Source organism: Urocampus carinirostris, chromosome 2 (genome assembly GCF_059441175.1).
Source record: "Urocampus carinirostris isolate Australia breed hairy pipefish chromosome 2, RoL_Ucar_1.0, whole genome shotgun sequence".
In the NCBI taxonomy this organism is placed as follows: domain Eukaryota; kingdom Metazoa; phylum Chordata; class Actinopteri; order Syngnathiformes; family Syngnathidae; genus Urocampus; species Urocampus carinirostris.
In genome coordinates, this window is record NC_142350.1 from 31,739,400 (window position 1) to 31,861,295 (window position 121,896).

At 38.5% G+C, this 121,896-nt stretch overlaps 3 protein-coding genes across 3 annotated transcripts; all 3 read left to right on the forward strand.

The window, feature by feature from the left end:
• Window positions 1-3,829: 3,829 nt before the first annotated feature.
• On the forward strand, window positions 3,830-73,521 carry adamts16 (ADAM metallopeptidase with thrombospondin type 1 motif, 16). Its single transcript, XM_088327913.1, has 24 exons — window positions 3,830-3,944; window positions 4,055-4,142; window positions 12,374-12,717; window positions 27,875-28,247; window positions 31,105-31,307; window positions 35,200-35,283; window positions 36,122-36,281; window positions 39,756-39,861; window positions 39,926-40,063; window positions 48,158-48,311; window positions 53,523-53,618; window positions 55,042-55,190; window positions 57,522-57,694; window positions 57,814-57,944; window positions 58,127-58,250; window positions 58,436-58,680; window positions 58,778-58,913; window positions 61,664-61,790; window positions 68,481-68,682; window positions 70,924-71,118; window positions 71,201-71,257; window positions 71,345-71,542; window positions 71,637-71,784; window positions 72,891-73,521. The coding sequence occupies exons 1-24, from the start codon at window positions 3,885-3,887 to the stop codon at window positions 73,004-73,006; spliced, it is 3,807 nt and encodes a 1,268-aa protein (XP_088184039.1). The 5' UTR covers window positions 3,830-3,884; the 3' UTR covers window positions 73,007-73,521.
• Window positions 73,522-80,340: 6,819 nt separating this feature from the next.
• ice1 (KIAA0947-like (H. sapiens)) lies at window positions 80,341-99,080 on the forward strand. Its single transcript, XM_088326188.1, has 20 exons — window positions 80,341-80,538; window positions 80,650-80,708; window positions 83,442-83,553; window positions 89,993-90,069; window positions 90,151-90,188; window positions 90,282-90,364; window positions 90,448-90,524; window positions 90,601-90,638; window positions 90,711-90,793; window positions 90,874-90,910; window positions 90,991-91,047; window positions 91,123-91,206; window positions 91,305-91,621; window positions 91,694-93,955; window positions 95,785-95,947; window positions 96,201-96,361; window positions 97,656-97,846; window positions 97,971-98,071; window positions 98,159-98,257; window positions 98,345-99,080. Exons 1-20 carry the CDS (start codon window positions 80,449-80,451, stop codon window positions 98,509-98,511), a joined length of 4,296 nt encoding a protein of 1,431 aa, XP_088182314.1. The 5' UTR covers window positions 80,341-80,448; the 3' UTR covers window positions 98,512-99,080.
• Window positions 99,081-102,700: 3,620 nt separating this feature from the next.
• Window positions 102,701-120,577, forward strand: LOC148371655 (terminal nucleotidyltransferase 4A-like). Its single transcript, XM_088326192.1, has 12 exons — window positions 102,701-103,739; window positions 109,108-109,231; window positions 111,374-111,420; window positions 111,692-111,812; window positions 111,921-112,028; window positions 112,108-112,236; window positions 113,592-113,802; window positions 113,921-114,047; window positions 115,132-115,235; window positions 115,857-116,053; window positions 116,202-116,321; window positions 118,494-120,577. The coding sequence occupies exons 1-12, from the start codon at window positions 103,003-103,005 to the stop codon at window positions 118,872-118,874; spliced, it is 2,406 nt and encodes an 801-aa protein (XP_088182318.1). The 5' UTR covers window positions 102,701-103,002; the 3' UTR covers window positions 118,875-120,577.
• The last annotated feature ends 1,319 nt before the right edge of the window (window positions 120,578-121,896 follow it).

Below are 121,896 nucleotides of genomic sequence, written 5' to 3' on the forward strand. Positions count from 1 at the left end.
ATCAAGAATTTAGAAGAATCATTTAATAACTGTGTACAGTATATACCCACATAAAAGACTACATAGCTGTCATGATTACTGATGCGGGGCACCTGAGTCTGCTCCGTTGGCTGCTTCCTTTTTCTTAAACCTCCGCCTTCCCGACAACACTCGTCGGATCGTTTGTGAACCTACGCTGCACGCTAGGTAAACTTTTGTGACTCCTGACCCTATCCTGCCCTGTTCTCCGTCCGATTCCCGTTGCCGACCTCTTTTCTGGACCCGTTTATGTTTTTGCTCCTCTGCCCTGGCCATCGACCTGTTTTTTCTCGCTGTCAACGACTACCTTCGCTCGACACGGGAGTGCCACTTATGCGTTTCAGCTATCCGTTACCCCTAACCGACGATCATCAGATCTTTTCCCCTTCTAAATAAAACTGAGTAAAACAAATCCAATTGGGTCCCGTCTCCGTTCCTGGTCCGTGACAATTGCATATAGCTAGAAACTAGAAAAAAATACATACCCAAAATGTTTGTAAATCGTGCACCCAAAAAATAATGAATAATTTGAGGTAATATAAATGAACATATTGGTAACAAAGATAAAAATAAAACAATCTTAACCATTTACCGTAGCTTTCATCAGTGCTCCGATGTTAGTCATATAACATTTTTGTAAATTCCGGAAAAGCGTTTTTATCAACAAAAAAAGGTAATACAACACACTAGATCATAATAAAAGCAGATGTCATCCCTTTCAAACACAATCTCAATGGCTGTGATTGAACAGAAAGAGCTCTGGCGACAGGGAGAACGTGAAGATACAGCGTGACGCCAAGCACACCTCCAAGTGCGTGACCCGGGCTGTGCAAGAGGGGGATATTGTGCGGATCCTCCACCGCATGACACAGAGAAAAGGAAACAGAGAACAATGACGGGTGGATAGTTTTTGTTTAAAAGAAGTCAGCAATAGAATAGCCCGACCCGAACCCAAACGTAACAACTGACATTTTAAGTTGAGTATGTTACTTCTACTACTAAGTTTAAAGTTTAGTAAACACCTAAAATTAGGAGAAACAACAGCAATGGATTTTTAGCTTGCAGCGATAACAGATGGGGACTCATTTCTCAGATAAGAAATTCCAGCCAGTCAAAAAACCTTCCCCTGAGCCCTTAAGTTTTATTAAATCTCATAGGTTACAAAAGTAGCTTTGTCCTAAAGAGTGTGGAAATCAAAGAACAGCAACATGATTAGCCAATAGTGACAATGATGTAAACAGAGGTATAACATTGCAAATAACGAACTGACATCCTATGTAATCTCCTTTGGAGGTGTCCAACATCAAAACCAGAATAAATTAAGAGCCCAACAAACAAATGTATAAACGGATAAAGCCAAATCTGGTCTTGTATATGCAATGGATTCTTTGAAAATCCGTACAACTATGTTTGTTTTTGTATACAATCTGCTAATACAATAATACTTTGACAATGTGAATACTATTATGATTCTAATCACACTAATAACAGTTGTTTTTGATAGCTTTCATTTTGAATCAATACAGCTACTGCAGGGCAGGTGCACAAACTGTGAGTGGACAGTTGGCAGACTTTCCATCTAGTTACAAGCGGATGAAATCTCCCATTCTTCCAAAAACAGATTGTGAGCAATACACAATCACGCATTCTGTGCTGTGATTCTGCAATTCCATGCTTTTCTTCGGGGAGGCCGAATTTCTGCAGTAATATGAAACCAGTACTCCCAAGTCTTCAGCTCCTACCCCCTTGAGTACTTTTGTGAGCACTGGTGGTGAGTTGAGGATTGCTGGCCAGTTGCCTATCAAAGCAGCTGCACAATTACAATCGAAGCAGGGAGAATGATGAGCAGGTTGAGCAGAAGCTGAATTTAAATAACGTATTCCCTCTTCTCTCCAGAGTTCTGTTTTGGATTGATTTGGAATACTGAAATACACTTGGTCCAACAATGTATTTACTATTATCATTGAACAGATTGGGGCGGCAGTAGCTCAGGAGGTAGAGCGCTCGTCTTGGGATCAAGGGATCCCAGTTCGAATCCTGGCTCGTCCGTGTTACATGTCGAAGTGTCCTTGGGTAAGACACTGAACCCCTAATACCCCGAATAAGCAGGTTAGCGCCTTACATGGCTGCAAGGCCGCTATTGGGAAATGTGAAGCACACTGTAAAGCGCTTTGGGAAGTCATTGACTTGAAAAGCGCTATATAAATGCAGACCATTTCATTTCATTTCATTTCATTAATGATTGGGCTGGCGGGAGTCTACCTGAAAATTATCACTCTGGGCATATTTACATCACCCATCAGTGTAGGTCTGCTTGTGGTTCCATGTTTCATTCATGCACATCTCATGCACTGAATTTCTAGGGCACTTGTTACTTCTTATTAGCTACAAAGTAATTTGGATAAACTCGCTCCTTGTGCCTTTCTCAGAACAAAAATCTGAAAAATGTCAGGACCAGAATGGAAATCAGACCCAATTGCGTTACGTTTCTCACAAGTTTTATTAAATGAAAGAGGAAGGGCTGCGCCAACGATTTAGAGTTCGCTAGGCGCGGGAAGCAGGTCGCTTTTAACGCGGAAGTGGATATTCCGTGGCAAGCAATGGCGGTGTCGAAAACAGAAAAACGGGTCAGTGGCCGGGACAGGAGAGCAAAAACGTGGTCGGGGTCGGAAGCGAATTGTAAGCCAAGAAAGAAGAGTAGACGTGGTAAGGATCAAAAATGGGTCAAAGAGACGGGAGCGAAAACAGGTGGGGGTCAGGGTCGAAAAAAGGCTTGCCTAGTGTCAACTAAGGTTCACAGACGGACTGACAAAAGGCGACAGACAGGAGTGGGTTTAAACAGGGACAGGGAGCCAATCAGAATCCGAGGCAGTTGGCGCCAAAGGAGCGGGCACAGGTGATTCACATCGGTAATCATGACAAAAAGAGCACTTTGATTGCACTTTGCACTATACTTGGACAATGTATGTATATATTGCGCAATGTACATGCTACTGAAATACATATACATCATTAATGTAATTTGCCTGATACAATAACTTTTACCACCCCCAAGTTCAAAACCTAAAATCGCCCCTGACATAGACTTAATTTATCAGTCAAAGGGACAGTTTGTAATATTTAGTAGTACCAAAAATTTAGTAAAAAACAAACATTTTTTTTTAAATTTGAATACAAGGAAAACATACATGAACTTTCATACCATTTTTTAAATTTTAACAATCATAAGTCGAGGAATTTGTAATTCTTTGACACAGTGGAATCCACACTTGGCCGCCATGTACTTCTGGCATCTCGTCGCCACGCTGTACTCTGTGGCACTGACCCTAGCTCGCATCAGACAACACAGTGCCATCTAGTTGCCTGATATTACACACTGGCGCTTTAAGTCAAGAAAAAAAGTTGTTTTATATATGCTACACGTTATATATTGCTTTCTTATGTTGTCAAGCAAATAATGAATACGCTGGAGGTTAATTTGTTTGAAAATCTGACTGTGACTCGTCAGACACAAATTTAACAGCACGTCACTGGTTGAAGATGACTTATTACAGTGGGAGTCAAAGGAGTCTGCAGAGAGAGAGAGAGAGAGAGAGGGGGGGGGGGAGAGAGAGAGGGAGAGAGAGAGAGAGACAGAGAGAGACAGAGAGAGAAACAGTGAGACAGAGAGACGGAGAGACGGAGAGAGAGCGCAAGAGAAGTTCATATTAGACACGAAAAGGGGGTATAAAGTGGCCCAAGACAAGACTCCTGCATGTGAAAGGCGCAAATGTTCACAGCAGATCACTTTTCAAACGCAAATCGATTGCATGCGAATGCAGTATTTTGAAGAAGGCTAATCTGGACAGTGGCTTTGGGCTGAGAGGATGAGTCGCTTTTGGCTGTCTATATTTTGCCATCTTTCTTGCAGTTTTGCAATACATCAAGTAAGTCACTGCGTATCTGATATACTCCTGCAGGCTGCGCGCGAAAAGTAGATAATTTGCGCATGAGAGTGCATCGAGTCCCTGAAGTATACATTGCGTTCTCTCTCCAGGTTTCTCTTTTGGGTCATGCGGCTGCAAATATAGACTCGACCGGCACATCAGACCTACTTTTTTCGCTTGGTTTACCTCAGCAAACAGGTATTCCAATCATTATCATTTTCGGATTGACATTTTGTTGGCACGGGTTTGCAGAATCCAACTGCACTCACACGAGTAGTTCCTCTCTTCACCGCTACAGGGGGTTGTAACTCTTATTTCATTATACGCTTTGATGTGGACAGGTACGTTTTGAATGATGGTGAGGTCTCCATTCTGAAAAGATGTATTTTTTACTACACTGAAGATGATTTACTGGGCAACTGGATAGTGAAGTGCATTCATCTGTTTTCTGTTTTCTTAGTGCAAACTGTTGCGGTTTGCTGCATCAGCAACTGTTTCCCCCTCCACATTTGCATGATAAGCAGATATAAAGGGTTTCCCATAAATTTACGTATGCACATTTCAGCTGCCGATAACTCAATTATGTATTCTTTCTTTAAAGAGTGATCCCATTGAACTGAGTGATGGCAACCCGACTTGACTTTACTGTAAATAAAGTAAATCTATTCTAAAATGCAGTGGCTGTGCATTTCACACCTAGGCCTTCAGTAGTAAAAAAAAAAAAAAAAAAAAAAGCATGAATAGTATCCTTATCAAATTGCTATATTATTTTTGGAATATAGCCAAATTTAACTCACCAAAGATAATTTTCATTTTTGCACAAAATCGTCCCTCCTTTCTTTCCCTAGGGAGATTTCAATTACTCTGTCGTACTGAATTCCTGTGTTTTTCAATTCCATCAAGAAGTTATTTTCTATCGCCATCGAAGCTAATGGTTAAAGTTGAGCCTGTCCTGTAATATTTCTGGCTTAAGTTTTTATTCGATGTATGGCTGAAAATGTCTTTTCGTCACTAGCAGTGGAGACAGGATTACTTTTCTTCACCATTTTATTGTGTTACACCACTGCCCCCTAGTCAATCATACTTATTGAAACTGCTGATATTTTCTTTGATCTTCTAGACGGCTTTGGCTCCTCCATCTCTCATTCTGGTTGGCTAAACCAGCAGCTTTACCGTCACTGATTGTGTGCCTCGGGCCTGCAGTTTTGATTTTGAAGGCCTCCAAGTAGATTTCTGACCCAGGCAACAAGTAATACTTGAAATGTGATTGGTTAAAAGCCTAAAAATAAAAGCACATATATGGAAGCAGCACAACCAGTGGAAAAGCAATGAATGGAAGCTGATACACTTAGTCAAATGATCTGATAAGTAGTTATTGACGAAGCACAATTCACATCACATGATCCACATATTTTTGGGGCCAACAGAGAAAGTCTTGCAGTTCCTGATAGCCCACCGCTGCTCAAATGATACACAAAAGTATGAAATCACAGTAAAAGTTAATTGATAATTTAGAAGGGTGTTTAACAAAGGAACATCAACACAAACAGTGTCGGGCACGTTACTTCTAAAAAGTAATTAGTGATAATTAACTCACTCCTTCTTCCAAAAAGTAAACGAGTTAGTAACTGAGTTACTCTATAGTAAAAGTAAATTGTTACCAGGAAAAGTAACTATTTCAGTTACTTTAAAATAAGGTGTTTTATCAAATATTTTGACATTTTCTGAAGATTATTTGGGTCAGTTGAATTTAGAAGAACAGACAGAAATCTGTGTTATATTTATTGCACCTCACCAGCAACAAATTTATCCTACACTTGAAGTGCAACAAAAATAAACAGAAAAGAATATTATAAAATAACAATCAGCAAAAAACAACATAGAGTGAGTTTAATAAACTAAATCTAACTCGACTTGTCCGTTGTAAAGATGAGAATTAGTTAGATTACCCCGTTACTAGAAAAAAATAACACCTTTACGTAACGGCTTTATTTGTAAAAGCATTATTCCCCACACTAAACACGAGTAACCATCATTCCAATTCGAGATAGGTTTAAAGCTAATGGAACTGTTCAGGACGTCCATAAGAAGAAAGATAACTAGAAACGTTTCAGCTAAGTCCAAGAAAGTCTTTGAGGTAAGCCATTTGTGATGTAGACATTTCAAAATCATCTCTCCATCGCATCTTGAAACGTTGTCAATTGAGAAGTTACATTCCAAGATTAGTCTATGCTCTCCATGATAAGTTCTGGACCAGAGAGTACAAGTTTTTGAGTGGTACTTGGAAAGATGTATCAAAGATGCTTACTTTCCTGCAAAGATAGTACGGCCAGGTTAGTTTACCAGTGATTACTGTAATTGCGTTTTCATACTTGTAGTTGCATTTTAGAATATAATTTTTCAAAGTCAAGTCTTGTTGCCATCACTCAGTTCAATGGCCTCTGTCGATAAATACATAATACATAAATGAGTTATCAGCTGCTAAAATGTGTATACAATTTTGGGGAACACCTTGTATTAAGCTCTCAAAATCCATCACATTTTTAGATTCTATATTGCATGAGGCTGTTGTAGTTTATTCACATTTAATATGCAGATAAAGCAGGAACAGGAAGTGCTACGTCCATTGTTCTTTCAAAACTAAGCCAAGGTGAGACCTCATATCAGTGGACCCACTAATGGCACTCAGGAGCCACTAAACCAACAAACGGACCACTGCAAGATCTCGTCACGTTCCATCAGACGAGATATGTGCGTGCTCGTGCGCTAAGTTCCTGCCGAATCTTTGTTTGTATACTGTCAGACATGGGTCATTGCAGATGTTTTTTGAGTTAAGGGGCACGGGGGGACAAACAGGAGTGGACTTAAATGTGTGTATGTGTGTGTATTGGGGGAAGGTGAGTCAAGATAGCATTTTTGAGTTGGGCTTAAGTGCATTCATGTCCCTTCAGACATTGAGGGGTCCTTGGGGGTCTTTGTGATGAGATCACAAAGCTGAAACACTTCAAGGCCTGGAGTGGGCTCCACACAATGACCACCCATGTTAAAAGTATGCAGTGGTGTTCAGCGTTTGAAACTAATGCTGCCATTAACTCTTCTTCGAACAGTAACAAGCGGCGAAGCTCGTGTCCAGTGAGGCGAAGTCAGTTTTACACATTAATGAACCTACATCTTCTTTATCACTTGATTGGCAGAGCGAGAAAAGTATTTTACAAACCGCAGCATGCAAAATTGTTGTATTGTCTTACCTTTACATAAACTTAAATGAAGTTTCTCCGCAACTTTTTTTGAATAAAGGAATCATAAGATAGGTAATCCTTCATTATAAAAAAATAAATAAAAATTCATGCCAAATTACTGACTTGCTTGAGCGGCTTGCTAATACCATTAATATTTCCATTGTTTGGGGCTAAGGTGAACATTGCACATTGCTCTCTGCACTATTGTAATTACAGCGTTATTGTTACAGTGTTAATGTTACTGTGTACCTGACTTGTTAACCTGACTGCCCATTTTGCGCATCTGGTTAGCTACTCTTCTTGCACTATCGGCACTATGGTAAAATACTATACGTAGCCAAAATACAATAAAACATTATTTATATCTGTACATTCAAGGAAACTGTGGGGGTCAGATGCATCGACATTTCGTTCTGTATACACGTGTACTAGAATGACAATAAAGTAGATCTGAATCTGAATCTCTGAATCTGAACACCGAATAAGAATCCTTGGTCTCACTGTTGCCCCTTTGCCATGAGGCAAGAGATTTACATGCCTCACTCTACATCTTCAGATACTCAACACAGTTTAAGTTTTATAATGCTTCTTTTGACTTAAAGCATCAATAGATAGATAATGTGCCATTATGAAAAAAAAAAGGCCGTGCAAAAAGAAAATAAATCATTGGATGCTGTGACTTGCAATCAGCTTTCTAAAACTATCGTTACTTTTTTGAAGTGTGTGTCAAATCAGAGTCTTTGGTCTCATTATTGCCCTTAACCATGAAGCAAGAAAATTGCGTTTTTTACTCGGATTATTCAGACACTTAGCACAGTAACCCATTACATACTAAATGTATTAATGACCATTATAGAATAATGTGAATATTGAGGATTTTTGAACAGAAAATTGACAAATGTACATTTAAATGAAAGATTATTTTAACACTGAATACATATAACCCATTAATATCCATCCTTCTATTAATTATCTGCCCCGCTTGTCCTGAGTAGGTCGCAGGAATGCTGGAGCCCATCCCAGCTATCTTCGGGCAGTGGGCAGGGGACACCCTGAACTTGTTGCTAGCCAGTCGCAGGGCACACAGGGACAGATAATTTGCTCACTCATTCACACCTAGGGACAATTTGGACCGGCCAATTAACCTAACATGCTTGTTTTTGGAATGTGGGAGGAAACCGGAGTGCCCAGAGGAAACCCACGCAAGCACAGGGAGAACATGCAAACTCCACACAGGAGGTTCAATCCCATGACCTCAGAACTGTGCCGCCCACGCGCTAACCAATGTGCCGCCATGTTGCCACCACCCCTTAATGTATTTTTCAATTTTAGATTTCATTGATGATGGGTGAGGCATAGTATCACCTGCCTCACCAGTAAAAATGGATATGTGACATTCGTAGCTGTGTATGGGAGTGAACGAGTGACTAAACATAGGCGATGATGGGCATATATGTCGCTATGAATGCCAACCAAGATTCCTCCACCATGTGAAAAAAAAAACATTTCCAAAAGTTGTTGTCTTTAGTACGATAAATAATAAACCCTACTGTACCCCCAAAATTAATTTTGGAGATCTTATTTTTTATGAAAGCATTAGGACATTTATTAATGATAACTTAGAAATCAGATACTCTTTAAATGACTCTTTAATGAACCATTAAGGGAACTATTTGTATAATTAACAAACAAAAGGTGATTTTGAAAGCAACAAAATACTTCATATGTACTATTGACCAGTGGTGTGAACACATAGACACTAGGTGGTTTTCAATCTATACTCTGCACCCTTTTAAAATAATGCCCTTTTCATTTTTTAAAAAACGAATACAGTTACTGTAAATATTGAACCAATCTTAAGCAGAATAACAATTTTTTTGTTGTTATATCAAAGAAAAAAAATAATGATTTAAATTCACTAGGGAGCGGGAACTTATATTATAAACACAAACTCCTATTGTAATTTCTCTTTTTTGATCCTTGGAAAAAAATATGTGTTAAATGTTAAAAAGTAGTTTAAAATATTATGAATAAAAGTCTAATTGCATTTAAACATATAACCATAAGTTATTTATTAAATTGACACATTTATAAAGAAATACTCAAATTGTTTACCTTGGAGTGCCATGTCTAATTTGTTGCATACAGTATTTCACTCCGCTTGTTATCATTTACAATAGAGACAATTCAATTCATATACTATTTATATACAGTAAAATTGATCCCTATGAGTCTGTGCACACCACAGCTGATGACACACTGTCTGCCACTGCTTACGTTTTTGCCCCTGCGCTATATTTACATACTATTTGGGTTTCTTAAAACAGGCCACAAGATGTAAGTGACACTTGCTTTTGTTGACTGCAGTTAGTGTCATCGCTATACCCGCTACCAGATAATAGATATTTATCGCTTTCCCTTTGTGCAACAGTTTACTATACAAATAGTAAAAACTATGTATATCTGTAAAATCCATAAATTGCCTTCACATTCCATTAGCTAGGAGTTTGTGGAAGCACTTTAAAATGAGGTTTAAATACATGCTCGTTAAATGCAATAATAAATGTTTACAGGAATGGAATAGGGTCTCCATTTGGAAAAGTCATTGTGATGTGGCCCAAACACCTCTTTTGGTTCAATTACCGCAGGCTATTAGCTGCCCTAAGAGAGCATGTCTGAGACCATCTGCCTTTATGACCTGCCGTTACTTGACCTCAGACAACGGTTGAAAAAAAAAGAAAAAAATAATAATAAAACACATAGGTCAAACATGAGCCATTACCTCTTTGGTGAATTGAGGTGCAAAATGTCTCAAATTTTTAATTGTCCTTTCATCTTCCGCCGAATCTTCCAGTGGCCAACAATATTCATATACAATATCATTGTGGGGTTAAAAAGCAGTTTTGTCTGTATCGTATTTCTTCATAATTACAACTGTGTCAGTTCAAGTCAGGTTTATTTGTATAGCCCTTAATCCTAGACTCTCAAAGGGTTGCACAGATTATTGCAAACCACAGACAATTATTACACCATCCCCTGATCAAAAACCTACATGAGGGCAAAGAAAAACTCAAAAACCTCAACATGAGGAGAATGAAGAATCCTTGAGAAGGGACCGCACGTGAGGTAATCCCTCTTAGAGGATGACCAGACTGCAATGGATGTTGCAATAATAAATAATACACAGATATTGTCAACATAAAATATAGGTTATTCATATGCTATAGAATAGAAGTGTCTTTTAAGCTTAGATTTAAACATTTCCACTGAGGTTGCAGATCGAATCTCAGGGGGAAGAGCATTACACAGTACCGGGGCCCGAATGGAGAACACTCTTGAACCTGCAGATCTCTCCTTGGCTCTTGGGATCACCAGTAGACCAGCATTTTCAGAGCGAAGGCTGCAGACCAGAACATAGGGGGAAAAGAAAATTACATTTTTATATAAACACATTAACCCTGAAAAACACAGGAAGTATAATTAAATTATTTATAAATAAAAAAGGTAAAATTCAAAACAATGATAACCTTTTTAATGTTTAATTTATTTAAAGTCAGCAAAACAAAATCCCCAACAATGCACGTTGACCAATCACAAGAGAAAAAAAGGCATCTCAGAGGGAGCCAGCTGTTGATTGGTGAGGAGTTGGCTCTCTTCATTTACTTCCAGATTGAGATCAGAGAGCCTTTTCGTTTAAGAATACCACGACTCAGGGTGCTCACACTTTTGGTGAATCAGCCCTCATACGCCTATTCTTTTGGCGCCAGTGAATGCTGTATTCGTAATCGCTTTCTGACTATACTGTATGCTAGTCGCTATTTTGAATGATTGACATTATCCCAAAAGTCGCTGTTGTCAGGGGTGCGCGGACACGCTACAGTTGGCGTTCCGCAGCCAAAGTAATGCACTGCTTTTGACCGTCAGTAACAAAAACGGCGTTGTAACAGCGTAAAAGGTAATTAGTTAGATTACTCCATCACTGAAAAAAATAACCACGTTACTTTAAAAAGGCATTGTTTCTAATGCTGCCTCAGTTGTACAATGCACACTCTAAAAACTCGGTCAAAAATTGACAAATTAATCATTAGTTTGAGTTATTTCACCCAACTTCCCAGGTTATTTTGTTTTCAAAATTGGTAATTTTGTACAAGAAATATTAAGGAATGAATGGACTGCATTTATATAGCGCCTTTCAAGTCACTGAACACCTCCCAAAGTGCTTCACAATGTATTACATACTTACCCATTCATTAGGGGTTCAGTATCTTGCCCAAGGACATTTCAACAGTTTACTCGGAAGAGCCAGGAATCGAACCTGCGACTTTTCGGTCCTATGATGATCACTCTAACTCCTCCTGAGCCACTAGCGCCCTATGGCATTTATGAGGTTGGATATTGTTCTTAGACTATGTTATCACATAAAAATGCAAAAACCAGAAAAGCAATCGTTAATAACTTTAGTGTGCATATTTGGTATGACAGGGTTGGGGAGCAGCGGAACAGATGTTACAGCGTTACGTAATTAGGATACAAAGATTGAAAAAGTATATTGTTTTTTTTTACAAGAGAGCAAGTACATGAGAGAAAGAGAGACCAAGGGAGCAAGTTAAGAGAGATAGAGAGAGAGAGAGAGAGAGAGAGAGAGAGAGAGAGAGAGAAAGAGAGAGAGGCTTAGATGGACGGACGGACGGCAGACTCACAAACAAATCGCAAAAATAACGTGATTACCGTAAAATTCGGACTATAAGGCTTTTTTCCCAAACCTCTCAAGTTTTGAAAATATCTCATGTTTCAATGATGGCACATGCGGTTTATAGTCAGGTGCGGCCTATGTATGTACAAAATGTTTTTTCCTTTAAAAATGTACTGGGTGTGGCTTATGATCAGGTGTGCCTCATAGTCTGAACTTTACGGTATATAAAGTATATATACTGTACAAAAACTGGCTTTACCTGCTAGTTATTAAGCAGATCAAAACATAACAAACGTAGTGTATTTTGTGTTTAGGAACAAAACAGCTACGGTGAATGGTACTCAGACCTTCCATGATTATACAAAGTAAAACAAAATAAAAAAAAACATTAGAGTTGATCATCCATTTGATCAAGTTTTGGTTTCAATCTAAACCAGACAGGTGCATTATCAGAGAGTTGGCAACTTTTATCTCATCTCATCTTTCATCCTGACCAGAATATGAGATCGTATCCCCCTACGAAGTGGACCACCAAGGTGCTTACATCTCCCACGAGATCAGCCACCACCAACGCAGACGACGAAGATCTCTGTTCGCTTCAAATCCTGATAGCGGTGCTGAAACGGCTCACTTCCGGGTGAGCGGCTTGGGACAGGACTTCCACATGGAGCTACAGGAGGCTTCCGGCAAGCTGATTGCTCCTGGCTTCACCGTCCAGGTCCTGGGAAACAACGGCACCAAGAGCCTGAGGGCTTACCAGCGGGACAGCCTCTGCTTTTACCAGGGGTCGCTCAGGCTAAAGGTCAACTCGTCAGTGGCGCTGTCCACATGCTTGGGGATGGTGAGTCTCAACATGCCTTCACTCCCATTACGGAAGAGTTTGAATGAGAAGGGAGGAGTTCATTAATCAGGTCTGCTTGTGTGGGATTTGGAAATAGAAATTTACTGTATTTTCCGGACTATTAGCTGCATCTAAAACCCCGATAATGACCAGAAATTTGAAAGTGCGCCTTATAACCCGATGCGCCTTATACGTATACCGGAAAATATAGTGGATAAAATTGGAAATGCATGCAGTATATGTGTGCTATAATACAAGGTTTTACGGTGTAAACATAGTATGCAGTGGGAATCAAACCCGGGAAACAGCACTCAGAGCACCTAAACCTAACCACCGGACCACCCGTGAGACAAATGAAGTACAAAAAGGCATTTGATTTTATCCCATTATTACACAATTTTTATTTCCGGTGCCAGGAACGAATTTTAGAGATGAAGGAAAAAGAAAGTCGTCCTGAAAGATATAAATAAACACAAAGTTCGATTCATTGTCAGATACACGAAAGAGTTGTTTCCCACGTCATAAATTTTCATTTTTATTTATATCTAATTCCTCTTATTAAGTGATAATAAACCTAACAAAAACAAGGAGGGGGCAGGCCAGTTTCCTGGGCTTTTCACCTATTGGTTAATCAGTGCTTAAGAATTGGCTAATACTACACAAAAGAAGAAAAAGTACACTGCAAAATACATGACAAAATAAATGACGAAATAATTGACACAATGCATAAAAATATGAATAAATTGCATTTATTTCATATACCTAAATATTAATAGATTTATTTATGTGGTCATCTATTATATGGGATATGTGTGTGGGTATTTATTCAGTTATTTATCTGTATATTAATTCTACATATTGCGGGATTTGTCTTATATAGAATTCTAGATGGATTGGTTTATAAAAAATATTCACAATAAATTCAAATTATGTAACTATATTTAGGTAAAAGTTATTGTTTTCTGAACATTTTGCACAGGAGAATACTTGATATAAATCTTTCTATAACTGAATTTTTGTCAGGTTAAAATAATTATTTGATTTCAAATCAATTTAAAAAAATTCTATGTTGACCAATAATAGAGAATTGGATTTTTGGTCATATTACCCATCCCTAAAAGAGTGAGCTTTTTGCAAAAACAATACCAGCCTCTAAACCTGTTTTGTTGCAGCTGGATGATTTTTATTCCATTTCTTGGTGGTCCAATTTGCTGCACAAAAATAAAGAGAAAATTGCAATCTAAAAAAAACTATATGAATACACATGTAATTAGCTGAGCATTGAACTGAGATTCACAGTAGGCTAATCATTTCCACATCTTTTTTATACCTCCAAACTCAAGTTCAAGTACAAAGTAGAAGACATGCCATCACAATTATTTCATAGCGGTCTGAGTTAGTCAGAACAGGACGTTTTGTTGCTTGCTATTGATTGGTTTTCATTCAAATTCAATCAAATCCACATTGGTAATTGGTACTTTCAATATTTTGTCTGAAAATGTTTCACTCAAACCACAAAGGAATTCTTCTTCTTTGTGTGTGGTGGCATTACTGAACATTGTAAAAGATCCTGTCTAAAGTCAGGCGCTGTTTGAATACAATTTGGATGTGAGGGGTGATTCCCGGTAGTACAGGGACAATGTCATCATTTGCTCAATATTTTTACGGAAATGTAGGCAGTTCTTACATCCATTTTTACACCTCTTTACATATGCAGGTATCACAAATCTTCATATTCATTCACAGACTAAATGAAGGTCAACAACTATAACAAAAATGCCGGAAACTACCACCCCCAAAACTATTAACTATTAGTGAAGAGTCATTTGCGAAAGTAATGGCTCTATGAGCCTGCTCTTTGAAGTGAAAGTCGGTAGCCGGCTCTGGATCAACTCTTTTTTTTCTCTCTAACGTTTTCTCTGTTGAATGCGTACATAAATGGTCCACATGCACGGTGTCACCTCAGAGTGCGAGACAGAGGACGAAAAGAGTCAAAAAGAAAAGATTCAAACTTCGACTCATTTAAATGATCATTACACATTCTAATTTTCCATGTTTCCGTCTTTTTTTATTAAGCCAAGCCGAAAGAGTCTGTTCTCTAAAATGAGCTGTAATTCTCATCACCATTTGCAGAGATCAGAATAACACTTTTTTTAAAAAAGTATGAATTCATTTTGTGCATAAAGTTGTATAGTCCGTGGTAAAATATGGATGAAAGAACCACAAATGTCAAAGAGCCGTTCAGAGCAGAAAGACCAAGCTCTATTTCATGAGCCGAGCCAAAAGAGTTCTCCAAAAAGCAAGAATTCCCATCACTATCATCCTTAGAGAGAAAGCACAAAATTTGACATTTCTAACAAAAGTAGATTGCTTACAATGTTAAATTATTTGAATAATATGTACTCATATATACTCATACATTTAAGGCACCCCAAATAAAAGTTCAAAAGTGCCATCATAGTATTAATAAAACAAACATTCAATTAATAAAAAAGACATTTTGAAAATGAAAATCTTTTAGCTAACTAGCGGACAAGTATCTAATACTGTACGTTATCTTTCTAAAATAAGTGTGTCATTTTTATGAGGAATGTACTCAATATTATTTTAAATATTTGAATCATAATTGTATTATAATTGATTTTTAAATGTTAAAATTGTTTTATTTTCATAATGCTGTAATTGATTTAATTGTCAGTTTTTTTTAAATTTATTTTTTATTAAAGTACGTTTTTATTATAAAGTCATTTTACACAATGCCTATTTCATATTTTCCGAATGACTCCTTCAATCAAAGTTGGTGGGTTGGGCCTGAAGGCAACCCAAGAGTGTCACAATTATATTAATAAAACATAGATTAAATGTATAAAAAATGTCATGTTAAGTAAAAAAAAATAGTGATTTTATTAATTTCATATTTGTTTTATTGATGAGAGTATTATCAATAAATAATATTGATAATGCTATCAATATTATTTGGTTCTAATCTGAAATAATTGTTATTCTGACTAAGAAATAAGTATAATTGTGTTGCAAAATTCAAGCCAAGTCCTGTTTTTTTGTATAGCCCTTAATCACAAAGAGTCTCAAAGGGCTGCACAGACCATATATTATGAATGAAAACTTTATTTCGAACATAAAAATAAAAACAGGACAAAAACAATGAGTCAACAACGAAATAATGTCACACAACATGTTCGAAAAGGGGTAGTCAGAAGCAGATGCTTATTTTTCCTACCCCTTTATCTTCCCTATTAAATACATTTTATAGATAGCTCCTCTTGTGTCCAATACAACAAAATCTCATGGATATACTTATTACATAGGTCAGATATCAATAATTATAATAGTTACAATAATCACATATTTTATACACTAATCTTCGCAATACCCATCCCTCAACGTCATAATGCGCATAATGTCACTGCGGCACCAGTGATAATATCAATAAAAATAAACACAATACTTAATACCGTTCTGATGTGATAATAGCACAATAACAACAAGTTAGCCATAGTTTGAAGTGCAGTATTTCCAGTCTCCCTCATATCCCATTTTCTTCATCTTTGTATTTCGCCAGTAATGCTTTTTTGTATTTAAATTTGAACACATGGATATTTGGACATTGTTTGATTTCATTTTGCAAATTATTCCAAAGTCTGACTCCACACACAGACACACACATACTTCTCCTGGTGGTTCTCACCTTTGGGATTTTGAATTCACCAAAGCCCCTCAAGTTATAATTTCCCTCTTTCCGAGTGAATAATCTTTGTATGTTTTCTGGCACTATGTTTTTGTTGACCTTAAATAACAGTTGTGAAGTGAAAAATTTTATTAAATCATCCAATTTCAATAAATTGGACTGCATGAATAAAATATTGGTATGATCCCGATATCCTACCCTGTGTATGGTTCTTATTGCACGTTTTTGAAGGATAAAAAGGGGCTGTAGTGAACTTTTGTAATTATTGCCCCAGACTTCTGCAATTATGTTAAATATGGCAGAACGAGAGAACAATATGATAAATACAATGCATTATAATGTAAAAGAACTTTGGTTTTATTAATTATTGAAATGCTTTTAGATACCTTTGTTTGTATGTGTCTGATGTGTGTTTTCCAACTTAATTTATTGTCTATTATGACCCCTAAAAACTGAATTTCTGATACAATGTCTATTGTGACACCATCCATTTTTACTTCTAAATCTTGATTTGCCTTACGATTACCAAAGAATATTACTTTGGTTTTATTTAAATTTAAAGATAATTTATTTATATCCATCCATATTTTTAGGTTAATTAGTTCACGATTAATACAGGTTACCAAATCCATATAGTTATCATTTGAATAGAAAATGTTAGTGTCGTCTGCAAATACTACTATTTTCAATAGTTTTGAAACATTAAAAATATCGTTAATATATAAATTAAATAGCTTTGGTCCCAGGATAGAACCCTGTGGTACTCCACAACAGATGTCCAAATATTCAGATGAAAACTCTCCCATTTTTACATATTGCTTCCTCCCCGTCAAATAACTTTGAATCCATTTCAAAGCCACTCCCCTGATGCCATATCTTTCCAGTTTTTTTAATAGTATATTATGATTAATGGTATCAAATGCTTTTTTTAAGTCAATAAATACCCCGACTGCGTATCTCTTCTTTTCTATACTGTGGGTGATTTCTTCTACTGCATCAATAATTGCCATTGTTGCTGATCTGTTTGCTCTATTATTACAAACTACAGACTATAATTACACCATCCCCTGATCTAAAACCTACATGAGGGCAAGGAAAAGGTAAAAAACCTCAGCATGAATATCATGAAGAAATCTTGAGAAGGAACCGCACTTGAGGTAATTCCCCTTCCAGGATGACCAGGCTGCAACGCATGTTGCAATAACAAATAATACACACATATTGTCAACATGAAAAATAGATCATTCATAAGCTATGGAATAGATGTGTGTTTTAAGCCTAGATTTAAACAGTTCCATTGAGGTTGCAGATCGAATCTCATGGGGCAGAGCATTCCACAGCGTGGGGGCCCGAATGGAGAACACTCTTAAACCTGCTAATATCTTCTTGGCTCTTGGGATCATCAGTAGACCAGCATTTTCAGAGCGAAGGCTCCAGAATTTACACAGAAGTTTGTAGTAAATTAATGTGTTTTTACAAGTTTACTACAACTAATTACTACCGGACAAAAATAATTGTCTCATTTTTTGTTAACACAAGTTTTAAAATACTGGTAAAAAGTCAAAATAAGCATTTCAATTTCAAGTACCATTTTTATTACAAACAACAGAGCCCAGACGTCTCTTTGGTCTGAAGAAATTCCCAGAAACATCGAATGCACTTAAAAAGAAAAGAGCATTCTAACTCGTTTATGAAATTGGATGGAACTGGAAAAAAACATTAACATTGATTATAATATAATTTTTGCCATATATTTCTTCAAAGTGATAAAGGGTCTTGAAACAAATTCCAAACATTTTCATAAAAAAAAAAGAAGGGCTAGTCAGTTTCCAGACCTTTAAAGGACGCAACTGAGTACTATAAAGTCAGTGTACGCATTGTTTTGTGCCTCGGCCACCTACATACACTGTAAAAGTGGTGTTTCAAGTGAAGAACAGAACTATAACGTTTTTCAAAGTTAAAAGTGATTGATGGTTCACATGAAAGAGCCAAGCACATGAAATAAATAGTCCTTTTGCCAACGGTGTAAAAGTCCATCTGTAAATCAATTATTTTCTATGTCCGCCAATATTTCAGGCTCATCTTGTGCGTCTCGTTCTGAATATCACGTGAGAAAGTGTTCAACACATGGTGCCTGTCGTTTCTGAATTGCTGACGAACTCTTTTGAGGAGGTTCAAGCTTCTCTGTGGTTCTTTTATATACAGTAAATCACTTCTGTCCTTGGTGTCTTTTCGTGACGAGCGTCTGGGGCATTGTTTAGTGATTCTGAAGGATTCAGAATCGAGACGCTCCAACAGTGGAAACAATAATGGAACATGTACAGTATGCATGACTGAAGAACTTTATTGATGCACTAAAAGCAAGCAGAGGATTATTTGAGATAACTCCAGGCAACAAATTCACGCTTCAATATAGCTGCCAATTTTCCCTCATCTGTTAACACTCATGCAACATAACAAGCTGATACATGTTTTACGGAGCTACGCTAATCGCAAAACGCGTTATTCCTGGAAACTTTTTTTTTTCCAAAACATACATTGAAGTCACTGAAAGCTCAACACTTTGTGTTACTGTCACCCAAGATTCACTCAGAGGTTTCTTACTTGAGGGCTTCGCATGGTGATATGAACAGTATTTCTATAAAAAACAGTAATTGGAAACAGGTACGACTTGCCTCATTTGAAACATAATGCAGTTACCCGCCAGATTACTAATACCAAAACGTAGCACGTTACTCTGAAAGTTACTATCAAGTTACAAATGATTACCTTATATACTCGTGTGGAAGCCAACCCCTGCTTAAAAATAGGCACACAATGAAATAAATTAATAAATTGTGTATACCAACCTGTGGAAGCAGTGTGCCGTTCATATTTCTTGACTTGTGGAATTCTGAGAGAACACTTTTGAAATTAACACTTAGCCGAGACATTCCATATCCTTTTTGTCTCTGGGTTACAAAACACTCTAAGATTTCTTTTTCCATTTCTGGGTATTGTCCAAGACGGGTTTTTTTCACCAGGCATGGTGTATTTAAAAATAGTTTTACAAATATAAAGACCAAAAAATATGCACGCTTTTAATGTTAATTCTGTGCTCATGTTCAGCCCATTTTTGGGGGTTCAAGTCAAGCACCCCCAAAAATCATTTTTTTTAAATGGATTTTCCTTAATAAAGGACAGGGTAGGCTTATATGATTAAAAATGCTAGTTATATATAAAAACAAGTCAAACAAAACCAAAATGTGAACACCGCAGCGTCGGAAATAGTTGAGTCCGTTTAATTCCTAGCACCGCTCTCACTCCTCTTTTGCTCGGCTAGCGTCACTTGCGGCATAGTAACAGAATCTTTGGAGGCTTTTGTTTATTACCGTGAGAGTATGTTATTATGGAAGCCCAAGAGTGCCATAATTCAATTAAAAAAATAACACTCAGTGAATAAAAACAGCCTTAAATGAACATTCAATTGATGAAAATGGCTTTTAAAATAAAAAAGTCTTTGGCAAAAAATTATGTTACCATAATTGAATTTTACATGTTGTATCACGGGCAGCACGGCGGCGCAGTGGTTAGCGCTTGTGCGGCACAGTTCATGTCATGGGAACCTGTCGTGGGTTCAAATCCAGCTCCAGACTTCCTGTGCGGAGTTTGTATGTTCTCCCCGTGCTTGCGTGGGTTTCCTCCGGGCACTCCGGTTTCCTCCCACGTTCCAAAAACATGCATTTCAGGTGAATTGGCCAGTCCAAATTGTCCCTAGGTGTGAATGAGCGAGTGAGTTGTCTGTCCCCGTGTGCCCTGCGATTGGCTGGCAACCAGTTCAGGGTGTCCCCTGCCCACTGCCCGGAGATGGCTGGGATGGGCTCCAGCCCCCCCGTGACCCTAATGAGGATAAGCGGTACGGCTGATGAGATGAGATGAGAGATGTTGTATCACTTTAAGTGAATTGAAAAACATGTTTTTAAACAGCAAAACTCTGTGGGTGTCCAGCACCCCTGATGCTCTCAATCGAAAATCGCCTATTTACAGTCATTTGAAATGCATTTTTTGACCACTAGATCTCGATGTATTGTGTAGTGCAACCAGAAACAAATGCTAAAAATCACAAGTTAGAATACAAACTGCAAAAACTCATGTACATATGTAATCCCCTTCTAAGTGAGGGAAATAAAATTAAAAAAATTATCATCCTTTGAGTATTTAAAGAAAAAGCTCATTTTATGATATGAAAATACATGCGTGTGTGCTGTTTATTTAATTAATATAATTTTTTGACAATTTATTACCACTGAGACGCACTGAAAAATATACACTGTCACTTAAATTGCAGCTCTAGCAGATTATGGGTTAATTTAGAACTGACTTATTTATTTTCATATTCATCCCTAATATTTGTATTTGTAAATACTTATTTTGTGTAGGGAACTAAAACAAATATATTTGGGAATAAGTCACGTCATGTTTATTTGTATAGCCCTTAATTATTAAGACTCAAAGGGCTGTTCACACTAAAAACTACTATTACAGCATTCTCTGATCTTAAACCTACATGAGGGCAAGGACAAACTCAAAAACCTCAGCATGAGGAGAATGAAGAATCCTTTTAAAGGGGCCACACATACAGTGTAATGTTTTTATCAGATTTTTGTGGAAAACCCGATTTGGCCCAACCTCACTCAGACCCAAGCTCTGTCGGTCCCCTAGTAAATTGAGTTTGAGACCCCTGGTCTATAAAGAGACTTTCCTTTTTGGTGTACATAAGCATGCAGACCTCCGGTAGTTCCTGAGACAGTGAGCTTCTCAGCCCAGTTTTCACACGATTTAAGACAAAATAACTCATATGCAACCTGAGTACAGGAAAGGCTTAACAAGTCAAGTCAAGTCATTTTTATTTGTATAGCTCTTAATCACAAAGAGTCTCAAAGGGCTTCACAGGTTATTACACAAACTATTTTTTCAGACTATTATTACATCATCCCCCGATCTGGAACCAACATGAGGGCAAGGAAAAACTCAAAAAAGCTCAACATGAGGAAAATGAAGAAACCTTGAGAAGGGACCGCTCATGTGGTATCCCCCTTCCAGGATTACCAGACAGCAAAGGATGTTGCAATCACAAATAATACAGAGATATTGTCCGCGAAAAGTATAGGTTATAAATATGCTATAGCGTAGAAGTGATTCTTAAGCTTAGATTTAAACATTTCCACTGAGGTTGCAGATCGAATCTCAGGAGGAAGAGCATTCCACAGCACCGGTGCCTGGAAGGAGAACGCTCTCGAACCAGCGGAACACTTCTTGGCTCTCGGGATCACCAGAAGACCGGCGCTCTCAGAACGAAGACTTCGGACCGGAACATAGGGGGAAATCAGATCTGAAAGATATGAGGGAGCAAGTCCATGTATGATTTTGTATAATACTAAGAGAACCTTGAAATCACATCTTAGGCTATCAGGGAGCCAATGCAGGTTGGCCAAAATCGACGTGATGTGATCGGACTTTTTTGTCCTAGTTAAAAGCCTCGCTGCGGCATTTTGTACCAGCTGAAGACTCTTGTTTCTGGACTTCGGGAGACCGGAGAGTAGTGCATTACAGTAATCGAGACGGGAGGTAACAAACGCGTGAATTATAATCTTCGCATCCGACTGAGACAGTATAGGACGAATTTTAGCAATGTTACGAAGATGGAAGAAAGCGGTTTTAGTAATTTTCTTCACATGTGTTTGAAAGGACAGATCGTCGTCAAATATGACACCTAAATTTTTAACTGAGTCACTCTGTGTAATGTGACATTTGTCAATGTTCACAGCAGTTTTTGAGAATAAGTCGCGGCATTTAGATGGACCAATAACTAACATTTCGGTCTTTTCAGAGTTAAGACGCAAGAAATTGAGTGACATCCACTCTTTTATCTCAGTGAGGCAGGCCTCCAAATTTCCACAATTTAGTGTGGCAGATACATCCAACGGAAGATATAGTTTAGTGTCATCTGCGTAGCAGTGGAAACTGATATTATACTTGCGAATAATATCACCTAATGGAAGCATGTAAATGCTGAAAAGAAGGGGACCAAGCACTGAACCCTGCGGAACACCACAGGTAACATTAAAGAGCTCATATGTCATTTCGCCATATCTAACACAGTGCGTCCTATCTGAGAGGTAGGATCTTAACCATGAGAGGACGGTTCCTGAGAGACCAATCCATTTTTCCAACCGTTCAAGTATCCCAACCCAATGACATGGTAGGCATCAGTAGGGAGCTTTTGATTGTGATCGGACCTGTTTTTATCTTCTTTTTCATTTATTTTTTCATCTTTTGTTTCTTTTTTTTCCCAAACTTTTTTACTTCTTTTTTTTAGCATTTTTTATATATATATTTTTTTTTTCTGCTTTTTTCCTTCCTTTTTCTCATTTCATTGTATTCTTTTGATTCTTTATCTTTTTTCTTTTATCATTGTTTCTTTTTTCTCATTTTTTGCCTTCATTTTTTTATTAAGCTGTTGTTTCTTTTGTTATTGTTCTTTTTGTCTTTTTAAGCTTTATTTGCCCCCCAAAAGTGATTTTTTTGCATAACGTTACACAATAGTGTTTAAAGTATGGATAAATGCAACAAAATAAATCTTAAGAGGCTTTTCGGAGCTCTTTTGGGTGAGCCAAGAGAGCTGCTTCTCGAAAAAAAGAGGGAATTCCAATTTTTATCAGCTTATTTGAGGGAGAGTAGCTATCTAACTCCTAAATTCAGCAAACACGTAGCATAACACATACTATGGACACACAGATGATAGGTGCAAGATGAGTGGAATGAATAATAACAGGCCTTCTTTTAAGGTGTTTATTTTTCTTTTCCTGGCTTTTTTGGTTCTAACTAGCTACTCTCTGTACCTGACTCATATCATTGGAACAAGGACACTTCGACATATAACACGGAGGAGCCGGGAATGGTAAAACTCACCTCATCTGTCGCACTGAATATGGCCAAATGGCTGACTAGAGAATGAATGCACGAGTAAGATTAGACATTGCAAGTGGCAGATGCGTGTTCAAATTATGTTTCTCATCAACTCCACCCTGTTTTCCCTTAGGGAAATCTTTCGTTCTTCACAATTATCCACTCCGGTATACGGCCCTACTGCCAATTTTTCTAACGTTTGCTTATCACTAGCTTAATTGATAGAATAGAATAGAATAGAATAGACTATACCTTTATTGTCATTGTTACAACATGGGATATATTGTGACAACGAAATTGGACCTGGCACTCCAGCTCCACATTTTACAGTGAGGATATAAGGAAAACAAAGAGATAAAGGAACAAAGAAGATGTTTGTACTGTCCTTGTTGTATAGGCTTTGTTTTCCTCGGGAGGGGGGGTGTATGAGGGGGTGAGGGACAGACAGAGATGGGCAGATCCAACTAGATGTTTGATCTTACTGTACACACGGTCCAGTGTTTTTTTTTCCCTAATTGCTCAGTCCACGTATTGAATGGATTTGGGAAGTACAGTCCTCAAACATGCCCGATTAAAGTCGCCGGCGATAGTCAGTAAGAATGTCTTACCTTTTATACATTACGCCAATGCATTACTGAAGTGCACTTGCATCATCATGGATTTAACGGCTTCACTGAGCCAATTGCATTTAAGAAACACTATTTTATTACATTTTCTTCTTATTGTTTGGTGACAAAAGGTACCCAGGACCACAGTATTTCTTCTAAGGAAGAAAAGAAGACTCCATGCAGGGTCAGGTGCACCTTTGACTGCAATGAACACTTCTTTTCTTAGTTCCATTTTTGTGAAACCTCCCACCTCTTCCTGTCTCTGCTTGTCTGGATGTGTCTGACTCCATGTGGGCCAGCTGCTTGCACCGTCCCAAGTAGTGTTTCGGGGATTTTATGACTGCTATTTGCACCTCAGGAAGTAAAGTGTGTAATCTGATGACTTGGCTATTTAGGAAACTCAATAGATGACCTAATCTCGCAACAAAAAATGTGGATGTAATGGAATAAAAGTTTAGGATATTTGGGGAAATTATAAAAAAAAAAAAAACATAATAATAATTTAAAAATGTTTTCCTAACCCGGATGTCTAAAGTCGGATTTGGGTCAAATCTGGCCTGTTTTAAAAAAAGGCAAGTGGCTGTTCAACATTGTTGACGTCAGTAGAAAAATGCATTAAAAAATAATTACATTTTTAATTATAAATAGCTGCAAGCTCTTTGCTGTGCTCTTAGGAGCATTCAGAATGTGGTTTGAGAACATTCTGCTTCTGGAATGAACCACTTGCAGTTTTGTTAGAAGATCGTTTTTAATGAATCAATCAATTAATATACCAAAGTCATATCTCCCCAGTGGGAGGTGGCTGGACTCTAGAACTAAAATTCAACAAACATTCATTACCCTAGGCTCTTTCTAACCTGACACAGAACATAATGCCCACAGCACAACAAGGGGTGAGTTGCCGTGCCATGCAACCTTTCATCAACGAGAGGCCCGACAGCATAAACTGGTTTACCCCCTCCACATCATATTCGTCGATATCATCCATCCTTACACCGTATGCCAAAATCAGCTCCCTTCCCAAAAAATAAAAAATAAATTCCAAATACCAAAAATCAAAGTTTGATCTAAAACAGTTTCCATGTCCACGCGACACATAGACCTGGGGTGGGCAAACTTTTTAGGCAGTGGGCCGCATTTTTTTTTGTATGGCATGCAAGATTGAAAAGCCAGGTGCACCATTTGTTGTCCACGGGCCGTGGTTTTTCCACCCCTGACATACACAGAGTAAAAGGAGGAAATTAGACAAAAAGTGACTAATACATAATCATATATTATGCCCATTAGGGCATAAGAATATAAACATTTACATTGGCTATAAAGTCATTAAGCTTGAGATTAGATAAACTAACAGTTGCTAAAATATAAACCTCATACATACATAATAATATAAACCTTACCACATACATAATAATTAAACATTACACCCATAGTTGCATGAGACTGGAGGAACTAAGAGTGGTTAGTACATTTTTTGGCACCCATTTGGTCCACTATGTGTTTACTATGTTATTACTCTGTTATTATTAGGTTGGAGTTTTCAGGGTAAAAATAGGCTCAATCAACCACCAAACATCATGCGAGTTAAATATCAAATTTCGTATAAATGAGCAAAAAATATCGACATCAAAACAGAAACAATCACCATAACCAAAACAGTCCTAGAAGACTCAATGATAAAAACATAAAAATAAATAACAGTACCAATTCTTATTGTATGTTAGGCCATTTTATAGGATACTTTAGCAGTAGACTTTAAAAGCATGGTAGGTGGCATTCAGTATTGGCAAATAATTCTAGTTTGAGATTAATGCATATGTAAAAAATCACTAAATTTGACGGCTGATAGCAAAATAAATACAGTTTTCAATTGAATTGTGCATTGTTGATGGTCCTCTTCTTGCTTTGGTTTTCTGTTTCTTTCTGAAAGGGCACCACGCCTCACTGCACTGATGACATGCATGTCGATGGTCATATCACGTATCAGGAAGACTGTGGACAAATGTGCCAGCCTGTATTTTTAGATCATTATTTTTATACAGCCATAGTTTGACGCTGAGAGTAAGTACATACTCATTCAATGAGAAGAGCCAAACCAGATATACGGCAGCTATGTGCTGGCATAACTTGTGGGTAACACCTGCAAATATTTGTTTTCTGCAGTTACCAACACATAGTAACATGCATACTATGAATTCTAAAATTTCTGCTGACCTGCAACATGTATTTATGAACTACATTTGCCTGACACGCGGAAGATCCCGGGTTCGAGCCCGCATGGAAACATTTGTTGGCCTGGAGAGGGATGGGCACCACCGGGCTGTACTTGTCCAAGACACACCACTGGATATGGTGCCCCTATTACCCTAGCGGTCAAGAGATCCATATAGTATACATTGTATGTCATCTTACAGCCTTCCTGCTGCTCCAGTTTTCAAAAGAAAGTCACTCCTAACCCACAGATTGTGGTGATAAATGATTTACTGCTTTTAATTTTGATGAAAGACTTCCTCATCCTCTGAGCAAGTGCATGCCAGCTTATTTTATCTCTAGATCAAACACAACAAATCTATTTAATTACTTTTTGTGAGTAAGATTTACACAACACGGAGGTTATTTGAGGTATTCAAGTCCCTAATATCAAGATAACATCAAATCATGACTCAGCCAGCCTCGCATAATTTTCTCCTGACATCCTCTATTTTCAGATACAATTTAACCCTGAGCAGCAAAACAGATGCTGAATTTAAAGAATCGGAGCCAGTAATTGAGGTGCGCCAAGTTGAATCTTGGCATACCGTCAGCAAAAAGAGACAATAGAAAGTTTAGAAGAGAGTGTATTTCCTTGTTGAAAATCCAACTGCACTACTTCAGGCTACTTTCCATTTATCTTCAGGGAAGGTGGACTGTATAACATGAAAGTCATTTACTTGTTACTTTACATTTTTCTCATACACACAAATTTTTTACAACTGCAAAGCAAACTTTAATTCTAAAACTTTCACTAATGTTCTAATGTACATGTTACAATGTCTTTGACTCATCAAGAATTAATACTTGTAATTGTATTTTCCATTTACAGGTTATAAAAACAAGATTTCAAACGGTAGTCAGGTTACCAAAATGGGCCTTTTAAAAACTGCATTGTCTATTTCTCCCCATTGTAGGGACTTAGATAAAAAGCAATTTTGAAGCTTATTATGTATAAGTCATACTTGTGAAATGTCAGCATCCTAATTGTTTGTTTTAAATGTTATCTCTTTAGATTTAACACATCAAAATACTAAAATGCTGAAACTGTGATACAATACGACAGGGATGTCAAACAATCACCAAGGGCAACACCAGCGTAATAGATATACTCAAAGGGGCCTGATTAAAATTATAAATGTAACATAATGTAGAGGAATTACATGGTATGTAAAATAAATTAACTACTCCTTGATTTTAAAAAAATCTAAACATATTACTTATTTAAGTAACAAACAATACAGTTGTATTGAAAAAAAAAGGTAGATACACGTACAATGTGTATAAACTGAATATAACAAAATATGTTTGGTAATTTTAAGGATATTTCTCAATTCCACTTATTGGCATTGACATGGTAACCCTGTTGTGTAGTGGAGCTGACTTTGTAGACATCATTGTCAATAGGCATTGTTGGAAATTTAGGTTTTTGTCAAAGCACTCTTGATCAATTTATTTTTAGATGGATACACATATTTAGATATTGCGGGCCACATAAAATTATGTGGTCAACGACATGTGTGTAACTCGTGTGCAATATGCCCTATAGGTTAACATAACAGGATTGTTATTATATTTTTTTCCTGCTGTTTTAAATTAGTGGGACCCTTTTCTCGGATAACTGTACTTTGCATCTTGTCTCCAGTCAGGTTTAATTCGTACTCACGACACAGACTACTTCCTGAGGCCGGTGCCCCGATACTATGCTCAAAGAGAAAACTTCACAGCACCTTCCCATCACCAGCCACACATCCTCTACAAGAGTGAGCGGACAAGAAGTCAACCTCGGGTCTTTCAGAAGAGATCGTCGGATTCGATTGCATACAACGGTTACAACACAAAAAGGCCATTTGGATTGAGCAGTGATGAACAGCAGCTGGGTTATCATCCCGATACTAACACAGATCATGATAAGAAGTATTACATGAGAAGAAATTACAATGGCTCCCATCAGCAAGACGATGTCTACATGTACAAGCGGAAGCAGAGGCAACACTTCTGCGGAAGACGGAAGAAATGTATGTAAGGGAAACTTCTCATTTTACTTAATGATGATATATAGCTCCTTTGAATTAAAAAAAAATCAATTGACACTGTAGGTTATCCTCCAACTTGAAAAAAAATCCATTCTACAAGAAAAATATTACTGGAAGGCTTTTTAGCCTGCTAATACTATCACTAATTCTATTGTTTAGGGCTGAGTTATGTGCCAAATTAGAATCCCTAGTCTGACTATTGCCCTCTGCCATGAGGAAAGAGAAGTGTGTGCCTCACTCTGCATCTGCAGACAGTCAGAACACTTCTACGTAGCATACTAATTGTATTATTAATATTCCTACTCTCATGAGAACATTCAAAGATTTTGAAAAAGAAAGACAACATTTTGAAGTTAAATGAGAAACAAACCTTTAACAATGAATAAACATTTGATATATTTTGAATCTTATATTTTCATGGCCTCCTCTGACAGTAAATCACTGTCTTAGGGGCCGGTCACACAGCCGTTTGCGGCTGAATCACGGCTAAAATTTTGCGGTTTTTTTTTTGCCTGTGGTTGCCCGGGATGGAAAATGCGCAAATTTGGCCAACCCGCTGTTCATCTGTGGTATGGCCGGAAAAAAGACGCCGGCGACTGTTCCGCTTCCTCATCGCGTCATTTCTGCGTCATTTTCTCGTGTGGACCACGGGTATAAAAGCTCCCGAGCCGGTGTTGTGCCCAAATCCGACTCCTACGCAACAGGCTCACCCCCCCACCGCCTCACGTGAACGCGCATTCTGCTGCGATCGCTTTTGACTTTTTCATCCGCGTTAACAAACGCATTTTGTAGAATACGATCGCACTTTATTGTTTAAATTAACGCGTTATATAGACTAGGATCTCCCACTTGTTATAATTATCTCGCTTTATAGTTTTAATAAGCGTTTTATATAGAATACGATCGCTTTCGTTGGAAGCGCAGCAGAATGCGCGTTCACGCGATGGGGGGGAGGATTTTATATACGGTGTGCATTACTGTTCGAATACGTTCACAACAAAAGCAAAGACGGAGTGGATTAAGTTGTATTACATTTCCAACAAATGCAAAACTATTTGGTCTTAGTTATATGTTCGCCATTACATTACTTAAAAGTGAGATAAATCGAGGTAAAGGTGGTTGTATTAGCGAGGGGATGCAAATCACGGCACCGGGCTGTAGCAATCTTAACCGCACAGGACACAGTCCCGTAAAGATCAAGATTTCAAGCTATGGCACCAATTTTATTTTGTTATCCTGAGAAGAAATGCCAAGAAATAAATATGGATTAAGACGAGAACACTACGTTGACGGAGGGGGGTTTAGGGAAGATTGTTCTATCTTCTTTATTCATTATCCATTATCGATCAGTTCATAATACGCTACAAAGCTCAGGATCCGGGACTCTTACTCCCAACCAAAAGGCTAAGTTAAGGTCCCAGAATTAAAGTTTTGCTGCGAATGCACCGAAAGATTTATTCGAAATGAAGAGAAACTACGCTGACGGGGATCCATGTTCACCCCCTTGACGTCACGAGCACAAATGACGTGTGCTCGGCATTCGCGCTGTTTATACGCGGAGAAAGGCGTTTGACTGTCACACGCGTAACACGCTAATTTCACGTAATAACACCGCGATACAGGCGCAGAACATGCTATTACCATGCTCCACCCGCGATTACCCGCTGAAATTTCCCGTCCTACCCATGTGTAAGCACGCCCTGGCCGCGGCCAGAGCACGTCGTTCCGCGTCATTTCTGCGTCATTACCTCGTGTTGACCACGTGTGCGGCACGCGGTTTAACACGTGCTCAAACTTTTGAGCAGCTCAAAAGTTTTGAACGCGGCCAACCACGTGAAAATTTCCGACCGCGAGTCTATATGGCGGTCTCAAAACGTCCAACAGCGCTCAACAGCACCTGCTTCACGGCCAGAAATTTCTGGCCGTGGTTCAGCCTCAATACGCTCATGAAAGACTGTGTACCCGCGCTCTGAAGATTTGAGCAGCACCAAATAATTTTGCGCTGCCACCCGCGCGCGAATTTCCGACTGCGTGTTAAGCACCGCTGTGTCTCGTCTGAATGGCGATCTTAATGCGTCCAATGGCGTCCGCCTCAAAGACAGAAATTTCTGGCCGTGATTCAGCCGCAAATGTCTGTGTGACCGGCCCCTTAAACGCATCACATTGGATTATTTACTTTTTGGCAATTTATTGGCTAATCTAAAGAGGTGAAACTTGCATACACTTTGAGTAGTTAATACTGATAAATGGTTAAATAAACGTGGCAATTTTGGGTTTCTTTGATGGCCATAAAGACTTTTCTTATCTTTTGATTCAATTTAATGAAACCTTTCATAATCGAACATTTCCATCTTGTGTTTTTACTATTTGAAGGAAATCGATGGGGAAAAATACCCACCAAAACTGCATGTGATGACAAAACCTTCCACAAGAACTGTAGGTCAATGTGTCCTTTGGTTTGTCTGACATGCTAAAGGTTAAGGGAAACGTTTACAGTATGATTAGGTGAAAGTTCACTCTGCACCTTAATGGATGTTTAGGTTTGACTAATAACTTCAAGATCATTTAACTTCAGCTGTGTCATAAAGTCTAGACTGGTACCGCCATCTATAACCTGCAGAGCTTCAGCTGTCTGTTGTGAATGAATACACACTTTGTGTTTTCATTCCTGGAGGATGACATCAGTGAACACCTGTGCTGTTTTTTTTATTCTCCAAACCACACTTCTGGATCACTGGCTTACCAAATACATAAACCGCTACATGTCCTTGGGTAATATTTTCTATCATTAGTTTACTCAAATGTTTTTTATGTTCGGTGTTTTTATGTTTATTACCAGACATGCCAAAACCCCCAACAGAGAATCACTCCCTGCTTCCAGATGAGTACAAGCTCATTTCCAGGAAGAAGAGGGCAACCATCGTAAAAAAGCACAATGGTCGAAAGCTTAATGTTGAGACCCTGGTGGTTGTGGACAAAAAGATGATGGACAACCATGGCCACGAGAACATCACTACATATGTTCTCACTGTGCTTAATATGGTGAGAACCGACCTCCATATTGGACAGATTGGTTGATTGTCTTTACATTTTTATTTACATTCATATTTCACATTTAATAATATCCATGTATTTGTACATCTGAATTGCTACGCCAACCCTTTAAAGGACTACTGTCGGAACAGAAATACTATAGCTTAGACTAGGAGTGGGCAACCATTTTTAAGACTTTTTTATTTATTTTCACTCCGGCTGTGTTTTATGGACTTTATCGGGTATGGATTAATTTCGCAATGATCGCAGCAATGCTTTAGGGCTAGGACCTTAGCTTGGCCTTTTGGCTGAGAGTAAGTGTCCCGGCTCCTAGGCTTTGTAGCGTATTATGAACTGACCGATAATGGATAATGGATAATGAATAACGGAGATAGATCAATAACCCTTAAAAACCCCAAAACCCCATCTTGATAGTGTATACGGAAAAAGTATATATATATATTTTTATACATAAATATAAATATGAACAATTACTTATACATTTTCATAAAAAAATAAAACCTATATTATTTGATTGACGTTACTGCTTTAGAAAAATACATTTTAATGTGGGGGATAAAAAGAAAATTTGGGACAAGAGTGGCACCAAAACAACACAATCATTTTATTTGTAGTACTTTTAAAAGTTTTATTTGGCCAGGTGATTTGAAAAGCTTGGCAGGCCACATGTGGACCGTTGGCCGTAGTTTGCCCGCTCCTGGTAAAGACTCTCCAGAAAAGTGGTACAGACTTTAAATCTTCATTTAATTTTTCTTACTTATCGTCTTCTCCTTTGTAATTTTTATCTAAATTTTGATCATTTTCTTCAGCATTTTTTTAATTTGTCTACGTCAAATGTCTTATTCGATGACTTCTTCTTGTCTCCCTCACTGTTATTCATATAGTTGTACGTGATCCTCATTGTTCTTCTCATTATCATTTTATCAATGTTATAATCTCATCTCATCTCATTAGCTGCACCGCTTATCCTCAGTAGGGTTGCGGGGGTGCTGAAGCCCATCCCAGCAATCATCGGGCAGTGGGCAGGGGACACCCTCAACTGGTTGCCAGCCAATCAATGTTATAATAATACATGTTATTACTATTACTACTACTACTTTTACTACTATCTACTACTATTATTATCGTAATTTTAAATTAACTCATATTCTTATTAGTTTAGTTAGTTAAAGGATAGGCAGGTACTACTGCTACATTGGCATTGGGCCGATAGCAGGTGATATTTTGAGAACCCTGCACTCTGGATACAGTTGTACTCGTGGGTGAGAAGTAACTAAAAGCAAGCATGGCTGACAGAAGCTCATTGTGATTTTTTTGACTTTCTATTGTGTATCTCATCTCATCTCATTAGCCGTACCGCTTATCCTCATTAGGGTCGCGGGGGGGTGGCTGGAGCCCATCCCAGCCATCTCCAGGCAGTGGGCAGGGGACACCCTGAACTGGTTGCCAGCCAATCGCAGGGCACACAGGGACAGACAACTCATTCGCTCATTCACACCTAGGGACAATTTAGACCAGCCAATTCACCTGAAATGCATGTTTTTGAACGTGGGAGGAAACCGGAGTGCCCGGAGGAAACCCACGCAAGCACGGGGAGAACATACAAACTCCGCACAGGAAGTCTGGAGCTGGATTTGAACCCACGACAGGTTCCCATGACATGAACTGTGCCGGACAAGCGCTAACCACTGCGCCGCCGTGCAATACAAAATTTGTTTAAAAAGCTCAACACAAAAGAAACCAAACTTTTAAAAGTACTATTATTTTCATAACCTTTTCTGGAAAAGTGATAAATTGTGATATATATATAGGTCCCTTGTGGTGAGAGTTAAATGGATCAAAAGTAGGAATGTTACTATCACTTAGTGTCAGTGTTGTAAATACTGAAATGTTTAGTGCTCTTTTTGTTAGCTTTTTTTTTAAATAGTTTTATTGATCATACCTAATTATATTTAGTAGTAATATTAGGAGTAGTGTTTTTAATAACAGACTTTTTTACAATTGGCAGGTAGAAAAAAAAAATGTAAAGGATAAAAAAAATTCTATTGAGTGCAATTTAAGGAAAACTATTATGATGGAATTTATACGCATTTCTTTTAAAATATTCACTCATTGTTGTGGTGGTTAAAAAAAATGTTGTATTCTGTGAAGGTATTGATGACCACGCTCAGATTGAGTACTGGTAAAATGGTATCGGACATCCTAATTTATTTTTGTACTAACGCAGTTGAATCACATTTAAAATGAAAATAACTTCTCACTTACATGTAGGGGTGTGCGATACTTTTGGTATCAAACTGATTCAAATAAATAGAAAGTAAAAATAGAGTGTAGTACTACCGATCCCATACTTTTTGCTTCAAAATATTATGATTGTTGAATATTTTACCAACCTCTTTGTCCACTCCCCTAGGATGGCTGGGATGAAATGGATGGATGGATATTTCTCTTTACAAAACAAATTATACCTGGCATTGTCTTTTTTTGTGGTTGAAAAACATTTGCCCTGCCCTCCGTTTGCCTCTGTCGTTTTTAGATTGTGGTAAGGGTGGTATCCTAGATTCAGCCCTATCTTCTGCCTGGCAGGCAGCATGCAGAAGGAGGCCTAGTAGGGAAAGGTGATAAACGTGTGCCTGTCAGTCACTCACTCCGGCATAAATTTGGAGAGTGGCCAGACGCATTGGGTGAGAGAGAGAAGGGCTGCACTATCTACACGGAGAAGCAGCTCCTTGAGGAATTTGGTGGAGTAGCAAAGTATCAATCCCAGGACAATAATATTCATCTGACCTAAGTACTTGATTAGTATTGATAATATCGATATTTGGATTGATCTGCCAACCACTACTTACAGTACATGTATTTATTTTAATGTTTGGATCAAGATGACACTTACTCTTTTAATTATTTAGTGTTACCCGAGAGAAATCGGAAAACGTGGCACAGATATCGAGGTGATCTCATGGCTGCTCTTTCCTTGCCCAGTATAAATCACTGTTACCCTCCACTGATCTGAAAGAAGATTACGTCATACTCGCTACTTCTTAGCAAATTTAAAGATGATTTTGAAAAAAATAATTCCCATGTCCAAACCCAGACAAGTCAATCCAAGCCACTGCAGCCCAGACTATGACCTCAATAGCTTCCACAAGTCTGTAAAACGCTGGCATTTATTGAAAATTTATCTAATTTTACAATACATTTTAACATTGAAGTAAGTAACTTCACCTGCATTTTTCTCTAGGTGCAATTGGGATAAAAGAGAGGGGGTATCTTTGAGGCAAGACAAAAAAAGGTGCACAAGAAATATATCTTTCATTCACTGCTGTTGATGGCGATAAACGTCTAACATACATTTTTTTAACTTGGCTAGCAGGGAATGAGGTAATGTATAAATCTTACCACAGTAGTATGTGGGAAAAAAAGATTTACTGTTGCTGTTTTTACCAACTTTACCTTGACTACTATCATTTGTTCTTTTTGTCAGATCTTAACATAGCGTTTTCATTGCCTCTTTGACCTCAGAGGTTTTCCCTTTAATTTGTTAACAAAACAACCTTAAGTCAAGACATGTGTCAGTGCAGGGAAGATATCTCCCGCTTTAGAAACATCAGGAAGGAATGTCATCTTCCAGATTAGATGAACGCAGACAGACAAGTACCTATGGTATTTGTTTATTTTACTAGACTATAGGAGCAAGGGCCCAGCCTCAAGTAACCATTCAAGGTTTAGAATTAGGGCCATAATTTTGGGATCTACCAAATATCATTTATTCTGTCTTTATTCTGTGTTTTGATTTCATGTGATCCGATTATTGTTTATGGTATTCTTGTACTTAAATTTGACGATTATTAAGAGTTATCTCTTGTGTATGTTTGAGTAGGTTTCTAGCCTCTTCAAAGATGGGACAATTGGAGGGAGCATCAATATCGTTATCGTGGGACTTGTGCTTCTTGATGAAGAGCAGGTGAGATTATGTGGGGGATAAAAAATCAAATTACACGTTAAACTATTTGAACTGTAGAGAACATAAAGTGCTGTCCATAGGGTTTATTTCTTTTCATGGTCTTCTTATTTAGAATTTTGAAATCAGACTATTATGTTATTATATTAAATGTTTAAGAAAACTACACATAAGAACACTATAAATCATGTAGTCAGCACACCATTTTATTATCAAGAAAAGCTATTTTTCTAAATATTCTATACAAATATTATTGCAAATATTATTTGCATATATTTATTTTTAATGAATGACGTTTTTTTAAACCATTAGGAACAATGGCTTTTAAGACAGCGGTGGGCAAACTTTTTGAGACGTGGGCCGTATTGGGCCATAAAGTCAAGTCAAGTCATTTTTATTTGTATAGCCCTTAATCACAAAGAGTCTTAAAAGGGCTTCACAGGTTATTACACAGACTATTTTTTCTGGCTATTATTTCAACATCCCCTGATCTGGAACCAACATGAGGGCAAGGAAAAACTAAAAAAATCTCAACATGAGGAAAATAGTCTTGAATAGGATACTTTACTCAGGAATAGAGTGGAACCAAAACAAGATGTTCTAATACTAGTTCTTTATTTACCATTATATGTACTGTCATTATATTGTCACGGGCCGGATTAGTAACCCCGACTGGCCACATGCAGTGCATAATTTGCCCACCCTTGCTTTACGAAAATCTTGAATTCAAATCAGATTAAATCAGTTAGAGAATGAAATTTTGATTTGATCATAACTTGTAAAACTTCAAATGTAATCCTTAAGTCATAATTGCACTCCCTTTTAAAAATGTATATCACAGGATGGATTGGTGATCAGCCACCATGCAGACCACACACTCAACAGTTTCTGCCAGTGGCAGTCCACTCTTGGCGGCCTAGGAGGTCAGCGCCATGACCATGCCATTCTGCTCACAGGACTTGACATCTGCTCATGGAAGAATGAACCATGCGATACTTTAGGTACCATGCATTGTATTCTATAACCTCTTAAGACTTGAACTTCATGTTTAATGTGCACTTGTATCCACACATGTGGACCCCAGGGCTTTGGAGGTCAATGTGGTATTTAGTGAAGATGTTGAAAATCAATTTTGATGGGCGTGCAGTCAATGAGTTATTTGTAAAAAAAATAAAAATAATTTAACCAGACCACAAAGAGCAACAACCATAAAAAAGTGTGAAACTAAAATGTATCAGAACTTTGTTGTCACTGCAACGTCAGAAAAATCATATCAAAAAGTATTTTGTAAAGCACCACTGAAAGTGCTGCACTAAAACAGTCAATGTGCAATAAGACAATAAAACCTCCTTTTTCTGCACCTAACAAAACGACACACCGAATACACAGACACACACAATGGTTAAAATTAAATGAAAACTAAATAATAATATGAATGAAATATTACATTAAATACATCTTTGGCAAGGCACAGACTAATCATGCGAGGAAAAAGACCTGAGGGAGGCTCATCCACACTGATATGGATGGTAGCAGATGGCCTCAGGAAAATATTTTCATACATTTAACCACACATACAAAAATACGTACATAATTATTAAAATATGAAAAATAAATTAAAATGTGTTACAGTAAAAGGTTAGAAGTTAATTGAATCAAACTGAATTTAAATGATCAATTTATAGCCCTATTACAAAGTAAGTCCTGAGCTTCCTTCTTAAAATATCCCAGCTGACATTGGGCAGTGAGCATGGGACACCCTGGACTCGTTGCCAGCCAATCAATGGGCACAAGAAGAGTAACTTAATATAGTTCCCTGTACCACATCAGGAACAGATAATTGTAAAGTTAAATGCACTTGATTTATATATTCCTTTATAACAGTCATTCTGTGCATCATATTGCTTTACGATAGATAATTAGCCTCAATTTAAAGATGCCCAGGTCAGAAACAGGCCGTCATCAACGGCGTGCTGATTCCAGAGCCTGGGGGCAGCAACAGGCTTGTTCACCCCAGCGTTTGTATTTTGACATTGAAACTTCCAGCAGAAGCTGATCCTTTCACCACAGAACCCTACCAGGATTGCAAACCGTTAAAAGCTCAGATAAATTTGGTGGGGCATATCCAGAAAGAGCTTTAAAAACAATCATTAAAAGTTTTAAATGAATTCTAAGAAGGACAGGGAGCCAATGAAGGGAGTTAAGAACAGGAGAGCTATACGAACGTCTGCTTGTGTTGGTTGAAAGACGGGTACCAGCGTTTTGCACAAGAACAAGATAATTGAGGAATATGGCATCTATGGAAAGAGCAATGTCCTTTAAAGGTGCAAACTCCGTGCTGGGACGAGATCTAAATCTAGATTAAAACTTTTCAGGGACAGATTTTCCTCAAGGAAGGAGAGTAATTGAGTAGACCCCAGTATGTGAAACAGGGGGGCTGTACATCCGACACTGTGGTTAGCAGCACAGGATCTCCGCAGGGGACCGTGCTCTCCCCGTTCCTATTCACTCTGTATACATCGGACTTTCAGTACAACTCTGAGTCCTGCCACGTGCAAAAAATTGCTGATGACACTGCGATCGTGGGATGTATCAGAAGTATCAGAGTACAGGAAATTGATTCAGGACTTTGTCCAATGGAGCGACGCAAACCACCTGCACCTGAACACCACCAAGACCAGGGAGATGGTGGTGGACTTCAGGAGAACTAAAACTCACCCGGTTCCTGTAACCATCAAAGGAGAAGGTGTAGAATTTGTCCAGACCTACAAATACCTGGGTGTGCAGCTGGACAACAAACTGGACTAGACTGCCAACACAGAAACTCTATGTAGGAAAGGTCAAAGCCGACTTTACTTCCTCAGGAGGCTGGCCTCCTTCAACATCTGCAAAAAGCTCCTGAAAATATTCTGTGAGACAGTTGTGGCAAGCGCCCTCTTCTATGCGGCAGCGTGTTGGGGAGGCAGCGTCATGAAGAAGGATGCCTCTTGTCTAAATAAACTGGCGAGGAAAGCGAGCTCTGTTGTGGGCAAAGAGCTGGACAGCCTGACAACAGTAGCTGAGAGACGAGCACTGAAAAAGCTGCGGTCAATCAATTCATCACATCCACTACAGAGCATTATATCCAGACAGAAGAGCAGCTTCAGCGACAGACTGCCCACATTAAACCACACTCCCTACATTGCATATTACCGTGCTTTTATTGCAGTGTGTATTTTATGTAGCACTATTTAAATACTCTATACAACATGCTACAGTGGGTATTAGCACGTCACATTGGGTATTTGTATATTGCATTCCTTTTTATTTATTATTGTATTGTTCTCAGCGAAGGGATGCTGCTGGAAATGTGAATTTAACTGCGGGGATGAATAAAGTATCTATCTATCTATCTATCTATCTATCTATCTATCTATCTATCTATCTATCTATCTATCTATCTATCTATCTATCTATCTATCTATCTATCTATCTATCTATCTATCTATCTATCTATCTATCTATCTATCTATCTATCTATCTAAAAACAACTTATTCTACAACCTTGAAAAAAACGCAGTTTAGAGACGGATAAAACTGAGGGGTCAAGATTAGACTTTTTAAGAAAACGCCTGACCACAGCATATTTGAAGGCAGCTGGGACATTTCCTAATTGAACACAGGAGTTATTAAAAAAAAAGAGGAGCTAATAGGAAAAACGAAAAAAAAAAAAGGGTCTGCCTCCACCGACTGATATAGATGCATGTTAATGAAATGGTTGCTCAATGGAAGAAAGGAAAGATACTGAACAATGGCATACCTTAAGATAAAATTTGGAAATTTTCGGTGGCACACTACAAAAGGTCTTGCGGCTCACAAGTGCGTCCAGGCATACTGGTTGAAAACCACTGGTCTAATTTCATGCAAATTCAAAGAGGCAATAATCAACAAATAATTCAAATTCCTCCTCAATGAAAACATAATTAGTTTCAGACATTTATCTACCAATGCTTTTCGAATTAATTACAGTTGTTCATCTTAGGCCCCCTCTTTTTTGTGTGCAACCACACACAGTAACAGAAAGAGGTTCATTATGCAGTAATGACAATCCAACCACCACAACATAGTCCTTTAAACTGAGTATCGAGCAATAATTTTGTAATTTTCATTCTTTTTTTGGTTTGATGACAAACCTTTTCAGCGTATTTAAAATCATAATTGGTTTCAGACATTTATAAAATGAAACCGAGTTAATCCATCAACTGTCAGTGCTTTTTAAGTTTGTTGCAGTTACAACCAACCACTGTAGCAGAACTATTTTTACTCAGTGTTAACGACAATCCAACCTGGTCACCACAATATGCCTTTTAAACAGCGAGTATACTGCACAATTGTATTTTTTTCCTTTATAGAGCAATGACAATTTTTTTAGTATATTTAGTCCAATTGCAAATGTAAAATGCTGTATAATTCAACCATACCTCCCTCCACATTAGGTTTTGCTCCAATAAGTGGGATGTGCAGCAAGTACCGGAGCTGCACCGTGAATGAGGACACTGGTCTGGGATTGGCATTCACCATTGCCCATGAATCTGGACACAAGTAAGGACTCTGACAAATAAATACACAATCTTTTGTTGTAAAAACAGTTGTTTGAATTCTTCAGTTTTGGAATGGTCCATGACGGTGAAGGAAACATTTGTAAGAAGTCAGAGGGAAACATCATGTCTCCCACCTTGGCAGGACACAATGGCCTGTTCTCGTGGTCTGTGTGCAGCCGCCAGTACCTCAGCCGCTTTCTCAAGTAAGAAATGGCATTTGTGACACACTTGTCATGTCAGAAAGTATCAATTTGGAATGCTCGGCAACTATGAGAAACCCATAATGTTCATTTCAAGATGAAATGAAATGAAATGAAATGATCTGCATTCATATAGCGCTTTTCAAGTCAAGACTTCCCAAAGCGCTTTACAGTGTGCTTCACATTTCCCGATAGCGGCCGTGCAGCCATGTAAGGCGCTAACCTGCATATTGGGGGTATTAGGGGTTCAGTGTCTTACCCAAGGACACTTCGACATGTAACACGGAGGAGCCGGGAATCGAACTGCGATCTCTTGATCCCAAGACGAGCGCTCTTCCTCCTGCTGCCCCTCTAAATTCATTCCCAACACACCTATTTTAGTTTCCCATGCAGCCCAGACATTCAGTTGTTGTCCTCTTGTATTCAATACAAATACAAGTTATTGGCAAAAGCTCATGTGCTCAAAAATAAAATTGACTGGTAAATGGACTGCATTTCTATAGCGCTTTAACAAGTCACCGAAGACCTCCAAAAGCGCTTTACAATGTACTTCACACTTACCCATTCAAACATACACTCACACACTGATAGCGGAGTCAGCAATGCAAGGCACTCATTGGCACCCTTAAGGATTCAATGTCTTGCCCAGGGACACTCCAACATTTGACTCAGAGGAGCCGGGAATCAAACCTGCAACCTCTTGGTTCCAAAATGAGCGCTCTACCTCTCAAGCACATTTTACTCCAAACTAAGGATTCCTTCATGACATTCTTCAAAATGCTTCAATTTTGTCCAAATTAAGGCAGATAACTTTTTTGAATGTAATGTGAATTTCTTTAATATTTATCTATAAAATTATACAAATGTGCATTTTTGAAATGCTATATACAGTACAATGTGAAATATTTTATGAGCCTCACATAAAAGGATATTATTTTTTATCCACCATATTGCCGCACATTCAGAAGAAAGAGAACAGGTGTGCAAACATTAAGATAAGAAATGTCAACCTGTTCTAAAGCCCCCCTCCCTGAGCCCATTCTTTTGATTAAAACTCCTTAGTTGCAAAAGCAGAGCCGCTTTAAAGAGCGTGGCATCAAAGAACAGCAACACGATTGGCTGACAGATGCAAACAGTTCATAATAGTGAAACCAATAAAAATAGGGCACTGTAATAGTCAGAACAACAAACTGGCATCCTATGCAATCTCCTTTGCAGGTGTCCATTATTAAAAACAAAATAGGCATATCAGTACATTTTAATTTTCAGTTTTTAGTATTATATTATATTTCCGGGTCTTGAAAATGATCCCTCTATGAATTTTGGGTTGAAAAATAAAACCCCAAACATCATGAAGAAATTAGTACCGTAATAACTCACAAAACAAACCATATAATAGTTAATATGAATTTAACTTGAACTTAATTTGTAGGTAAAATGAAAAAAAAAAGTTGTGTTCGTTTATTTGTGAACATGTTTTTGGTTACTGAATTAATCCAAACAGTTGAGTCAGATGGATGACCGAAGCAACTTTTTGTGTTAGTTAACTTGAAATGATGGGCTCAGCCAATTTGATCACATTATTCAATGAATCAAAATAGTTAAGTCAAGGCATGTTTATTTGTATAGCCCTTAATCACAAGGACTTTCAAAGGGGTGCACAGATCACAGACTATTGCAAACTACAGACTATTTTTGCACCATCCCCTGATCTAAAACCTACATGAGGGCAAGGAAAAGCTCAAAAACCTAAGCATGAGGAAAATAAAGAAAGCTTGAGAAAGGACCGCACACGAGGTAGTGCCCCTTCTAGAATGACCAGGCTGCAATGGATGTTACATTAACAATACAATCAAAAATAAAATGTAAAATAATTAAGGTATGATATAAAATAGGGGCAGCACAGAGGAGCAGTGGTTAGTGCATGTGCGGCACAGTTCTGAGGTCACGAGATCAACCTCCAGTGTGGAGTTTGCATGTTCTCCCTGTGGTTGCGTGGTTTTCCTCCGGGCACTCTGGTTTCCTCCCACATTCCAAAAACATGTGTGTCAGGTTCATTGGCCGGTCTGAATTGTCCCTAGGTGTGAATGAACGAGTGAGTTGTCTGTCCCTGTGTGCCCTGGGACTGGCTGGCAACCAGTTCAGGGTGTCCCCTGCCCACTGCCCGAAGCAAGCTGGGATGGGCGCCAGCACCCCCGCGACCCTACTGAGGGTAAGCGGTGCATGTAATGGATTGATGGATGATATAAAATTTAAAAATAAAATAGTTGCATGGGACAAATACCCCACCTGATAATTAAAAAAAAAAGAATCCATTATTGACCCATTTTGACCCAAGTCTTATCACTTTGTGTGGATGTCATTGACTACAAAAGCTGTTGTGTGTGTGCAATCTGTTTGTGTATTACTTTTTCACGCATGCAGATGTCTTAGCCAGGCAAGCGATTAGCGTAAATTCCGGACTATAGAGCGCACCTGATTATAAGCCGCACTCACCACATTTAGAGAGGAAAACCGATTTTGTACATACACAAGCCGCACCTGTATATAAGCCGCATGCGCCCACATTTAAACATGTAACACAAACACAAAATTAACCCAAACCCGACTTCAAGTCCCGCGATTGAAACTAAATGTCCTTCATCAAAGTCCACAGTCCAAAAATCACAGCCGGCAAAATAAACGGAAAATGATACCGGTACTTAAGTGACCCTACTAAATTTACCAACGCGTAAACTGAACTGGCAGATCTTTATCAGTTGTTCTGACGCATGATTCTCTTTTCATAGACAGTGCACATGCACTTGTGCGTAGTAAACACTTTCACATTAATTTTGGTTGGCGTGCCTGTGCAAGCTCGGTTTATCATTATTGGGAATTCTGCATTTGGTGGCTAAAAGTAGACCAAACTTTAAACCGAATGAAGACATGTCTGAGTAGCGGCGCAGGTGGTGAAAGGGGATTTTCATCAATTTGATCGTGGTCCAATGATCTACTAGTCTGGAAACAATAGAAAGTTGGACCATGTTTTGTGGGAGACATGCACTAGGCACCCAAACAAAAGCCAATTTTAGGGATGCACAATTATCATCAGGATGATAGTTATCGGCTCATTGGAATAAATAGACCCGATAATTGGTCACCTGACGCCATGCTATCATATTCAATTAGCCAACACCACTAGTTAGAAACATTGTAAGTATTTATGTTCCTCATTAGAGTATATTTTTATTTTCAAAAGATGTAGTAGCACAACTTGGTCGTGTCACCTTCTCATCGGATGCATCGGCATTAGGATGTATACAGGCTATTGTGATATACTTCTGAACTTTAACCAGTACATTGAGTTTTGTTTTTGGAATGTTTTGCCTTTTTTCTTTTTTTTCTTTTTGTTGAATTTAACTTACGTTTCTTAGGGGATTCCATGTCCGCAAATGAGTGTCTTGATCATGACCAAATCTGTTTCTTTGTATAAGACATACACAAAGTGTACTGTACATATTTAAATACTTTTTACTTGATTTTCCCCATGGAGTTTCTCATCTCTGCATCAGTATTTTTATACATAATTTTGTATTTATTATAACTACTAATGTATAAAGCTAAGATAATACCACTTACAGAGTTGGGGGGTTACTTTAAAAATGTATTCAAGTCAAGTCAAGTTATGTTTATTTGTATAGCCCTCAATTACAAAGTCTCAAAGGGCTGCACAGACCACAGATTATTGCAAATTCCAATAAAGTTATTAGTTACCCATTGAAAAATGTAAACGGTAACAATCTTTAGTACCATAATATTGCAATAATGTAACTTGATTACTTTTGGATTACTCCAATACCAAACATGCTAATAAAAAACATATTAAACATACAAGACTATAAGGCGCACATAAAAGTCTCAGATTTTTGCCCTGTGTGTGAGATCTAAAGCTGCGGGCATAACAGAGAACACGACAGACCTTAATGCTCAATTCAGATTTTTTTAGGGATGAAATCCGATGCTTTCGTGAGATAGTTCAAATTTCCAAACAAATGTCACTTGTGTTTGATATCCTGTGACTTCTATGCTTCTCCTGTGTGAACGCCACCATGTCCCGCTTGAGCGGAAGAAGACACATGATGTCACACACAATGCATTGTTTGCAGAAGTACTCATGGATTCTAACGCCCTAGCGTATCGAGCTATTTGATTTATTGTGCTACCCGAGGCTGAATAGAGTTGTCCCCCCAAAAGTGACTAAATCCAAAACCTCACTTTTCCTCCATTAAATTCTCTGTGTTTTTGTCCACAACGGTGTGTTGATTTTCATGCTACGCGGAAAAACATGGAAAACAGTCAGCCGCGAAGTCATTTCTCTGCCCAACAATGGCCACAGCTCAGGGGACCTGTGCCCTACTGTGCGGTGCACCCTGTATAGTGTTTTATACATAAAAAGAACCAGCTACGGAGACTGCGCCTTTTAACATGGTGCAGCCTATGGTTGTGAAAATACGGTATAATAAATAAAGTTAAAAAATTTTGTTTAAGATAAATTAAAACTGTAACTTTGAAAAATAATTGGAGGAATCAGAGGTCAGATAGTTGCTTGTAATTCTGCTAAAGTATAAACATTTCAACCACAGAGTATAGTTATTAAGCAAAAAAACAAAAATCTTTTACACGGAAGACAAGATGTGCTGTTTTTTTCACATGAAAAAGATCATTAAAAACCTTCTGTTCACCTTCTAAATTAAAAATGTATTGTGTCCAAGTTCAAGTTTTAAACCTTTTGACAATATTTAGATTTACTAGGCATGCATGCCGGAACGTATGCCAGAACGGCCGTCCCATGATTCAAATGGTGGTCTCACATGCCACGGAATTGACTGTATTCACGACATACTGTATGTCCATGCTGCAGTATGTGCTACTGTAGCTCATACTGAATCATAATAGACGTAATTATGATAGACATAATTCATCTATTGACGCATTTTGTATTTGTAAATATACTTTTAATGAAATGGCAATTCTGCAAAGTAATCCTTATTCTTACGAAATATGCTTGTAATCTGATTATGCCCATTTCCCGTAACTGTAGCAGATTACAATTACATTTGTTGTATCCTAATTACATATCGCCATTACGCATATTCCGTTACTCCCCAAGCCTGGCCACTTGATAAGAATGAGTGGTATATTTTTCTTAGCCAAGACTTGTATGAAGGCAAGTATTGGAGCATTTGTATGATGTTTGGAAGCAAAGTATTTTCACTGAATGAAAATATCCTTATGTGTTAAATTCTGCGATATCTATATGAGAATGTTATGATGCTCATAAAAATATCTTGTTATTGAGGTATTACAGACAAAAAATGATGATTAAATGATTAAAAGTCAAGCTCTAGTTTCTTCAGCACCACTTTTTGGAGACATGTTTACTGAAGCTGTATAATATTATTGTAATTGTAGACAAAATTAAAAACATAGAAATAATCTCATTTTCCATGTGTTTTACTTTTTGTCAATATTGCATGAAGTTAAAAAATGTTATTGTTTGTTGGTATCAGTCTGTAGAAGCAGGATTTAACAGTTATTGGTAGGAGAAAAACTGTTCCTTAGTAATTTTCCTCATTGGTATGTAGGAGCAGAGTTGAAGCCCCCAATTAGGTCCATCAGCATTAAATTAAGCACACCGCCAACAACACCTTAGGCTATGTGGCAATCGGGATGTGTTTAATACTGATTCAAACCAAGGTCGTCGTTGAATTTCTATGACTTGCTCGGGGGTGCTTCATAATACACACTGGGAATTTTTATTGTGGAATCTCAAGAAGCATTAACAGATGTGAATGTTAGACAACAGAACAACACCCCATAGGAAAGAAGTCAGAATACCTTCAACAAGAGAAGAGATGCATTCAGAGAGCAGGCAATTCCAACAGTCCTGGCCTCGACCTGATTGAGGTCACACCTTAAGAGAATAATTTGCATTGGACATCTCAATTATATTGACTTTTGGAAAGAAGACTTTTCCAGAATATTTTGTGGGTGTAATCTGAATTTTTTTTTGTAGTTTCTGGTCCTAAAGACGGCTCAACTGGTTAGAATTTTCAGAGGTTTACATCTTTTTTTCCCACATGATGTGACATGTGAAATATTATTTAAATTATTTTAAAAAGCAAAACTTATTTTTGTGACTTTATAGAAATAGCTTTGATTTACTAATCAATGCAACACTTCAATTTCAAAGAGCCCTTGGTTGGAGCATGTTGGTTGTGGTGCCAAGATATATGTTTAAAGGTAACAGATCTTCCACCAGTCAGTTTAAAGCTTTTTACCCTCAGTCGCCTATGACCAAAGTAAAGTCTGTGCCAATTCTTAGTCGTGCATTTAAATGACAGAGAGGCAGCCTTCTTGACAGACAGAGAGTGCTTCAAGGAAACATGTTGGAAAGAAAACTGCTTTAAAGCCCATCACAAAGCAAGTCATTCATAAAAGTTCCATCCTTAGTCTTATGGGATACATGTCTATGCTCATCTGACATGCTTGCCACAGGCCTCACTTTTTGTGCCTATATATATATATATATATATATATATATATATATATATATATATATATATATATATATATATATATATATATATATATATATATATATATATATATGCTGTGCTGTCTTTTTCAGAAATGTTATTATGTGGACAATAAAAGATATCAAAACACACATACACACATACACCAACAAGCCTCTATGGCCTACCCACACTCTCGCACGCACTGACTTGTTTTTGACGTGAAAGCGATATGGTCACTTCAATAATCCTTTCTAAAATATTATGTCTTTTCTTGCTCTTTGAACCATACTTTTAAACCGTATTCCCCAGATTGTTCTCTTTAAGTCTTCTGCATGGGAAGCTGTGATATTGAAATCCCCTCTCTTGAAGCTTTCACATACCCAGTTCTCTGTCTAAATACAGGTAACATAGCTTCTTCTTTCAAAATTGAAAGCTAAAACTTAAAATAAAGTGCAAAACAGCAAAATGGTATGTTCTCATGGAAAAAAATTAGCTCTGGTAATAATAAAATAAGTAGTTCTGGAGACTGATGGGCGCCACCAGGCTCTAATTAACCAAGACAAACCACAGGAAATGGTGCTCCTACAACCCCTACTAGTTATGGGATACACCCACAGTTCCATTAAGATTACTTTGGCATAGAGATTTGTAATACTTGAGATCATGGTATGGATCGATACCAATTAAATATGTGTGCGAGTATCCTTGATACCAATGCTAAGTAATTTTGAGTTCATTAAAAGTAATTTTTTTTTAGATTAATTTACTGATAAGAGAAATACATCTGTGTATTTTTGCTTGCAAAAATATATATATATTGTTGAGTTCTTAGACATGCCTTATATAATAACTTCAACAGATTTAACTGGACTGGATAATCTTTCTATTCTTAGTCCTGTTAGTCTTCTGCACTCAAAGAAATGTCAGCCGCAGGATTTCATCGGGTCTAGACACATAATACGTCATACGTGACAACCACTTGTATCCTGTGTTATTATATTACCTATCTGAAATAGTTGCATCGAATGACTTTTCAAGTAAAATTACATTTAGTTTCAAAATAGTTTTGTTTGAAAGTAACGTATATGGCTATGTAAAAAAAAGTAAAATGTAAAAATCCTTATTTAATGAAGTCTCGAAGACTCCAAATACTAAACTTGGATTTGACAAGCCCTGCTTTCTTTTTATATCTCAGGCAGGGCAGTTATGTGTGTTTTCTTGAACACATCACTGCGCGTTATCCCTCATGTGTCTCTTTGCAAAGATACACAAATAATATTGTGTTTTTTCCAATTGTTGCATGTAAACAAATCAGACGGACAGAACACTCAATCAATGATACTCGAGCAGTGGAAGCACTTGTTAATCAACAGCATTCTGCACTCTAAATACAGTGTGAAAATTACTCACCAGGTGCAGTTTTTTTTTATAAAAACTAAAATGTATGTTTTTTTAATTCAAACAAAAAAAAACAAAGAAAGAAAATAACACTTTCAATTCTGGTTTGCTTTTTTATTTCTTGTTTTTTTCCCAGTTCGGCCCAGGCTTTGTGCCTGTCGGACGAACCCAGTGCAGTGAAGGAGTATCGCTATCCCGAGAAGCTTCCAGGCGAGCTTTATGATGCAGACACTCAATGCAAGTGGCAGTTTGGTGAGAAGGCCAAGCTCTGCACGCTTGATTTTAAAAAGGTACATTGTGTTGTTTTGTATTTTTCCACATTGTACAATAGGGGGATTACCTTGCCGTGGTTACAGTTAAAAAGTTTTCTGCCATTGACAGCTTCAGGTATAGCCCTCTACTGTATAGCATGCAACTGAGTCCCACAAGTGCCGGAAATCTGCATGTTTTAGTGGGTTCTCTTTCCAGACACACCTGATTAAGTAGAAAGCTCTGCAAAAACCCGGATGACAATCCTCTTGATGTGATTTTCCTATGTTTAATGAGGTAAACCTCTAAAACTTGCAGACCCCAGCCCTCAATGGCCAGATTCTGACGTACAGTATGTGCTCTATGGTAATGAAATAGTAAGCGACATAGCTGTATATAGACCTCAATGGCAAAAGGTCATACCAATGAGTTTTCTAGCTGTCAATGGCAATGAAGGAATAAGGGCGTTTTGGCGGCAAATCTGCTTACCTTATTTTATGGAGTTTGATGTTGTTTTATATCTACCTTTACCAAAGTTGACAAAGGTCTATGCCATAATATAAACTTCAACATGCTCCAACTCTTATGACGAGCAGTATGGAAAATAAATGGGTTTGACATTTTGCCATATTTCACAGAAGGAAACCATGATTTAGGCACAGAGGTCAAAGAAAAACAATAGAAGAGGGAGGGAGGAAAAAAATTAGACAAATTTGTTTTCCAGTGGTGTGCATAAAATAGTTTTTTGGCTCTCAAACAAAATAAGGACTGGCACATTGCCCGTAGGAATCACTTATTGTTACTGTCCCTTGGTCAAATTATTGCTGATGTCCCTGTTTGGCAGTCTATCTGGCATTATTACAATAATTTCAAAAGTGGAAAGTGTGTATATGCACTGCGAGACTGTCTCTGTAAATAATGTACTAAAACTGAAAGCCAGGGTGGAAAAAAAGAAAAAACTTTTGACCGTTGTGTATACAATGAAGTCTGAAACTAAAATATTTCTTGATTTATTAATAACTGTTTAAAAAAGATCTGTTTTTATTACCGAATAGGATACTGTGTACTGTATACAAGAAATCGGACAGAAGGGTTGGATTAGTTTGTGAAGTATTTTTTTCACTAAATTAAACGCAATAATGATCCCTATGCGGTGAATATATTCAATTTCCTACAGAGAAAAAAAAATCACTTTAACCTCACTGTAACCCACCTAAATGAAGTGTATTATACATAATTCATACAGCATGTTCAAAGTTTGGAACAATCTGCCTTGCATAAACACATGCCATCCTCCGGAACACTCTTGTTTAAACAGCTAAACAATACAACGCCTTAGCCTTATTTCAGCGATGAACGATTTAGGTACTTTAATGCTTTTGTTATTGTATCTTCATTTGTGTTCGCTCGTGCACTTTGTCCGCTTATGCACCTTGTAAAATTCAGTTTCTTGAGCCCAGTCTTGCAGTTTGGGCCTTTCCCATTAATTGTTGCTCATTAAACAAAACACGACAAGATTCAGCCTCTCAGCTGCAGTATATTGCGCAGTAGGACCATTTTTGGAAGGTTATTTAAAATACTGTCTTCGCTAAGAAGAACTTGTTGACTTTGGAAACCCTGAACATCTGCTGAAGAGTGCTGTTTACGGCTTACTTTATTTGTATAGTTGAATTTCATGACTGGGTTGCTTAAAATAATGTTATTGTCAAACTATGTATTAGTTAAAAAAACACAACACCCAAAATCCCAAAAAGGGTTTATCACATAACTACCAGGACAGGTATATTGTACTTTGTACTGGTGGAGGACACACTTTCTTTTCCACTGCAAGTTCGAATCAACATCCAGGTTTCGAGCCGAGAGAGATCAAAACAAGGGCTTTAGTGACCAGGTTGAGTATTTTATCGTAATAAAACAAATAAAAGAAAAGAAAAACAAATAAAACTTAATATTCTGGGATTATGAGGACAGAACAAGAATGTAATGGTTTCAAAAGTGCGCTTTTAAAATATCTGATATTAACTTATATACCAAATGTTATAAACAGACATTAGTGCAACATTCTGAAGGAACCAGCTGCACATCACTCATTTATCCAGACTGAATCCTGCAGATGGTTTGATAAGACTCAGGGCCTTTCTCCTAACAGAACACCACTTAGAACAGTGTAGAGACTGTATAAGACTAGTTAAATTAAACTAAGAAACCTTAAGAAGGGACCGCACATGAGGTAATATAGGTCATTCATAAACTATACAATATAAGTGTGCTAATGCCTAGATTCAAACAGTTCCACTGAGGTTGCAGACCGAATCTCAGGGGACAGAGCATTCCAGAACACGCTCTCAAACCTGCGGTTCTCTTCTTGGCTCTTGGGATCACTAATAGACCAGCATTTTCAGAGCGAAAACTCTGGACTGGAACATAGGAGGAAATTAAATCTAGAAGATGTGAGGGAGCAAGTCCATGCATGATTTTGCATAATACCAATAAGAACTTTAAAATCACATCTTAAGCTAACAGGGAGCCAATGCAGGTTAGCTAAAATCGGGGTAATGTGATCAAACTTTCTTGTCTTAGTTAAAAGCCTCGCTGCAGAATTTTGTACCAGCTGCAGGCTCTTGATTTTGGACTTCGGGAGACCGGAGAGTAATTCATTACATTAATCGAGACGGGAGGTAACAAATGCATGAATTATAATCTCTGCATCGGACTGGGACAGCATCGGGCGAATTTTATCAAGTGAATAAAACAACAATTTAATAATTAAATTTGAATATACGGGCAATCACAGGGTGCATTAATTACCACAAAATTATTAACTTGTTTCAAATCTTGACAATTTAACAGAATGGAAACTGGAAAACTTACACAATTATGACTAAATGCAGTAACACATTTCAATATTCCTACAGTACTTACATACAAGAGTGGTTAATATGCTTTGTATAATCTGTAGCTTTTCTGCCATTCCCTGTTTGTGAAAGGTTCATTCCCTCAAGTTCTCATTTCGTGTTGTTGCCATTTTTACATTTTCTGTAGCTAATTAAGCAATGCAGCTGGACAAACAACCGTTCGGATGGACATCAGGGTAGCTAAGCATTTGTGGCATTGAGTTGACCCCAAGGTGCCTGTCAACATCTGTGCTGCCTTGTCAAATTCTGTGCCAGTCAGATAGTAAAAGAATGGAATTGCTTAAAAGTAGCAGGCTATGTTTTTCTGGCAACATGATCTGGGAAAGCACACAGCGCTCCCATCCGATTCTTGAGGACCACTGCTGAGAAACATAACCGCTAGATCATGTGAATTGAGTTTGGCAGTCGTGCCCTATTGTTCTTGTGATTGCAGATTGTTATCTTTTTTTCCCCTCTATGTACAGTGTAACTGTCAGTTCAAATAAGAATACATTGAAATTGGCCCTTTAACATGTTTTTTTCTTTATTTCCAAATGACACCAAAAAACACATATGGAAATTCTAAAGTATGTCTACAATCAAGTGGGTCAAAAAAACAAACATAAATTGGGCCAAAATGGGACTGATACACTACTTATTTTGTTGTTCGGTACAATAATAACAACAACATTAATAATAAGAACAATGATAAAAACAACATTAATAATAATGATTATAATAATAAAAATAATAATGATAATAATAATAATAAGAATAGTAGTAACAATTAAAAAAAATAAAAAGCTTGTCTTGCTCTCACAAAATGTGTTTTGTTTAAATTGACAATAATAAAAGTGTGTCATTTAATTCCAGATCGCCTAACCCCCCAAAATGTGTTAAACGGTTTCAACCGTCAAAAATACTTTTGTTTGAGAAAAATTAATGGATTTCATGTTACAAAAAAAATAAATGAAAAATAGTGAGGATTTTGCTTTCAATTCTCCCAAAATTATGTTCGTTTAACTCAATAATAATAATAATAATAATAATAATTTCCTTGTATTGTCATTCTGTGTAACAATGTACACAGAACGAAATGTCGATTGCACCTGACCCGTTGTAGCGAGCCGATGCAGCCGCAGCCAACAGAGGGCGCCGCCGACCACTTTTTAAGTCTTAGGAATGACTCGACCGGGGCGCGAATCACCGACCTCCCAGTCTCAAAGCGGGCGCCTTACCATCTAGGCTACTGAGCTGGGCCGGACAGAATTTGAAACTTTTTTACTCGCAGCCGCCATCTCCTGACTTGCGTCATCATTGTGGACCCTGTCAGCTCGTACTAGTGGTAGGATGCATTTCTTGAAAACACTATAATAAACTCTTTTTTTATAATTCTTGGAGTTTGTGATGACCTTAGGACTGTCTTAGGACTATGTGTCTTATTCTCACCATTTTTATGCTACACTCATAAATAGAAACAGAAAAACACCTGTGGGGACGAGCATGACATCACTTTCCAGTATTGCCCTCTACCCTCATTCCTCCTACCTAAAATATTCCACCCGAACGGATTTGTTAAAATTAAGATGAAAGCAGATAGTCGTAGTGGCAAATAATGTATAAGGGCTCTATGAACTCAGTTTAGCATTGTAAACACATACTTTACAGAGGATTTTTTTTTTCACTTTCATCTTTTTTAAGGACACAATACATGATCCACCCCAACTTTAAGAATTAGGCTCCTAAAATACTGGGTCATTTTGTTTTGAATAACCCATTTTACTAAATTAGACAGTTTTGTTTAAAATAAACCACAAAGTTGGCTTATATTGACCCAAGGAGTTAATCTTTACATTTCTGACCGAATTTGGGTTATATATTGACTCAAGTCCAAAGTGCAGATGATGTAAAAGTGAAAGAGGGTGTGCACAGAATGGGTTAGGTGAATTTTGGACTTACACCTTTCTTTATAGGTGAGGGCTTTGTGGACCTCTGATTAGATGAATTGATTAGTTGAGATTTTTTAGGGACTTGTCATAAGTTGGTGTTATGAGTCTAACAATGTTGTCTGACACCACAAAGCATCAAGTTAGTGGTAGAGGACATACGGCAGTGAGACGTCCTTTTAAGATTTGAAGTGACAGGATTGCACTTCTTGATTCACTTCATGACATTGTTTGAGTTTCTGAACATAGGAGAATTTAGCCCATCTAGTTCCTGCAGATATCTTTCTTTTTCCTACCTCTAGTATTCTGTTAAATGTATTATCAAGGCTTTATATTTACAATTATTAACAAGCAGAAATATTTATTATACTTTTAAAATTTTAGATTTTATGTTCTATTTTTGTTCTTTCAGGATATTTGCAAGGCTCTCTGGTGCCACCGCATTGGGAGGAAGTGCGAGACCAAATTCATGCCAGCAGCAGAAGGCTCCGCCTGTGGGCCTGATATGGTGACTTAACATTGGCTTGTTTAAAATGGTTGAAAAAAGGCTTAGAGGGTCAAATTCTTTGATCAAATGAAGACAATACGAAAAAGTACAATTTACATTTGTAATACTTTTGGAACATTAAATAATTTATCAAACGGCAGGTTTGGCATGTTCATTTTCTGTAATCATGTTTTGGAGAACTGTACAACCCTAATTGTACTGACATTGGAATGTTGTGTGAACATCAGTCCCACTTGATGGATCAAAGTACACAAAAACTGTTTGGTTCTCAGCTATATGTGTCGGCCTATTACTTTTTACTTACTGAAATGATTGTATATACAGTATATTTCATCTAAATTTCACAAAATTATCCAACTTCGCTGGCGTTTGTTTTTTACTACAATTCTGGCCAATCAAAGCTGTTTACGTGCATGGCAACTTCTCAACAAATTACAAAAACCGAGAAAAATAAACCCTTAACAAAACACAACACAAAATATGGCTTTAACAATAAATACATGGTTGTAGAAATATTACTGAAATATAAAATACCACACAAGACAAAGAACAAATTGGATATAAACACTTAGAAAACACTATGAGATTTCTTTACATTGTTAGTGTAAAAATATTGGAAAATAGTGACAGATTTAGAGACAAGACACCTCAGTTGATTGATACATCAATTTTTAATAATACAAATAATTTTGAGGAAGATTTAAACCTCAGAAAAGAAATGTTATGTACATGGATCATCCTAAAACAGATTACTGTAAAAGTTGAAGTCACTATTAGGCAAATCTGAATTTCAGAACGTGTTCTAATATTACATTCAGGGATTTGGAAAGAGACCATGCTCCTTTCAAAATCTATAACTTTCTATGTGGTTGTTGTTTTTTTACTATAAATTCTGCACAAATCCCTCTGTTACTGACACAACATTCACTTCAGATATTATCCACCGTGCTTGGGCTTGCTGAATGGATCACATTTGACAATGCACAGGGTGGAAGTAATTGTAAACCTCGGTGAGACCTGACCTCCTGTCTACTTGATCGTTTTAAACTCGGGACTAAATGCATTTGTGACAAGTGCTGAAATAAGACAGGACTCTGGCTTTTCAGTGTAAGAGACAAAAGACTCCCAAAGTAGCACTCAGTGTTGCATGTTTATTTTAAAAGGAAATGATTTGATTGATCAATGGACTCCAACATATATATATTTTGAGTATCAGTATCAATTTTAAACCCTAATGGGAAACTGTGATAAATTATGAAAATATGTCTTGTCTGGTGTTTTCTCACATTGATAAATATGCAGCACAGTGATTTAACTACTCTGCAATTATTTATACTCCTGCAATTCATTTGGAAAATGTGTTATGTGATATTTTGGGAACGCAATTCATCCCAAGAGTGAATGCATTCATTATCTTTTTCAGTGGTGTCGGAGGGGTCAATGTGTAAAACACGGTGATGAGGGCCCGAGGCCCCAGCACGGCCATTGGTCTGAGTGGTCAGCCTGGTCCGTCTGCTCACGGACCTGCCAGAGTGGTGTCACCTATCGGGACAGGCAGTGCAATAACCCCAGGTGGTGATAACACAAAATGCAAGACACCTTTTACTTTCATTTGAAAAGTAAATGCTCTTAAACATAGATTTTATAACTATTCAATTAAATCCAATGTAAATTTGTGAGATCTCGAGTTAAAGCGCTACATTTGACAGCATTATCACACTTCACAACAGTTCCGGACCAAGATTAACTATGCTATGTATGTGCTAGCAACTCACCCGAACTAGCTTTGTGGATTGCCCCCCCCAGCTCAAGGGGGTCATTAGGGGGACCCGCTTGAAGGGCGTGGGCAGCATCAAGATTGCTGTGATGACAGCCAGGTGCACGAAGGTGTAACAGAAAATGCTAGGAAAGTGCATTTGACTCCTAGGGGATTATCTTAAAGGGTGAATTGTATAGTTTGTTGTATGCATTTCAAATATAGCTTGTGTGACATCACTCCTGGGAGTTTTCAGGACACAGCTCATTTTCATGAAACCAAAACTGCTTTACAAAGCTACTGCTATTGTCTTTTTTTAAATAACAGATTCTAGATTGCACAGATAATTCTGATAGTTGAATTATAGTTACTGATTGTAATTTTAATTTGAGTTGACTTAATCTGAAATTAATTGCAACTAGTACAACAGTACGTAGCTGCTCTTTCATAACTATCTTTAGCTTCCATCTACAACTACTATGAATATTAAATGTTTTTTTGTTTATTGTACAAAGCTTGTTGTCCTTTTGAGACCAGATCGAGCAAAGACGATCCACTCTGATGTCGTTGATCTGGCAAGGATGCTCAGAGAAGTTGTGCTACCTTTGATAGCTTGGGGAAAATGTCCTACGTTTTCAATTAAAAAGGACCATCCTTTCCAGACCCTCTCTCTTTATCACAAGCTTTCTACTTTCGGTCCTTTGGGTGACTACCTTCCTCCTTTTCATTTAAATTTCCCATATAAGACTTAAGTTAATAATCCTGAGCAGTGTTTCGAACCCTACCTGAGTAATGTTTTTCCAAAGAGACTATTTCAGTCTGATGATTGCTTGAGTAGGACCTGAATAGTTGTGTTCAGCTGTCCCCTAAAATAAATGGCTGCAGTCTTAAGCGCCAACCATTGCTGAGGTTCTTGAACCAGTGCCCACTGATTTCAATACCAATTACTGTTTCCTCTTTGGAGTCACTTCAAGATCTGAAATAGACATCCTGCTTTCAAATAGCCATGATAGCATGCTTGACAGTTACGATATTTTGTTCTTGGCTTTTCCGGTGACCTCATAGCTGGCCTGGATTACCGCTACCCCGCCTGTGCGTTGTTGAGGGAGACATGGAACACTGCTGCACATGTGCATGGATTGGGTTTCAGTGACCACCAACAAGAATTTGGATCATTGATCCACTAATTGTTTTTTTACCCCTGTGGACTGCATATGTAAAGCAATACACAAAATAAATGTGGATAGTTTTGTAAACTGCAAGAAAAGTTTCAGTACATGTTGCTTATTTTAATGCACTAATTCTAATCACAAGACATTTATTCTAATACAACATGGCCATTTATAACCAAAATAAGCAAAACTGTCTTATTTAGCATATGGTATATTGCTGTGCTAATTTGAATTGTATTTTTTCCTAATCAAGGTAGAAGTACTTTAAAGCACGCAAAATAATTTAGCATCTGTAATATAAGATGATTTTGGTCATTTTAAGGCTAGTTTATCTTCTACTTGAAAACCAAACTATCTGAAAGTAAGAAAAATATGATAAAACCATGCAAAATACTCTGCCAATTGATTAAAACCCCGTTGATGTATTTGTGATTATTTTTAAGGTCCAATGGAGGTTCCAGTTTGCCAGCATTTAATTTGCTACTGTGTGGTCCGCGAGCTCTTATCTGTTCACTTACTCCCTTGCACATAAATCACTTGAGGATATTTGAATAGCTACTCAGCTGTGGAGCCTTCTATCAAAATCCGAGGCCTTCTCTTTATCGGGTCTTGCCAAGATTCTGACAAATGAAGGGTTAAAGTAGACAGCAAGAGGAGACAAATGTAGTGTTGAAGAGACAACAGAGATAGGCAAACATAGGGAATAGTACTGCGTTACAAAAAGGTGACAGATTAATATTTTTAGCCGATGAAATGTGGTGATCCGAAGCAGATAAGAAGAAAGGACTTTAAGAGTAACAAAAACAGATAAATTACAGTTTATACAGCTTAAATAGGATGTAACTTAAGGATAGTTTGCCCGGGGATACACACCTGCAAGCCAGAATACTCAAGGACATAACTGCTGATTTACTGATTCAAATATTTCACCAACTGGAGCACTGATCATGATCTGACTTTGAATCCTTGTTGCAGACCAGCCTATGGAGGAAAGTTCTGTGAAGGGTCTTCGCGGTCCTACAAGTTGTGCAACACCCACAACTGCCCACAAAATGCAGTCGATTACAGAGCACAGCAGTGCGCTGAGTTCAACAACAAACAGTTCCGAGGATGGCACTATACCTGGAGCCCATACACAAAAGTGGATGGTAATGTGATCTTTTAGTTTTTGACACAGATGATGAAGATGTTAAAACACCCATGGAAAACCAATTCAAGTATCAATCTGTTTGGAAATTCAAAAGATGATTGTGTGCTCCTTAAGCAGACCAAGATGTATGCAAGCTTTACTGCTTTGCTGAAGGTTATGACTTCTTCTTTGCCCTGGCCAGCAAAGTCAAAGATGGTACGCTTTGCTCAAAGGACAGCCTTGACGTCTGCATTGATGGTCTATGTGAGGTAAACCAATTTTAGTCCGCAAGAAAAAACGTAAAACTCAAAAACATTTCAAACGTAAAAAAAGTGAACTGCAATGTGTCACTGTGTTTTGAATACCACAACAGAAGAGAACTGAACTTAAATTGTCTTTTCTCACAGTTGATTTGAATAAGTAGTTATACAAACGGGGTTTTGCTCAACAGAAAGTGGGCTGCGACCATGTGTTGGGGTCCTCGGCTTCGCTCGATGTTTGTGGAGTGTGTAAAGGAGATAATTCCAGCTGTAAGACTTACAAAGGGCTGTACACAAGGCAACATCATACTAACCGTAGGTAATTTTTCTATTAAATAATTTCTTCTTATCAACCTGTCAAACATAATCTCCAATATTATTTGATTTGAGTTGTGACCCTGATGCATGTCCAACTCAAATGCCTTTAATTGTGGATCACAAATTCAATCTCTTTGCCTCTGTCTGCAGCACCATTATGACATGTTTTTTTTTTCTCACAGAGTACTTTGGCGTGGTCACCATTCCAGCTGGCGCTTGGACTATTCGTGTTGCAGAACTAAACACATCAAACTCCTACTTGGCAATAAGGGACACCCAGAGGCATTACTACCTGAATGGACATTGGATGGTGGACTGGCCGGGCAGACATTCATTTGCAGGAACCCTTTTTGAATATAAAAGACCGTACAACCGACCAGAGAGCCTCATGTCAACTGGACCTACAAATGAGACACTGGTTATCGAGGTCCAGTATTGAAATGTTAAAAAGAGTTTGTTCCGTACAATTAAGGGTTTGTGCATTAAATTTTACAGACTTAGCTTCTACTTTTACATTCTTTCAGATACTTTTACAGGGTTTGAACCCCGGTGTACATTGGGAATACACTCTGATGAACATTGATGAAGAAAGAAATCAAATCAAGCACAATTACACGTGGGCCATCATACGGTCCAAGTGCTCAGCATCATGTGCTGGAGGTAAGTTTACTCACATAACATACAATCGGTACATGAGTCCGCAGTTTTTTTTATCAATCCTGACACGCTACATCGGAAAATGCTCAATGTATGTATAGAAGCTAAAAAGGGTTGCAATAATATAAGAATAAACAAATGTGATTTCTTCTACCCTCAATGCAAAGGTTTTTAGTATGTCGAAGAGAGAAAAAAGAAAATCAAGGAAGGCACAAAACTAGATAGATAGATAGATAGATAGATAGATAGATAGATAGATAGATAGATAGATAGATAGATAGATAGATAGATAGATAGATACTTTATTCATCCCCTTTGGGAAATTCACACTTCCAGCAGTCTACCCCGTTGTTTATTAACAGATTAACATGATGCTCTAGGGTGCTTGTAGCGGAGTGGATGACGTTACGCTAGTCCAAAAGTTTGACATCCCTGCGGCAGATGGAAATCTTTTCTTAGTGAAAATCCAGGGATACACCACCTCGTGTTAGCAAGTCCGCCTCCTCTCTGATTCCCCCCGGCTTTCATGTCTCTGTATAGCGGCGTTGAAGCCGGATAGCTCCGGGTAGCTTCGGGTGGCTACACGTTAGCGTCCGGAATGCTAAACGTGAGCCACGTTTCCGCAAAACACAGCAACTGCGCTCCCTGTGCGCTTCGATGTTTTCCACCAGCACTCGATGAGTTATTTGGTCGTGAGTTCGCATTTACCATGATTACGGATGGTACCGAAGACTTATTACGCCGCTAGCCGCTTAGCTAGCTCCGGCTCTTCTTCCACGATGGGCCCCTTCATCACACCGGCACGAGAATTCTTCAGGGCAAGGAGTTGATTCCTTGAATACACACATTTTTGTGCGCTAAAACCCATGTCCATAGGATAGAAGTAATCCATAGTGTAGTTGTCAAAACGGGAAGAAAAAACACAGAAGATTTACTAAAACTACTTGACCAGCAAAACAATTGTTTGAGGAAAAATAGATTTTACTTCAAAATGTTAATATGATAAAGACATTTTGTTCCATAATCGACTAAAAATGGCCTACTTACCTCATAATGTATGGCAAAATAGAACATTTATGCAAACTGCACCTAAACAGTGTCTACATTCTTGTAATCAATGATGATATCACAACTTCATGTATATAGTTAGATTTGTTCTTTGGCATGAAGTTTTCTATCTAAATAGTTAAAAAGACAATCAAACCAAATTAAAAAAAAAAACATGTGTTATTATTTCATTTTTAAATCCCCAACCTGAAAAGCTTAGCACTTGTACTACGCTGAAAAAATAATATTTGATATGGGTTTACGACAAAAAGGTTTAGAACCACTTTGTTACAAAACAAAATATAGTAACCCCTCATTTTTTGTGGGGGTGCGTTCCAAAATGCTCCTGTGACTGTCAAAACCCCTAAAGCAAAAACTTTTACTTATTTATTTATTTACAAAAAAAAAAAACATGTCTGGAGCCACAAAAAATTAAAAGTTGTAAACAAGCCTTATAAAGAAGACGATGCGTACTGTACCTATCTATATTAATTGGAAAATGTTAATAATGGGTCTTGTTCGTCCATCAAAAACAATATACTGTTCCATTATTCAAAACTTTTGCAAAAGCACCAAGGAGCCAAAGGGTGCATGCAGCACCGGAGCTAGTTTAGCAGGTCGAGAAGTCCAACTTTGTTGGCGATAAAAAGAATCTTCCGCTGCCTTTAGTTGCTTTTGACATTTTAGAGCATTTTGTTGACGCAATGGCTATTAGAGAAACCTGAAATTGAAAAAGATTGAAAAATAAGCACATACGTGCAGATCCGTCAAGCTATTTTACGTATGTGTACAACTCAGACCGCAACATAATTGATGCAAATGCAGACACAGGCAGAAAAGGGGCAGGATAGCAGAACACATTGCATAATGAAATTCTGCGAAGTAGCAAATCTTTGAAAAGTTAACCAAGATACACCAAGGGATTACTATAAACCCAAAAGGCCGAACCCTTATGTCTCAAAGAAGGCCTTCCAAGTTGATTAACAAAGTATCAGTATTTAATAGGCAGAAGCTGCTCGTTTGGACGCTGCTGTTTCTTTCACGTACACGAACATAAAACACATGCAACTACGCACCAGCAAGCACACGCATGTATGTCTCTCTGACCAGTGCCTTTTGACTCACTAATAACACGCCAGTACCTGCATGCTAGCTCTAATCACTAAGGTAACCTTTTGATTTGAAGTTGGAGGTCAGTATGCAGAGTTACATATGAATTATATGCCTTTATTCATTCATTCTCTCTGTACGTAAAAACTTGCTTCAGTGCAGGCGTCCTTGCTGACTACAACAGTCGATGTTATATTGATTGATCCTACAGGATGAGGTTTAATCCATAATATCCACCCCCGCTTTTCATGTGTTCAGATGTCAAACTACTAGGTTGGGGGCTTTGCTTTATTGCAGGGTGTTCCAGACCTTTAACAATTGACTTTTTTGGGGGCTGAAAAGCAACGGTAGTAGCTTCTGCGAAACAAAAATCAAATGAATCAATTCCAGTGGTGGCAGTTGTTGGAGTGGTAGGAGATATTCGGGGGTTTTTTTTCGGATTAACGTGTTGTTTTTGTAATTGATTCAAACGTGAGGGACTAATTATGTTTACAAATGAGTTTTGTAAACCTAAACGTTTTTGAGTGTGGGTGACTTTGTTCTTATACTGTTTTGTATTGATTTATTGTACAATAGTTCAACGTTTTCACGCACAGGTCGAATGCACACCAAGCCAGCATGCTACAAAGACCTGCGAGTACAGGTGAATGCATCATACTGTAATCCTAGATCAAGGCCAGCCACAGGAACGATGCCTTGTAACACCCAACCATGCCCAGCCAGGTAAGTGCTTCAAAGATCACATTCGTAGTGGGAACCTTGAAAAATCGTAGATACAAACATTTATTTCGGGATGTCGAAAAATACCGTATTTTCCGCACTATAAGGCGCACCTAAAAGCCTTTATTTTTTTCAAAAGCTGACCATGCGCCTTATAATACAGTGCGCCTTATTTATGGATCAATTTTAAAATTGCAAAGTTTTCCAACTAACTTGCAGCCGCCGACTAGATTTTCCCCCGAACGCCAAGTAGTACGCGGTGTATGCTGGGATTTATTTACCGGCGTTTCATTGGCTAACCAATGTGTCAATCATCATTTGAATCGATCACTATTGGCTAAAGTTATTCGGAGCTCAAGGGGCGGATCCTTTTTATCATTTACAGGCTGGCATTGGCTTAAACGGCAGACAAAGCCTGCAATTGGCCGAAAAAGATGTGTCAATCATCAGTTGAATCGATCACTATTGGGTCAAGTTATTCGGAGGTCAAGGGGGCGGATCCTTTTTATCAATTACAGGTTGGCATTGGCTTAAACGGCAACACAAAGCCTGCAATTGGCCAAAAAAGATGAATGTTTATGGCACGTGGCTGACGGCATAGAGAAAGCATTTTTTTCTATTCTGTATTTGAAATTATTTTATTCTCCTGGATTTACTACTCTCACGGATATAAGAGGACATTGGCTGCACATTATTATGAACACAACGACTTCGGTGAGCTACTTCGGGTTTTATATTGTCCCTGTATCTTGTTTCAGACTGAACTCGATGTTTCTGTGATAAGCGGTGCAGATAATGGATGGAATGGAGTGTCTATTTTTAAATTAAACTCAATTCTAAGTGTTTATTGTCATATGCAAAGTAAAGTTGCGAGCGAAAAAGAAAATATATACTAAGGAATGGTTAGCATTTCTTGAATCCCAGGACTTTAACCTTCCGAATGATGGAACGATGCATTTGAGTGACATCTTACGGACACCGCATCCGCACGTGTTCTCGACACGTATTTGTGTCTTTGCAAGCTTTCGGAATGTTAAGGGGGCAATAAGTTGGACTTAACTATCTGACTGTTTTGTCCACGTTCCCATTGTAGCGCCTTATAATCCGGTGCGTCTTATCTATGTCAAAAATAGGACCAAAAACTATTTTTTCGGGGTGCGCCCTATAACCCGGTGCGCCTTATAGTGCGGAAAATACGGTACTTGGACATTGCTGTTAGATTTTGTATTGTGCACCTTCTTCCGAGTACAGGACAGTACTGTAGAGCTTCTTTCCGCCGCTACAGGCGTGTGGTGCTGTGAGAGCTCACCTAGCATTCACCCCGAAGAAGAAATCCGGCTTCCTCTTCCTAGTTCGTGTGTAAACATACTATACTGTATCTCCAGTGCGCTAAAAACTTTGAAATTTTTATTTTTTAATATCTCGTGCATCTATTCAATATAGTTGGTGCAAGGTGTAAAGAAGAGGCGAGCTGTTTCATTAAAAATAAAAGTGGAATAAGAAAGCTTGATGCGGTTGAGAAAATGGTTGGATCACTTTTTTGGCCACTTTCTACCACAGAGGGGGAAGTCGCCTGACTCTTGAAACTCCTCTGCCAAAGGTAACATACTGTAGACTTAACTTTATTTATCTTTTTAGAGCATATTATTTTATTAAATGTTTATTTTTTTAGTACAAAACAATACAGGATACTTAAACAAGCCTTAAACATACATTCCATACAAAATACAGTACTGAAGCAAATTATGAACAATTCAACTTACGAACAATTGTCCAGAACGTATCTCATTCGTAAGTAGGGCAGAGTTTGTGTATATAACTCTTGTTATCAGGACATTAAGTTGCAGCAGCAACTGAAATAAATTTGGTCGAGCAAAAGTGTTAAGTACAGTGTGAAAAAAGGCTTGACACATTTATTGAGCTCTACTTAAGATGCATGCGTTTTCACTTAGTCTTCGCTTACATGTGCTCACTCTGTGCGATTTGGCCTAAAAAATTGCTGCACATCTGTGCCAGTTGAAATGAAATAATCAAAAAGCTATGCCAAATAGAGGCTGCTTTCCGAGCCCCGCCTGAATCTGGATAGAAAACACACCTGTTGGCGAATAGAATGTGTTCTGGCCAAGCTATCCATGTGAGACACGGCAAGAAAGGAGAAGTTCTAGTTGGATGTTATGAGTATGCCTTAATCCAATTTCTTTATGAAACATCACAAACTGTCAAAACTGGTTAGCTTCTGTGGCTGTTTGGAATAGAGGGAGTACTGTTTCACATATGGACCCAAGTTGATAATCCCAAGTGGCATTCCCTTTGAATTGTGATATTTGAGTTGAATGACAATGGACTGCAAGGGGATGGTTAGACAGGTTATTAAAAAGGTTAAACACAATAGAAAATGGCACACTGGATAACCGGCGAAGATTTGATATCATAACTCTTTTTTTCCCAGTTGTAGTTGTCAATTAAATTTCAAGGTCAAATTCTTGTTGTCGTATTTCATTTGTAACTGAATGCGGATGTATTTTAGGTTTAGTTTTTGTTTGACCCACAATTTGTATTCTTTGGGCTCTGTCCTTGAAATTTTATGATCTAGAATGTTCACTACCACTTTTTCCAGAGCCATATCGAGACTCACTTATCGAGTAGTTATCGTTACAGATACCACTATTATATAAAACTCTCTCCCCTCTGAGAGAAAAAAAAATCTGGTATTTTTGAATAATTACCTTGAAAATTTAATATTTTCCATAATAATGTTTTTTTTAACTAATGGCAATTTATTATTTCTGCAATGTCTCATTTCTGATTTTCAAAAGGCCACTACCGTCGCTGGTACTTATACCTTAAAATGGCTGTTATCGACAATGATGGTTAAACTGACCAAAACTCCAAAAAGGGGTACATTATCCCTTAGGCGTCAGCAAGAAACATTTCACTGTAAAAGAAGGTTGGCCTCTCTTGATAGTTTTCATATTTGTTATAACAGTCTTAATGTCTCATCTCATTAGCTGTACCGCTTATCCTTATTAGGGTCGCGGGGGGCTGAAGCCCATCCCAGCCATCTCCGGGCAGTGGGCAGGGGACACCCTGAAGTGGTTGCCAGCCAATCGCAGGGCACACGGGGACAGACAACTCACTCGCTCAGTCACACTTAGGGACAATTTGGACTGGCCAATTCACCTGAAATGCATGTTTTTGGAAGGTGGGAGGAAACCGGAGTGCCCGGAGGAAACCCACGCAAGCACGGGGAGAACATACAAACTCCGCACAGTATGGCCGGTAGCTGGATTTGAACCCACGTAGGAGGTTCCCACAATTTCAGAACTGTGCCGCACACACGCTAACCACTGCGCCGCCGTGCTGCCCCAGTCTTGATGTAAAGACTGATAAAAAATAACCATTTGAGATGTATTTATCATTTAAAAAATAAAAAGTTATGCTTATCTTTCCAAACCACTGTTGACAATTCAATTCCTTATTAGCTCTTTTTAAGGACTCCAACATAGACCCTCTGCTGTAGTCTGGAATGTTAGCCAAAAATCTTGTTCTTATATATGTGAGAAGATTTAACTAAAACACTAACCTCACATTGACTGCCTGAAAACAATTGATGGTGTTTTTGACCAAGCTATTGTTAGAAAAATCTTGATGAAGAACATTAGAAAGACTAAACAGTGTTGTGGCCATTGAGGTTTTATAAATGTGAGGAATTAACTTGTTATCGGCAGCAACATACTCTTCTATTATGAATGAACAAACACAAGTACTCAACTATTAAAGCCTTCCATGTAAAGATACTTAAAAATAAGTCAGAGATTGTCTTTTATTTCTTGTGCTTCTGAGTTTTCAAATTCAACTTCTCAATTTCCATCCAGAGGAAGTCATTTTATGAGTAAATTAAGACAAGATATTTTTAAATTCATTATTCAAAGATATGTACTGTTTTTGCCTTGTGTTGTACTGTGAGGTTTTCCTCATACCTAAAGATTATGAAATACTGCATAACGTCATGTAGAGGTAGCTTGGGGCCGCGCCGGTCGGGCATAAAACATCGATCATTAAGTTGGGCCAGGCCCGGCTTTTCTCTCGACGTTTTTCTTTTTCTTTTCTTCGTGGAGGATCTGCACAGCATGCACGCTGTTCGGAGAACTTACTTTTACTCAGGTAATTATTTGGATGACTACATTTTACTTCTACTTGAGTGATATTATTATGACTTCGGCGTTGCACTACGCCGCTTGGGGTTTACTTCAGTCTCTCACTCAAATCAAGTTACGGTCGGGCTCGGACTGGTTCGGGCTGGATTTTTTTAGGCCCGATCTTACCTCTAACGTCATGGAATGGGGTTTTAATGCCTGTTATTTTTGATACTATTGTCTAAAAAGAACACGACCCCATTCGGTTTTACAGTGTGAAATACTATACTGTATATGCATTGTTACGCACACCCATTTGCATATACATTCTGTGAAACAATAGAGTTTCAAACCAAACACACACTCACTCACCATTAAATTGAGCGTTCATCGATTTGATAATGCTTGGAGGGGGCACTGTTGTAATGTCCCCGCAATGAAAATTTGATCCTCCTTTTGGCACTGTGAAGCTGATCCACGGCTTCCATAAGGTGATTTATGAACAATCAAAAAAGCCTGGGTTGATAGAAGATTGGACTTGGCTTTTTGGACTGGTCGGGAGCTGCAGTACCCAATTTGGCTGCCGGAGGGCGTTAGAGACCCAACAGAATCGGATACTTACGATTTTTTTGGTATTTACTGGAGGTGCGTTGACACAGAACCTAGCGAAAGTCAATTGCGGAGGCTTAAAACACAACTGTGTAGATTTTCACGAAAATCTGTTACGCCATTTCGGAGACCCAGCTGCCCAACCCCAACACACACACACACACACACACTCACGCCCACCGAACACACAGACACACACACATACACACACACACACAATTTAGGATTTTGCATGTGCAGAAAAAAAATCTTGTCCTCCTCCATTGTTCATAAAATTATATTAAACAATTATTCGTATTTTAAAACATACTTCTATTGTTTTGAAAATATCTCCATTTGTGTGTTTTTGCTGGCATTCCGAATGATAACATAGTGATGACAACATGTTGGATCTCAAGAGGGTATGTTAGAAATCGAAGATGTGGTGTGGGAAATATGACAAACCCAGTGATGAAAGATTAAGAAGACACTTGCACTTAAAAAAATGAGGTCAGGAGGTGTACTGCCAGTTTACTTATTAATTTGTCTCGGAAAAAAATCATAATGTAGTAAAAAATTCAAACAGTGTTTCCAAAATGCAAACTTTGAGTTTGAAGAGTTATGTGTTAAAGACTGTAAGCTTTGAAGCACATTTGTTAAGTAGGCTTGACAACATATGAGGAATAAAAAACACATGCGGTGATGTTTACTTTGAGCTGGGATGAGCTTGCAGATAAGAAAAGTAGACAATCAGCTCCAGTTGAGAAGCTTTGACTTTCTGTTGTTATGACTTGCTCTGAGGCCAGTCAGCCATGAACACATGTCAAACACCGATGGGAGTTAAGACAGGGGGCCATATTACATGAAATCTGTTACAAAGCAACAAAAGTCATGATTAAAAAAGAGGACAATCTTTCCTGCCAATGCTTTACTGATTTTGTATTAACATGGCGGGCCGTACATTGCACACCTAGGCCTTTGGTAGTGCTACGTGTGAATCAATCCAACACTCAATAACTATTTTATGGCTATAAAATCTTTACCGCAGCTACAGCTTGGAAACGTGCAAAAATGCATTAATAATAACCTTTTAATTTTGCAATGTTATCTAGAAATAAAGCCACAGATTTCAATTCCTCTGTTGCACAGATTATCCTTGCATTTCATTTCCAACAAGAAGTTATTTTTTATCGCCAATGAAGCTAATGCTGAAAGTCGCAGTGTTCCTGGGAGCCAGGGGTATCGCTTGAAGTTTGTGGGCTGAAAGTGGGAGATAGCCCGGTTGCGACAGGCTTGCTTGCTCAGTAGTTGTTCTACCTTTCTTGATGATGTACAACATTTCAGGAAAAGTCAGTTTTGAAAAGGTCTTTAACGGTAAATCTGCAACCAAATCTATTTCTTCTCCTCCTTCAGCAATTGTGGTTTGACAAAAATGTTACTAAATTGACTAAACAATATATTTGCTTGTGCAGCAGGCTACAGATACAGTTGGCGAACTCTGCTTGTACACTCTATCATTAGCCAATCATTCTTCTTCATCCTCTTCAAGTTTAATGGCGGTTGGCACCGGTACCTTGGTGCATTACTGCCCCCTAGCCAAACACAGTTCGTGAAAACGCTCATGGTATCGGCAACTCGAAATCTGATTGTTTAAAGCAAGAGCACAAAATCTAATTAACATCACATGTTTCGGAGAATTAAAGGCAAGCAGAGAAAGCCTAGCAGGCCCTTATAGCAAACCACTGCCTAAATGTGAGGTGCTGACAAGGAATCTTGGCTATTGTGTGTTTGTGTTGTTGGACAAAATAGACGGATGGTTCATTATCATTTACGCGAGATAACCAATGTTACAATTATATAGATATAGAAGATGTCTATTCTATCATACTATGATTTGTGAATCCCTGCCATCTGACTAAAAATTATGAGGTTGGGCCTGTTGACTCAGCAAGCAATGTTGTTTTTCCAGCTGGTCCGTGGGGGTATGGGGGGCATGCAGTCAAAGCTGCGGAGGAGGGGAACAGACGCGTCGGGTCCACTGTGTCCGAAGAAGTCAAAGCGGAGACGACCTCCTCGCTGACGCTCATTGTTTTCAGATGACGCCCACCAGGAGGCAAGTCTGCAGCACACACAGTTGTCCACCAACTTGGACCACTGGCCAGTGGTCACAGGTGAGCATTAGATATTCATGGAGATTTACCAAATCACTCTTTTAGACTAAAACTAGTACACCACCCTTACGTAGTCACTAATACAACAGTAAGTACCAAGGCAACTGTGTTTTATATAACCCAATATACTCGTATTTGGCAATTTAAAGTATAGATTAAAAGATGATTGCAGGAGTATGACAACAATGTGACCCATTCGGATTAGATTTTAACAAATTCTTGCATCCTTTTTCTTGTGCATTACAGAATTGGGTTAAAAGGGTTCTATTTTTCCCTCCTTGAATATGCCCCCTGTAAACACAAAATGGGGGCACAGTGTTACTGCTTAGTCCCTGGTGTTTTGTTTACAAAAACTATTTTCAAGGATTTTGATTTTATGTACAGTATAATGCTACATATTTATGAAGATACTATTTTCCTTCTGAAGGAATAACATACACATTTAATAGTATAATCTGAAAATTGAGCAGGTTATTATTTTTATTACCCCATTTTTGGATGGTTTCAAAACACACAATCAAAGAATACCTGTTCTGGAAGGATGTTTTGTACAATAGGACCCATTTTTGTATGTTGTAATCAACAAGTTGGGGGTCTGTCAAGGCAGAACAATCCTGATCCAAATTTGTGTTGGTATTTCAAGCAAAGTAGAACAGTTTCTGATGGGTTGTTTTTATTAATACTCATCATTTTTAGAGAAGACATTTTAAAAGAAATCATCCAATTTACGGAGGGTTGTTTTGTACTTTACACGTTTTTTAAAGTTTTGAACATGTTTTAAATGAAACAACAATTGTATTGTTCTCAGCGAAGGGATGCTGCTGGAAATGTGAATTTCCCTTCGGGGATGAATAAAGTATCTATCCATCTATCTATCTATCTATCTATCTATCTATCTATCTATCTATCTATCTATCTATCTATCTATCTATCTATCTATCTATCTATCTATCTATCTATCTATCTATCTATCTATCTATCTATCTTATTTGAGTGTTTTTAAAGAAAATAACTGTTTTGGAGGATTTATTTATAATAAATAATTTTATTATTTCTCAAAACAAAAATAATGAATTTGTACTTTACTTTTATATTATTTTATTTGGGTTGAAGACCCAAACCACTTGGGTCAAATTGTCACGACCAGAACTGAATCAGGACCCAAATGCGTAGCGTTAACCACAAGTTTATTGATAGAAAGAGGAAGGACAGCGCCCGCGATCCGGTGCTCGTGCCTACTGATTTTATAGTGTGATTTAAAGGGACAGTGTGTATTATTTTACCATTAGATGTTGCTGTATTGTGTAATGTACCGAAAACAAGTGAGCACTAAAAAGCACAACTAAACTGAAAGTGACCAAACCGCAACTTTTATCTTCAAAAAGTTTTGCTCAGCCTTTCGCAAACCTTTTTATTTTCCCTCGGGTTTCCATAGCAGCAAGATGGCAACAACTTTTAGGTAAGGCACATCTCATCTCATCTCATTAGCTACACCGCTTATCCTTAGTAGGGTCGCGGGGGTGCTGGAGCCCATCCCAGTAATCATCGGGCAGTGGGCAGGGGACACCCTGAACTGGTTGCCAGCCAATCGCAGGGAACACGGGGACAGACAACTCACTCGCTCATTCACACCTAGGGACAATTTGGACCGGCCAATTCACCTGAAATGCATGTTTTTGGAATGTGGGAGGAAACCGGAGTGCTCGGAGGAAACCCACGCAAGCACGGGGAGAACATACAAACTCCGCACAGGAAGTCCGGTAGCTGGATTTTAACCCACACAGGAGGTTCCCAAGACCTTAGAACTGTGCCACACACGCGTTAACCACTGCGCTGCCGTGCTTTCTGGTGAGGCACATGTTATGTCAAAAAAATGCAAAAATGAGGAGGTACGGGTATTTTCGAAAAATGCATGTTTATATAGTAGTTAGTTCATTTATACTTTCTATTTAAATACATATTTTTTTCAATGAATTGGATATTTTACCACTAGGAGGCGCTTATTAATACATGCTGTCTCTTTAAAGGATAGACAAAATAGGGATTTTTATTGTTCTTCTTTAATGTATACAATATTTGTTATGCAAAAGTATACACTAAATTTTATAAAACAAATATGTATCTAATGCACATTTTCAAATGTTGCTATGATGTCTTTGTATGTTTTAATGGACTTTAAGTGAGGATCTAGAAAACACGTATGTGTGATGAAATGTTGGTATGACATTATTTTTTTCCCAGTGTTCTCGTAAGTGCGGTAATGGCTTGAGGAAAAGGACAGTGTTGTGCACAAGACACAACACTATTACACAATCTGAGACTCTGCAAGACAGTTTATGCATCCACTTGCCGAAACCTGACAGTCAGGAAACCTGCTTCATTAAACGCTGCCAGAAACAACGCAGAGTGCAGTGGTTTGTATCAACGTGGCAAGAGGTAAGCTTTGACTAGTTTTTTGTACCTAGCATCCATACGTGCTAACATTTTCTTGCCCTGTTCCTTCTTATGTATTTTTCAGTGCTCAGTAACATGTGACCACGGGTATCAGGCACGTTTCATTAAGTGTGCTGAAAAGGTGGGTGTAATTGAGTTCATCTTAATGCAAACAGACTTTAAATGTTGTTTGAAAGGTTGCAATTCACTTTTGCCTCTGTAACTAAAGGATGCTGCCGGTAAATACAGAGAACTTACAGCCAAAAAGTGCCACCACATCCCTAGGCCTAAAGTAGCACTTCATCGGCCCTGCGTCTTATCTCGGTGTCAAGCCATTACAACGCCACCAACCCAGAGCTGGAGTGCACATTTTCATCCACCTTTCCCTCAGCTAAGACGCGAATGGCACGCTTCTTCTTGGTCTGAAGTAAGAAACTAAAAATCAATCATCATCTTCCAAGTCTCCGAAGTTCAAAAAGATTCATGTCTTCCCAAAAAATGATATGTCCTTGTGCTAACAGTGTACAGTGACATGTGGAGGTGGAGTGCAGGCTAGGACAGTCCAATGCCTGGCCCAAAGGAAACCTGTTTCTGGCTGTGCACTCCATCTAAAACCATCAACGTCCCAGGCTTGCAATACCAACTTCTGTCCACAACTGGATAAAAAGGGTATACAACCTCATCTATCATTATAATGCATACAATGCAATTTAATAGGCTGATACAAACTGATGAGATTCAAAGTAAAAATTTTCATAGATTGAAGATTTATCAATGTTTAGGTTTTGACTTTTAGAGTCATGATATTTTCAGAAACAGCTCCTTATAAGGATATTTTAAAAAGTGGTTTTATTTTGAAGAATGTTTCCACCATTTGTTCTTAAAATCTTGTTATGCTTCTAACATCAACATTAGCAAACATTTTACTGGATTTATCACCAAAATGGCATATTGTATTTGAGGGAACAAAATATATATCCATTCATCTATTATCTGCACTGCTTATCCTTAGTGGGGTCACAGGGGTGCTGGAGGCCAACCCAGCTATCTTCGGGCAGTCCCCTCAAAAACAAAAATGGAACAGAACCTAAATTGTAATGACATATATTCTACAGAAACTGTCTCCCACCTTTTCTGTTAAACTGATATTTTAATGGTGCTGTACTAACCCTAACTCAAATTGGGCTGCAGTAAATCATTATCCACACTTTGTCCATGCAAACCCAACTGACCGCCTCAACAACCCAGTTAACTTTTTATGTGACCATAGAAGTCTAAAAAGAAAAAAACAATAGGTAAAAATGACTGGAACTTATAGTTTGTTTGGTGCAGCAATGTACCCACTTGCCTTATCTCTAACACCACCCCAGTCACTTTTGGAACCCGATAATAATCCACAGAGCACCCGCTCGAGATCACCATTTTGTTGCGCTTTTCTGACTTTTGTCAGGGTACGATTTAATTGATGCATTTCTTTTCAATGCAATGGGCCACTGAAAGCTCGCGCACACTATGCTTCCCAGCTTGTTTTAGTATGAAGACAATGAATTTGTCAGCATACACCAGCATAGACAGTTACCCCACCCAATACACAAACATAAGATTTACCCCATGTAGCACAAAAAAAACTAATCAATTCAAAATCTGCAAAGGAGTGAATCAGCAATAACCAAAGTGAGAAGTAGCGGGGAATCTCTGTTTTCACAAAATATGGAACTTTCTTTTTGCTCTTACTCATACTTTTAATTTGAACATTTCCCATTTCTTCTCCACAGAGCTGGCATGTCGGAACTACTTCCACTGGTGTTATCTGGTGCCACAACATGGCGTGTGCAACCACAAGTATTATGGCAAGCAGTGCTGCCAGTCCTGTTCTAATTCAAACTTATAATCACAAAAAAGTGACTTTGTTTGGGACTCAGACAGGAGGGTAATTAAGTTAGTCAAATGACTATTCTTGATTTTTATGGATGAACATTTAGCAAATGTCTGCTCCTGCGAGAAACTACAACACTCCACAGGAATTTGATGAGCTGCAGCGACAGTCTAGTGATGCTGGACATCTGAAAAAGGAAAATTCATGGTTAAATGTATCTACAGAAATGTGACGGTGCTAAAATAACTGAGCTATTTGGAGTATTAAAACAGTGATCTCCTTGCCCTTCCAAAAATGAATCTTGGAAAATGTTGTCATGAACAATGGATGCATCCTTGTCTGTACTATATTGTTAGATGAATAAGAACAAATGAAAAGGGACATATCTATAACATAAAACTTGAAAAGAATGACCTGGACAGAAATATGATGTTCTATACTCACATGGTGGGGAAAACACTTAAATAAATGAGAAACTAGTTTGATAGTTGTGCTAAGTTGTTATTACTTCGATGGGATCTTCTGAAGTTTCACAAATGCACATCATAATTGTTGACCCATGTTTGTTATTTATTGTAAAGTTGGAATAAAATGCAGTACAACTGTCACCTTTTATTACTCTACTCTTAGCCCATTCATATTTTGAAGTCTATTTTATAAAACATGTATGAATCAAGAATGAACATATATTTTCTTTTCTCTTTTGATTCGAATTATTTGTGGTCTGGGAAAACCTGAAAGAGAAATATTCATAAAAATAAATCCCAACAAAATATAGTATTACTATCTCCTTGGGGAGGGCGATATGATGATAATCAATCGATGGCACAATTGATGAGATTTTGATCTTATAAAAACTTGTTAGATCATGTATTTATTTATCTTTATATTTATAGAATCTCTTTCAATTTCATTGAGTTTCCATCTGTGATTCATTCATTTTATTTTATTTGGGCTCTGTCATGCTTTTATTTGTTTTATGAACTATGACTACGGCTTAATATGACACTTACAGTGCACGCACACGCATTCCACTTTAGGACTCATTCCATGATTTCTCCTGAAATTTAGTCAACAAGATCTGAAAATGTATATACAGGCAGAGCTTACAGATCGCTGAATGGCTCATTACGAGTGACAGGGGAGTCGTATAACTGCAACTATGTGTTTAGTGAAAAACATTACTGTACTTTTAATATTACTTTTAGACAATGTAGAACCATATTGACGGAATATTATGGGAATACTTACCTAAATGCATATGATGCGGGTACCTATGAATATAATGTATTATAATAATCACCAAAATAAGTACTATTATTTATCATTGTTGTTATTAGTTGTTGTGGTAGTAATAGTATTAGTAGTAGGAGGAGGAATAGCATACAATAGAAAAGAATAGGTCTTTACCGTCATTGATATCAACAGTTTCTGAAACTTATGAAAAAAGTTACCAGAGACCAGGGCAAACAACTGAAAAGTTGCCAGCCTAGCCATAAAGTTGCCTGCCCCATTTTTCACAACTTGAAACACAATAAGACGACTCATCGCAAAAAAAACATTGTTGCAAAGTATTAGGGATTGATCATCAGAATATATGTAACGGGTGTAATAATAACTTTTGTTTTATTGAAATTCCTGCTAAAATATGTGTATAGTTTTTGATAAGTGTCCTGCAAGGATGAGTCCAACAGTGCCACCTGCTGGTATGGGCTGGAGTTTGGTTTTGGCTTCTGACATGTGACCGGGAGGCGGGGTTTGTTGGCAGTTTTCAGAGGGAACTGCTACTGAGATCAAAGAGATCAAAGCCAGCAGAAAAGCTAATGTTGTGACTCATTCATTTGCAGTAACTGTAATAAAAACCTCATCATCCAGTCCAGCGTGAATGTGGATCTTTGGTGGGACAAGTACACCGCGGTTACATATATAACAGAACAACACTTTGGAATTAAGTGTATTATAAATCTACTTATAACATTCAAGTATATAACATCGCTGTTTTCCATCTGCTATCAGCATGTACCTGTATTCACTCGTCTTCATTCATGCAATGTTTGCGTTGTGTCGACTACTACAAGCCACGTGAACACTTCTTGCCACGATGCTTTTAATGTACGTTTACGTTTTGTAGCGTCATCAATTTTGTTATCTTCTTTTGAATATTTCTTCTGGGGCTGATGTTTTGGCTTGATTCCTAATCACTTATTCATTTCTCTTGTGTTTTCTGTGGGTCTACTTTGGAAAATTAAAATAAGATTATATGCAAATGCACGACCTTATAAGGCTCGGGAGAGTCCGGAAGCACGAAGTTATTCGATGCAGGCTTCTGATCGGCTGCTGAGTACGCAAATTGCCAAACAAACCGAAATGACGAGATTTCCAAACCGAACGAAGATTTCGAAATCGGAATAAAGCAAACGTTTGATTTGAAAAAAAATCTTTCCGTTTTTTTTTTCCTTGTAAAGTTGTCGGCCACCCGGGCGGAGACGTTTTGTAAGTTGTACGCCCGACGTAAAAGATGCACGCCCCTGGCGTCTGGGCAGACATTATTTCAGACACTGATATCAACATTGTGAAAGATTGTATGTAGTCCTAACTACAGTTTAAAGTCACGATGCCACAACAACAGACCCTATTTTGGCTGTATATTCTAAGGGAACATATGTATGGAAGCTCATTGATCAATGTATACTTACTGTGGAGACATATTATAATGAAAACCCACAGAAAAAAACTGTAAATACCCATACATGCTGACAAAACATAGATAACAGTTTGATTGGGTAAGCGGTAGAGATGGGCAGAGCTATGCACGCATAGCGTAAGGACTCACTTCTCTCTTTTTAAATACTGTATCTGGTTTCTAGTATTTTTTTGCAAAATAACTTTGCATGCACCTTGTTTTGTAACCATTATTTAGGACAAAAATGACACTCAAATTGCACCTCAACACTCTTAAGTAACTGCGGGAGGAGGACACATTTTAAGTGATATATTACTATTAATATGGCATTATTACCTTTTCATCAAATTTATCAAATCATCAAACATTACACAGTGAAATCAAATATGCTGAAGAATTAGCTTTAGTCTGGAGAGAGATTTGGCGGTTTTGTTGATTTTTTTTTCTTAAAATATATTGTGTGGCTCTCTTTAAAACGTCGAAATATTTTCCTTTTATTGCTCTTTGGGTCATAAAGGTTTCCAACCCCTGCTCTAATGTGTGCACACATGGGAGAATATGAGACATCAAAAATGAAATCCATGTACTTGACTCGCTAAACTGAGTATGAGTGGCTGAATGCATACAGGTACATATAATATTGTGGTATATTTGGGCTATAAAAGAGCAATGGTTTGTTTACAATGTAAATAAAATAACTTTTATATGTTGTCATGTCCATGATTGTGTTATTTACAATGTGGAGCTTTTATTACCAATTATGTATTTCCCCAGGAATTCAAAAAAATCAAAATCCTGTGGTATATCGTTTGAAAATAGTCTTACACATGTTAAACTTTGGGTCGACATTTCCTTGTAATTAACCATTTATCTATAGACAAACACATGTGGGTGCTGTGTCATTAAGTTTGTGCTTTATTAATCCGTTCCATCTTGTGAGAAATGAGCCACAAATGATGCCTGGAAAAACTTTGTGGAATCCTATGTCTTCACCCTAGTCAAACATAATCTTGATTTAATAGTTTGTGACACGAACAAAGAAGTACTTTAAAGTTTTGTTGTTTTTTCAAAGTGACAAACCAACTGAACAATAAAAGAAGTGGGTCACAGCCTCAGGATGATGTTTTTTTTCTCTTGTTTATGAAAAACAATTGGTTGCAGATGGAAACATTATAGAAATAATCCATGGTGATCGAGATAAAAAAAATCTGGTAGAAAGAAAACACATTACTTAAAGGTGGGCTGCGCTGTTAGGTGTCCTTGGAAAGTTAAAAGTTTGATATTCCTTCTAATAAATATGTGTTAGCAATGCCCAACAGAGTTCAAAGAGCCTTTATATATTTTTTCCACCGCACCTATTTGGTTCTATCTTACTTTTATCAACTGTGCTCTGGGACTCGCAACACAGAAAAGGGGTGAGGGATAAGCAGGGGTGATTGAGTTATGCTCGTCCCTGTTTTTTGTTTTGTTTTTTAGTGTAACCTAAAAGTGGTCACCGACAGAAAAGGCCTGTTTAAAATACAGTCGAAACGCCAACCAAACCCCCAAAAACGTAAAAAATAAAATTCAAAAAATATGTGTATATTATTACTTGAAGAATGAGCTCACTGAGGCTCCAATCATGACGTTCACCCGGAAGTGGCGGCAGAGTGGAGCAAAATTTCAAGTTGGGGACGCCACTTTTAACGTAGCCCATTTTAAAACTTTCCTACTGCCTTAAACTGCCTTCCTTACATGTCATTTACAATTCCAGATGCCTTAACAGAGCCAAAGGTATCATAAAGGACATTATTCACCCTGGTTTCCATTTGTTCAGCCTGCTACCCTCTGGTAGGCGATACCGATCCATTCCAGCCAAAACAAATAGACTCAGAGACAGCTTCTTCCCCAAAACTGTCACAATAGTAAATTCAAATTTGCACTGAACTAAACTGCACCTATTTGTCATATGATGTCATTAGTATAAGCACTTTAAATAACCAATTATCTGTAAATATCCAATATTTATCAATGATCGCTTCCATCTCAGCTGCTGTCTAGGGGGCTTTTATATAGTGTTTTATTCATATACTGTTTATAAAATCATATTGGTAATTGCACTACTTCATAATTCTGTTACTTTTTAAGTTCTCTGTCACTTTAAATTCTGTGTGTATTTGTGCCGTACATGGGCAGCTTTGAATTTGAACTAAATTAAGTTTATATGTGCTGCTCCTTTAGATAAAAGCATAAAAGATGAGAGGTTAACATCCATCATGAAAAAAGGTCAATGTAACGAAAAAAAAAAACTGGATGGCTAGACTTGTCGTTAGTTTGCTAATACTCTGACTAATTTTTGAGCTTGCTCGAGCTTTTATTTAATCGTAGGACAAAAAATGGCGAAAATAAGAAAAGGACTGTTTCAAATACAGTCCAAATCCTAACCCAAAAAAGATGAAAAAAGAAAAATGTATTCAAGCGCGTCAAAGAGATACTCATACATGGACGCGCCACAGAAGCAACTTGACAGAGAATGCAATGATGATTTCAGCCAGAAGATGGCGTCAGCAAGCAAAGTATTTTGAACTTACGGATAACACCTTTAATGTTTTGTATTTTCAGATGTCATTTTGTTTAGAACATTTTATAATAGATAATTGAGAACAGGGGAATGCTTTTTATCAGAGCTTTGCTTGTGGGAAAACCCTAAAATTGACCCAGCTTTACCCATACACGAGCTCCAGCAGCCTAGAGTACCGTATTTTCCGCACTATAAGGCGCACCTAAAAGTCTTAATTTTTTTCAAAAGCTGACCATGCGCCTTATAATACAGTGCGCCTTATATATGGATCAATATTAAGTCACAAACTCTTGCAACTAATGCAAGCAGCCACCGACTACATTTTCCCCCGAAGGCGAAGTAGTCCGCGGTGTATGCTGGGATTTATATACCGGCGTTTCATTGGCTAACCAATGTGTCAATCATCATTTGAATCGATCACTATTGGCTAAAGTTATTTCGGAAGTAAGGGGCCGGATCCTTTTTATCATTTACAGGCTCGCACAGGCTAAAGGGGCAAAACAAACCCTGCAATTGGCCGAAAAAGATGTGTCAATCATCACTTGAATCGATCACTATTGGCTAAAGTTATTCGGAGGTAAAGGGGGCGGATCCTTTTTATCATTTACAGGCTCGCATAGGCTAAAGGGGCAAAACAAAACCTGCAATTGGCCGAAAAAGATGTGTCAATCATCATTTGAATCGATCACTATTGGCTAAAGTTATTCGGTGGTAAAGGCGGCGGATCCTTTTTTATCATTTACAGGCTCGCATAGGCTAAAGGGGCAAAACAAAGCCTGCAATTGGCCGAAAAAGGTGAATGTAAATAGCAAGTTTGGTTGTCTACGGCATAGAGGAAACATGTTTTACCATTTTGTATTTTTAAATATTTTACTCTCCTGGATTTACTACACTCACGGATAAAGGAGGACCATGGTTGCACATTATTATTGAACGCAACGACTTCGGTGAGCTACTCCGGCTATATATTTTCCCAGTATCTTGTTTCAGAGTGATCTAGATGTTTCTGTGATGGGTCTTTTTTTAGATTAAACTCAATTCCAAGTGTTTATTGTCATATGCACAGTAAAGTTGCGAGCCAAAAAGAAAATAGAAACTAAGGAATGGTTGGCATTTCTTGAATCCCAAGACTTTAACCTTCCGAATGATATTTGGAACGATGCATTTGAGTGACATCGTACGGACACCGCATCCGCACGTGTCTACGACACGTATTTGCTTCTTTGCAAGCTTTCGGAGTGTTAAGGGGGTAATAAGTTTGACTGAACTATCTGACTGTTTTTTCGACGTTCCCATTGTAGCGCCTTATAATCCGGTGCGCCTTATGTATGGAAGATATAGGACCAAAAACTATTTTTGGGGGGTGCGCCCTATAACACGGTGCGCCCTATAGTGCGGAAAATACGGTACATTAAGTTTGAGACCCCTATGTGTTAGCATCGGTGGTGGCTAATCAAAACCCTTTGAGAAACAGACTATTCAACACAGATTGTTGGTATATGACAAAACTTATAAGAACTCTCATAAATATCGAATCTATCTTTCTTCTGAAAATATGAAATAGTTTATTGAGTTATAACGTACGAGTCTCACTGTCTTGAATGAACTCCAGACGCTCAGTGACCCAAATTGAACACAACAGCACCACCTTCTGCTTAATGTAAGAAACTGAAAATGTCTTAAAACGAAAGACATCTACTCTTCTTTCCAATTGGGAAGAATGTGCTCTGTATACAGGGTGGACATATTTTAACTATTAATTTCTGCGATTCTTAACCCGTTACAGTCGAAAATACGCGTATTTGCTTAAAATACCACACCGGTTTGGACGAAGATGCAAGGGTGAAATCATTACCAGTAGGGTGAGCTGTTGTAGTACAGCTGCAGGGTGAAGAAACGTGTTATCGTTATAGGTCATAAAGAACTGCCCGACCAAAAATCTATTGGGAAAAAGATCAATACAAAATGAAAGGAAAATAATAAACATTAAAGTACAATTCTAAATGTAAGGTATTTTTTGAAAGCAATATGCTAAAGATTAGCTTTGAGTGAAAATAGCATTTTTTGGACTGGCAAATTTGAAAGCTTCCTTTCTCGGTCCTGATTTGGGGCTTTGGCGACGTAGAAGACGCGAAAAATGTGTTCATTTTGAACATGTGCGGCAACTCTGTATAATGTAAACATTTTCATGCTCTATTTGTTTCTGTTAATACCATGATGCCAGGTGACAACCAGCCCAAAATGGTAGCAATAGCGTCTGAAGCGACGCCGGGGGATTGTCAGAATTGCTCCGTTTTGCACCAGGTCTGACACATGTCTAAGCTACCTTCATAGTTCGACTAAATTTGTATTTTTTAGGCCGGCGAATTTGCTCCCAGCAAATAATTGTATTCTTTGTTATCGCTTCTTTTTCAGAGTTTGACAGAATACGTGTCGTCGTTTTTGTCATTGAAACAGAAGATTCTGGTTTGTGAGTGAGTACTGGCTTCTTTTGACAGTTTGATTGAAAACAAATTTTGAGCTCAAAGCAACACTGAAAAATTGCCATATCTGACAAACCTGAGTGACTAAAATGTGTACAGGTGAAGCAAAAAAAATACGTAGTTTTCCCAAAAATCGTGTTATTAAATACGTGAATAAATACTTGCAGTAGAACAGCACTTTGTTTGTAAGTTTAAAAAATCCATAATACTCCTCCCTTAGTTAAAAACGCGAATGTTAAGGATCCCTGCTTTGAGTCCTTTTTCTGAGTCAAAAATCCTCACCAGGACTGCAAGGCGATTGTCACGCTTTTTGTCACTACGATGACTCGATTGTGCATTTGTACTTATCGCTCCATTTCTCGATATACTCCTGTAACGACCCTCAATCATGCACGACTCAAGGGTTCTCAGTCACTCGGTTTATTGCCTGCATTCAATAAACAATACAAATTGCTAAGGCGTATGTGCACGACTGCATACACCTTCAGAACGAGGTGATAAAGTTGAAGGTACGGCAAGCGCAGAAGCCCATAAAGTGCCAAACGAGAAATCAGTCGCACACGCCCATGGCTTAACAAATGAATGCGGTACCAGAGTTTTAACAGCAATGCAACAAAAGCACAGATTTTGTTAGAATTCCCAAAAACTCAAAACAATCAAATTTCAACTCCGTTACACCTGCTGGTTTTGCAACATGTAGATCAGGGGTCTCCAACCTTTTTATTTAAACTGAGAGCTATTTTTGTTACCAATTATGCATGTCTAAAATAGCACCATATGATGGTATTACTATGTTGTTAATGTTATTACCAAGGTAATTATTTGAAGTAAAATTAAATAGACTCAGTCAACATCTAAAAAAATATCTTATTCGAAAATCACTGGTGAGCTATTTTAAGAACAGGTCGGCAGGCACCTCAGCAGTCCTTAGGGGGGTACCCTGGTGCCCGCAGCACCACATTGGAGACCCCTAATCTACTGGGTGTCTTTCCCTACTCAACTGCCAGTTGTGCAATTTTTGCACTTTTAAATTACTAAATAATGCACACAATTGAAGAGATTTTGTTGATAATCACCATCCGAACCTGTGAAAAATGTATTTTTGGAGGGGAATTTTTGTTTGCTGCTAATTGTTATTACACTACTTTTCATTGCACTATTGTTGCGATTCACTATTTTTTGAATTGCTCTATTGTAACAACTTAGTCCAGTCTCCAAGTACTATCTTTTACCAACATTGATTTCAAAACTTGGAGTTGTACTTTGAGGTAAGTAGTTATTGATGTTTTGCATAAACCTTAAACCAAAGTCAAATGGGCAGCACAGCGGCGCAGTGGTTAGCGCTTGTGCGGCACAGTTCATGTCATGGGAACCTGTCGTGGGTTCAAATCCAGCTCCAGACTTCCTGTGCGAAGTTTGTATGTTCTCCCCGTGCTTGCGTGGGTTTCCTCCGGGCACTCCGGTTTCCTCCCACATTCCAAAAACATGCATTTCAGGTGAATTGGCCGGTCCAAATTGTCCCTAGGTGTGAATGAGCGAATGAGTTGTCTGTCCCTGTGTGCCCTGCGATTGGCTGGCAACCAGTTCAGGGTGTCCCCTGCCCACTGCCTGGAGATGGCTGGGATGGGCTCCAGCCCCCCCCGCGACCCTAATGAGGATAAGCGGTACGGCTGATGAGATGAACCAAAGTCAAATGATTCAACACAAATAGGATAAAGTCATGCTTCCCTAAATCAAACGCTTTGTAAAAGTACAAATATTAGAAGACAGCCTTCAATAAAATCCCTACAATCTATTATGACTATTACCAGTCTAATGTTATGTGAATTGATCTTTCTTTTAAGAATCCCGATTGTGAATGGTCAAAAATGCTGGATAAGGTTGATGGGTGGCAAAAATCTAAGTTAAAAGTTTGTAGTTAGTTTTTCAGTGCAATTGGTTTTCTGTTCACCAGCTGATGTCGCTCGGGCATCTGATAAGGATGTCTCCTGGACGCCTCCCTCGGGAGGTGTTCCGGGCATGTCCCACCGGCAGGAGGCCCCGGGGGCGACCCAGGACACGCTGGAGAGACTATGTCTCTCGGCTGGCTTGGGAATGCCTCGGGATCCCGTTGGATGAGCTGGAGGAGGTGGCTGGAGATAGGGACGTCTGGGCTTCACTTTTAAAGCTGCTGCCCCCGCGACTCGACCCCGGATAAGCGGAAGATAATGGATGAATGGATGGATGGTTTTCTGTTTTCAATATGTCTTGGATCTCTACATGGTTTGGGAATCAAAATAATAACCCGTTTGCCATTGTGGGTGGAAGAGTCCAGGTTTCAAATATTTCTTTAAAGACCGGGTGCAATACTTAACGTATTTCATGCCAGAAATGCTTATTAAAGACTGTTGTTGACATGTAAAGGACCAGTCTCTTTATTGCTTGACAAGAATCACTGCTTTGAATACCAAGAAGAATATTCAAGTGAACAAACTGCAAGATTTTATTTAATTGGGCCATCCTTTTACAATTTTGTTTTTTTAATACACATAACAGCAAGATGGCAAGCAATTATGTAAGCTCCTTATAGGTCTGGCTCATGTTTTGGAAAATAAATGCCCATCTCTCGGCCTTCAAGCATTTTTAATAAATGCAATATGATAGTTCAAAGTTTTTTGTAACAGTGGGAGCGGAGTCACTAAATATTACATACTGTCCTTTTAAGGTTCGTATTTTATCTTTCAGTGATGCGGTCACTTTGCGGAAACAGCTTGAAGAGCTTCAGGGTCGAATGGTTACTTTGGAGCAACGGACGGAGGACTATGAAGCCCTGCAAGCAGAGTTGGAAGAAAAAAAGGTATTTGTTTACAGAATTAATTTTTTTTTTATTCTTGAGCAAGGTTATGGTGAGGCATTTTTTAGATTGATCATTGGGGCACACAATTTAAAATCAGGATTTTCTGAATTACTGTTCAAATGATACTGGACAGTTTAATAAATCACATATAATTAGTTCAGAGCCGCATTGTACATACACACTTTCACAATCATTCCATAAGTTGTTTTGCTGGTTTCAGGTAGCTTTATTAAATCATGTCAATCATTTTAATCTTTGTGCCTGACCGTGGCCTGTTGATATTTTTGGTTGTGTCCTCTTTATTGGGAAGAACTAGCTTGTCAAAGGAAGGGATGGGACTTCATGTATATTTTGGGACTTTATTTGTGGCGATTTTTTTTAAAAATATCCCCCGTATCGATTTTTATGACGTCATATACGGTACATAAAAATGCGTGAATGTGACATATTCGTCTATAAGGAGTGTTTTTCCTATACGTGAATATTTTTCACATTTGTGAATACCATCTTTTTTCTTTCCATCCTTCCGTTTCGTGACCACCCATGACTGAAATGTATAGGAAATGACATCAAGGCGTAAGCAAAAAAACATTGTCTATCTGTTATGACGCGGAACTTTTAGTTTCAAAACCACGTGCCACTTCAGTATTTTGAACACATCATGGATATACAGTGGGACCTCGCTACTTCGCAGTTCGACGTTCGCGGATTCAGAGCTTCGTGGTCTGTAATGGTAAAAAAAAAAAAATTTTTTTTTTTTTATGGGGCGTCGCTACTTTGCAGATTTTCACTTTTTGCGGGAATCCCCCTCGGCCGACGACCCTAGCACGGCGCGCCGTTCTCGTTTCCCGGTGTTGTGCCCAAATCCGACTCCCGTACAGAATCCCCCCCCCTGGCGTAAACGCGCATTCTGCTGCGCTCTTGACAAAAGCAATCGTATTCTATATAATACGCTCTTTGAAACCATAAAGCGAGCTAATTAAAATAATTGGGCGATCGTATTCTACAAAATGCGTTTGTTAACACGAATGAAAGAGTCACCAATGTCACGTCTCCCGCTCGGGCCGCGATGGCTCTACATGGCGCTACACGGCCCTCGATGGCCGACGGACAGGCGGCCGAGGAGAAAGGGGTAGGGGGGACCTGTTGGGTTAGGGGGCGGTGAAGCGGAAGCTGCACCAAAACCGCGCGCCGGTGTTGTGCCCAAATCCGACTCCCGTACAAAATCCTCCCCCCCTCGCGTAAACGCGCATTCTGCTGTGCTTCCGACAGGCTCGGCTTGTCGCGGTGTCGTGCGTATCGCGACCGAAAGTACCCGCGCCGCGGGTTAGGGGCTCGCTCGCGAATAATAAGGATAAGTGGTGCAGATGATGAGATGAGATTTTTTTATTTTTTTTTTTGAAGGGGCGTCACTACTTCGCAGATTTTCACTTTTTGCAGGTGGTTTTGCTCCCCATTAAACGGGTCTAAAAAAACAATAATTAAAAAAATATATATATATTATTATTATTTTTATTTTTTTGAAGTGGCGTTGCTACTTCGCAGATTTTCAGTTTTTGCGGGTGGTTTTGGTCCCTATTAACCGGGTCTAAAAAATAATAATTAATAATAATTATTATTTTTATTTTTTTTTTATTTTTTATTTTTTTTTTTTTTTGAAGGTGCGCTGCTACTTCGCGGAATTTTACTTATCGTGGGTGGTTTTGGTCCCCATTAACCGCGATAACCGAGGTCTTACTGTATACCTAGCCACAGCGCTAAGCCCAAAAATACCAAAGAAGCGCTCTGCAAATTTTGGTTCAAGAAGGTGCCAGTGGTAGGAGCTAACACACACTGTACATTGCTACTGAAATGCTGCTGCTCAAAACGTTTGACAAACCAATGTTCAGAGACATGCTGTACAAGTTTGATAAGTTGTACGACCCACTAGGCAAAATAATTATATCTTCACAAGTTCATATTCAAGTTGATGTCAATTTAATAGAGCTTAGGCTGTGCAATTTCTTTTACAGTTTCTGAGAGAAACTGTTAACTTGGTTACATATCTCCTTTTACTGTTTACCTGTTTTTATTTTCAAAGCCTAAGAGCTGTCAGCTGAATCCACTTTAAATGTGTGGAATTCTTAAAACTTGGAAAAGCAAAGGTACATCTGCTGTGCTGCTTTATTGCTTTAGGTGTGTGCATGTGTTGAAATCAGAGTATTTCTCATCTGTGCACCTCATTTTTGCTCTTAATTACTGAAAATTTGAGTCCAAGACCTTAAAAACTGTTACCTCACGTGTGCATTGTTCCTTAAAAATATTTAGACCTTACAGCAGTGTTCATTTTACCTCTGAAAAGTGATTGGTCCCGGGGACTCGCATGCTCGAAAATCTATGGGTCCCAACAGAGATCTATGGGTCCCCAAAATTTAGTGTTATCGGCGACAAATATATAATATAAATCTATATATTCATTCAGTTTTAATCATCACAGTTTATTGGGAACACAAATCAGTTATCGCTTCAAGATTTTGCAGTTCAAAACAATATTTTATATTATACAAAATAATATTGCTGAAATAATTATAGTAATCAATATATTTTTGTTTATTTTCTTTCGTCAAATCGTTCGCTTCAACACACTAGTTTTCCTTGCCTCCGCGATCTTCTGAAGAATTTCTCCGCCGTTTTTTCGTGCCGGAATTATTGCTGTTGTTATCACTTTCTGCATTATGTTTCGACTTATTACTGACACTGAAGAAATGACCAATTTTGTGTTGATTTTCACCTAATACTAACTATTTTTTCGGAGGCATACTCATACCTGTCAACCTCCACGGCTCCATGCCCTTACAAACTGTCATATTTTCCCTTACAAAATACAAAGAAAAAAATCTTACACCATATTTTTTTTCAAATGTGTTTATTTATGTAGTTTAACATGTTATATTGTACATGTGTTTCCTTATATCATATATATTGTTAATCAACATTTTGTTGTGGGACACTGAGTTGCTCGACATGAATGAGGTTTATTATAAAAAAAGTTAAAAAAATGAAATAGCTTGCACGTTCACCGTAGAAGGAAAAAATACATGCAAATATAATTTAGTAGAATAATACATTTTCTTATTCAAATTATTAATTCATTTACTGCATTAAATTATTGTTGGTAATATACTGATTAAAGGGATAACCTCAGACCTGACTTTTTTCATTTTATCCTTTTATACTTCCTTTTTTTTTTTAACTTCTTTATACAACATAATAATTTGTACTATAATGCCGCAAAGCAAGTGAGCAGTTTGAGAGCCGGCTCTCTTTGATGAGTTGAGCCGAAAAAGCCGGTTCTCTAAAAAGAGACACTTTCACTACACAACTCGAACTCGTTTGACTTGATTGATTTGCCGTTTTCGTGATAGTCGGTGTATACCGGATGGTACCCATCATAGACAATTTTGAGTTTTTCTTGTACGTCGTACCCGTCTTAAAATGCATAATAAACGTACTTTGTATGGCAAAAACGTACAGGTTGACAGGTATGCATACTACCTTCACTCAACGAAAACCACCACAACAATGACGTAATCTCGAAGCAACGAGATCTCGTTTGCCGAGATCAGCGTGCAGACGAAAACTGGAACTGCGAGACCAAAACAACAATAGCGGATCTGCCTGACGAAAAGTTTGGAGTGCGGTAAATATTTGTTTAAAAAAAAGTAATCGGGTAATAATGACAATTTTGTGTCAAAAAAGTTGCATCTCGGGGACGCACGCTGATTGGACACTATGCGTCACTAGCAAAAATTATGCGTCTAGGACGCAGGGACAAGGGCAAACGAGAACACTGCTTACAGGCTAAATTCGTGCACTGTGGCATTTGATTTAATGAAAGGAACCAAATATTAAACTAATAATAGTTTATTTATAATATATTTACTTGATTTCTTGACCACTACATTCCTTTTCTTTATTATGAAATGAAATGAAAATGATCTGCATTTATTAAAGTGTTCAGTATTAACATTATGCCGATATTATCATAATAGCATATAATGCAGAGGGGATTTGTTTTGACTGACTGACAGACTGTTGTGCATTGTTTAGATAGATAGATAGATAGATAGATAGATACTTTGTTCATCCCCGAAGGGAAATTCACTTTTCCAGCAGCATCCCTGAGCTGAGAACAATCGAGAACAATCGAAAATAACACGGGAGCTGCTGGAGTGGCTGCCATTCGTGACGCAAACATCATTCATAATTTATTGTCCCAGAGGTGTATGATTTAAGTTGCTTTTTTTATGAAAGAAATTTAAATCTCAATTATATTGAATAGCAATACCTAGAGTATTGCAATTATCGAGAATAGTGCTAAAAATGTAATCGGCACCTTAGTATCAAGAGTGAAAAGCCTGCACACTTCAGTTTCTTAATTTAAATAGATTTACATGGTGACACGTTTTAAATGTATTTTCTGCTTTATAGCATGATCGGGACAGTAGACTTCAATCCAGTGACCTTTATGCAGAAAAAATTGAAATGCATTACTATCCTTCCATCCATCCATCCATCTAGCATCTGTATTGCTTATCCTCAGTAGTAGTATGTCCACTTAATTGCCAAGAATTAGCTTGTGAAAAGTAGCAATGGGACATTATATCACATATATATTCCATTAACTGCACCGCTTATCCTCAGTCGGGTCGCTGAAGTCCATCCTAGCCATTTTTGGGCCGTGGGCAGGGGACACCCTGAACTGGTTGCCAGCCAGTCGCAAGGCACACAGAGACGAACAACTCCCTCGCTCATTCACACCTAGGAATATTTAAGACCGGCCAATAAACTTCCCTTGCATTTTTTTGGAATGGGGGAGGAAACCGGAGTGCCCATGCAAGCACGTGGACAACATGCGAACTCGGCACAGGAAGGCTGGTAGCTGGATTTGAACCCATGACCGCAGAACTGTGCCGCAGACGCGCTAAGCACTCAGCTGCCGCCTATGCATTACATATTTGTGCAATTAGTTGACCACGATTGCATAACAATGGTGGCGACAAGGATTGAACCGGACAGCAATGGGAGAGCACAAAATCCTTATCACCAGGCCGCTAGGGACATGGATGGTTCTTCACGATTGCAAAACCTTGGATGCCACAGCAATTGAATGCGAATTATACCCTTTTTTGGTCAATTGTTAATCAAAGTTATACATTTAGAACACATTATCTTTGTTTTTGATGATCAGTGGAATAAACAGTCTATCAACAATTTGGTGGGTGGTTGGTTGGATCTCTTAACCACCCAAGTCGTAGGGGCACAATTTCCTGTGGTGTGTCTTGGGAAAGTACATCGCTCTTCATGCCAATATATGTTTCAACCTGGTCTTGAACCGGGAAGCTTTTGCATGTCAGGCAGATGTGCACTGCACTACAAAAAACATATTTGGTATTGTGACTCAAACAGTTTAATAATAAATAAAACCTAAAGTCTTGTCATATGATGTCTGTATCGATTGGTTTAGTTGATAGTATCTGGCGGGTTCCCTGCCGTGATCTGGGTACGATTCCGATTGCATCCATTGTTATGAAATTGTGATCAGGTATTTATTCTGACCAATCAGTGCAAAAATAATGCACTTGTTATTTTTTTGTGTGGCCCTGGCCCTTAGTTTTGATTCCATGTGCCCTTGTAGTCCCGTGCACCTTATTTATGGGGAAAAAAAATCACAAAATATTATTTTTGGAGGTGTGCCTTATTAGCGCAGAAAATACTGTTCTTATTTCCTTACTGTTTTTGCATTATCAGGGGAAATTTGTGGTTTGATTTCTTGCTTAAAATATTTGGACACATTTGGTCAAATTTTCTTCTCCTGGGCTGTGATACAACCACTCTTGACACTGAGCCATGCCGCCTCCACACTACTACACTTCTACACTACTACACTACTTAACCCCTTAATGTTTTGGCGGACCACCGGGCTGCTCACAAACAAATCTGTGTCTGTGCAACGTCACCACTCACTGAAATATGTTGTCTCACATATCATAGGAAAGCTTAAATTCAAGATATTTGAAAATATTCTTATCACAGAAACATCACAATCTGAAACAATCCACCCCAAAACTATAAGCCTGACATAACTTACCAATTAAAAGTATAAATTTAATCAATGAGAAGGGGCTGTCCGGCCAACGTTTGTAGTTATGGCTAAAATCTGCGGCAAGCAATGTGTACGCGGCACGATGTATTGAGTGCAAGAAATATTTGTTTTGTTTTTTTTTCCCCCGTTTTGTTTGTTCCCATTGTGAAGACCAAAGCCGTCCATATTCTTCAAATTTTACAAGAACAACATTTAATTTACTTAAGGTAGATTTTTCATTGGAATTTTAGGAAGATTTTGCAGGAACGTTTAGGGATTAAACATTGTTTAAATTATTCCTTTATTTTTTTGCAGAGGATTCTTCAGGACTATGGCCAGATGTCTGAGGAGATTGTCAACTTGAAGCAGCAGAACAGTATTAGTTTGATTGAGTGAGTTATTGTTTCGACCACAAGTTTTTCACTTGAAGTCATTATATTATTTATTTGTTGTTTTACACTTCCTCGTTTTAGGCATGAGAAGCTTGAAAACCAACTCAAGGAAGTTGAAGGTACGTTCATAAATATCACACATTAAAGCATTACTTGAATGATTATTGGTAGACTTTATAAATAGACATGTAAATTCAAAATGAATTGTCTAGGACTCATGGAAAGTCAATCACAAGAGAATGCACAACTGAAGCATGAAAAGGACATTTTACAAAATGATTTGCTAAATGTGCAGGTAAGTAAAAGTGCACTCGAAATACATTTGTTACCCCCTGATGACAATTTGCATGTAAATGTAACATCTGGTGGTCTCTGCAGACAGCTTTTAAAAAATCTGAAGAGATAGCAGATAAAGTTGAACAACTGATTGATGATCAAAACAGGATGACAAAAATGTAAGATGTTTTATTTTGTTTTAATCGTTACATGCATTAGGTAACTTCTTTACATGCTCTTTTGTTCTATCAACAGAAAAGAAAAACTTTCAAAAAGTGTTACCCTGCTTGAAGGTATTTTTTATGCCTACAGTCTTTCTAAGTAAAAACTCTAAATGTGTCTCATTACTATACTCCCTCTTTCAGAATCATTGTCTCAAAGGAATAGCGAAATATCACTTCTCAATAAAGAGAAGGCCCTGCTTGAGACAAACAATTTTGACCTCCAGGTGCAGTATATAAATAACATTGATGTGAATGTTTCAAAACAAAGTTATCAGAATGTAACCGAATTGTAATTTAATTACAGGAAAGACTGATTAAACTGGAACGAGAAAGAAACAAAGGTAGGGAAATATATTTCTTATGTAATTTATCTGCACTTGTACCATTTTAAAATAATTACAAAATATCCTCAATCTTCTAGAATATAGGAGTATATCAACTCAAGCAAGAATACCTCCAGAACATCAGGTTGACAAAGGTGAGCGGTTATTAATCAACCATTCTAATAACTTACCACGAGTTTCAAATATTTTGGTTTTCTAATTTTGAACAGAAAAGGTTCGACTACTTCTAGAGCATCTGTGGGCTTGTGTGGAACCGCAACACCTACAGCCAGCCAACTTGTTGCAATTACATGGTGAGGAATACTAAATACACTTTGGAAAACTTAACGCTATAGTAATAATGTTCAGTCTTTTTTCTTTGATAACATCCTCACTGTTCGTGTAATTTCAGAACCCACATCTCCACAAAGCAAATTTACTGGTCAGGGTGATCAATCCCAGACTCTGTTCCACGAAATTCATGACAGCCGAACTTCTCCCTTAAAGAAAAATTCCAATGACAAACAGTTCAAAACACCTCCGCGATTATATAAAACAAAGAAACAAGCATCCCCGCTATCAACGAGTCCAAAGCTAGAGAAAGAACCTTTTCAAACAAACAACCACTTGTCGAAACAAGCTATACCAGAGGAGGCTTATGAAATACCCGACCCAGATGAGATATGGGAATGGTTCAAGCCTTTGCCGCCCTGTCTATCGCCACTTTCGGTAAGAATTTACACTCCTTCCTATTTCACTCAGAAAAGTCTTTCCATTATTTATTTTGTTTATTTCTTTCAGGAGAATGGAACAGAGTTCATGGACATAGGAGAAATAGAAACTGAACAAGTTATACATAGTCCTAGTGAAAAGTCAGTACAGCACACTACAGAAAAGTCCCACCTTTCCCCAATACTGCTTTCAGTGACACCTGAGGAACGTGCATTGGCTAATGTCACAACATATGAAATGGATTACATATCCAATCCGAACGAATCAACTGTGACAGCTGAGCTTAACGATAAAAGACTCAGCAAGGATCCTGAGGTAATGCAGATTGAAGAGACTGAAGGAGAGATTATGGAACCTATTTCAAGATCAGATAGTCATATTAATAAATTAAGCGGTAGTGGCAATCAAAAAACAGACCACTATGCAACTACTGAATTGCAAGAAGAAGCTCCAGATGAGCCAATAAAATGTGAATCTTCTATTGCAGTAAAACATGTAAACAAAGGATCTCTTGGCACAATTCCTGCCACCCTTTGTAGTGAACCCCCCAATTTGAACAATGTCATAAGTGAGGAAATATTGGATTCACACTCAATTACATCCTCAGCTTGCAAGTCTGTACAGGCCAAATACATGCTTGAAAAGGAAAACCACATGCATGACCTTAATCCTATGGCAAAGGAAACCAAAGAAGTTATTGATTTAAGTCCTCCAAGGAATGCAGAGGACCGCGTGGAACATGACTCATGTGTATCAAGTTTTGACATTAATTGTAGCATCACCAATCCAGAGAATAAAGACCTAAAAGATAACAAGGGACTCTGTCTTTCAACCAAAAATGCACAAGAAGAACAATTTATTGTGAATGATAGTGGAACTCCACTGTCAGATTCTGATGGCAGTGAACAACCTTTGTCAACAATTACCACAGCATATAAAACCATTGGCAACCATAAACTTGCAAAAGTTACACTGACCAACTTTCTGAATGAGACGATAAATGAAAAAACTACTCCTGATACTCCAACTGATACAGATACTGTCAACACAAAAAGAAAACCTTCCAAAAGCAATACACATTTGCTATGCAGTCATTTAAGTCAATCTTGTTTACTACCCAATTTAAGCAAAAATGCATCAAAAAATCAAAGAAGTAACATTGATAAGGATCCTAAATTGAAGAGCAAACAACTTGAAACAAGCATAACACGGAAAATCTCTGAGAAAGTGGTAGCTATCAACCATTTGCCTCGTGGTAACCCATATAATGGACATACTGCCACCGCTATTGAACCGACTGTTTTGAATTTGAATGGACAACGAGAACTCAAGATCTGTGCTGAAGAGCCTGACAAAAAAAACTGTAATAAAACAGAAAAAAGTAAATCTGCTTCTGCACATCCTACAAGTGAAACCACAGAACCCATTCAGCTGGTCGGGTCCTTGGGTGAAGTTCGCAATGAAATGGGTCCAACACTTCCTCCTGTAATAACTCCTCCGCAGACACCGCCAAAAGCAGGCCGACCGATCCATCCATGCCATGCTATTGGTAAGATTTCCTTTCCCTCCCCAATTGATAGCCTGGCCTGTCCTACCCCATCCCAGGCTCCATTGACTCCCAACAGACAGATGACGTCCTCATCAAATCTCAGCAGTCCCCTTGCGCGAAACGGAGCCCATTTGTCCCCTGTGAAGTTTGGCTCTGCTACCCCAAAACATGCAGTGCCTGTCCCTGGTCGCTTGCATTCTGCAGTAAATGTTTCACTCACTTGCTCACCTCAGGATAACTCAATGAGGATTTTGGACAGCATGTACCCAGAAATGTCTGCTCGTGCTCGCACATTGAGCATTCTTAGAGGTAACATCAGCATTCTTTCATCAGAGAGCGGAGCCTTACCACCATCAGCTGACAGTCAAATGTCCAGTTTTACAACAGTCACTTCCACCATGAAAACTGAAAAGAGAGGAGAAAAACGTCCAGCCACGGAATCTTCTCAGTTCGTCAGCAAAAAAGCCCTAAGAAAAGACGACACCTCTCCAGACACTAGCCAAGTAGCGCCTGCTTCTTCAGAAAATGGCGTTCATGATTCAGCAGTGGTTCTAAACTCAAAGCTCACATCGATCAAAAGTGAGGAAACCGTTCCATCAAAGCTATTAAAGGAACCTGCTGAGGAAAGTGCAATACTTTGCCTCTTGACGAGAATTGAACATCAGGCTTTCGACTTGTTGCCTGTAATCAAGAGCCACATTCATGTTGGTAGCCTGCCCACAAAACCTGTGTTAAGAGATGAGGAAAAAGAAGTCATTTCAGAGGTCTTCCAACGTAGCTTGGTTAGTATGGCTTTTTTCTTATTTATTGCTATAATACCATATTCATACAAAACTGACATGGTAATGTCCAGTGTCAAAGGCCACTTTCCTCCTTGATTTATACATTCTGCCTCATTCTACACATCTGATTCTTATTATTAGGAAACTAATCATTAAAATAAGGTGTGAAAAGGCAATGAAACATTTAAAACTTGCCCAAGGAGCAGAGTAATCTGGACATTACAATGATCAATAAATTTTAAAGGGTTAACCCCACAGAATACTCATTTATTTAAACATATTTTTATTAAAAGAATACTCAAGAAATGTAAAAATAATTATCAATCAATTTTAAGATGTGTTCCAAAATATTTCTCGCGCCATGGATCTTGAGAAATTAATTTTCCAAGTAGACTGTTTACCTCATATCCGCTAGAGCTGGGACGTCACCGGATGACGTTGAGAAACAAAACAAACGGCATGTCCATTTGAAAAACAATTGTTATAATCAGTGAATGCACAGCGCTCATTTCATCTTCGGGTAATTGAAATCTTGCTTACTGTGTTCCTTTTTTTACTTCGCCTTATTTTAGGTATGTGATTGTGACTTTTCCTCTTGTGTTTTTGCCACTTGTCTCGTAATTAATATAATTTTGTCCAGATTGCTCCCCGTGAGAGTGCTGGCTCCCGAAGGCTTCTAGTATGTTAGGTCTAAGTTAGCCCCGTTAGCAGTCGGCTAGCTGGCCAATCTACCGTGCTCATTTTTTCTCCCGGTTGGGGTCATGTTTGTTGCTGTGGTAGTGTTTTGTTTTTGCCTTGTGGTTATCTTGGCTGCTTACTGCATGTTTTTGACCAGAAAGCCTCACGTTTTTTTCAGCCGATCAGTCCCGGTTCATCTTGTATGGCAGCTGGCTAGCCTGCTATGTCCCGGCTCGTTTGGCCCATGTTAGCGCTTTTTGTGATTTTATTTTATTTTTTAATTTTTTTTTTGGGGTGTTCACCCTATTTTGGCTGCCCCCCTATTTTTTGCACCCATCTGCGACACAGCGCCTAACCATTCTCCACAAAAACTACCAAAACTTGGCCTAAAAAACTGAAAACCTTTTTAAATTAGTTTACATGTAAACCAATAGGGTGACTGGCTGACTGGCTTGCTAGGGTGCTGGTGTGCTTGACATGACGTCAGAGGTCAAAGATGTGACAGACTGTCTTTAAAATGCATTATTTCAGAAATTATTTGAAATATACCAGTGATATAGATATGTAGATATAGCTATATAGATATGTAGAAAGATATATGCTATGCAAAAAACGTGTAACATTTTCTTACAGTTTTATGTTTTAGAATCTGGGTATCCCTTTCAAGAGAAATTAAAACTAGGCTGATGCAAAATTGCCGACCGGCTTGTGACTAATGTAATTAAATGCCATGATTAACTAGGTAGTAACAATCAAGACCTGCAGATTTTCAAATTCTCGATATTGTTTGAATCTACTTTGTTTGAATGAAATGTTGTGTGAATTTCCCTTCGGGGATGAACAAAGTATCTATCTATCTATCTATCTATCTATTGATCGTATCAAATTGGCAGTACTTACTAAATGCATTTGATACAACTAATCCTTGTCCAACCTGCAACTGTTTTAGTAAGTTATAGGGCTCGTGAATTTTCCCATTTATTAACTAGTCCTGTTTGGGTGAGTAGCTTAGTAGTACATTGTTTTCTTAAAAGGTTTATATATATATATTTATGGACAGTATATTAGTGACTCAGATTTGAATAATGATTCTGACCATTTTACGTTAATGACCTGAGGTTTCATTTTACTCGTATTTTTTTTCATTCTAGGCAGACAATATTGAGTTGGCCATTTTGAACAAATTCAGAACCAAAAAGGCGGAATTATGTGAGAAAAATGCACAGGCCCTCTGCAGAGTGTACACAGCCATCTGTCGACAGAAGAGAGACTTTGAAAAGGCTCATGTCCTGGCTTACAGCTTGCTAGTTGAAGGTAATGGGGTACTGTGTTTGTCAGCACAAATTTTTTAGGATTCAATCATTAAAGCACAAACTTGAGGGTTTTGTAATGCATAATGTGTTCAACTGTTAAATGTCATTCAATATGTTGCAAATAAATATAAAAAATAAACAACCTAAGCATGGTTAAGCTATCTTTATTAAAAAACAATGACAAACAAAAATACTGTTTTGCACTTCAACTATCTGTTCCATGCATTTTAAGACCCTGTCTTTTGCTTTTGCAGATTTCCCCAGTGTTACCAAGCTGATTTTGTTTATGGTCACAACATGGCCCACTGTTTTTTCTCACAGCAGCATTCTTTGCCAAGCTGTACACACAGTCACCAAACTTAAAGCACCACAAGAGCTATTCGAGTGCCTGTCTGTTTACCTTGGATGGGAAAAGGTAAAAGAAGAGATTACACATAACTTTCATAAATAATGTATTTAACAAAGTGGACAATACAACAAAAAATGTACTGTATTTTCCGCACTATAGGGCGCACCGGGTTATAGGGCGCACCCCCAAAAAATAGTTTTGGTCCTATATCTTCCATACATAAGGCGCACCGGATTATAAGGCGCTACAATGGGAACGTCGACAAAACAGTCAGATAGTTCAGTCAAACTCATTACCCCCTTAACATTCTGAAAGCTTGCAAAGAAGCAATTACGCGTCATAGACACGTGCAGATGCGGTGTCCGTACGATGTCACTCAAATGCATCGTTCCAAATATCATTCGGAAGGTTAAAGTCTTGGGATTCAAGAAATGCCAACCATTCCTTAGTTTCTATTTTCTTTTTCGCTCGCAACTTTACTGTGCATATGACAATAAACTCTTGGAATTGAGTTCAATTTAAAAAAAGACCCATCACAGAAACATCGATATCACTCTGAAACAAGATACTGGGAAAATATATAGCCGGAGTAGCTCACCGAAGTCGTTGTGTTCAATAATAATGTGCAACCATGGTCCTCTTTTATCCGTGAGTGTAGTAAATCCAGGAGAGTAAAATATTTACAAATAGAGTACAGAAAAGTAAAATACTGTTTTCTCTATGCCATCAACCCAACATGCTATTCACATTCATCTTTTTCAGCCAATTGCAGGCTTTGTTTTGCCCCTTTAGCCTATGCCAGCCTGTAAATGATAAAAAGGATCTGCCCCGTTTACCTCCGAATAACTAGCCAATAGTGATCGATTCAACTGATGATTGACACAACATTTTCGGCCAATTGCAGGGTTTGTTTTGCCCCTTTAGCCTATGCCAGCCTGTAAATGATAAAAAGGATCCACCCTCTTTACCTTCGAATAACTTTAGCCAATAGTGATCGATTCAGATGATGATTGACACATTGGTTAGCCAATGAAACGCCGGTATATAAATCCCAGCATACACCGCGGACTACTTCTCGTTCGGGGGAAAATCTAGTCGGCGGCTGCTTTCATTAGTTGCAATAATTTGCGACTTAATATTGCTCCATATATAAGACTCACTGTATTATAAGGCGCATGGTCATCTTTTGAAAAAAATTAAGACTTTTAGGTGCGCCTTATAGTGCGAAAAATACGGTATACTGATGGTATAGTTCTGTGGTGGCAAGTATGCTTATTTAGCACCCTTAATAAATTGTACGTACACCATTTTCTATTAAAACATTGTGATCTTTTAAACCGCATACTCTTTGTCCCGACAGAGCCCACCCTGCGATATTGACCTTCTGATCTCAAGCACACTGTCAAATATTCGGTCAGGTCAAAGGTTGTCCTTTTTGCAGCACAGTCTGTATGGTACTGACCTGGGAACGGAAGCTTGGGAACTGGTCTTCACATTATATCTTATATGTGCACATAAGTCATGGAAGTGGACGTATCCTAATATCTTGAGGTAAGCATATCAGTGTGTGTGATGAGTATGTATGGATGGTTGGGAAAGGCTTTTATTTTATTTTTTTTAATTTAATTAATGGAAACGTTTTTTTGAACACTGTTTATATGTTTGTGCCTGTCAGTAAAGAGTTGTGGCCACTGATACACGCCTGGTTGGCCCAGCCCCGAGGCCAGCAAGTGCCTATCTCTGATGTTACTGTGGCAACTGTCTTCCGGCTGATCGGTTAGTTGTTTGGTTTTCAAAAAAAAATCCCATTATCAACAAAGGTGGTTAAAATGATGGGCTTTTGTGTTATTGGAACACATATAGGACTCTTAAGCCAGTTGGGAATCAAGGAACAGGACATGTCTTCAGTGTTAACCGTGGCCAATGTTATCAATACGTTTGGCAGGCACAGCCAGAGAGGAGGTATGAAACAAGAGAGCTAGAAGAATAAATGTTTTTATTGGTCTTCCAGCAACCAAATAAAGCACCATGTGGTTTTTCATTTTTCAGGTATACCTTGGGAAGTGCAGCTCGCCGCCATGTACTGCATATTTGACTTGTCACCTAGCAACTCCAAAGAAGCCCTGGACGCACTTATATCGTGGCAAGCAGAGGTGTCAAAAAGCGTACCTTCTGCCATCACAAGCTATGTTCACCAGTTGGCTTCCATCTGTTGACAGGCCAAGAATCGAGTGATGCATGCTTCACCAAATTCACAGCACAGTATATTATTTATTATTTCAAATTTTCTGTAAATTCTTAACAATGTTTTCGTTTCCCCTCCCAAATCATCTACACATTGTACGTATTTTTTAATGTAAGTTTCTTTTTAGACAAGATCAAGGAATATTCCAAAGACAAACGCTATTTTGTATTTTTTTTCTTTAGTAAACGGTTTAACAATTTAAGATCATGTTTAATTCACAGACAGCCCTTAAATTTGTCCTTTAATGGCATTTTAAGTTGCATACCAGTAAATGTTGATCAGTGTTTTGTCTTTTTTACTTAGTAAACGGTTACGAAATTAAAATCATGTTTGTTTCACCAACAGCCCTTAAGTTGTTCTTAAATTGCATTTTAAGACTTCTACTGTACCAGTAAATGTTGATCAGTGTTCTTGTCTAACTGTTAAGGCAAGCTTGTGAATGTATCATGGTAAAAGAAATTGTCCTTAAAGCTTCCTCTAACATTGAATGTTTGTACAGTTACAGAGATATATTTTACTATTAAAGTTACACGTGTGTTATACAGTGTGTTCTGATATACCAGGCCTGTTGATAAGAAGACCATTTGAGGCTCTAATTTTGTTCCTATACAGTCATGTCCTAAGCAATGGTGGAGTTTTTATTGTTTTTTTTTCCCTCGGAAAAATACACTTGTTTTACAATTTATACTTGTGACCTTGTGTGTCTACACAGTCGACTTGCCTCTAGGTCTGTAAGTGGTGCAAAAAACAATCTCCGAAAATTTGTTGTTTGTTCATTATGTTAATTGTCCCCCGATTGTTTAAGCCTCTCTATGGCAAATATACCGTTGCTTTTATGTATAGAAAATAAGTACAATATGTATATCTAAAATTCATTTTGCAGGGAATTGTTTTCCCCTCTCCTGAAAAAGAACAAATTTCACAAACCGGTAATAATGAGAACTCCACAGCCTAATACAAGAGCAGGAATAGACCCCAGGGAAAAACAAAAAAACAGAAGAAAAGAATATCAAAGCTTGCTTAGGCATGTTTATAGAGACAGCAGGGATAACTCCATGTGTGAATTATGTTTAGCGATCAAGCCAGCGCTCTGATTGCATTATAAATGTCGATGTGTTACACACTGGGACATGTTTAAATCGGCTGCCACTTACAACAACAAAATAAATATAGATGAGTACGCCATTTCTGTGTCAGCCTACATCAGTAAATGTGCAGAAGACGTCAGCAATAACAAAACTATATGCACCCGTGCCAATCAGAAGCCCTGGATGACTGCTGAAATACGCAATCAACTAAAAGTACGTAACCTTGCCTTTAGATCTGGTGACAAGGAGGCGCTGTTATCAGCGAGGGCTAACCTGAACCGTGCCATCAGACTAGCAAAGCGAACGTACAGTCGAAAGATTCAGGAACGTTTCCTCAGCACAACCAACACCAGGGATATGTGGAAAGGCATCCAGGCCATCACCAGTTACAAGCCAAACACCACCCCAGTGCAGAACACTAGCATGGACTTTCTGAATGACCTCAACAATTTCTTTGGTAGGTTCGAGGCACAAAACAGCACCCCTGCAGTGAAAGCGGCTCCAAATCAGGACGAAAGAGCACTCCACCTGGACTCATCTGACGTGAGGAAGACCCTGAGAAGGGTCAACACAAGGAAGGCTCCAGGCCCGGACAACATTCCGGGGCGGGTACTTAGGGAGTGCGCCGATCAGCTGGCTTGTGTACTAACAGACATTTTCAACACCTCGCTAGACCAAGCCAAAGTACCATCATGCTTCAAATTTGCCAACATCATCCCAGTGCCAAAGAAAACCCAGATCTTATCACTCAACGATTACCGGCCCGTTGCACTGACTCCTATCATAATGAAGTGCTTCGAGAGACTGGTTAAAGAGCACATCACCTCCAGTCTCCCCTCTTCATTCGACCCCTTTCAGTTTGCCTACAGGACAAACCGCTCCACCAGGGATGCCATCTCCTCTGCGCTTCACCTGAGCCTGACACACCTAGAGGAGAAGAACACCCATGTGCGGATGCTGTTCCTGGACTTCAGTTCAGCATTCAACACCATCATCCCACAACATCTGGTAGACAAAATGGGGCTTCTGGGTTTCAACACCCCCCTGCGGAACTGGCTGCTGGACTTCCTCTGTGACAGACCCCAATCTGTGCGGATAGGTCAGAACAGTTCAGATGTCATCTACCTCAGCACGGGCTCCCCCCAAGGCTGCGTCCTAAGCCCCTTGCTGTTCACCTTGATGACACACGACTGCGTCCCTAGGTCCGCCACAAACCACATCGTGAAGTATGCTGACGACACAACGGTGGTGGGCCTCATCAGGGATGACAACGACCTGGCCTACAGAGAGGAAGTGGAGCAGTTGGTGGGCTGGTGCAAGGACAACAGCCTGGTCCTGAATGTTGACAAGACTAAAGAGATCATTGTCGACTTTAGGAAAAACCAGCCCAACCATGCCCCACTTTGCATCAACAACAAGGCTGTGGAGGTTGTCAGCAGTATCAAGTTCCTAGGGGTGCACATCACAAACAAACTCACCTGGTCCGTGAACACTGCATCTCTGGTTAAGAGGGCACAGCAGCGCCTGTACTTCCTGCGGAGGATGAGGAGAGCCCACCTGCCCCCACCATCCCTCATCACTTTCTACAGGGGCACCATAGAGAGTATCCTGACCAGCTGTATCTCTGTGTGGTGTGGAGGCTGCAGCGCTACCGACTGGGGTAGTGTGAGGAGGGTAACGAGGACAGCGGAGAAAATAATCGGGACTACACTTCCCTCCATTCAGGACATTGGCCAGAAGCGCTGCTTATCCCATGCTAAGAACATTACCGGGGACCCCTCTCACCCCCATCATGGACTATTCACTCTGCTAGCCTCTGGGAAGAGGTACTGCAGTGTGCGGTGCAGGACCACCAGGCTCCGCAATAGTCTAGTCCCCCTGGCCATTAGACTGTTAAATGGTCAATCTAACATATAGTTAACTTAAATCTAAACGGCTGCTAATTTGACTTTTGCACTAGTGGCAGTTTTTTATAGCTTGCCACTCCTTGCACATTTGATCTCTGCACTATTGTTACTTACAGTGTTATTACTTACAGTGTTATTGTTTACAATATAATGGTACTGTGTACCTGACTTGTTAACCTGACTGCCCATCTTGCACATCTGGTTAGCGTCTCTTCTTGCACTATCGGCACTATGGTAAATAACACAATACAGCTTTATTTATATCTGTACACTGAAGGACACTGAGGGAAACTGTGGGAGTCAGATCCATCGACATTTCGTTCTGTATACACGTGTACTAGAATGACAATAAAGTAGATCTGAATCTGAATCTGATCCTTTGTCGCAATTTAGACTTCTCTACAGGAGATCCATAGTTTTAGTCTACTTTTGAGCCACTACCGTTTGACAGCAGAAGAGTGGAAATAAAAATGCCATATATATAATGGTCCATTATTCTGAATTAGACCTGTTGGATCCATTCCATTTCAGAATTCAAAAGTGTGATTCATTTATTTTCCAGACATTTATCCTCAATAGGATTGCAGTTGTGCTGGGGCTCATCCCAGCTAAATTTCGGGTGGTGGGCAGGGGGACACCTTGGACTCGTTGCCAGCCAATAGCAGGGCACACAGAGACGGATAACGTTTTACTTACACATTAATTCCTTGGGACAATTCATCAAAATCCACACAAGGAGTTAAGCAGCTGGAATTCAACTTGAGCCTTCTGAACTGAGAGGTGGATGTGCTAACCAGCCCACCAAGTGTTACTTTAGTATCCAGTTAAAGCTTTCGTGTAAAATTGGACATTTTTTGCAGCAATTGAATTCTTTAAAAGTACATTACAGAACAATTACTTATAACCAAGGGCGTGACAGAAAATACTTGAGAAAATGTTGTACAGCGACCTTGGGTGTTGTGAAAGGCGCTTGTAAACGGTACCAAAAAATTGATGTTTGTACATAAATTTGCATTTTTTTTAAGTATGCTGAATAATAAACTATTAATATAGCGAGCTAATGGACGCCAAAAAGTAAATTCTGGCTTAATCTGTTTTATATTTTCAACTCGGAAACCGACGCAAATTATTTCCGTAAACGAGACGGATGCTCCTTGTTGCATGGCCGTTAGCTTGACACATCCAGCGGCGCGGGGAGGTGTGTTCCCAAGATTTAAATCCCCACGCATGCGCTCAAGAAGGAGAGTGCTGCTGGGTGCGCCATTTTTGCTGGTTTACATGGGAAAGCGGAGTTGAGCAAGCCGATTTTTAACAAGCAAACCAGTCCCAGGACATGAAGCGCTTCAAGGACAACAAGTAACCCAAAGCGGTAGGCAATCATTTCTTGGCTTGAGTGGAGCCTGCTCCATTTTGCCCACTTCCTTTGCAATTTTCCCGTTGAGAGCTTGTCGGTCAAACTCGAGTCCAATGGATCCCAGGACCGCTTGGATCCAGCCGGAACAGAAGGGACCTGCCAATTCGTTATGGATGCACATTTGGGAAACGTCTCAGGGATTCGCCGCAAATTCCCCCACCGACAACCCCAATCGGTACCAAACTAATCACGTAACGTTAAACACCGTCTCTGTGGAGTCCGACGGCGGATATTGTCAAAGTAGTGTAGCTCCGCCGTCGCTCGGTGCGGCTATCATTCAACTGTCGAAGCGAGACGGCGCTGTGGAGAGGGGAAGCGCCCGGAGGAAGGGCTCCTTATCGCCGTCTTCGTCCTCCCTGGACTCCGAGGCCGATAGCTCGTCTCCCTCCGGTTCTTCTCTCCAAATAGACAATTTAAACGAGGAGGCGAGCAGGTTTTTACACTACGACGAGCCCAACGAGAACGACGTGAGGAGGCAACACCCCCCGGCTCCCCCACCGCCTCTCCCGTTGCCTCACCTCCCTTCTTCTCCTCTCCTGCCTCCCCACGCGTCTCCCCAACATTGTCGCAGCACGCCAGCGGCCGGCGGCCACGCCCCCGCCAGGATGAAAAACCAACACGGGAACAAGCAGCGCCATTCTCATCAGACTTCGGCCCGTAGGAGGTGTCTGAACCGGGCCAACTCGTTCCACGGTGTTAATCCGCTGCCGGGCCACGGCCGCGGAGGTCAGCACGCGGACCCCCCCTGCAGCATCTGGAAGACGAGGCGCTACAGTCCCGGGGTCAATGGGTAAGGGAGTATTTACAGAAGTCAGGTCGTGTTTATTTGTATAGCCCTTAACATACCTGTCAACCTCCACGGCTCCATGCCCTTACAAAATGTTGTATTTTTCCTTACAAAATATAAAATAATCTTACACCATATTTTTTTCCAAACGTGTTTATTTATGTAGTTTAACATGTTATATTCTACATGTGTTTAGTTATATCATATATATTGATAATTAATATTTTGTCGTGAGATACTGAGTTGCTCGACATGAATGAGGTTTATTATAAAAAAAAAAGTTAAAAAATGAAGTAGCTTGGATGTTCACTGTAGAGGGGAAAAATACATACAAATATAATTAAGTAGAATAATACATTTTCCTATTCAAATTATTTCATTTTCTGCATTAAATTATTGTTGGAAATCTACTGATTAAAGGGATAACCGCAAACCTGTCTTTTTTTCGTTTTCTCCTTTTATGCTTCCTTTTTTCTTAACTTCTTTATACAACAATAATGATTCAGAATATAACGCATCAAAGCAAGTGAGCCGTTTGACACCCGGCTCTCTTTAATGAGTTGAGCCGAAAAAGCCGGTTTGCTAAAAAGAGACGGACTTCCTTTCACTACATGACTACCACATGAAATCCGAGGCGGCAGATGCATGCGCACAGTAGCATCAAACAGCTCGCTTCTTTTGCAACAAAAAAAACGATACCGAGATAGAGGCTACCGCGGCGAACTCGTTTGACTTGATTGATTTGCCGTTTCGTCATAGTCGGTATATACCGGATGATACCCATAATTGACAAATTCGCGTTTTTCCGTACAGATTTTCTTGTACGTCATGTGCGTCGCGTTTAAAATCATAATGAACGTACTTTGTACGGCAAAAACGTACAGGTTGACAGGTATGCCTTAATCATAAAGTCTTAAGAGGCTGCACAGTTTACCATTAAAGGGACAATGTGTAATATTTAGGGCCTCCTAGTGGTACAAAAAACTTTCATTCAGGGAAAAGAACATTGATTTAAATACTAGGTAAAAATACATGAACTCTTACCCATTTTAAATGTTATTAAAAAAAAAATCACCGGTCGAGAAATTTGTATAACTTATGCACAGTGGATTCCACACTTGGGTTGCTGCTAATTGGAATAACAAAATAATTAGCTTATTTTCACACTTGCACGAATAACAACTAAATTTTAATTACTAAATTGACTTTAAATCAGAAAAATATATTATTTTCAGGCAATAACTTGCCACTCAAAGTGGTGTGTAAAAACAATCTGTACAATGAGACAATAAAAACCCCTCCTATATCCCTACCCAACAACCAGAAACACTTAATTTACAGACTGACACAAAATACATATAATTATGGCACGGCACAGACTAATCATGTGAGGAAAGTGACCTGAGTGAGGTTTTTCTAAAGTGATCGGGATGATTAAAAAAAAACAAAAAAAACAACACTCTCTTATTGAAATACTGACGTGAACTATGAATGACTCTGATGACAGCATTTCTATTTCGAGTGTCAATGCTGTCATCCAGTAAGTAGGGAGTCATTGTAAAATGTTTACATATCAAAAGGTAACAGCATATGGTTATTTGCTTTGCTCTTTGAGTTAAGGGGACCGTGTGTATCGTTTGACCAATAGAAGTTGCTGTATAGTGATGTCAAGACCTGAAAAAGAATGCTGAAAAGCACAAGGAATAATGCAAACTAGAGACTTGGTAACTAAAACGCACCATTTTACTTCTCATCATTTTGCCCAGCCTTTTGTATTGTATTGTGTTTATTTATTCAGCCAGTGTAAACCATAAACATGATATATACAAGAAATCATTTGACACGCTAACACTCAATAATGATAAAATAGATTTAAAAGAATTGAGTAAAAACGATATTGTAGTGTATAATACAAGGTAATTATATAGAATAGTTTAAAAAGAAAGAATATCTAAATAACAAGAGTAGAATAGGTTGGAGGAACGCTGTTGGCATAATAATACTATACATAATAACCTAAATCAATTCCCGTTGAACATACATACGGATAGCAGAAGGGAAAAAAACTCTCTTTAAGATGTGTAGTCTTGCTCGCAATGGAGCGAAGACGGCGACCTGACGGCAGGTAATCAAAGTACCTGCGAGCAGGGTGACTGGGATCGTCTATAATTTTTAGTGTCAGTTTTCTAGTTCGCTAGTTCGAGGTTCTTTGGAACCCGTAGCAGAAAAATGTCAGACGATTATGTTGGTTCAGTTTAAAAGAAATTCACTTCATTCGTTTTTTGCTTATTATTTAAAGGGACATTGTGTAATATTTAGTACCTCCTAGTGGTACAAAAAACCTTCATCAAGTTAAGAAAATACATGTATTATCATACCAATTTTAATTTTTAAAAACAAAATCATAGGTCGCGAAATTGGTATTTCATTTACACCGAGGAATCCCCACTAAAGTCGGCGCCATGTTTGTCTTGCACCCTGCTGCTGTGCTGTGTATCACTGGCCCCCTTGCTCGTACCAGACAACACGGTGCCATCTAGTGGTCAAATATTACACATTGAGGCTTTATATCAATGTTTTTTTTGTTTTTTGTTTTGTTGATTACGTTTTTACCTCTAAGACGTGCAAAATAAACATTCCCTTTCAGTTTGAAATTTACAAATGTCAATTTTTTTGGGGGGTTGTCATTTGATGCAATCAAAACCCTGATGGGCGCTAAGGTTTCGTGCCAAATACTTCATAAAGTTCATGGTTCGCGGAACCCTAACCACTAGGGTCGTTGGGCCACCACTTTATACAGTACATTAAGGAAAACTGTTGACGTCGGGTATTTTTGTATTTTCATTTCAGTTGGGTATCAGGTAATTCATCAATTGCTGTTTTGCACAGGGATGTACAAAAAAGCAAAATAAAACTGGAGCGATTTATATTTGTATATTTTGCATTTTTAACATGCAGTGTGCCGTAAATATACATTGTTCCAAGATTAAATTAAAGACTATTTTGTTCCCTTACCACAACCGCTTAATGTGGTTTGTTACACCCTTCGTGCTGCCAAAGTGAGATTGGTTGTTTATAAGTTGTGCTCTTACATTACTTGCCAGAAACATTAGCTTACACCTTACTATATGTATTGATAGAACTGTGGCATTTTTAGAATTGCAGAATAAAATCAAAAAGTGGACAGATCAACGCATACATGTGAGGCTTGTTTAGCGTATTGGCAAGAGATTGGGTGTATAGTTAGTTTCTTTACAACTCAACTCAAAGTTCAATGTGACACAAAGTAAAAAATAAAAATAAGGAAATATGAAGTAGTTGAACAAGCATCTAATGAACCAAAACTGTTTACATGAAGAAGTGTTTTGCCTATGAAAGGAGTAAGGAAAACATTCACATTCAGACTAGTCAAGTCATTTTTATTTGTGTAGCCCTTAATCACAAAGTCTCAAAGGGCTTCACAGGCCACAAATTATTGCAAACCACAGACAAATATTACACCATCCCCTGATCTAAAACCTACATGAGGGCAAGGAAAAACTCAACATGAGGAAAATGAAGAAACCTTGAGAAGGGACCACACATGAGGCAATCCCCCTTCCAGAATCACCAGGCTGCAATGGATGTTGCGATAACAAATAATACAGAGATATTGTCAACATAAAATATGTGTTATTCATATACTATAGAATAGATGTGTGTTTAAGCCTAGATTTAAACATTTCCACTGAGGTTGCAGATCGAATCTCAGGGGGAAGAGCATTCCACAGCACTGGGGACCGAATGGAGAACGCTCTTCAACCTGGGGATCTCTTCTTGGCTCTTGGGATCCCTAGTAGACCAGCATTTGCAGAGCGAAGACTCCGGACCGGAACATAGGGGGAAATTAAATCTGAAAGAGATGAGGGAGCAATTCCATGCATGATTTTGTACACTACTAACAGAACCTTAAAATCACATCTTAAGCTAACAGGGAGCCAATGCAGGTTAGCTAAAATCAGGGTAATGTGATCAAACTTTCTTGTCTTAATTAAAAACCTCATTTTGTACTAGCTGAAGGCTCTTGATTTTGGACTTCGGGAGACTGGAGAGTAGTGCAGTACAGTACAGTAATCGAGACGGGAGGTAACAAACGCATGAATTATAATCTCCGCATCCGACTGAGACAGCATAGGGCGAATTTTAGCAATGTTGCGAAGATGGAAGAAAGTTGTTCTAGTAATATTCTTAACGTGTGTTTGAAAGGACAGATCGGGGTCAAATGTGACACCTAGATTTTTGACTGAGTCACTCTGGGTGATATTACATTTGTCAATGTTCAGAGCAGTTTTTGAGAACAAGTCACGGCATTTAGATGGACTAATAACTAACATTTCGGTCTTTTCAGAGTTAAGGCGCAAGAAGTTGAGTGACATTCATTCTTTTATCTAAGTGAGGCAGACTACAGTATTAGTAATCCAAATACGTTGTCATGTTTATTTGTATAGCCCTCACAAGAAGTTCCAAAGGGCCATACAGACTATTACATCATGCCCTGATCTAAAACCTCCATAAGAGCATATTTGGATTTCTGTCCACGTATGCATTACTCTTACTCAAATATCTAAATGCAACTATTCCCTGCATGTAACTGTACTGGCTGCTGTACGTGATTCACATAATATGCCTTTTAATGAGAACTTTCTAAGTTTAAGTTTTAACATTTGTTTATTCATTCAACTAGAGTTAACTCAAAGCTGCTCTAACTTGTCATTAGCTGAAATCGTATTGTCCCAGCTTTCTAACTTAAACTCAGGTTTGCTCTAATTAAACCTTAACCCTTGAAGGATTCATATGCCTGAGTTTGGAAAAAATAAATCAATAATCACAATCAAATTGATTTGCCTGTCCGTAATCTCTTCATTCATAATTTATAATTGTGTTTTACCATAACAATTTTTGAAAAAAAAAAAATGTGATTTGAAAGACCGAAATGTTTAGCGTTTTTTGTGTGTGAAATGAATTATCTTACAGGGATGTTTTAGACTTTTTGGAATAAATTGAGGCTGGACTAAAATTAGTTTTGGTCCACAAAAGCGCATTGAGAGACTTGAACAGCAGATTTATTTTCTGCTGCACTGGTGGACCACCTGTATTTACATGAATCGTTGTTTATACCGAAAATTTCAACGACATGGCAATTCAATGGCCTTTACATAAGGACTGACACCGCATCTCAGTTAAATTACTTAAAAACGGACACTGAAAAACATTTCAAAACCATTTGCGTAGTTGTACTTACCTTGCTGTAAACACAGCTGTAAGGATCTCTCGGCATTCTTGGCGTTTTTGCACTAAATGACTGGATTATGATGTTATTGCTTCCTCGTAGTCTCCACGAAGAGATAGTAGACTTCTTCAACTTCATGTCACCACGTCCAGAGGAGGAGGCCATGAGAAGAGATGTTGTGAACAGGATTGAGACCATCATTAAGGAACTGTGGCCTACAGCTCAGGTGAGAGTTAGATGACATTACTTTGGACACACAAATGTAAATTTAGGTCTGCATGTTAACAGTAAGATTTCTGTGACTGATGATAAAACATTTTTTCACTGTGTTGAATGATTATGGGGAATATACGTTCCAAATGGCGCTTTGGCCAAGGGATGGGGGGCATAGGTATTTAATTTACTGTTTTTAATTGCATGGGGCTTTTAACTGAGGTTAAGTCATCCCCAGCCCTTTAGTTTGTGCAAACACATTAACCCGGTCTTTTTTTTATTGTTTACGATTTCTGCCTCACTGCAATTTTACAATATATATATATATATATATATATATATATATATATATACCGTATTTTCCGCACTATAGGGCGCACCCCCAAAAAATAGTTTTTGGTCCTATATCTTCCATAGATAAGGCGCACCGGAATATAAGGCGCTACAATGGGAACGTCGACAAAACAGTCAGCTGATTCAGTCTGATTACCCCCTTTTTAGAGTCATTCCAAAGCTTGCAAAGAAGCAAATACGTGTCGTAGACACGTGCGGATGCGGTGTCCGTACGATGTCACTCAAATGCATCATTTCAAATATCATTCGGAAGGTTAGTCTTGGGATTCAAGAAATGCCAACCATTCCTCAGTTTCTATTTTCTTTTTCGCTCGCAACTTTACTGTGCATATGACAATAAACACTTGGAATTGAGTTTAATTCACTCAACTCATCACAGCAACATCAAGATCGTTCTAAAACAAGATACCGGGAAAATATAAAGCCGCATAGCTCACCTAAGTTCTCACGTTCAATAATGATACGCAATCATGGTCTTCTTACAACCGTGAGTGGAGTAAATCCAGGAGAGTAAAATGTTTAGAAATACAGACTAATGAAACACGTTTCTTTATGGCGTAGTTTAGCAAGCTTGCTATTCAGTCATCTTTTTCGGCCAATTGCAGGGTTTGTTTTGGCCCTCTAGCCAATCCGAGGCTCTGAATAACTTCAGCCAATAGCGATCGATTTGACTGATGATTGACACATCTTTTTCGGCCAATTGCAGGGTTTGTTTCGGCCCTCTAGCCTATCCGAGGCTCCGAATAACTTTAGCCAATAGCGATCGATTCAAATGATGATTGACACATTGGTTAGCCAATGAAACGCCGGTATATAAATCCCAGCATACACCGCGGCCTACTCCACGTTCGGGGGAAAATCGAGTCGGCGGCTGTTGCGTAAGTTGCGAGACCTTGCGATTTAATATTGAGCCATATATAAGGCGCACTGTATTATAAGGCGCATGGTCAGCTTTTGAAAAAAGTTAAGACTTTTAGGTGCGCCTTATAGTGCGGAAAATACGGTATATGAAATTTGCTCATCAACATTGTGTGTAGTACTTAATTGTTGGAATGATCAGATCTTTTTTACCTGGTCTCTTGCCATTCTTGAGGACACCCACAAGAACAGTGCTGAGAGAAATCAGATTCAGATTTACTTTATTGTCATTCGTGTACACGTGCATACAGAACGAAATGTCGATACACCTGACCCGCACAGTTTCCTTGAACGTCAGCCGGGATAGATAAGATTAACCATGTCTTCGTCAGAATTTTAGCGCAACAGTTCGTCATCTCGCGGTTCGATGCCACTTCCAGTTGTTAAATGGTCCAGTTTATTGTCCAGAGAGCGAACGTTGGAGAGGAAAATGGATGGGAGAGGCGTTTTGCAGGGTTTAGCCTTTAGCCTAGCTGTTAGCCCGGCCCGACAACCTCGCTTCCTCGTCCGGCGGTCACGCCGCTGTCTTGCCACTCTGCTTCGCTGCTTTGTAGGCCGCTGGGTCTTGTTGACATAGCAGTCCGTGGCTAATAAACACTCCCGAGTGGTCGTAGCACCGAGCGCTTGATGTCTGGATGATCGCATATCCAGCAAAAAAAACTGCGATCGTATCTTAATCTGCAGTTCGAGCCGACTTTGTGCGCCATCAAAACTGAGTCGAAGACTGGATCTTATGGCCGACGTGTAAAAAACCGTTGCGAGCCGATGCAGCCGCAGCCGAACAGGGGCACCGCTTCTTAAGTGAATCTCCAATGTTGTAGTGTATTTTTGTTATCTTGTTGGGATTTATCTTTCATTTGGATTGTATAATTGTGTGTCTAAGGTGGAGATATTTGGCAGCTTCAGCACAGGTCTCTATCTTCCAACCAGGTAGGTTTCTCTTATGTACCTTTATTCATTTTCAATGGTTTGTGTTTTCTGAATCATGGAAATATTTTTCCCACCCTTTCTTTCAAAGAAAGGGCTGTGGGCTATAAGTATGTAAAAATGTTATTGGGAACACTTCATTTTTATGTTTAAAAATCAATGCATTCTGCCTGAAAACTACCTCTAAAGTCAACTTGTATGGGAAATATTTGGCTTTACTGTCACTTTAGTCAGTTATTGACCTTGACCTTGACTTTTTTGCTTGACTTGTCAGTGATATTGACTTGGTGGTGTTCGGTAAGTGGGACCACCCACCCCTGCAGGAATTGGAACAAGCACTGAAGAGACACAATGTGTCCGGCCCATACCCAATTAAAGTACTGGATAAAGCTTCTGTAAGTCATTCTCGTCTTGGTACCGTTTTATTCAGCCGTCTGGTTCTCCATTTGGTTAGTTTGTGTGTGCTCGTATACTGATTCCATCTTCCTTTTTGTCTCCCCTAGGTGCCGATCATCAAACTCACGGACCATCAAACTGAGGTGAAAATTGATATCAGCTTTAATGTGGAGACTGCTGTCAAAGCGGCTCACTTCATTAAGAGCTACCTAAAGGTGAGAGTTCACAACTCTGAAGAGTGTCCAATTCAATTTGCCATCTTTAGTTACTTAATTTATTGTGTTCATCTTGCAGAAATACACTGTCCTGCCACCTCTTATCTTTGTACTGAAACAGTTCCTACTCCAGAGGGATTTAAATGAAGTTTTTACTGGAGGCATCAGCTCTTATAGTCTTATACTGATGGCTATCAGTTTTCTGCAGGTAAACCTTTATACAGCTTGAAAGATGATTTTTTTTCAACAAGTGTGCCGTAGGCAATTGGCTGATTTTATCTTTGCAAAAATGCATGTTCGGTGTATTTTTCATCTAATTGTCAGCCAAGTAACTGAAACATTCACTTTAGGAGATGGCAGCAGATTCAATCTTTAAACATTTTTATAAAGAAATTGTCTTTTATTGAGTTGGTACAGAGAAATGTATTTAATAACTTGTTTTGTTTAGTGTTACTTGTGTAACATTGTACTAAAATAAAAACTTGTACATAATTTTGCTGATTTTAATTATTTCCTTATTTTACTAAAACTACGGTAAATGGGAACATTTTAAAACCTACAAAACATTATTTTGTTCAAATGACAGCTCATTTTTATTTTTTTATGTCTTTGAAAAACAAAACTGATGGAAACATAGTAAAACTATATTGAGAATGTAGTAAAACCCCAAATTGTAAATCAATTAACCAAAATTAATCAACTGTTACCACGGTGATCAAAAAAACTTTGCTTTTAATTTAGGCAACATGATCATTTAGCTCTTTTAAAAACATACAACTGGTGCCAGGAATTTTTAAACAGTTTTGGCGGTGTGTGTGCCTTGAGATATTTTGATGGGGGGGAAAGTGTGCTTTGCTCTAAAAAGCTTAAAAAACACTGGTCTAAAGGACACATTTTAAACTCCTTTCGACAGCTTTTCAGTGGGAACTGGACAAAAACTGACTCAACAACAAAAATAATGTTAACATGGTCGAAAAGGGGTAATAAGAAGCAGACGCTCATTTTCTCTACCCCTTCATTTTCCTTATTAATTACATTTCACAGATGAGCTCCTCTTTTGTGTCTAAATAATACAAAACCTCACAGATACACATATTACATAGGTTGGATATCAATAACTGTAATAATAAGTCACATATGTTATACTAATCATCGTAGTACCCATATTTTAACGTTATAATGCTACTTGTCACGAAATATTGTGACACCAATGATGATAACAACAATAGCAATAATAACAGTTAGGATATAACAGTAACAATAACAACAAGGTTTACCATAGTTGTAAACGCAGTTTTTCATACGCCATTTTCTTTATCTCTGTATTCTGCCAGTAATGTTTTATTTGTGTTTAAATTTGAAGACATGAATATTTGGACATTGTTTGATCTCATCTTGTAAAATTGTTCCAAAGTTTTACTTCACACACAGCTACACACACACACACAAAATACTGATTATGTATGGTATTTGTATTATTATTATTACCTTTTACGTTTACCTGTCTAGTCATGTATTTTAGGATGTAGTTTTATCATTTATATTCCCTGTTTTGTCAATCAGCTGCACCCACGCATTGACACTCGGCGTGCTAACATCAACCTGGGAATTTTGCTCATTGAATTCTTTGAGCTATACGGGCGAGACTTCAACTACTTGAAGATGGGCATTCGAGTAAACGGGGGAGCCTACCTACCCAAAGAGGAACTGCTCAAAGCAATGGGAACTGGAAACCGGCCATCAATGCTCTGCATAGAGGATCCAGTACAGCCAGGTCAGAGACAACCCCCCCCCACCCCTTTTTTTTACTATCTAAATTATACTCATTTAACAATAAAATGTTTTTGGAACTTTAATAATGTATAATAGTTTTGCTTTATTACCGTTGGCAGGCAACGATGTCGGGCGAAGCTCTTACGGAGTCTTGCAAGTGAAGCAAGTGTTTGACTTTGCCTACATGGTACTGAGTCATGGTGTGTCTCCTCTTGCACGGGCGTACCCCAACAAAGAGTATGAAAGGTAGGCATTGCCCTTTGGTTTTGAAGCAATAATATTACACAATTTACACTCAAAATGAACTTTTTTTTCACATTTTACTGTTTCATTCTTTGCTAAGCTTGTTGAAGGCAACCACCTTCTTTTCTTTCAGGCTAGGATGATAAAATACCTGCTGGATAGAATTTTTAATCATACAACACCATTCAATAGTTTGGAGCGTGTTAGACATCTCCTTATTTTTTGTGTAAAAGCACAGTTTATTCAATCTAGATAACAACAGACTAATCGGAAATATACCCATACATCAAGCTGTTAAATGAAAACTTTAGCTGCAAATGTATTTTTATTGAATATATACATAATGATATGAAGGCCAATTACCAGCAACCAGCGCACGCCAGTGTTTCTAATAGTATGGCTTTTGCTAATTGTGTTAAGGCTAATGGATGTTTAGAAAATCCTTGTGCAATGATGTTAGCACAGCTGAACATGTTAAGCCCGTAGAGACGCTATAAAATTGAGTTTCCTTGGAGCTAGTGGAGTCTGGAGCATCACATTTGAGGGTGTGATTAAACTTTCAGAATGTTCAGGAAAAAAACTTTAATGTGAAATTTTACAGTCCATCCTTGTTTTAAGAAATGAAGGCTTTTCCGTTCGAGAAATTGAAAATAAATGAAAGATCTCCCACAACAGTGTGTACTACTCCCATCAGAGAAAACACAAACAAGCTCTAACCTGATTAAATGATAAGTCGGGATTCCATTATGTAAAAGAAATGCAAACCTTTTGACTCGTGACTTTATTGTTGTAAAAATTAGCATTGGTATGTCAATTTATGTATTTATGCCCAGTATTCAAATCAATGGTTTTTTTTTCCTGAAAAGTTGTTTGGGACCACGAGAAGGCACTGAATATTACACGCTGTCCCTTTAAGACAACCCGTCAGGGGGGAAAAAGCCCATTTACCAGTGACTGTATTGGCGTTGTTTTAAAACAAGATGCAATTCAAATAAGTAAATATTCCATGCCTGTGTGAATGTCTCCATATTGAAATAGTTTAGTTTGTTCACGTAAGTATCAATAGTATCTCCATTTTGTCTTGCAGTACTTTAGGCCGTATTATCAAAGTTTGCCCAGAAGTTCTGGCCTATAGGGACTGGACCATTAAGACGTGGGGAGCTAAGCAGTATGCCAACCAGGAGAATCAAGGTGTGCTGTTTGAATATTTATTTGTTGTCTGTTTTGTATGGCTGAAATACATACATGTCAACTTGTTTGTTTTCACTGTAATTATTCTAAGTGCATCATTTCAAACTGTGTACCCCATATTTATACGGCGTACACAGATCTTGTATTGTCCATTTTGGCTCTAGTCCAGATCATCTCGGTCATTGGTAGTAAACGACACCGCCAATGTAGATTGCTAATATAATCATGGTACACTTGCAAAAGTTATCCTCAATTAAAAATGTATTTGCCAAATAAACAAAATTCACACAAATTATCCTTGTTTTAATTCTACTTAGTCTATCTTATTTTGTGTAAATAGGCGCTGTGTTGTGTTTGTAAGATTTATTAGCAATTGATAAGTGGAATTGCAATCATTAATAAAGGGAGCAATCGGCTGAAGTGGACAAGTATGGAAAAAGTATTTGTATAATGTTGTGTGGTTTTGGCGAATATGTGTTCTCATGGTGAACTACTGTGAACATTTGGTTTTATTTGTCTTCTGTCATGAATTATAATGTCCCAGCAATGATCACTCTAAAAAGATATCCTTCATTTCAAAGGTGGATTTCATTTTACAAATGCTGTTCTGCTGTTGTCCAGATGTAGAAACGTGTGAGCAGAGCCTGGCCAGAATGACGCTGGTTTCTGTGGAGGATCAACGGGACATGGCCTCTCCCCTCAGCGCCGATTCCTCGTCATCCTCGCCTGTCTTCCTAAACAGCCCCCAGCACCATTCCTCATCTTCCTCCCCCAGCTCAACCTCCTCCGCTTCTTCCTCCTCTTCCGGGAGTGACATTGTAAGGCCAAGGATAGGTGCTCTTTAAATCGCATGATAATTGCAGTTTAGGTTTTATGATTAATATGGAATGATGTGGTCAGGGTCATGAATATTATTATGCTACCATTTGGTGCTTGCTGAAGTTGTAATTTGTGTGTTTCCTTTAGGAATCGGATCCTCCTCGAAGCACTAATGGAGTCCAGCCCCAGTCCTTCAATCCTGCATCTGTCCATTTTCTAATACAAATGGCTGCACATTCAGCAGGATTTATCCACACTCCACCACCGGTTGGTTTTGTCGAACTGAGTTTATTGGGAAAAAATTTGAGCCTTGCCTTCATGTTCAATCACTTTGTTTTTAATCATTTACATTTCTAGACTATAAGAAGCTCTGCTTCATAAGTCGCACCAGACAAAAAATGCATAATTAAGAAGGAAATAACATTTAAGGCACATCTGTTGTGCAAGTCAAATTTTTGGGGGGAAATGTATTTGATGCAGTCCAACACCAAATCATAGATGTCATTTGAAAGGCAGTTTAAAACAAAATTCAAGTAGAGAACAACAGTCTAACATTACCTAATTGACATGCCTGGTAATGTCAGCGATAACATTTTTAGAGTCATTCCAATATCTCGCATATTAAGTTTCACTCCAAATCACTAAATCCAATGAAATTATCATCAGTGTCACTTTTAACAGTAAACGACTCTAACTCTGGTATGCCCCGCTTCTTCTTCCTCGTCGCATACGTAAGACTCACTGTTACCCCCGCATTCTGCATTTCTGTTGTACATTTCATTATTTGCAGCTTGTAATCTGTAGAATATGATATTCTTTTGCTGCCATTTTTGTTCTGTTTTTATAAATTACCAGCAAATTTGAAATTATCAACACAGGTCTAGAGCGCCCACTTGCGGTTTTGTGTGAAAGTAACATGTGAAATGATATACTGGTAATAAAAATCAAAAACTTAATGATATAACCATTTCTTAACAATTTCACACATGAGTCTCACCTGTAGTATCAGTCTCACCCCTGGCCAAACTGAAAAACTGCGACTAATAGTGAGGAAAATACGGCAAGCGGAATTGTGCATGTTGTGTAACCCAGGAAATTAGGGTAGGTACAATTTTTTAAAATGAAAAAAGAACTATTCTTATAAAAGGAATTTAAATGTATTTGTCTGGCTAGTAGTGTATATTCCGATGGATATTTATTTTGAAATGCAAAAATGTATTTGTCTTCACAAAGAGTCTCAAAGGGCTGCACAGACCACGAATGATTGCATACCACAGACTATTATTACACCAACCCCTGATCTAAAACTTACATGAGGGCAAAGAAAAACTCAAAAACCTCAACATGAGGAAAATGAAGAAACCCTGAGGAGGGGCTGAACATGAGGTAATCCCCTTTCCAAGATGACCAGGCTGCAACAGATGTTGCAATAACAAATAATACACAGATATCGTCAACAGGAAATATAGGTCATTCATAAGCTATAGAATAGAAGTGTGTGTGAAGCCTAGATTTAAACATTTCCACTGAGGTTGCAGACCGAATCTCAGGGGGCAGAGCATTTCACAATATCGGGGCCAGAATGGAGAACGCGGTTCTTTTCTTGGCTCTTGGGATCACTAGTATGCCAGCTTTTTCAGAGCAAAGGCTACATAGTAAAACATTCTATGCAAAATGAAGAGACATGGCACTTCAGTGTAAACACGTTTATGAATCTTGTTAAGATTTTAAAGAGAAAATGAAAGACTGTCAGGATAAATTGGCAAAAGCAATTAAATTGGGACACATAATTTCCCTTTACAGACAACGATGCTAAACAAAACTTAAAATGAGAAAGATTAGAATTAAAATGAACTAAACTGTCTAGCAGTTGTGTACATTTTTGCATGCAAGGAGGACATTCAATAGTCATATCAAACTTTTTTTTTTTTTTTTTTAGTAAAGACCCAAAGTTGAATAAACCGGATCAACAATTTAAAATTATATATATTTTTAATTTAAAAATAAGAACCCACACCTTGGTCCGGGTTACTCTGATCAAAAATATTTCATAAGGGGTATGGAACTTCAAGGGCCTGTGAATCATTTGTCCACTAGACGTCGCTGAATTATACAGTTCAACCTAAAACGAGTGCTGAAAAGTACGAAGAAGAATACTAACTGGGACCTTTTTAAAGTGACCGAAATGCACATTTTTTTAGCCTGCTTTTCATGAGGTTTCAGAGCATCTCGTAGCAGCTAGATGACGGATAATTGCGTCAGCTCCTGCTGAGTGAGCCTCATGTTAAATAAAATAAATACAAAATTCCCTAGCCTAATTGTTAACGAATCTTTGTGTACTATTTAAAACGATATTTCTTTCTCTCCCCCCACCACCCCCCCCCCCTTAAAATGCTGCATTTTGCAAACCATAACCAACTTCCCCCCTCTGACTCCCAGTTCTACCATGAGAACCTACCATCCATCAACATGGTACACCGGCATATGACACCAACTGCCATCTCCCAGCACTCCAATTCCGCGAGCCCTCTTCCCAGCCCCCTCCACCACCCACGGATGGGAGGACAGCACCAGCACACCTTTGCCGTCCGGCAAGAGTCCCAAAGCTCATTCGAGCCTCCCCAATTCGGCTTCAAGCACAACCAAAGCGGTAGCCTCCGTGGTCAGAGCCACCCCCAAGGTAATTTCAGTCCTCAGCAACGGTTTGCTCCTCAGGGCTTCCACTCAGAACCGGCTCAGAGGAACCAGCAGCAGTATAACTGCAACACCTGGCGACGCAGGAAAAGGGACAATCTACCGGCTCTGAATCAGAGCAGATGAAGCATCAATGCACTGATATGATCTACTGCTTTTAAAAACCTTCCTTTGGTCATGGCAAACAGTCTGTTGCATAGGCGAGACGGGTTGTTTTCCTTAGGAGCTTTCTCTGGAAGCCAAATAGGTCAGCTCCAATTGTTTCAAGTGACCAATACGCAATTTTCGCTTCTTATCTACGAGAAGGAAGCAATTACTTGACTGTGGCAGGAGAGTGGTCTTAAGTCTTAACTGTACTTGTAGAGCCTCAAAGGTTTGTCTTATTCAAACGCTCCCTCCACTTTTGGAAGCACACCAGCACAGGAGTTGAATCGACAACCCAAACTTGGTCCTTATCCGTGTCACTTGCGTTAAATCACTCAGAAAGCAAAGTCGTGTGCCATACTAGAAAACGGGTTCATTCGGCCTTACCACAGACCTCTCCGGTTTTAACTCCTATCTGGCCTTTTTAGATGTGTTATTTTCCCCTTCCTGAGTTATTCCAAATCATCATTCCTTTTGAAATGCTCTTAAAGCTTGGACCCCAGTCTTTTGGACTGAAGTGACAGTTCCCTTCTAGCTATGCAGCACGATGCTGACTCGACGTTTTCGATATGATGGCACAAAACCAGACCTTTTTCAAGTGCTTAAACTGTGATGACTTATCTGAATGTACCGAGTGGTGTTTGTGTGTCTGAAGTTCTGTTCGCCTGTGTTTGGTCACTGAGGGATTTTTGTGGTCGTCGTTCACAGCGTCACTTTAATTTTGTTGCATTCATGTGCAATAGTAAGTTGCTTTTATTTAATTTATGTTTTTAGTGTATTGTCCCCACAACACTCACTCCCACTATATATATTTTTCTCCCTTAATTTCCTCATTGACCTGTGCAATATGTGGATGTCTTAAGGGCCTTGATTGAATGTGTGCCGCTTCCCAACTTGAGGGGGAAGTCTGTGTAGCGACATGAGAAACGTGCCAAAAAAAATCTCATGACATTTCCTGCTTATTGTACATCCCAATACTTTCACTTGTCAGTTTGTCCAAATTGTCCCACCCGCCTCTTGTTATTTTACTACTTTTGATTGTTTTATTTGAGTATTTTTCCATGAAGGGCATAATGTGGATATTTTTTTTTTGGGTGTTAAGTGCTCCAGTTTGTGTTTTCTGAAACATTTGGTGCTACTTATCAACAGTTAAGTGCTTTTGTTTTGCGTTTATCTGCTTTAATTCTTGGCAGCAAATTTGGCCACTCTCTTCTTGGAAGACCAAATTCTCCTATATGTGGCAAAACCTTTAGTTCGATGTACTGCTGGATTAACTACACATCTACACTGCATCAATATAACAAGGACCATTAACTTTTTTGTCCTTTGTAAATGAGTAAAATCCAAACCGTCAGAACTCGCCAGAAATCCATTTGATGGTTTGCTAAGGTATGGAATATGCGTCGTTCCGTATTGCAGAAGTTTGGCGGGGCCTTTAATGAAACCAAGTTTCCGAGTACTAAACTAATGCGATTAGCCTGGTACTGAAACCTTTCTTTTTTTTTTTTTCAGTGCAGGTTTTTGTTTAGCGACCCCAAGATATTAAGTGAGTGGTTACATCTTTATACACCAAACAAATCCCTATCTTATCTGTGTATTAAGGATGTGTAAATGACTTGTAGATGTACCCATTTTTTTCCAAGTCTTATGTTTTTCTATTTTTTTAATAAACATTTTAAACTCCACATTTTTAGTACTGTGTATGACTCTTTTGTATGTTTGTGTACACATATAACACTCTTCTAGGACGTGCTACTTTCATTGGGCTTTCTGCACCACATAGAGAGGATTTAAGTGTTACAATGACGTGCTGATACCCAAGCAGCTTGAGAAAGATGGAGTTAGTCAAGTCATTTTTATTTTTATAGAGCCTTAATCACAAAGAGTCTCAAAGGGCTTCACAGGTTATTACACAGACTATTTTTTTCAGACTGTTATTACACCATCCCCTGATCTGGAACCAACATGAGGGCAAGGAAAAACTCAAAAACCTCAACATGAGGAAAATGAAGAAACCTTGAGAAGGGACTGCACATGTGGCATCCCCCTTTCAGGATTACCAGACAGCAAAGGATGTTGCAATCACAAATAATACAGAGATATTGTCCAAGAAAAGTATAGGTTATTCATATGCTATAGAGTAGAAGTGTGTTTTAAGCTTAGATATAAAAATTTCCACTGAGGTTGCAGAACGGATCTTAGGGGGAAGAGCATTCCACAGCACCGGTGCCCAGATGGAGAACGCTCTCGAACCAGCGGAACACTTCTTGGCTCTTGGGATCACCAGAAGACCGGCGCTCTCAGAACGAAGGCTTCGGACCGGAACATATTGGGAAATCAGATTTGAAAGATATGAGTGAACAAGTCCATGTATGATTTTGTATAATACTAAGAGATCCTTGAAATCACATCTTAGGCTAACAGGGAGCCAATTCAGGTTAGCCAAAATCGGCGTGATGTGATCGGTCTTTTTTGTCCTAAATGAACTGCTAAAAACATGCCCTATACACACAATTTAACATGTAGAACTAGGCTTTTCACCTTGGTAACTACTTTCACAGAAACCTAAATGAAATCCGAACAATTTCAGCAATAACTTGTTGATAGTCGGCAACAAGAGGCCCTGGTGCCGCATGTGGCTCTTGGGCGGTTCCTAGTAGCTCCCTGGTGCTTTGTTTAAAAAAAAAAAAAAACATAATGGAAGATGACATGGTGTCTGTAGGACCAACCTTGACGGTGTCCCATAGACTACAGTGTATGTTACTTTCTATCAAAGGAGTTATATAAAAATGTGGGGTTTTGTTGGTCTATATGGCTCAACATTTTGGGTTGCTTGAATCTAGTCTAAACCAAATCACCTTATAATCAGCATTTCAAATTTATCCAGCAGTTACATAAATATTTTATGAGGTTAAAGGAATCCTAAATACAGTCTTACTACTCATTTGCATTTAGAAAATCACATGTAATACCTATGGCGAACAGAGGAGAGCACTGTTACATT

Excerpts from the sequence above, each read along its gene's own strand:
- LOC148371655 (XM_088326192.1), top strand. The coding sequence starts at position 103,003 with ATGGATCCCAGGACCGCTTGGATCCAGCCGGAACAGAAGGGACCTGCC. Across the intron at positions 112,237-113,591 it reads TGGCTATCAGTTTTCTGCAG|CTGCACCCACGCATTGACAC; the intron begins GTAAACCTTTAT and ends TTTGTCAATCAG. Across the intron at positions 114,048-115,131 it reads CCCAACAAAGAGTATGAAAG|TACTTTAGGCCGTATTATCA; the intron begins GTAGGCATTGCC and ends TTTGTCTTGCAG.
- adamts16 (XM_088327913.1), top strand. The coding sequence starts at position 3,885 with ATGAGTCGCTTTTGGCTGTCTATATTTTGCCATCTTTCTTGCAGTTTT. Across the intron at positions 58,251-58,435 it reads AAGGCAACATCATACTAACC|AGTACTTTGGCGTGGTCACC; the intron begins GTAGGTAATTTT and ends TTTTTCTCACAG. Across the intron at positions 71,119-71,200 it reads TTGTATCAACGTGGCAAGAG|TGCTCAGTAACATGTGACCA; the intron begins GTAAGCTTTGAC and ends TGTATTTTTCAG.
- ice1 (XM_088326188.1), top strand. The coding sequence starts at position 80,449 with ATGATGCCAGGTGACAACCAGCCCAAAATGGTAGCAATAGCGTCTGAA. Across the intron at positions 83,554-89,992 it reads CAGAGTTGGAAGAAAAAAAG|AGGATTCTTCAGGACTATGG; the intron begins GTATTTGTTTAC and ends ATTTTTTTGCAG. Across the intron at positions 91,622-91,693 it reads CCTGTCTATCGCCACTTTCG|GAGAATGGAACAGAGTTCAT; the intron begins GTAAGAATTTAC and ends TATTTCTTTCAG.